Below are 144,179 nucleotides of genomic sequence, written 5' to 3' on the forward strand. Positions count from 1 at the left end.
TTACATAACATTGGGCTTTATTTAAAACTACCTTATTTTTTAATGAACATTTTAAGGAACAGTAGCAGTCTATGAAATGCATTTTAATCTGCAGTATGAACATTCCTATCCTTCCTCTCTCAATATTGAATTCTGCTTGTACTTGGCTTATACAACCAACAAGTTGAGTCTATGGTGGGTTGATGGTAGATCCCGTTCATACAGATGAATGATTGTCTGGTGTCGACAGTCTCCCTCATTACTACTTTTTTTTTCCTTCACAAATGGCCTTGATTTTTTTTCTTACATTTACTCTTAAAGATGTATTTTAGAATTTCTTTATTAAGTTCCTCCCAATTCCTGCTGGGATTACCATTGTAATAGCACTTTAATTAGTTTGGGAGGATTTGACATGGTATGTCTTTCTATTTGTTTACATTTTCTTTTATGTCATTAAACTTTTGATATATTCTTCACCTGCATCACTGTTAACTTGAAGTTGTTTTAGTAATGTAATGGAATATTTTCTGTAATATATTTCCTATGAATTATTGATAGAATATATAAAAGATATATAATTTTCAAGTGTTCTCCTTCTAGCATTTCATTATTTTGCAGTAGATTCCTTTGGGTTTTCAAGGTAAACAATCATATAGCTACAAATAATTCCTTGGTCATTTCCTAGAGCAAAACATTTCATAAGATTAAACCCTGCATTCCTGAAATAAATGTATGAGCTCGTGGCAGAGCACATAATGCTGCTGGAATTTTCAAAGGTTCCTGATTCCATTTGCAACAGCATCTGGGAGGATTTCTTTGAATCTATATTTTGACAAATTAAAATTGAAATAATTCCTTCTGTGTAGGTCTGTCCGCTTTCAGGATTCAGAATGAAATTGATACTCGGTTAACAAAGGAATTAGGAAACCTATCTTTTATTATTTCCTGGAAAATAATTTCAAAGGAAACCAACTACATTAAGAGTTGTTGGGCCAATCCCTGGCATAGGCACGTAGGTGTCAATCTAGGAAAGCATAGCGGGAGCATTGGCTCTGCAGGTGGCATTAGGCTGGGCCTCGGACACTAGGGGAGACGCCCTCATTTCATCTTTCTTTCTCACTTCAGTGATTTACAAACAGAAATACAAGATCAAGTTTCCTTTGTGGAAAGGTGTGGTAAAACATTGACATTACTCCTGAGTGAAAGCATCTGCTTCAGCAAACACACTGGGAATATGTATTCTTGTGTATCTCTTTTATGAACTGCATTCAAGATTGCTACGTGCATCCTCGCTAGCATTGTCCAACGTGTGTAATGCAACATTCAATGCAGCCCTGGAATCACACAAAACATTAAAAATAATGTTTGAAGTTCTATAACCTTTTGCATCGGGATGGCCCTTTTTCCATTTTACATGTAATTGGCATGCAGACCATCCACGTAAGATAAAATTATATAAACAAAATTAACCTAATTTTGGTTTCGGAACACTGTACTAATATTTTTTCAGGGTTGAATGTAATATTTGTGCTCAAGTGTTTCCTGAAATAAACTTTAAAAATGTTCACTAATCTTGCTATCACTGAGTACAGACCTCCCCAAAATGGGCAAAACCTTCAGGAAAACATTGGTGCGCCTCCCAGCCTATCATATTTAAAGTTATAGCATCACTGAACAGAGGCAGAAGTTGCTGCACCTAACAGCAACGTACAACCTTGGGGCCTGGAATACTAATCAGTGGTTAACTGCAAACTGAGCTCTAAATTACGATCCATAGGGATTGCTTACCGCAAACCACTGATTTCACTGGACTTCTTAAAAGTCACTTCCTCTGAGGGACTCATCATAAAAAGCCAAGCCTCCCATAGCTATAGGAAAACAAGTCATTTCTTTGGGGTTGGAAGGGTATAAGTGGTTTCAAAACACATTAATATTATATTTTTTCTTCAAAATGAGATTAGCCTCAACATTTATATGATTATGAAGTAATGCACATTCTTTGTATTAAATTTTAAAAGTCAAGACCAAAAGTGATAGAGAATACATTTTTTTTCAGTGATACAAACGGAAGGTTTCTTTTTTTCTTTTCCTTTTTTATCGTTTAAAATATTCCATACCTCTCCTTTTTCCCCGATTAACCAAACCCCCTCCCGCCACTCTCACCCCCCAGGACAAGCTCCCACCGCCCATGTCCATTGGTTATGCTTATATGCAAGCATACAAGGCCTTTGGTTGCTGTCTTACACCACCACCCCCTTTCCCCACCTTCTCTCTGAGGTTGGATGGTCTGTTCAGTGTTTCTTTGTCTCTGGATCTATTTTTGTTGAGAATACATTTTAAATCACCTCTACAGTAATTTCTCCACCCAAAGATTTCTACTCTTAACATTTTAGTGTAGATCATTACAGAATCTCTATTAAAAATATCTTCTAAAAAGGTTCATGCTCACCCACTTATAATATAACTAAAAATACTTATCTTCAAAATAGATATCATTTCTTTCAAGTATTATATATTTTTTGAACTGTTTTTTATTACATTCTCTTACATAGGATCAAAAATATGTATCCAAATCATTATAAAACACTCAAAAGAATTTAAAAAACCGTGTTAGGTAGTGTTACCTTCCTTAGTCATTAGTAACTAATTTATGTGTCCATATTGACCAAAATTAATGTCTTACAATTGCATTAACATGATGGAATTAATGGTTTGTTATTCATTTGTAAAGCCACCCAAAACATCTTTGCCAGTAAAGTAAACCCTCGATTTTGCAGACCTCAATTTAACAGACTTAGGCTTTAATGGACAAAATTACTGATTCATATGTCATATGTGAAAATTAACACCCTGTTAGTTTTAAAATGCTTTAAAACAAGTTTTGCTTATAATGAACTTAAACAGGTTATTTTTTTGTTATTAGTTCACTGTTATTTTTAACAAATTTTAGCGAAATGGCCATATGTTGGAAAAAACACTAGTAATTTTGTGGACAAAAATAAATATTACATGTCTGCAACCATAGTCTACATATTCAAATCCAAGAGTCACCGCCCGTAAACAATGTTCTGGGAATGACTAGCACGTGATCACACTGCATTGCACATGGTGATTGGTTCCGTGGTCCTGTGGCGTGACTTTCAGCAGCAGTTTTAACACGTGCAGGCCCATGTCCCCTCTACACTAAGCCACACCTCAGCGTGTGCCCTTGTTTGCTGGTGGTGACTGGTGAATGCACGCATTTCCTAGACCTACTCAGTAGACATTTAAAGGGACAGTAACGCATATAGAAAACTTTTCTGTGAAAGTCAACTTTTCATACACACTTAATTTTAATTACACAAATGTGTCTACATAAGCAAAAATGGGTGAACTAATGTATCAAATTTTGAACATACCCATTTGGAAAACCTACTTCATTATCTAACAGACTTTCAGCCTTAAAGGACACCCCTTGCCCGTATTAGTCTGTTATATCGGGGTGTTACTATATTTTCTCTCATCCTATTTCCCAACCCCCCCTCCAATCTGTCTTGGTCCCCACCTAGTTCTCTCTGACCATTGGTGCTAATAACCTGAATGATATAACTCAGTGATGACAGCTGAAAAGTACAGGGTTCCACCAGGGCATCTTTTTGTAAACTGTGCAAATAGACAGTAAACATGGCCTCTTGGTCTCTGTGTGCATTGATGGCCATAAAACATCTGTGAATAGAATCACAAAGAAGCTGGTGTCCTCTGGGGAGGGAACTGAGTAATTGGAGGTAGGGGACAGAGACAGGGAGGGGTTTTATTACAGACCTTTTTGTGCTTTACAAATGCTTATTATACTGCCAATTCGAAAAATGTAAATAAATGCACATATGTATCTGCATATGTACAAACAAGTATAAAGTTATTAGCCTACTAGGGCATAGACTGCTCCTTCAGGTTCCAGAATTTACTGGGTGCACAGAGAAACAAAACCACTCACTGTAACAGCGTCAGCTTATGCTGTGCAATGGAAAAACAATTTTACTCTGAAACCCGCTGCAGTTGCTATTCTGTAAAAGGCTGCCGCGAGAGATGTAGAGTGCCAGGCTTGAATCCGTGACTCAGCAGAGGCCCGCCAGCGCCTTCTGTGTGTGACAGCACCCAGCCTAGATAGGGACTCGCACACAGCAGTGTGGCAGAGAAACCCTGAGGGAAGGAAAGAGGCAGAAATTCTCACTTTGATCTTGGTCTTCTCTAAAAGCTGGGCCCTTGTGGTTCTTGGCATTGTGAATCGTATTGTGCCCTTTGGGCACCATGCGTGTGATGGAAATAATGTTCAGGTTCCTGAGTTAGTTACACTGCTCTGTGCAGGGCTCAAAGGCCCTCGCGATTGCCTCACTATTTTTTTTGCTCTTGATTTGCAGGTAGTGAAGTCCAAGTTATCCAAAGAAAATCACTTGATTAAAATAAAACGATCAAGAAATCATACTGTGGGAAAATATTTCAGCAACCAGAGCAAACTACAGCAGCAGCAAGACTCCCTAAGAAACGTTCAATCGCCGTATCACGTCCGAGGTCCGATTAATCAGGTTTGCTCTGAAATCCTTCTCAGCAGGATGTGCGCGGAGAAAGGAGCTGCGTAGACTCCCTGATGGGGACTGAATTTGCAACTGAAGACAAACCACTAACCTGGATGATCGTCTAAGACCCACAACCTGTGCATCGTGTATATTTTAGACTGACTACCTGCCTCCATGCACACCAGCACACGGTTACACACCAATGCACACACAGCTTTAAAAAAAAAAAGTAATAACACTTTGTTCCTACCACTTTATAAAGTCAAGATGTGCACTTAAAAATCAGCTGGTTTTCCATGTGAAAGACAGAGCCAGGAAAAGGTTACTCAACATACAATATGGACAAGAACCACTGTGGGCTAGGGATTGCATTGTGATAATAAAAAGAAATACAGGCACTTGAATTGTGGGAGAAAGGCTAATGCGTTGAGCGTTGTGTTATATTCTCTATTGGCCTGTGAATATGGAGAAGGGTAAAAAGGCAATTACATTCCACTTGCAAGTAGGGACTGCGCTTGCGTCCTTCACCAGGAGAAAACGCGGCGCTAATGTAGCTTCGGCTTTGTAAATCGAATGCTTACAAAAAACATTTTTCCTATGCTTTTTACGTTTTATAACTGAAAGGAAAAGAATAGGAATGCTCCACAAGGGAACTCAAATGGATTCTATGAGATGAGAAGTGTAACATTTGAGCGTTAAAACACCAGTATGTTTAACTTTGCACTCTGTAATTTTCAGAAACATTCCCTCCTATCATGTCCCTGAACTTGGTTGGGTAACTGCAGACTAAGTTGATTAAATGTGTGATTTTTAAGTGCGAAAGAAAATATAGTTCCCCATGTATTACTTTGTTTCATTGACAGTATTACTTCAGAAAGCTTTGGTTTGCCAATAGAGCCCTGTGTAAAGTAAGGTTACAATTACATTTTATGTAAATATTTTGCAAAGGATTAGGCATTCTCAAGTGCATAGGCATTTATTTCCATAAAGCATTTGTACATGTCCACAAATACTCCTATGTTACTAGTAACTGTATTTTTATTTTCCTGAACAACTGTATCTAATTCAAATTTAGAGTAGGCATAAATTATTTTTTATTAAAACTGTGGCATACATATAAAACACACCTAATTCTAGTATTTAGAACTTTTTCTTCTATATTTTCATTTCAAAATAGTAAATTTCTTTATTTTACAAATGCTTTGTTGTGAGATAACATCTCACAGTAACAATGGTTTTTAAAGAATTAATTTCCTTTTGGGGGGGAGAAAGAGCTGAGAAGGTTAATTCAACACATGGCTGAAATTACTAAGTGTACAAATACCTCAATTTTACTACCTTACGAAACATAAAACTATTTTGATCAATGAGTTCCTTAGTATGAATATCCACCTCCTTTAAATACTCTATTTTTATATATATTTTTATATGAAAGTAAACATGACTTTATATTTAACTGCCTTAAATTATATGTAAGCACAAATATCACTTGATATAAGCAATACATATCTGCATCTGATAGATGATAGATTTTTAAAAAGAATGGTACAGAATTCACTTTAAAGTGAATTTTTTTTTCTAATATCTGCAGCTATACACATGCACCATTTTTAGGTTTTTCCATCATTTTTTAATGAAATAAGATGTTGCCAATTTATGCAGCCTCTCTCTCAAGTTTTAACATATTACATTCTCTGTAACAGGATATAGCCAGTGCCTGATTCTTGCAATTTACTGTCAACATAATTGCAATAACTGTCTACCTGAGGTTTGTCTGGCATTTACTCTTCACCATTGAAAAAATAATGGATTTAAGACACAATTGTAATAACGTTATTAATAAATGTCTTAGTGATATTCGATGTTCCGAGAGTATCTTTTTATTTTATTTTCCGCTGTAGTTATACAACCATACAAATGGTGACCACTTGGTACAGATATTATCATGCAGATTCAACTATTGGAATGTGTTTTAATCAGATTACTATACTCCAACCCTGATATTCTCTACATTTTCATCAGATGAACTCCCTGCTGAACAGTGACCAAACCTTTTGACGATAGTGCTGTAACAAGCTTTTACTTTTTTTTAAAGAAAAGACACTAAAATGGTAGGAATCATTATACTTTTATTTTATTTTTTATTGAGAGAGAGAGACACAGAGAGAGAGAAACATCGATTTTTGTTGTTCCACTTATATATGCATTCAGTGGTTGCTGCTTGTATGTGCCCTGAACTGAGAGTGAATCTGGGAGGATGCTCTAAGCAACTTCTAACTAACCGAGTTACCCGGCCAGGGGCTAGAAATCATTTAATTGCTCCTTAATTAAAAACACTACCACTTACTTTATCATGGGGAAATAGGTGTGTGTCTGTGTGTGCATGAACACTAGTATTTGGATGTGCTTAGCAAGTTAATCATTTGAGTGGAAAAAAATAAGAGTAGGCATTTTAAAATATTTTTAGATATAAAAGTTAAAGGGAGTGTACTTTTGTAAGGATTGATTAGTATCCAGTCTAAACTAAGCTAAACTAAGGAAAACATGTAAAATATTAAAAGTCATGAATAGCTGCAGAAGTATTTCCAAGCATCACTGTTGACATTGTGCAGGCGTGTGTGTGTTTAATGGCTCGCTGTGCTACTTGCCAGGCATCTGAGTAGGCAAGTTAGATCCTGTAGGGACAGAGGGAGAAGAAGGGCTCACCACTGCCTGCTGGTGGAGTTTACACTCGGGCCATTTCATCTTCCTCATGTTAACTGCCCCTGTGCCTAGTAGTCACCTCTGCAACACAGTAATTCCCACTGAGAAAAAGCATTGGGGAGGGGGGGAATTACTGATTTTTAAAATGGAAACCATTCCAGTAATGTTTACTGGGGGAAAATCATAATGTTCTGCCTCAAGTTTCTCCTTTCATTTTGCTGGACACAAAAACTGGTCAAAAATTATGTAACCCAACAAGAGTTATTTGAAAGCCATAATGCTTTGGCATGGAGGCGGGGGTGGGGGGGGGGGGGGAAGCAGGGATCTAATATAATAATAAGATCATTTGCCTGGAGAGATGATCAGGGTGATGACCTTATTAAATACTAGAGGCCCGGTGCACAAAAATTTGTGCACTGGAGGGGGAGGAGGGTGGCGAGTGTCCCTCAGCCCCACTTGTGCCCTCTCACAGTCTGGGACCCCTCGGGAGATAACCACCTGCTGGCTTAGGCCCGCTCCCCGGGTGGCAGATGGCAGGCCCGATCCCTTGGTGCCTGCCCCGCCACCCCGGGTCGGGTCCCGAACATGGCAGGGCCAATCTGGGGGTTGGGGCGCCACCCTGGGTCGCGCATACGGCAGGGCCAGTGGATCGCTGCTGCCCCACCCGGCCGCCCCAGGTCAGGTCGCACAGGACGCCCGCCACCTCGGGTTGCAGATAGGCCCGGGATGGCAGCAGGGCAGGCGGGATGGTGCTGTCCCGCCCCACCGCCTCGGGTGGCAAAGAGCAGGCCCAGATGGTGGCAGGGCAGGTGGGATGGTGCTGTCCCGCCCTGCCTGCAGTATGCAAATTAGCCGCCATCTTTGTTGGCAGTTAATTTGCATATCTCGCTGATTAGCCAATGGGAGGCATACCATGTTTGTGTATTATTAGATAGGATTATCTTATGGGCTCCTTCCATTGAGCTAATGCTGAAAGAAGCGTCAATATGTAAAAATTGTCTGTGTAACTTTTCATCTTATTAAAAAAAAGTCATCAAAATTAGGAGCTAGGGCTATGTATTTAAAATGAACAAACATAACTTTGAGTGAGCTCACATGGGCTGATCACTTCAAAAACATGCATGCAAGTGTAAAAGGATGCGACAGCAGATCCTACCGTTCTGCCTGGATCAAGAAATACTTGCTCTGCAAGGCTTCCTGCAGTTTTCGTCCATGAATCACTTCAGTTCAAATGGCTTTGATTGCTCCGGGACACGAAGGCATTTTGATAGATCACCTCGACTTAGGGGGATGAAGCAGAAGTTGTTAGGAACCCCAAAGACCCACTAAAGTCAGCAAGATACTGCCAGTGCCTGCACACTAGGTTTTTCTACTTGGCAGGGCTTCCAAGGTTTCGTCCTGTCAAAGAACCTTTTATCATGTTTTTATTGCTGGAGAAACTGCTATTACCAATTTCCTCATTTCTTTTATGATTCATTCCGTTGGTTCAGGGGCTGTAGAAGTCTTTTTTTTCCAGGTGATATACAGCCGCCCCAAATGGTGCTCCATTTGTTTTCTTTATGCTCCTTGAAATAGGAAGAATCTGTTTTATAACTCTACTAGAGGCCTAATGCATGAAATTCATGCAAGGGGCTCAGCCCTCGCAGCTGCAGTGGCTTGCCTCAGCTCTCACAGCCCCAGCTTCGTCCAGAAGGTCGTCCAGAAGGACGTCCGGAAGATTGTTCGGCTGTCTGGTCTAATTAGCATATTATGCTTTTATTATTATAGATTGGACGTCAGATCACTACACATTCAATACCTACTCCAAGTACTAATTCTTAAACCATATCAGGAATATTTGTAATATGTGAGTGTTTGCAATGTAAGTGAAGATAATTACTTAAACCCAAGGAATAGCAAGAATAAAATTAAAACAGCCACTTTTAGAGAAAACACTATAATAAGCAATTTCTATTCCTACATGGTTGTCCTTGTTCAGGTAGATTAGGTTTTGAATTTGCTTTATGCTGACTGGCCCATTGTGCGGAAACATTGACTATATCTAACCAAAATATTTACTTAGGAAATTTATGTGTAACATCATATTATTATTTTTATTTCATGAAAAGTAATTTGTATAAAATTCATTTAAATATTTTGATATTTAAAAAGTGGAGTAATTGCAATTGATTATTTGTACTTCAGAATTCAAAAGTAACATGGTCTCAGAAATGTAACAGAATTCTCAATTATGTAGGGACTTATTCTATGGCGGGCTAGTGAAATACACCAATCCAATGCTGCTTTTAGGGCTAGACTAAGCAATTTAATGGTAATGGTATGTGACATATATATATTTTGTTCATTGTATTCCCAATTTTTCCATTAAAAAATGTTCAAAATCTGTAGATTGAAAGCTCAGTGTAGGGCATCCAAGTCAGCATTTTAATTTTCTTTACAGTCTATAATATAATTTTCATTTGTCTATGATTGTATGGTGTTAAAATTAAATCATCAATTTGACAAATAGGAGAAACAATTTAGGAACATTAAAATAAAATGGGCATATTTTGCAACATATATCCACCTGTATTTCCACAAATCTCCACTTAGATACACAAGGTGGCTGAGTCTCCAGTAGACCTGACATTAACAGCTGACGATCCGGGATTCCGAATTCTTGACACCCCTTGCCAGTAAATACATGGAAGTGAGAAGGTGGTACAAAATGCCAGCACTGAAGTCAATGAGGCATAGTTTAATCCATTGGGCCCATCATAATCAGAGAAGAGTTGAAAGGAGGGGGGTGGGGGGGGGGGGAGACAGCACTAGTTTCACCCCAGAAGAGAGGATCCTCCCCCACTGGGTTCTGGGATGTGTAGCACCCTCTCCAGCCGCCTTTGACAGACCTTGGACATGTCTTCAAAGCGATTCTTAAGGTACAAGTCACTTTGGAGGGCCTCATTCTTTAACAAAAATAAGTAATAATTTTCAAGCTTTATTCGACCAAAAATTATAACCTACATTAACGAAAGAGCAGCCGAATGTGCCTTTAATGATACCTTCTTATTTCTAATTAGGAAAAATAGAAAATGACCTCTAACCATCAGTCCCATATACTCTGTCCTCTGGAGAACTGGAAATAGCAACCCATTTGTCCCTTAATTTTTTTTCACCCCCAGAATCCTTCACCCACAGTGAACTTTCCTCCTTGTCTTCACCTTGGCCTGTGAAATGGAACATGGGCAGTATTTTCTGTGCGCATTTAATATGTAATACAAGATACATTTTAAAACTTACATTTTTACGTTCTGCTCCTGGCCTTAATTACATGTAACATGAGGCTTATGTTTTAATGGGCATGAGCTCTCCAGTTTTACAGTATCATAAAAAAAGTTTACGAGCGTTTTGTTAAAAATCGGTGCCTATGTCATTGGCAGGGCATGAAATTATTTGCAGCTACTTCTTCCACTGATGAGATAAAATTTGATCTGAATTAAGAATAGTACCGGGGAAAATTGAAGCAATGCCTGCGTAACTAACCTATAATGAGTTCACTCGTTAAATGGCACAGACTTGGGTTCATCCGTTCCTACCACATGTGCATAACCTCTAGGGGAAAGCTGGTCTCTGTTCCTACTTGTCTCTAAAAAGTCCCCTTTTCGCTGCAAAAGCGATGGTATGTTTTTAAAAGGGTGTGGATCAACCCTGAGCACACGTTATTCCTGCCAAGAACAGGACTCATTTCAATAAGGTGGAGCTCCCGGGGCCATGTTATTGGTAAACACTCAGAACGTTCTCTTGGCCCCCTTTCCTAGAAATCAATTGATATCGTCCATGAATTATTTATGGATTCCGAGATGAGGCTGAGGCAGACATGGCATCTCAGGTTCCTATTTCCCACAAGAATGGAGAGTCTGGAGTGAATGATTGGCCCACAGGGTGTTTTTCTGTTTCCCGGGTCACCATAGTCTTTGAAGTTCTGAGTTGCTGGATGCCGATTTCTCTTCCAGTGGAAGCCTCCCTGGGCATCACCTTCAGTAAACTGCTGTCAAATACAGTGAAAACACATGTCTTCCCCTCCCCATCCCCCAGCACAAAACCCAAAACTGTGGGGCCCAAACCACGCCTTCCCTGGTTGGTGTCCGGGCATAGTGTTGTCAAGTAGGGAACTCCACAACAGGAATGCTGGACTCTTAAACAAAAACTCAGCCCGAATAAGCATGCATACAAACATGCGTGTGTACATGTATGTGTGGGCATACACACCCCTGCAAAATGAAATAAATAATAAAATACCAAACAATCGTGTAACCATTGTGTTCGTTTCTCTCCAACACTCCTCTCGCCTTTGATTCACCGCGGTATGTATAGCCTTCTGACTAACAGGTTCCCTAACTCTGGAGGCCTCAGCCAGATGCTCGTCTGGACACGTGCGGAATGGGCTGGCGGCCTCGGCCAAGCAGAGCGGGGAGAGCTGTCTGGCGGATGTTTCTGGTGGGAGGTGACAAGGGACCCAACTGCCAGAAATCATGAGAACGAGAAGATGCTAGGAAGGATTTGCCTGCAGAGTCATGAGGGCTTCCACTGTTAAAACCACCAAGGGAACCCGGGGAGGAAAGGGGACTGGGCCGCTGCGCGCCCTGCTGAAAATAAACAGACCAGGAGGCGCTCTTGTGGGAGTTACTCTTAGCAGGGACGCCTGGCCTGTAGTCTTCTGACTCTTCGCCCTCCGCTCCACGCCCCTGCTTTCCGGAGGGGCTCTGATCTCTCCGGGCTTTCCCACGGGCACACGCTGACACGGATGAGGAGTGAGGAAGCAGTGGCAGCGTGACCGGGTCCCGTGAGCCGTGGCGGAGGGCACTGTTGGCAAGATCACAGTTCTTTGGCTCTTAAGGTTAAGACAAAGCTACCTCCCTCCCCAAGTCGAATTTTAATTCCGCCTCCACCTCCTTGGTTAGGTTTCATTCCCCTTTTTGTTATTTCCAGGCCCATATCCATCCATGCTGTTGCCCTACCCGACCTGGACCCTAAGGACAAGGAAGGGGTCTGGTGGCTACCTGAGTTCCAGTAAAACAAACAAAAACAACTAACAGCCATTTATGTCTGCACTGCTTCTGCCATCTGAGCCAGCCCTTGTAGAGTCCTATTTCAACTAAAAGGACCGAGGCTTTCCCCATCCAATTGGAGCTGCTGCAGCTCTGACCAATCAGAGCTGCTCTGTTCTGACCAATCAGTGACCAGGGGGCAGACACTTCTGTCTATATAAGCCAGCTCCCGGCTGCCTCAGGAGCGCACTTTCCAGGGGAGACTGGAGACTGAGCATCCCTGGCTGGAGCTGAATCACAGGCGATGTCTGGCCAGCGCAGAGTGGAGCAGGCCTGCCCTGAATGGAGCTGCCCAGCTGAAGAGGGCCTGACCCCAGGGGTGCCTCAGCCTGCCGTTTTCACAGCCATACTGTATTACCAGCAAGCTGTCTGCACTAAATACAGTTTCCTTCTTCACCAAATGGGAGGTTCCTGCTGACATTGAATTGGCATGCCAACCACCATCGGTTGACACCCATTATATAATAACTAGAGGCCCGGTGCATGAAAAATTCGTGCACGGGGGGGGGGGGGGGGGGGTGGAGAGGGGTCCCTCAGCCCAGCCTGTCCCCTCTCACAGTCCGGGAGCCCTCAGGGGATGTCCTACTGACAGCTTAGGCCCGCTCCCTGGCCTCCCTCTGTGAAGGTGATCAGGCCCATCAGGGGAAGGCACCGCTCCCATCATCCTGCAGCTGCTGCCACTGCTGGCTGCCATGGCTGCCTGCTCTCGGCCCTTGCAGCCACTGCGGCTTTGTCCAGAAGGATGTTTGGCTGTCTGGTCTAATTAGCATATTATGCTTTTATTATTATAGATTTATCTCTAATAATCTCTTTATATGCTACTCCACCAACCTTAGCCCCTCTAGACTTAGGATAGACTTTTCTTACTCATCTTTTTACTGTACAGTGTCTAACAGAGTAGGAGCTCACCAAATATTTCCCCCATGATCTCTTCTCTGTCTACTTCTCAGCTTAGATGTCACCTCCTCTAGCAATATTTCTCAGGTTCCCCAAATAATGGTCAAAGTGGCCTTTCTTTGTGTTCCCTTAGCACTCTCTACTCACTCTATGCCAACCTGTATCTTAGTCTATTTAATAATGCATCCAATACAACCATGATGAAAGAACTGAGTTTTTTGTTTGCTTGATTGTGTTTATTTATTATTTTAACTAGAGGCCCAGTGCACAAAATTCGTGCACTCAGGGGTGGGGGCGTCCCTCAGCCTGGCCTGTGCCCTTTTGCAGTCCAGGAGCCAGCAGTCAGACACCCTTATCACTGCCGCGGAGGTGGGCGAGGCTCCTGCCACTGCTGCTGTGCTCACCAGCCATGAGCCCGGCTTCTGGCTGAGCGGTGCTCCCCCTGTGGGAGCACACTGACCACCAGGGGGCAGCTCCTGCATTGAGCGTCTGCCCCCTAGTGGTCAGTGCGCATCATAGCTACCGGTCGTTCCACTGTTGGGCTGAAACCAGCTCTCCGACATCCCCCGAGGGCTCCCGGATAGCGAGAGGGTGCAGGCCAGGTTGAGGGACCCCACTGGTGCATGATCAGGGCCGGGGAGGGACATGGGAAGTTGGCCAGTCAGGGAGGTACTGCAGGAGGGCTCCAGGACATGTCCGGACTGTCTCACCAGTCCTGATTGGCTGGACTGCAGCAGCAAGCTAACCTACCAGTCAGAGCATCCACCCCCTGGTGATCAGGTCATGTCATAGTGAGCAGTTGAGCCGCCTTAACATATCATTAGCATATTACACTTTGATTGGTTGAACGGCTGACCAGCCAACCAGACACTTAGCATATTAGGCTTTTATTATATAGGATTGTTTTATTAAGATAAAAGGTACATACCATGAAGTGCACTCATTTCAAGTGTACAATTCAATGGTTTTTAGTATATGTACACAAGTTGGCAACCATCACCATAGTCTTTCAAACATTTGTGTCATGCCCAAAAGAAATATAGAGGTCCCTCTCCCTGCTCCCTATCCCTGGTCTGAGGCAACCAACAATCTGTTTCTATACATTTGCTTATCCTGGACATTTCATATAAATAGGATCATACAATATGTGGTTTTATGCAGCTGGTTTATTTCACTTAGTATTTTAATCTTTGCATTCTTGGTTTAGAAATAAATTGCTTAGCACAAAGAGGAGACTCAATGAATTTTTTATAAAATGAAAAATGAATACTGAAACTTACTCTAACAATTCCTGGAGTTAGAATTTGTGCTCAAAATAGAACTTATCTAAGAGGCTTTGACAAATCATTATGTTAGAAATAGCATTATTGCTTCCAAAAACCTTCTCTAGCAAGTACCAATTGCTGCTCCCCTTGTGCCCCAAGGACTGAGCTGGGCACAAAAAAAGGTAGCTGGGGGAGGTGTGAGCCACAGTTGGGCTGCCCACCTGGACTTTGGGGAGGTGTTTGGGTGCTCGGGGCAACAGGTACCAGGCCCTAAGGCTTGCAGCACAGGAGGTCTACCACACTCCAGGCTTCATCTTCCCTATACCACACTCATCGCTCATCCCAGCAGCGGCTGATGCTCTCTCTGCCCCGCCCCTGTCAAAGCTGGAAAGGGTTTGAAGAAGTCATGCCCAGGTCTACAGCAATCATCAGGCCTTACAACTCAAGCCCTCACACAGTTACTGCAGTTGCAGGAGAGGACAAAGTAAGACAGTTTTAGTTGTGGAACTTTAGGTATCAGCTATGTAGAAATGAGGCAGTTGGAAAACATGAAGGGCATCAGATAACTTCTCAAAGGTTCTGCCATTCCCAAGAACAGAGGAGACAAGAGTGGAACCATGCGGGTGGCCCCACCCAAAGTTGTCCGCTAACCATGTCTTAGAGTGCATGGGAAGATGTCCACACACTCTAGGACATGTCTTTTGAGTGTGGATACCAGTAGAGCATGGCTTCTGATCTGTAGAAATATTCCACTAACTTTCTTTTTCTACCATACTATTGTCAAATGCAATGTTAATATAGCCTCAAAATTCATTATTATTATGTCATAAATCTTCCTTTAATTCTATGTATAATAGGTACTTACAGATGCAAATCATGTTTAAATGGGAAGACATAATGGTTAAAAGAAGTATTGGCCATATTGTAGTAATTTTGCAAACAGCTGTTTCAAGTTAACAGATGTATATTCCCAGTCTTGTGTATAGGAGATACAAGTTAATGTCAACAGTACATTAACAATGCAACTGAATTTAATTATGAAATTGAAAACACTACGGGTAGAGGATCACATTTTTACTGAAAAGCATAGGTAGGGAAACATCTGTTTCTGGTGAGTTTCAAATAGGTACTCTCATCTTTTATATTCACCGGTTCCATAATTTTTTGCAACAGTGGATTAAAGAAAAGATTTCCCTGCATATTTTTGCTTAAAACAAGATGGCAGATACATCCTTTTGCAATTTGATTTTGCAAACGGTAATATATATGCCTTTTAAATGTGAATCTGGAAAGTGTTAAGAGGACTGACTACAAACCACGAGAAAGATACGTACTTTTGCACACAGTTGCATCTGGAATTAAGAGCAAAAGGAACGCTTCCTTGTTTTGTTACCAGATGGCTCCCTACTGTGTCCACGATTCTTTATTTTACTAGATTCTTCTGTTTGAAATCCTGTCCATTAGTGAAATCCTTGCATTAACCTCCAGGGTCTTTGAAGATGCTAATATCCTTGGAAGGTATAAATGAATTTAATCACATTATTTTTTCTCCCAACAGCTGGCTAAATTCACTGAGTAAATAAGGGGACAGACATAATTTCGAGGGGAACCCTGTTGAAAAGAAGGTTCCACTGAGAAAAAGGTGAGCCTGAGAGGCAGAGGGGCCACCATGACTGATTTACGTGCCATGTCAAGTTCACCTCTAAAGGCTGAACTTGAAAATCACAGCTGAGCAATGGACTTGGGATATAGTATTTCTGAGAAATTGCTAAAGAAATTGGAATTACTCACCTGGGGAGGTGAGGGCTTTAGAGATGACCTGATTAAGCTACTCCTATTACCCACTGTCTTGCACTTGATCCATTCAGTTTGGTCAAAAGACCTAATAAACAGGACATTCCGTGCCCCCTCTATCTTTCCCTTTGCTGGTTCCCACCTCTGCCCACAGCAGCAGAAGATTGTGCTCTATTGCAGTGTATGCACTTTCAAGCCCCTGCTCCTGAAAGCAGGCCAGTTAAGAGTTGCCAAGGATGTAAAGCATTATTAAAGCGGAGACAGTCATCTGCTTAACTGTTGGTAGAAATAAAAAGTTTGCATTCGCCTTTATTGCTAGAGGATTTGAATATAGGCACAATCTGGCTGCGATGCCAACTACCTCAAGGACTGCCTGGATTGGTTTGACCTCTCTGGTGGGCTGAGCATCCTAAGTGTTTCACCCATTCTCAGAGCTCCAGGCAGCTGCATTTTTCAGAAAGAAAAGGGGTCGTTCAATCAAGTGCATGAGGATGGTCCTCTCCTTCTGAAGCCTCCAAACACTCTATTTCAGGTCATTTCTGTGAGAACACATGTCCATGAAGCTTCTGACATGAGTGGTCCCTGGACATTTAGAGGGTTAAAGAACGCTGTGCTGAAACTCCATGTGCTGAAGGTTTTTAAATGATTTTTAAAAAATTGGACTAGATATGGTTGTTGTCTCTGGCCTCCAGAGAGGTAAGGTAGTTTAGAGGCCTGAGGGTAAGCTATAAGATCTTCTGGCCTTTCTGCCCTTTACATGCAAATAAAAAGACTAAATGTTACCTAGACCAAGTGTGCACCTCCTTTGAATGTTGATTTCTGTGCAGCACCGAAAGATGATTGCTGGCAAAAGTTTTCTTGGGGGAACAGGATTCAAACACTTAAACCACCTACCAATCCTTACGGTTCCAACAACAGCAGCTTTTTTGGGAGGTGGGAGGGCACTAGAATACCAGTTGGGAAGGTGAGTCAGTGCTGTAGTTTTTCTATCAGGTTACAAGAAGGAAAGAAGAAAGGAAAAGAAAAAGGAAGAGGAAATAGAACATGAGAAGAAGAAGGAAGAAGGGAAGAAGGGGAGGCTTAGAAAACCTAAAAAAATGAGGAGAAGAAGAAGAAGAAGAAGAAGAAGAAGAAGAAGAAGAAGAAGAAGAAGAAGAAGAAGAAGAAGAAGGAGAAGAAGAAGAAGGAGAAGAAGAAGAAGGAGAAAGAGAGAGAGAAAGAGAGAGAGAGAAATAGTGGCAGATGTGATTTGGTGTCATAATTATCTGTCAGCCAGATGGTCTAGAATTAAACCACGACTTCAGCAAGTAGATTTTAGAGGATATGCCACAAACAGGCAACAAAGGCAAATAGTCTGTAGTTGAAAACTAAAATTTTCAGTTACTCAGAGGTGTTTGGCATTCCCACCATTAAGTAATTGCATTGCTGACAGAATACAAAGATGCTCTTAATCAGAAAGGATAATTGAAGTCACAAGAAGAAAACATCTTATTTAATACTGGCTAATGTTGTTATTTTGAAACTGCCTTTTGAAAAGGACTAATCCTTTCCTTTTCTTAGTCTTCAGAATCATGAGAGTTTTCTTATTTTAGGAATAAACCTACGACTGTAACTCAGTTGCTCATTGTATATCTCACATTTCCCAGTAATAAAAGCCGTTCTTTATTCTGACTCATGCTCTCCATGTTGAATTTAACCCTTTAAATTATACAGTTATGCCGGTGAGCACTATATTAGATTTTTAGTACAAGGCTGGCCATACCGAAAAAAAATTATATTTAGACAGTGAATGCTAAGACCTTTCTAGCCCTCTCCTCTACTAGCATTAGCCAATAGCATCAAAACAGAAGCTGAAACAAAACTTGACCAGCTTAAGAGACAAAACATAAATACTCTGATGTTGAAGATTAGCCAACTAAATGACCCAAAGTCAGTTAGTCCCGCCTACATGCTCAGATCTTCTAATTGGCTTTTACTACTCCATTCATAATCATGAGCAACAAGCAAGGATGACCAGACACCTGAGGAAAGCTTCTAAAATGACAGATAAAGGCAAAGCAAACAAAATAAAGCAACTTGGAAGAGACCAGGGAAAGAAAATTCCAAAAAAATCATTAATACACTGTGTTAGACACTGACCCCCAAATACGTCCACATCTTTATTGGTTTTCCAGGGTTATCATAACAAAGTACCACAAGAGGGGATAGTGAAAACAAAAGATATGTATTCTTCCCAGTTCTGGAGGTCAGAAATCTGACAAAAGGTGTCAGAAGGGCTGCACTTCCTCTGCAGGATCTAGGGAGTAATTGGTCCTTGACTCTTCCGGCTTCCGGTGTCCCCCAAAGTTCATTGTGACATTGCTCCAATGTCTGCCTCGGTTTTCACCAATCGATTCTCAGATTCAGAAGATTGGTGCCTTCTTCTCCTTCTTGTATCCGTATCCTCTCCTTTTCTGTCTCTTATAAGAACTTGTGTCATTGAATTTAGGACCCATCCCTTTAATCCAGGATGATCTCCTTCAAGATTCTTAATTTAATTATATCTGTAAAAAAAATGTATATGTTTCAGAAAATACAAATAGGACCACATTTGCAGATTTTGGGTATTAGGAAGTAAACATGTGGACATGTCTTTTGGGGGACCACCACTCAACCCACCAATGCCCTAATCCCCAGAACCTATAATATGTTACCTTAGATAGCAAAAGGGAATTTACAGATGTGATTAAGGATCTTGTGATGGGGAGATTTTCCTGGATTATCCACAAGCTTCCAATGTAATCACAAGAGTCTTTATAAGAGAGAGGCAAGAGGGTCACAGTTGATGAAGGAGAAATGACGATCAAAGCAGAGGTCCGAGTGATGTGAGGAAGGCGACCACTAGCCAAGGAGTGCAAGCAGCCTCTAGAAGCTGGGAATGGAGGTACCCACTCCAGACTGGAACAGGCCAAGGGATGTCGGGAGATACTGTCAGAAGATGAAATTGATGGAACTTCTGATTCATCTCAGATTCAGGTTTGGAGTTAGATTCACGATAAAGACATAGAAACCAGGCAAATAGAAGGGGAAAAAGGAAGTGGAGAAAAGGAAATTAATCATAGTGCACTATCTAGCATAGCATGAATAACATTGATGTCATCCTATATATTAAAAGCCTAATATGCAAATTGTTCAACTGGGAGTTAGACCACTCGCTATGATGTGCACTGACCACCAGGGGGTGGTGCGGAACATGGTGGGTGTCGGCGACACAGTGCTGGCAGCGGGCTGGGCGGCAGTGGAGGTGCTGCAGGCTCCAATGGGCCTCGACGAGAGCGGGACAGAGGTGGGATGGTGTAGCAGGTGAGTGGGTGGCACCAGGCCAAGGCAGGTGGGGAGGGGACCCAATCGCCCCGCAGACGGCCACCAGCGGCAGGAGGTGGGGCCACCACCCAGCTCCCAGGCGCTGAGGGAGCTGGGCAGGAGGCCTGGCCCTGATTGATCGTCCTGCAGGCAGGATGATGGAACAGGTGAGGGGCCAGTGTCAGGCCATGGTGGGGTGCCAGGTGGAGCTGCAGGGCTGTGAGCCTGGGGGCACAAGCTGGGGCCCAATCCCTGCAGGCCACCCCGAGGGACCCCACCCGTGCACGAATTCCTGCACCGGGCCTCTAGTAATAATGTAAAGACTGAATGCAGAGCTAACCCGTGTTGAGATAGCTATATTGGATACAAAAATACATGTGTGTAGGGGGAGGTGGTGGTGAAACAAAGCAAATCCTCAACTTCCACAGTAGAAAGTCACATATAATGTCTAAACATTTTAAAAATTAAGAAGTGACCATATAAGTATGATAGTTAATAAAATTGGAGCAAAATACCAAAAGAAGTCAATTAAGAGACCTGAAAGTTATTACTTCTGGGGAGAGGTCAATGGCAAGTGGGTGGGTGGGAAACTGCTGTTTTTTTTTGTTACAAGACTTAATAGAATTATTTAATTACTCTACATATGGTATTGTGAGAATTTTTTTAGGAGAATGTGGGTTTTTATTTTTTATTTTTTAGGAAGAATGAAAGGGAGGGAGGAGAGAGAAACATTCGACGAAAGAGAGACACAGCGATTGGATGTCTCTTGCTCGAGCCCCTACCAGGGCTGGGAAATCTGCAAGCCAGACCCTGCAATGGAGGTACGTGCCTTTGACGGGGAATTAGACCTGTGACCTTTCAGTCCGTGGGCCAACACTCTAACCACTGAGCAAATTGGCCAGTGCTGCAATTGGTGCTTTTTAAGTTGTTTGAAAAGTTCCGTTGATTTGCTTTGATTAGATTACTGATGTGTACAATTTAACTATAAGAAAAAGAGGCAGAGAAAAATTCCAAGATTGGCTGTGGGATACTGCGCAAAACTAAGCCAAAAAGATAAACAATGCTACAAGAGCTTCATCTTCCTATGTGCTTCTTCTGTTTTCTCCAGCTGTGAAATATGCTTATCACTTTCAACTCTTCTTTTTAACTCATTTTTGAATAAAGCGAGCAAGGAACAAAAATAACCCTCCATCATAAGTGTTATCAAATGACTTAAAATATCCTGAGCAAACATAGCATATTTCTTTTTATGTAATCACAAGCTATACCATGTTTTGTCTAGTCTAAAAATTTATGCACTCTATCTACAAATAATTGTGCATACTAAATGAATCAAAATATTTCTCCAGCGTTTTTATGAGCATCTATATATGTATATCGATATTATAATACACGTCTCAAATTTTCCCTACTCATTGTAAGTCTCCTGTTGATGATGCATTTTGTAATTAACCTCAGGTACCTTTCTAACCTCAGATGGATCACTGTAGGCCACCCACCATGTTTCTGGGCCTCTCGCCTGAGCTGACAATGTGTGAGGGACCATGAACTCATTTTAATGCTACCAAAGGAAACCTCAAGCAGAAACAACATAAAGCAAATAATGAGTTCTAAGGTTTAATAAAAGTAGAGGAGGACAATGATTTCAGGGACACTGAGTTTTGGTGAAATCATCCCTCTGGATTCATCTGTACCATTGAGGGCGTCATACCATGGCTTCCCAACACCTATGCTAACTGCTTCCTACACTAATGCTAGTTATCACTGCATAAGCTGCCTTTTCTCGAAATAGAGCCCATCGCATTTGCCTCATACTAATCCTGCCCATAGCTTCCATGAAGGTTCTCAGTCTGCCTGCCCGTCTGTCTTGAGGGCTTACAACACGATATGGACAGAACGGATTAACTTCTCTTCTCTGCCCAAGGAAGTCAGGACATTCTTCTCAATGTCTATACTCTCATTACTCTCTTCTGTGGTAAGGAAATCTGCGCCCCATTCCCCACCTCCTTGCTTACGTCTCCCCTGTGGAGAAAGAGTGGCCAGTCGATCAGCCCCTGTCACCAGTGGATACCTCAAAAGCAAGAGGGCTCCAACTTCACTCTTCATGGACCTGGACTTCTTCAAACAGAGTGAGGGCTCCTCTCCACTTCTTGTGGCCTCTCCCTAGCCTCTTCTCTGAGGTTCAGCTTTGCAGCCTGAGACTGGATCGGTATATTGGATCAGCCTTCCTGTCTTCGATTCAGGGGGAAGAGATAGGAAACTTCACTTTGCATAACCCAGCTCTCCTAGGAAGCCTTGCACTTAATAAAGCTGATACTTTGCCCAAACTGGTTCAGCGCTCTCTCGGCATGCTTTATTCATCAGAATCCCTGGGGCAGGGAGGGGGGGTGGAGTACGAAGGGTAAGATTCCAGCACTGAACCCCACCCTGGACTGCCAACAATTACTATAAAATTAAGATATGCTGAAGGCCAAATCAGTTCCTGAAGGGAAACTCCTTCCCGCCGAAGCTTGCCATAACTCAGTTAACCCACCAGGCAAACACGCCTTCCCTCCCCAAAACAGCATTAAAAAGTGGCTCCGCTGTATTTGTCTGGTGCTGGTTTCATGAGTGTGCCCCGGGGAGCCCAGACAATGCGCTGGTGCTCAAGTAGCAACTGGAATCTCTTACCCAGTCGGCTGGACTCAGGCTTTATTCTGGCATGTGGCCCAGTATATCAATATTGTGGTTTTCAGCCCATTTTGGAAGCTGCTTCACTAAGCCATGTGACAACCCCAAAAAGTTGGTCTGGCACCAGAAGTCTTCATCAGATCGTGAACTGGAGAGCCCCACGTCAGCTGTTTTTGTATTGATGCCTCCCTCCCCGTAATCATTAACAGAAGGTGAGAAGGCTGCAGTTGGAACACACCTCACACCTATTATGCAGTTTGTGTTTATGTCTCTGAACCCTCGTAAATCTCCTGGGCTCGGAGCACTTGCCCGCTCACATAAAAGTGTTCTCTGGAGGGCACTCCAGTGAGAGTTTGAGTTATTAGCTCGCTCAGCACACTTACCTGGAAGGAGCCCATGGCACAGCTCCAGATTTTGTCAGGAAGATTTAAGAGTACCAGCTTATTTACTGATTGAACCCCGAGCAGAAAGTGAGGCTGTGCATACTAGCCACAGCCATCTGGTGGTCCCCTTGGAACTAGTGCAAATTATGGGGCACATACTAATGCAATGTCCTGGGTACGAGTCATGGCGCATTTCCGGTTGAGAAGTGGCAAGTCAGTGGATTAAGTCAGCGCTGACAGCTCTCAACTTAATGCTTCATTGTTTCCCCTCCTAGGAGAGATTCCTTGTCTGTTCAAACAACGATCGCCCAATAATGACTGAATGTCGACTACACACTCAGGCTTGTTGTAGACAACGAGGGGGACATGTTGCAAGAGAATCACTCACACTCCTTGATATGAAGGTGTTTCTAGTCGAATTGGAGATTTGTCATCTACTTGGGAGGAGAAAATAAGAAATCGCTCAAGATTTCAGTCAAGAAAGTGAAAAAATTAAAGTCAAGTTTCAATGTGATTCACCTCTGTGTGACGATTGAGACGTAAGTGCATGCCAGCTGGTATTTGTTGCTTGGCCAGACTTAACAAACTCCACTTGGACATGCTACCCGCCCATAATGAGGACAGTAGCCAAGAGCTAAGCACATGAACAACAACCCTGAATACAAAAGCCATTTCAGCATTTGCTGATTTGGGGCATTTTATTGGCAGAAGTACATTTATTACATCACAACAATTAAGTCTAATTATGCAGACCAATAGTTAGACTAAGAAGGATACAAGAAATTCTTTCTAAATGACTTTTCCCTGAAAATGTTCCCCTTTAAAATTTCAGGTTGTTCCATTTTTGTAAAACAGTAAATAAAGAGAAAATTTTTTTCCACTATGGACAGCCCAGAGATCACTTCAAAAATAATACTCTAAAAAAGGTAAATGCTAGGCCTTTGAAGTTGTTTTCCTGATATCTTATCAAAATTGACAATCATTCATTAATGGATGGAGTTGTGTTGTTTTACAAAATTCTGAAAACTGTTTTTGAAAAGGATGCTGAGAGGTTCAACCCTCTTCTTGTATTTCAGCCTGGTGTGTTTGCTTACTTGTGCCCTCGGGCAACAGTGACCACTCTTGTTTGTCAAGGATTGTGGTTTACTTTTATTCCTCCATTCCAAAAAGGTTGCATAATCTGTATAAATGCCACCAGAGATAAGCCACTTTCTATTAACATTTTATGAGGCATCTTCCATCTTCATTTCTAGGACAAGTAAACAAAACAGTTTCACATTGGTCGTTGTGGAAATTTTAAAAGCAAGCCAGTATCCTTTTCCAACTCCTGTTCTTTCTGTCGCTGGTATCTCCTCTGATGCTCCAAGACTATCATTCTTACGGGCTTTTCCGGCCACCAAAGGACAGCAGGACATCCAGAATGCCATTCTCTGCCCCCGCCTGAGAGCCGTGGCCACGAGCCTGAGCTCTGTTCCGCGCTGGTAGCATCCAGGTGGAATTTAAAATAGAATGGATGGGGACCCAGTTATGTGAAAAGTCACCTCTGGTCTTCTGTTCTCTCATGGGAGTTAAGACCAGCTGGGGTGCTTCTGGTATCAGTTTCCAGTACATAAGTCTCTGTGATCTGCAGCAGAAATTCTTACAACAGGCCCTTAGAAGTCTCGTCCTCTGATGGACTGCCAGAGGCAGAGTCCAAGGCATATCTGTGCAGGCAGACTTTTTGCTGAGTTTCCCAGGGACTCAGAGAAAATGACCAGAAGGAACAGGCTCCTCTGGGTTCTACCACTAACACTCTACAAATGTCCTGAGTGGGAAACACGATTTATGGTGGGCCAGCTACTTATCTGGTTCACTTAGCCCAGATGATCAGAGATGACCACCGCACCGATTCAATCCCTCGAGAGAGCTCCTTCGAGTGAAAGAAATATGCTTGGACTCTGGTTCTCCTAAATGTCCTTTTCTAGATTATAGCTCCAAACACCTTAGCCCTGCTAGAAAAACAAGTTCAAATGCATGTCGTCTTTGTGGAATCAAGGATGCGTCGGTAACCTGTGCCAATGTTGACTCACAGGGTGCTTTTTTAGCAGAGCTAATCACGGTACCTGGATTTATCATGAGATGTCATACCAGCTCTCATTTGTGAACAAGGAATGGCATGACCTCTGCCACAGTTTATGGATGTGGGCACCTGAAGCTGGCATCGCACAGTAGGCATCAGGTCGTATCCTACCGGCCAGTTAATATTTTGCCCTCTTTCCAGATACGAAGTCAAAAATACCAAATAGAAGAGGGGGCTCCTTCTTGCTGCTGAAGAAGCTAACAATTTGACATGTGTAGTTGTGTCTGTGCATGGGTCTGACCCCTTATTTACTTTATTTCTCCAGTCTCAATAAAGAGCACAAGCCTTACCAGTGATAGTAGAGATGAACCACTATATATATATTTTTTAAAATATATTTTATTGATTTTTTACAGAGAGGAAGGGAGAGGGATAGAGAGTTAGAAACATCGATGAGAGAGAGACATCGATCAGCTGCCTCCTGCACACCCCTCACTGGGGATGTGCCTGAAACCAAGGTACATGCCCTTGACCAGAATCGAACCTGGGACCCTTCAGTCTGCAGGCAGATGCTCTATCCACTGAGCCAAACTGGTTAGGGCGAGCCACTGTATATTAAAAGATTTTGAAAGAGCTCCTCACTTTCATGGTCCAGGATAAATACAATATCTGTAATGTCACATTTTCTTTTGTCCTCTAAATAAAATGTCATATGACCTGACCATATTATAATATACTTTGAAATCCAACCATTTAAAAAGGTTTCTGCAATTAAAAGAATTTATTTTCATTGAAACCCAAAAGCAAAAGTGGAACCGAAGATAAAAGATGGGGGCAGGAAAACGCTAGCCTGTGCCACCTGAGAACTGGGTCCCTCTCACAGGTAGACAAACACTTGTCAATGCCTAGACTTTACTCTTCCTAGGAGTGCAAAGCCACTAGCTAATGCAGCCCTCCCCACCCCCACCGAGAGAGAGAGAGAGAGAGAGAGAGAGAGAGAGAGAGAGAGAGAGAACAGCTCTCTGTGAGCTGATGCTTACTGTGGGATGCAACGTTTCTAAGCTTCAGGTGCCTATATCTACGGGAACTCCATTAGAGATTCAGAACTGAAAGGAAGTTTTTGGTCATTTTACAGATGAGGCAACTAAGGGTCAAAATTGAAATTAATTGCCCCCCAAGACATCCCAGGGCTCTTGCCCCTGGTCCTCTCAGCTCTCAGCCCACAGAAAGTAGTGGGGAGGGGGGGGGGTGCGGAGGGAATGGAAAGACATACATGAGACCGCCATCTGCCTGAGGGAGACCTCCTCAGGAGACCCACCCCGGCTGTGGACTCCACTACCATTTAGCTCAGTGGTATCCCTCACTTTTTAACTCACAATAGAGGCTCAATATATATTAAATGAAAATATATGCATTTGGTTTATTATCAGGAAACAGAAGACTGATGGAGATATCTTGAACTGTGATGTAAAGAACCATGGGATGCAAAAGAGCAATTTAGACCCTGAAGCCCAGTGATCAGGAATTTGATTAGGCAAAGAAAAAAAAAAGAATTTGATTTAGATTATGTGGCAGTATGTTATGGTGGAAAGAATAAGACCCCTAAAGTAAGATTGTTTTTTTGACTCTATTACTTACTAGCTGGGTGACCTTGAGCAAGTTTCTTAATCTCTTCAAATTTATTTCTTTATATATAATGTGTGTGTGTGTGTGTGTGTGGAGAGAGAGAGAGAGAGAGAGAGAGAGAGAGAGAATGGAGAGGAGAGAAGAGGAGAGGAGAGGAGAGGAGAGAAGAGGAGAGAAGAGGAGAGGGAAAGGAAGTGGGGAGGGGAGGGGAGGGGAGGGGAGAGAAAACTAGAGAAGAGAAAGGATCAGAGCTAGAAAATAAGAAGGAACTCTGGGAGCACATATGAGGGTCTCAGTGCATGAAAGTTCATAATGCCCTCACAAAGTAGGCACTCAAATATCTGTTCATTTAGTGAAAAGCCTACTTCTTCAGCTGCATCAGCTCCTGGAAATAAGTCTCCTTTGCTTTAGAAGTATCAGAATGTCCCAACGGCCTTAGATTATGCAAAGGAGAAACAGCACCACTCAGGCCCTGAAGTTGTGCCCTGGATTTGAAAATGGTTGGCCTAGTGTTCTCTGACTGTAGGAACAGAATCCTCTGAGTTCTCTCTAAATGCTTTATCAGAATGCCTGTCTAGACAGTGCTGGATCCCTAGAGAAATAATGAAGGCAGAATCCAAGGGACCTGCACCCCCAAACTAGATTAAGTAATCCCTCTACGTGGCTTACAGCACACTGTACTTCCCGTTATCACACTGTATTGTAAGAGCCTGTTCACTTTCTGTCTTGCCAACCAGACTATGAACTCTGCTACAATATAGCTGTTTTATTCCCCATTTTTTAACTCATAATAAAGGCTCAATATGTATTTTTTTTCAATGAAAAAGAAAGCACACAAACCCAACAACTTCCTTAAAACATCTACCACTAAAATCAGCCTAGAGCCGTGGTCGGCAAACTGCGGCTCACAAGCCACATGTGGCTCTTAGGCCCCTTGAGTGTGGCTCTTCCACAAAATACCACGTGCAAGCACACACATACAGTGCGATTGAAACTTCATGGCCCATGCGCAGAAGTCGGTATTTTCTGTAAGAGCCACACTCAAGGGACCAAAGAGCCTCATGTGGCTCACGAGCCGTGGTTTGCCGACCACTGGCCTAGAGTATTAATATTCTCTAGTCTCCCAGTCCCGAGATTGCTTTCTCCTCCGTCCTCCAGGCCCCTGACAGAGCAATCACTTCTCTAGTTTCATCATTTAGGCCACTTAGATATCTGCTTGGAATGTTCCTCATCATGTTAATTCACTCAATAAACTGTGTTCAAAACTAGGATCTCATGTACTGGGCCCAATGGCGGGGCTACAGCAGTGAATGCTCCAGACGCCTCCTGGGAAGCTCACAGAATAAAGTGGACTTGGATGAAGGCTCTGAGTTTCAGAGAGGCCACTAGCCAAGCGCCAAAATATTTCTAGATCAGTAACTACACCCTATCATCAACTTGACTCTAAAAATTACAATGTGGCTAGTACATGGTGTTCACTCAATAAATATTTGTTGACTAAAGGAATGAACGGGATAGATAGGAGGGGAATTTCAGTGAGCTTTTATTGCTCTGGGCTGATATAGGAGATATGCAGCAAATTAAATCCTTTATTTGAAGACTTTGACCCTTTGCACTGACTCGTGCACATTGAAAGGAAATTAACTAGAAGGTGGCCAACGGGGTGAGCCGGGGCCGGACACTCCCTGGAGCCAACCTCCCGCTGTCCCTCCCTGGCCAGCTGCACCTGGGGTGGCACCACGGCTCAAACGGCGTCTGTGGAGTGAGTGGAGTCCCTTCACCAGGTGGGGTCCCGCAGCCTGCTGGAATCGTGTGGCCCCGTGAGGAAATGGGCTCCCTCCTCTCTGGTTCTGGGGTGTATTACCCAAGAACCATTGCCAAGTCACCACAGCCCGGCAGCTCCCGCGTTGAGTGTCTGCCCCCTGGTGGACAGTGCGTGTCATACCTACTGGCCGGTTAGACGGTCAGACAGTCTTTTAACCTTTTATATATATAGATAAAGCAAGTAAGAAGATCTTTGATTTGGGTTAAGTCTGGATTTTGCCACCCACTAAGCTGTTCTGTTCACCTGAGAATTTACAAACATTTCATAAGTCCTCTGAGGAGCAGGTGATGCCACTGCAAAACATCTCCTGTCACCCACTATGCGAGGCAGGGCTGTCCCACAGCTAAGCATGTCCTGCTTGCCTTCAGAGGTCCCCCAGAGACTGCAGAACGTTGGTTAACCAACCTTCCTAAAGGCCAGGCACCATGACATTCTGCTTCCGGGTCCTCTTTGGCTCCAACAAGGACCTGGCTGGGTTTCATACTCTCCTTTACCAACAACCTCCGGTTACTTTGTTGTAGGCTCCTCTCCAGGGCTGGTTTGTGCCCTCGAGCGAATGGGTCTTGTCTTTCTAATGTCCCACAGTCCTTCCTGGCCACATGGTAGGTGCTTAATAAGCATGTTTTTAAAATCTGTCCAGTTGTAGCCCTGCCCAGAGAGCCATCATGTGGAGTGGAGCAGAGGGTCAGGACACTATTATGCTCCCCACTATTCTAGAACCCTCCAGACAGCTTTCACTCATTCTTTCTTGCCTTCCATCTTCCGACAGTGCTTTCAAGGATGGGGAATGGGAGACAACCCTGGGAAAGGAAACCGCACGACACGGGTTGACTGCGGTAGGTTAGAGGCCAGGCTGCACCCTTCCTTTGGCTAAACATGCGTGCTTGGGGAGATGACATCGGTCCCCATGGGAAGGCCTTTCTCCCGTCCTGTCCTCCAAAGCTTCTGGACGCATTGGGACCTCAAGCAGGGTGTTGAAAGGTCAACTTGTTTGGTACCAACTCTGACTCAAAAAGATGATTCTCCTGTGGGGAGCAGGAGAGGAAAGGAACGGGACGGGGGCAGTGAGATTTTCCAGCCGCTCCACCCAGAGGGTAATTAATCCAAAGGCAACGGGATGGGTGGAACGCAAACATCTCCCATTCCACCCCCGCCCCCGCCCGGGGCTGCTGAGACCGAAGCGCCCCACTCAGTCCTCGGGTTGCGCTCACTCCCCTCACGCAGCAGAAACACGGCCCGGGACCAGGAAAGGTCTTGAACTCTCCTGGGTCTGCACGCGCTGCGGGAGACCTGCGGCCCGCGCCCCCCGCGGAGCCCGCTCTCCGCCAATGGGAGCCCGAGGTCTGGGGATGAGGAGTGCGGGGCGGCGGCTGGACCAATCAGGCTCCCCGCGCGGCCGGGGGCGGGGGTGGGGGGGAGGAGAGGCCGGGGGCGATGGAGGCAGAGCTACATCTACAGCAGCTTCTCACCTTGGAATGCGAGGGCAGCTCCCGCATCTCCCGCACGCAGGTCTCCAGCCGGGCGCGGGAGGAGAGCCTCCAGATCCTTCCTCCGCCTCCTCGCACTGCTCCCAGCGAGGGAGGGGAGGCCGCCGAGAGCCCCTCTCGCTTCTGGCCTTCGTTTTATGTTGTCTGCAGGGAGGAGGAGAGCGACGGAGAACTTGGTGCTGGGGAGCTGACCTCTGGCCTGGCGGGCCTCGGGGCAGGGAGGGCCGAAGAGGAGTGGCAGGGGCTGCGGGAATCCATGCGGGGGCCATGGACCGAGCGGCGCTCCTGGGACTGTCCCGCCTGTGCGCGCTGTGGGCAGCCCTGCTCGCGCTGTTCCCCTGCGGGGCCCAAGGAAACTGGATGTGAGTATCGGGGCGCAGCGGGGACGCACGGGTAGGTGGCGCAGGGGGTGCCCAGCCTCAGGGAACTTGCAGCCAAGGCGAGGGGAGTAGGGGCGGTGACCCTCGGGCGGGTGGCCTAGATGGGGGGTCCGGGGGGAAACATCTGGGATTGGGGAGGAGAGCAGGCGAGCGACGTGCATGGGGGGGCGGCCGTTTCTTACAGGTGGTTGGGCATCGCCTCCTTCGGGGTCCCGGAGAAGCTGGGCTGCGCCAACTTGCCGCTGAACAGCCGCCAGAAGGAGCTGTGCAAAAGGAAGCCCTACCTGCTGCCCAGCATCCGCGAGGGCGCGCGCCTGGGCGTCCAGGAGTGCCGCAGCCAGTTCCGCCACGAGCGCTGGGACTGCCGCGTGGCCGCCGCCCCCTCGGCCGCCAGCCCCCTCTTCGGCTACGAGCTGAGCAGCGGTGAGTGCAGGACCCCCGGGGCTGGCGCGGGACAGGGACGACCCCTCCTCCGATTCCTGTAAAGGAACATCGATGGTGCTTGTGTGGTCCCGACGCGCTCCCAATCCCCCCCGAGAGGTCCTCTGGCGGACGGGAACCGGGAGCCAGCCCCCGGGCGCAGGTGCGGTCCTGGAGTGCGGGGCGGGATGGGGGGGCGCTCCCCAGGTCCGGAGCCTGGCTCTGGCAGCCGGCGTGCTTCCTCCTTCCCGCTGGGCCCGGCTGGAGTGGAGGGAAAACTCTGACACTGAACCCCGCCGACCCCTCGGACCCGTAGCGCCCCCCTACCTGGGGGACCAGCTGGAGAAACATGATGTCGGCGGCAGAGAATGCTGCGGCCGCGTCTGCTGGGCCTTAGACAAGCGGCCAATTGCCGCGTTTGCTGGCTCCTTGGAGCGCCGGGGAGACGGAATAATGGGGATTTTTTAAGGGATTGTCCTGGACGACCCAACGTGCACTAACCAGAGCGCGACCACTCCGCTCTTCCCTTCTCTCCCCTCCTCTGCGCTCACCCGGGGGCGGGAAACTGCGGTGAATAAAGTTCCACTCCCAGGTGCCTGGTGACTCGGTAAAGATAAAAAACAACAAACAGGGAATCGGGATTGTTCCAGGAATATTAGCAGATGCAAGGAGTTTTAGGACCTGGGCGCTGAAAGATTCGTTGTTTTTCACATTTGTTTCCGTTCTCCCTGCACCTTTGACCCCTCCCCACCCGGTTCCTACACACGCAGCCGCCCCGGCGTGGCCTGGGCCCTGCTGCGTTTTGGCCCGCGCGCCCTTCCGAAGGAGCCCCGACCCCCTGCGGGGGAAATAAAAAAGGATGTGCTCTTCACAGTTGCTGAAATGCGGAGGCATCAGCTGTTGAAGAGGTTTATTGGACAACGGGCGCGAAATTGTTTCCACTCCAATCTAAACATCTCGAAAGGGAAAAAAAAGTCGCCTGCGGAGTCTCTTAGTCCGTTTTATTGATGCTTTAATAGGCCTTTAACTTTCAAAGATGTTAGCCCAAACGCTATTGCTCGTGTACTAAATACATATTCAGTTATTTTCCGTAACAATTTTTTTTTTTTGCTGGTGACATTTCAATGATCTTTCATTTTAATTATCTTTAAGCCTGTAAGAGGATTAGTTAGTACTATATAAAGTGTATAATGGTTTCATGTTAATATCAGGGTTGTTTTTAACGCTATTCTAAAGAAAGGAGAGTCTTTAATGTGAAACTAAACATGTATCATTTATCACCTAATTGCTTTGATCTTGGTTTAAGTTTAACTTGCTTTCTGACAGGTATTACTCAGGCGAACAAAACTGCACCAAATTTTTCAGCTTGTGTTTCGTGAGAACACATTTTAAATTTTAAAAGAAAGGTAATCTGGACTCTTTGGGGGCATCGTATACCATTTACGGGCATCCACGCAAAGGATTTTAAATTTGACCTGTATTTATTGGGCTTTGATTGTCTATTAGGCACTGAACTAGGTGCCGACATAAATTTTATATTTTAGGTCTTTTTATGTCTGAGAACAATGATAACCAATATCTGATGATCCCTCAAACGGGATATTAACCCAAAATTAATGTTGCTTTCTTAAAAGGCTACCACAATAGGAAATCATCCTTTCAAAATATGCACACATTAAAGCATCCACTGGAAGCCTTTGAAAAATTGCTTCGCTGACAAGAGAATGAGTAGGAGGCTCTGTTATGAGCATAAACAGAGAGCATATGCCTCTCTCATTTAGCAATTTACGTCTTATTCTAGGCACCAAGGAAACAGCGTTTATCTACGCGGTGATGGCTGCAGGCCTGGTGCACGCTGTGACCAGGTCATGCAGCGCAGGCAACATGACGGAGTGTTCCTGTGACACCACCTTGCAGAACGGCGGCTCAGCCAGCGAAGGCTGGCACTGGGGGGGCTGCTCGGATGACGTCCAGTACGGCATGTGGTTCAGCAGAAAGTTCCTGGACTTCCCCATCAGAAACACCACGGGCAGAGAAAGCAAAGTGCTGTTAGCGATGAACCTTCATAACAATGAAGCTGGAAGGCAGGTATGTATTGGGAAATGGCATAAAATTCATTGCTTTTAGGTAAATAATACAGGGATGACACTTGTGCATGAACCTGTTCAAATGGTTTAAAAACAAACCGTACTTGCAGTCTAAGAAATATATATGTGTGTATATATGTATGTATATTATGTTTTGTTATGTACGTGTGACTGTAAATTTATACATGTTTTTCTTTCACGAGCCTGTACTGACAGCATTGATGTAGTTTTAAGTTCTCCATCTAACGTGAGTTCAGTCTTGTTATAGGATGTATTTGTGATTGTATACTTCGTATTACCTGAAATGCTGATTGTAAAATCATAGAGGTACAAGTGCCTGTCGGGTTCTTTGGTTCCACCCCCTTAGCTGGTTAGGGACAGAGCCTGAGTAAGATCCAATATCCGCCTTTCTAATGGGACTGGATCAAATTTCTTCAATTGGACTTTTGATTATTTTTTTATATCTATATTTGGGAGCAATGGCTCCTAGACCTGTTGTCCGTTTTACCCTTACTTTCTCTAGCAAACATTCATAAATACATTTGGAATGCATGATACTTAACTAATATGTTTTTTAAAACAAAAATTTTTAAGGGAAATATTTATTTTATTTAAAGCTATGTAGATCCATTGTAAAATTGATAAATACAGATAAATGAAAAGAAGCTCTGGATCTATCAAATATGTGGATATTTTAAAATATAGATATATTTCAGCAGGAAGCAAATTTGAAGTACCACCATCTAATTAACCTCTTTTATGATTCTGGCCTTTTTATACTAGGTTTTCTTAAAATGGAATAAATTTGTAGCTTAATTTAACTTTTATATATTTACCATAATAAATATTGACACAATAAAATTTGAGTTCGACACCATAGTTGAATTACTTGGCAACTTTCCTAAAACAGCCAAAACTTTTTTATGAATATATATTTTCTATCTTATAATAATCTTTTCAGGACAGGAATATCAGCACACATCATATACTATTGTAAATACCCAGTAACCTATAAAAGTCCCAAAGTATCATTGCAATCTGCTACCTCTTCTGAAATAAATTAAAACAAGTTTCAATATTTCTCATGAATATTTAAAGTATATGTTGCATTTTTTTCACATTTTTGGAAAGTGAATAAATGGAACCCAATCAGAGTAGTTGAGAGTTTCAGCCAGTTTTCTTTACTTAACCACTTTGGTTTAAAATACAAAAACAACCCAGCTGGCATGGCTCAGTGGTTGAGTGTCAACCTATGAACCAAGAGGTCAAGATTCAATTCCAGGTCAGGGCACATGCCTGGGTTTCGGGCTCAGTGTCCAGTGTGGGGGGTGCAGGAGGCAGCCAATCAATGATCTCTCGTATCATTGATGTTTCTCTCTCTCTCCCTCTCCCTTCCTCTCTGAAATCAATGAAAATATATTTAAAAAATACAAAAACAGAAAGCTCAGTAACTCTATCATCATAACACATCAATATTCAAAATTTCAATTCAACTTGAATGTTCAATTAAAAATTGCAAAGTAGGAAATTAGTAAATAGTTATGTAAATTTTTTATGTTTTTGTTTAAGAATTTTAAAAATTTACCTCACTAAAGCCACTCTTCCTTAACACCATACTTATGCATACACATCTTTTCCTTAAAGTTTTATATTTTAAAAAATTAATTTAATTAGTTTTTGCTGCAATTTAAATATCCAATAAAGAAATTTTTAATTATTTCTAATATATTAATATAAAAGAGGTTAAATGTAGTTAACATTTTCTTTAAGACTAGAGTTAAGCAAGAAAAAAGCATCAAGGTAAGTCAAATTAATATATTTTAAAAATAAGAAAACAATTAAATAATGTTTATTATTAATTTAAACTTTAAATATTTGCTAAATAAATTGTTAGAGATTTTAAATTTTTTAACCAGGAAACAAAACTCAGAAACTCAAATTATGATCTCTTGAATGAAGTCCTCTCTGAACGTATGAAATGTCTTTAAGTTTCTAAAATGTATTTTATTAATAATATTAGGCAACTATTGAGTTTTATTCCATCTTGTGTGAATTTTTAAATTATGTAACAATATTTGCTTTTGTAACTATTAACTTGGATCTTAAACTAGTATTTATAATCTAATTTTATTAAACATATACAACTATTCAGCATCAATTTTAATCCTCTTTTCTGGCAAAAACACATTTCCTCACATTCCCTAGGTTTTTGCTATTACTTTAATTATGCAGAACATAATTCAGTTTATACACATATTATATAAATCAAACTTCCTCTACTAAATTTTTTTCACGGTATTCTAGATCAGAGATTTTCAACTGATGTGCTGCAAGAGTTTTTAAAACATTTAATACCTGACTATTTAGTCAGGGGCACTGACCTCTTTTCCCTTAGATTATCAATTTTAAAAAAATGACAGCAGCCAACACAATTGCCGTCTGATGTGAATGAATCAAAATTATACCTAGTATATGTATGCCATGAAAAAGGTTGAAAATAGCTGAAATAGATAGAAACTTAAAATATTAAAAAAAATATTACCTGGATATTTTGAAGGTATTACACTGGTGTTTTTATTGGTCTTTTCTCATAAAGTATTACAATTGAAAGCATTTTTGTATTTTTCTTTCTTTTGGTGGCCAAAAGAATAAAAACCACCATCACCACCACAACAACAAACTAACCAGGTTTCCAGGTTATTATCTAACATGGAAGAATGATCAACTCCATTTTCAATATTGTCAAATAGGATTTTAAATTATAGGCATATCCTGAGTCAAGTTCAAGGTCTGCATTCAATTGAGTTGATTTCCCTCGTCTCAAAATCCCAAACTCCAAATGTCGAAAAGCGTTCAGAGAAATGTGGGTACTGGCGCTTAGTCGTGTTGTGAGCAGGATAGATGATTTTCTAACCGCTGACCTTAAATTCCCACTTGGTTTCTGACACCATTCCTAAAGTTATGACTCCAAGAATAATGTTGCCGGATGGCGATTGGCTAACAGAATGATGTGATGTCTTCCAGGGGCAGAACTTCTGGGAATAATGTGACTTGGAATATTTATGGGTATTTCTTTTGGTGTGCTTAAAATATTTCCATTCTTCCCATGTCCACCTCATAAACTTTTAAGTTTTCCTACCCCATAATTTGTTTTATGATGACTAACTCAAAAAAGTGGGAAGGGCCCAACCCCAAATTTTCATTGACCTGTTTCAAGAATATTTATAAGTACTTGAACAACACATAAGTGTTTTGCTTTTCAGCAGATTCAAGTATATTTTTGGACTAAATGGCATGAAATGGGTGAGAGGAATAGATATTCTACCTTCACCCATCCAATCTTATGTCACAGTTTTCATAGAAACTTAAACAAATCATCTAATAGTTGACAAAATGAAATGCTCATCATGAAATGTTTCATAACAGTTTTTTGATCATTTCTGTGAAGTTTGTGTAGAGCAATATATTGGAAAGATCACAGCCTGCTGTGTTACCTGAGTCAAAATTGTGGGACCAATCACTCCACTTCTCAAACATTTTCTATTTTTACCTTTAAGCATTGATGATACATTTTTCGTATTTCACTTCACTAGAAGTGTATCAAACCAAAACTTAACACAAAGGAGCCCAGTAGATTAAATGTTCCCTTCCTAATTGTTCTCCCATAGTTAAAAATATTCTACCAAAATGTGCACATCTGTTTGCAATAGTTAACAAAACATTCCTCTGTTAATATCGTTATAAACCTTAACTACTCAACTAGAGTAGAGAAAGGAATTTTCTCATAACCACACACAACTCATTTGGTTGCTACTCTCTTACTTTCCCTGCCCGCCCCCCCCCCCCCCCCGCCCCAAAATGACTATGCTATCACTGGAGAATAGCTATTAACATTAATTAATACTCGCTGAAAATCTCCAAAATATATTTTTTGAAGTTCATGCAATTTTACTAAATATACTTGCATGTTCCACTACGTTTTTCCCTCTTTTACTAAAATGAGCCAGCTTCATATAAAGATTTTATATCATGTACCACCAAGCTTTCCTTATGAATGACAACTATCTTAGCCACAGTTTATTTTTCTGTAAAACAGGAATAATAAGTACATGTTCATAACTACCTACATTTCTTCCTATAAAACGAAATTAAGTAAAATCACCTATGAAAATGTGCTCTGAGAAGCACTAAGCTCTAGTGTGTGTGTGTGTGCGTGTGTGTGTGCGTGTGTGTGTGCGTGTGTGCGTGTGTGTGTGTGTCTGCCACTGAACTTTGCCTTTCGTCAAATTCTTGTAGTGGTGATTCTATTTCTTTATTTAATCCCTATTGTCCAAGTTTCTTCCTTAGAGTATTATGGGGATATAATCATTTACATTGCATGTCAAGTTATTGGGATTCTTTTCTTTGAAGTTTATTTGTCTTTCTCTTCTAAAATGTACGTATGTAAGACAAAAACACTTTCTTTTTTTATACTTTTTGTTAGGGACAAAAAGGTAATAGAATTCAAAGGTAATCAAATACAAGTTCTTTAAAACGTCACTCCTAAAAAGTTATAGTTAACTCCAGATATTTAACAGGGCTAGTTTTCTATAGCAGGAAAATTCCACCCAAATTTTGACAGAGATTCAGCAGGTTGTATCATTGAATTTAAAAGTCAGTCTCTTTATCCTTCATACCCATAAAGTAGTGTGTCACTCTTACGGGCTACCACTGCTGTGGGCTGACAGTGGCATTGGATCAAGGTCTTCCAATACCATTCACCTCCCAGGAGTGACTCTTTTGTTTTAAAAAGGTGGTTTTTATTACTACCTCCAATTCAGATTACCAATAGAGAATGAATTAAAACTGTTTAAGTGAGTTGGACTAGTTATTCATTAAATATTTGGAGAGCATCTACTCTGTCTGCTACGCTTTGCAAATTGGCAACGTCATACATGATATTTGAACTGGTTAATAAAAGAAAAAGTCAGCTTTTCAGTCATGATACCGAGCCAAGGGCAGCTGTAAATCGCGAGGTGATGACTGTAAGGAACGCTGATCAGGTTTAAACACATAAATATAATCCTTGGACGTTTGGTTTTCTTAGGGCAATTTGTTTTGTTATTACCTAGTTTTGGTTGAGCCCTTTTATTTCTCATATCCTTAGGGCACTTAAAATCTGAACAGAAGTAGACAGATTGCATTAATTTCAACATTTTAAAGAACTGAAGGCTTTGTGAATATCAAATGCCATAAATTTGACCAAATGAGCCTGTGTGCCATACTTTTTGCCTTCATATCATTGAAAGATGCCGTTTTGCCTGAATTAATAAGAAGTAGACATATCCATTAACTTCTCAGTTTTGTGAACTCAAAAAGAACATGTGCGCTGTAGTCTATAAAGAACAGGGTTTAAAATACTATTCTGTTTATTATTTTAAACACCAGTCAGAAGTATCAAATATGGCATAAATCAATGCCGTATGCTCTCATTCAAGTTGCAAATATTATAATTTGCTTGAAATATTCTGTCTCGTTAGATAGTTCAGAAACTTTGGTTAATTTGTTAGGAAATGTAACATCCCACAAACATATCAACATCATGTTTGGTACAAAATAAATAGCAAAGTATAAAAGCCCTGTCATGTTACAGCTCGGATGAGATCTGTAAGTGGGATTTAAGCTGTGAGATTTTGCCTTTCTTGGGTGAGCTGACACACACAGTTTCCAGGTTATTGAGTGGATAGATCAGCTTTTCACTTTACCCAGCATGTTGACAGACGTCAGCTCTGCAGCTAGCCCTGACAATTTATTGATCTACTCTGCCATCCTCTGGAGACTGAAGGAAGCTGTGCTGACTAGCCTGGTATGTGAGAGGTTTGGAACCCTAATACTTTTTAAGTCTCTATATTGTTTTTATACTGTTAGCCCCATTTGCAATTTATCTCCACTCTTACCGTACCTTCTTCAGAGACAGGGGGCATGCGTTTAGACCACCGGTTCTCAACCTGTGGGTCGCGACCCCTTTGGCGGTCGAACGACCCTTTCACAGGGGTCGCCTAAGACCACCCTGCATATCAGATATTTACATTACGATTCATAACAGTAGCAACATTACAGTTATGAAGTAGCAATGAAAATAATGTTATGGTTGGGTCACAACATGAGGAACTGTATTTAAAGGTTCAGGGGGTTGAGAACCACTGATTTAGACCTTAATGTGTGCCAGGTGGTGAGCTCTTACAGATCTATGTACTCTCATTTAATTTCTCAGTCTGTATAAACGAAGATCAGCACATAGCATTGAAAAAATCATGTAGATACTATTCTCTTTCTATGTTAGGATGGTGCTACTAATCCATCAAGAATATGACATATGTTTTGAATTAATTTTCCAGAAGAGAGGAAGGATTTTCTGGAAAACCACACTCTTTGGCCCCTTCTTCTTTTGTCCAGTGTTTACAGTGATCAGACCTAAGAACTCCCAATTCAGTCAGTAGGTCTCATTCCTTGATGCCCGTTAGAATCACCTGAGCAGCTTTGTGGAACTATCACTACCTGGAGCCCACCTCAACCAATGAAATCTGAATGTCAGGGTTTGAGCATTGGTTATTTGCAAGGTTCCACAGATGTTTCCATGCACACTGTGAGTTGAGGGTGACTTCCCTATCAGGGCTTCTCACCTTTTAATGTGCCTATGGGTCACCTGAGGATCTAAATAAAATGCAGATTCTGATTCTGAGAGTCTGCTCTTCTTACAAGTGATACTGGCGCTGCTGGTCCATGAACCACACTCTGAGTAGCAAGATGCTAAATGTATTAGGAACATGAGGACATGTGTGAACATCACTCCACACCCCAAATTAAACAAGATATTAGGAATAAAAGTAGTTTTCCTCTCATCTCTAATAACAATATTAGCCTTGCCCACTAGCTTAAATTTGACTTGGAAAGGTTTGCTAGGGTCCAGAGGAGGACAAAACACTTGAATGTTAAGCAGCCTGGAAGATCCTTTATGTTCAAAACCATCATTTTTTTATACAGGCGGAAACAGACCCAGAGAGTGAAGTGACGAGGTGAGTTTGCTTCTGTTATTGAGTAAAACGCGCTTCATGAGTGATATTTAACACGGTTCCTGTTGGTTGTAGGCTGTGGCCAAGCTGATGTCCGTAGACTGCCGCTGCCACGGAGTGTCCGGCTCCTGTGCGGTGAAAACATGCTGGAAAACCATGTCTTCTTTTGAGAAGATTGGCCATTTCCTGAAGGATAAATATGAGCACAGTGTTCAAGTCTCAGACAAAATCAAAAGGAAAATGCGCAGGAGAGAAAAGGACCAGAGGAAAGTACCGATCCGCAAGGAGGATCTGCTCTACATCCATAAGTCTCCCAACTACTGTGTAGAGGATAAGAAAATTGGGATCCCGGGGACACAAGGCAGAGAATGCAACCGCACGTCGGAGGGCGCGGGCGGCTGCAACCTCCTCTGCTGTGGCCGAGGCTACAACACCCACGTGGTCAGACACGTGGAGAGATGCGAGTGCAAGTTCATCTGGTGCTGCTACGTTCGCTGCAGGAGGTGTGAAAGCATGACTGACGTCCACACCTGCAAGTAACCACTCCGTCCAGCCGTGGGCACCACGCCTCTCTGACCACAGTGGAGTGCCACTTTGCAGGGCTAGTGAAGTCCACTCTGGCCTCGAAACCCAAGATCCTTGGACCCTCCCAGAGTTCCCTTTGCCTGGTTGACGTCCAGTCACACACTGAGCATGTGGATTTGGGGGAATTCTTCAAGTTTTGGTTCCTAATTTGGTGATTTGGGAATATATATATATATATATATATATATATATATATATATATATATATGATCATCTGTCTCCTAAGCAAGAAAGAGCAGGAAAGAACCTTCCTGTAGAAGATCTGGTCATCTTCAGGATAAGATCCTTGACTATGGAACTCAGTAGGGGTGGGTGACTGTTAGTCATTTTTAAAAGACACCTCTTATCGCAGCCAGGAGCGTACAGGTGAATCTCATTTATTCTCTCAGCGTCTTATTATTTTTTTTTTTTTTGATATATTGTATTGATTTCAGAGAGGAAGGGAGAAGGAGAAATAGAAACATCAATGATGAAAGAATCATTGATTGGCTGCCTCCTGCACGCCCCCTACTGGGGATTGAGCCTGCAACCCGTGCATGTGCCCTGACCAGAATCGAACCTGGGACCCTTCAGTCTGCAGGCTGATGCTCTATCCACTGAGCAAAACCAGCTAGGGCTCTCTCAGCGTTTTAGATGAAGAAATCATGTTACATGTCTGTGCATAGGAACGGTTGTTGAAGAGGTAACAGAAGTGGTGGGTGCTTTCTTTCATTTCAAAAGAAAGGCAATGAAAAAGAATTTTTGTAAGTGATACAATATTCCTAAAAAGTGGTTTGCTAGGTTTAGTGACAAAAGGAAAGAATCAAAATTTAACAAAATGAATTTTTTATAATTTGGATTTTAAATGGATTTTAATCAGGAGAATTTCTCAGTAAATCTCAGTAAGGTATGGAGTAAACTTTGATCTTCAGCTTCAGACTTTAATCATAGACCAGTCGCTATTATTAAGAACCCAGCTCTGAATTACTGTCTGAGGAAGGGATCCTGAAAGCATGTGGGAAATTAGGGGTAAAGCACCCTTGAAACGTATAAAAACAGTATTTTGTATAGTATTTTGCTTTAAAAAGTTTTATATTTTGTAAATACAGTTTTTAAATTATATGATATATATTAAAACTTAAGACATTTATTGCCAAAGCCCAAGAGCTAAGGCGATAAAATTATCTCAGAAATAATATTAGCTTCTGTTTTTCTTCATACTATCAATTCTGCCTTTTTTTTTTATATATATTGAAAAAGAAGCTAATTGAGCAGTTAGTTATATGGATGTGTATTTCTTGCCAAAATATCAGTTTTATAAGTGTTATAGTTTAAAATATGCTGCAAAACATTGAGGATTGTGTTATTTCAGCAGGCAGATTAGTTGAATTCTGTTTTTAATTAATGTTTAACTTGTAAAGTTATTATAATAAATTATACAAAAAGTGTAGAAAGTCTTCACTGAAAAAAAAGAATCTAAATCAGAATAATGATCAACTTGTGGATTTGATTTCCTGGGTATTTATTATATTGTATGTAATGCTGCTTTTCCATGTGAATATTGAATGGTCTTTTTTGTTTTAGTATTCACGCATGTATATTCACCATATTTTACAAGGTTCCTGGTAAAAGTTGCAGGGCTGTATTTAAAGTTATATTTTAATGTAACTGCTTAAGTTTTTTATGAATTGTTAAATATTTCAGTATTATATAGAAAAAAATAGATTTCTAAGTTCAGAATGGACAAAGAAAGAATATTATTTTTTTTCATAACAAGCTAGAAAAATGTTTCCCTTTCCCCCAGGTCTCATTCTGTTTCCTTTCCATTTTATTACCAAGGCAGAACAATAATTTGTGGATAAGAGCAAGCACCTGGAAATATCTCAGGTCTAATATTAAAATCAAGGCTAAACATTTGAATGTGACCCTAAGAGTTTAACGAAATTGTTATTCATTGAATGTGATTCTCAGAAATGACAAGTGAACAAATATAGTGCTTATTTTAAAAACTGGTTTAGCATCCACTGATTAGACTAACCTGAAAAATAGACACTCTCATGCCCCCCCTTTTTTTTACAAAGTAAATCTATTTTATCAACATTAAAAAATAAGCAATCTCTTTTAAAAGATGGCGACTGTAGTTTTCATTGAGGACCAATTTTTTTCTATTAACTAGAAAACTTTTTATAATTACCTTACCAACCAGTTGTGAGAATCAGGCAGCCTCTAGTTCACAAAAACCTGGTTGCTATTTAGTCATTGTTTAAAAACAGTAAAGCCCACTTGGGCTTCTCCCCTCTGGCATGCCTGAGCAGGAACGCCTAACTCACAAGCTATGTCTTTGGGGCTCTTCTTTTCCTTTTCCTCCTTGGCATCTCCATGGAAGGACCCTTGAACTTCTCACCTGTCTGTTTCACTTGCTGACAATCTTCCTGTGGCTCACTTCCTTCCCACTCCCCATCACAGTGGAGGTAGCACCATGGGGCTCCTGAGAACTGGTTCTGGGGCCCAAACATTCTTAACCAGGCCAGGCTATTTTGCCTGCATTGTTTAGGGCTCTTTATGTTGCAAGGAACAGAAAACCCAATCCAAACTGACAAACATTAAAGGAAATGTATTGACTTAGTAGCTGAAAAGTCCAGGGTTCTGACCAGTTTAAGTGAAGCTTGATCCGAAAGTTCCCAGTATGTTCCCAGGGCTCAGGTCTCTCCACCTCCAGCCTAGAGAGGCTGGCTTCTCTGGGGTTGTCTTCTAAGTCAGGCTCCACAGGGTTCTGGTTACCCCCCTACCACCATCACCAGTACCACCATCACCAGCATCTCCAGCATTTCTTTTCTTCTTATCAACATGATACCACACTTCCAGACCTCCTATTCTCCTATCACTCATTCAGCGGCAAGAGAGATTCCATTCTAAGGAGAGAAAGTTGCGTGTGTGTGTGTGTGTGTGTGTGTGCGCGCGCGCGCGTGTGTTTTCTTTCTTCTTTTTGGTTGCTTACACTTAGAAGAGGGAAAAATTATTCCTCAGAATGCCTACCAAAGGTCATCACTGGCCCTGATTGGTTAGTGTGCCCATCCCTGAGCCAATTACAATGGCCACTGGTGAAGTTGGGTGATATACATTGATCTTAAGGTGATCAAGCCACATGCAGGGGACTGGTAGTGGGGTTCATTCCAACTAAACCTGCATCACTTGAGAATTGGGGAAGCAGTGAGTCCACAGAGAAAATCTGAAGTGTTATTTACCTGAAAGGGTACCTAAATGCCCAGTAGCGCAGTTATTAGATGTCCTCAGTTCTACTGATTTGTTTAGAAAACAGCTTTCTATGGTATCACATGGGTCAGGCTCACAGCCAGACAAAGCACTGTGGGTACAAAGTGCCTTGATTTGTTTAAATGTCCTTTATGGTGTTAAAGTTAGCATAGTGTAATAATTTTCAACTTAAGAGTTCAACTTTTTTTTGTAAATTTGGAACTGCCTGAGAGGCAATGGTTAGAGTCAATGATGATTCTTGAAATGAAATCAAGACAAACACATCAAACAGTGTTATCTGTAATCTCTGGGAAAGGAGTTGGCTAATTAAAGAATTTTCCTGATAATAGTAATTCCTATAACATTAACAACACTTTAATTTATTTGAATATAAACTATTGCATTATTTCCTTACCCACCATCTAGATTGATAGCTGTTTTGTTTTTGATTTTAAAAAAATGATAATAGTATACTAAGAATAACAATGGATTTTTATTACATAAATTAGATGCCATGACCCTATTGTGAAGCTTTTATATCCATGTGATAGTCACAGTAAATATTTTAGAGCACACTTTAATTTTCTGAAGAACTGTCAGTACTCATATGTTTGGTTTTACTTAGTTTAAAATGTGGACCAGAAAAGCTTGCCATCAAAATATTTATTTGTGCAGTTTGGTGAGATGTTGGTACTTTTGCATCATCTCCCAAAGGCCGTCATAGAGTGAGGAATGAAACCAACCATTTGGAGGCAGTTAGTTAGTTATCCGGAACATTATAATCCACTTAGCTGACTTGAGAGGGGAAAAATTCAAATCCTATCCCCAGGAACCATGAATACTCCTCAAGACAAGCCTTCCCTGAGGAGAGTTGGCTAAGATGCTGTGATTTTTTTAAAAAATTTCAGTTTCACTATAGACCAGATGTGATAAATCATTGCATTTCTTGGAGTGGGATGACGAGGTCAGCTGAGAAGGACAAATGCATGTGGCCCAGCATGAAAGGGACACAGGCACACCAAGGACTCACTTCCTTTTAAAAATAAAACATTAGTGAACACTCAGGTAGTACTCACTATGTCCCAGGGATTGTTCTAAATAGGACATAGATGCCTAAAGACATTGAATCTTCACAGTAGCCTCTCAAAGTCGGTACCATGATTGTGGTCCTCATTCCCCATCTGAGGAAACAGACACAGTAATAGTGATTGAATAACTAGCCCAACATCGCAAAGAACGGACTGGCTTCAGAGTCTGTGCCCTTGACTAGCATATCATTCTTGTGTCTCACAGCATAGGATGGTCAGTACACTGAGTTTACAGTGCATCATTTGAAGAGTTTGGGGGGGGATTTGTACATGTAATGAAAATTACAGGATGTTCATGACTTCATGGTTTGGTTACATAATTTGGTTGAGGAGCAGGAGTAATGTGATGGGAGAATGGAGATCTTCGAATTCTCCATGAAATATAATGGAAGTACATCGTCTCCTGATTTCTAAGTGATTTCAACTGCCTGCTATTTGAGATCCCAGGGCGGCTCGCAGTTGGATTCTGCGAGAGCCTAACAACCATTCCAAAAGGAAATAAGTAGGGGTATAGATCAAGCTAATTTAGTGTGACATTAAATAAATACTTACATCCTTTCTATTGTAGTGCTTACGGCCAATTGTTACATAAGGTGTTATTTTTAATAGACGGGTGAAATTCACCATTGGTAACGGTTTACATTCGCATCCAAAAAGAAACCACTAGAGATGGTTTGCACGATTAAAAACTCCTGAAACGAAGTCATGCTGGGGAAAAGCAGCCTCCCCCACTGGTTGTAAAGAGAGAGCAATAATGAATGTGGACCAGATCAGCGCAAGCTGAAGTCTCATATGTGACTTTTTAATTGGCAGAATAAGTGAAAGCATCTGAGTCGTGTGAGAACTGGAAAAGCAGAAAGAGGGGTGGATCCAGGGCTGCCTGTTTTTCTCGGTCACACTGCCAATCTGAACCCTCGGGGTGACTCACCTCCATGGAAGCCAATAGCCTTTCCTTATGCGGATTAGTAACAACCAAGCACCCGGGACCATGGCCCACATCTACCCGGCCATGTCCACCCAAGAAAAAGGAAGGGTGACCCCTTGCAGCTCCTAAGTATTCTTTGATTAAAAAGAGAGGAAGGTCACCAAATTTAACTCTGGGCATTTAAACATACCTTGGACTCTTCCTAACCAAGGAAAGGTATACATATACAAAATGTAAGTCAGTGATTGCCTATATATTTCTAGTATATAATCCCTACGTTTCTTTAAATGTTTAAATCTTTATTGTTGAGAGTATTACAGATGTCCCCCATTGACCCCCTCCATCCAGTTCTCGCCCCCCACCCCAGGCCTCCACTACATTATTGTCTGTGTTCATGGGTTATGCATATATGCATAGAAATTCTTCGGTTAATCTCTTCTCACCCCACCTCCCCGCTTCCCTCTGAGATACGTCAGTCTGTTCCACATCTCTGCATCTATTTTGTCAGTTTATTTTGTTTAGTAGATTCCACACATGAGTGAGATCATGTGATACTAGTCTTTCTCTGATTGGCTTATTTCACTTAACATAATACTCTCCAGGTCCCTCCATGCTATCTCAAAGGTAAGAGATACTTCTTTTTTTACAGCTGCATAGTATTCCATTGTGTAAATGTGCCACAGCTTTTTTATCCACTCATCTACTGATGGGCACTTGGGCTGTTTCCATATCTTAGCTATTGTGAATAGTGCTGCTATGAACATAGGGGTGCATATATTCTTTCTGATTGGTGTTTTGGGATTCTTAGGATATATTCCTAGAAGTGGGATCTCTGGGTCAAATGGAAGTTCCATTTTTAATTTTTTGAGGAAACTCTATACTGTTTTCCATAGTGGTTGTACACCAGTCTGCATTTCCAGTAGCAGTGTACTAGGGTTCCCTTTTCTCTGCTTCCTCGCCAGCCTTTATTTGTTGATTTGTGGATGGTAGCGATTCTGACAGGCATGAGGTGATATCTCATTGTCATTTTAATTTGCATCTCTCTGATAATGACTTTGAGCATCTTTTTGCATGTCTCTTGGCCTTCTGTATGTCCAATTTGAAGAAGTGTCTATTTAGGTCCTTTGCCCATGTTTTTTTAAATTGGACTGTCTTCCTTTTGTTAAGTTTTGAGTTCTTTATATACTTTGGAAGTTAATCCCTTATCAGATGTATCATTGCCAAATATGTCCTCCCATACAATGGGGTCACTTTTCATTTGCTTTTAAATCTCCCCTCTGCTCAGGGATTTCTGTTCTTGTCAAATAAAGCAAACAGTACTTCTCTCATCATACTCCCAAACCACAGGGGCATGCAGAAGTCAGTTTCCAAATTGACCCTTTTATTCCACTGGTGACACAGAGGCTCAGACTTGGCAGGGAACTCACCGGCCGCAGTCCTGAGCTCGCTCACCCGATCATGTCACATCCAAGCAGGAGTAGCAGCAACGTGGACGAGCAGGACTGCATTTGAATGCATGATGCGTTGCTGAAAATGTATTTGGAAGTCAAACGTATGAATTTCAAATAACAGACTGACTGTTATGTGTTGATCCCCAAAAGCAAAAGAAGTTTCAAAATTCCAATTCAAGATTCCTCTCTTGCCCAGACAACGTTGCTCATAACAAGAACCTTCACAGGCCCTCTGAGCAACAAGCAGATGCTGGTGTACAAGGGGGTGCCTGCCGAGTCCCAGCACCTCCTTTGACCTGATGGCTGTCCCACCCGCCCCTGGGCAGGCGTTGGTTGGACAGGGAGATGACTAAGTACAGGAATAATGTATATTGTGTCCTGTGCCTCCCAGACTGAGGTTGCAGCAGAGTGCGTGCTCCGTTATGAGGCTCCTCAACTGGCTGCGGCCACAGGAAGTAATCAGAAAACGCTCCTGCCCCTGGCTGAAGCCACTTTCACCTGCAGGTGGGCCGGCAAGTAGAACCATATGACCATGTCAGCTGCCTGGAGATTCACAAAAGCTTGAATTCTGCATCTGAAAGGCAGTTTGTTGTCAGCGTGGATTGAGTGAAAGGGGAGGTGGTATATACTCTGAGGTGTGGAGGTCAAGGGGAACCTCAGGTGAGTATAGCTGCATCCTCTCCTAGAACCTTAGTGCCCTGGTCATTGAATGGTTCCATCATTCAGGCTTGGTATTTAGTCCCTTTTGGCTGCTATAACAAAACACCATAGACGGGGTGGCTTAGAAACAACAGAAATTTATTCTTCTAAGTTCTGGAGACAGGAATGTCCAAGGTCAAAGTGTCCACAGATTCTGTGTCTGGCAAGGGCCCGCCTCCTTGTTCACAGATGGCCAGCTTCTCCCTCTGCCCTCACGTGGCAGAAAGGGCCAGGGAGCTCTCTGTGAGTTTATAAGGACACTAAACCCATTCATGAGGACTCTGCCCTCATGATCTAATCGCCTCTCAAAGGACCCACCGCCTAATACCATCACACTGAGGGTTAGGTTTCAACATACGAATTTTGGGGGAACACATTCTGACCATAGCACTTGGTCTGATGGGATTGCAAAGTTAGAGGCTGACAACTTTTCTCTTGGGCTAAAACATCACTAGTTTTCGAGGGCCACAGTCAACAATAACACTAATGAGTGCCAAGCACTTGGGTCACCACAAACAGTATTATCCCTACTTCACAGTGGAACGGAGAGACACTCAGACAGGTCTGCACGCCTAACCAGTATCCTACACTGTCTCACTGCACAATTCTCTCTTCTTTAAAATCTTAGGCCCCTTTTCTATCAAGTGAAACAAATCTGGACTGATTATATGCAACATTAGGAGCTTGCCGGTTCATTTCATAAATCAGTTTTCCCTAAAAAGGGAATCATCTTTCAGCAATTGAGCCTCAACTTGTTGAGTCACTGCACCCCAGTGCTAGGCACAATTTATGCAGAGCTGAACAATGAGCTCAGTCATGGCAGCAAGTTGTACCCCAGGACTATCTGTGCTTGTGGGGAGGGGGTGTCTTCCCTGGGTTAAGTTTGCTTAAAACAGCCCATGGAACCAACCCGAGAGAAACCTCTTCTGTCTCTAACAGAAAGGCTGGCCAATCCCTTTCGCTTTCCGAGCGCTCCTAGAAGAGACATCCTAGTGTTGAAAGTGTGCCCTCCAGGAGTTTGGCCCCCGCTGGCCTGGAGGGAGGCTCTGATGGAGAAGTCTCTGAGATCGCTGGGCAGGCTTTCCTCATGCTGCCCGCTCTCTCCTTCAAGCTGCCCAGCAACCAACGGACATTCCCAAGCCACCAGGCCAATCTGCTTTTCACTCTAACCCTTGATTTGACTGGAACCTCAAAACAGGATGGGGGAAGGGATGACAAGCAGTAAGAGAGGACAAGGCCTACTTAAACTGAGGGAGCTTTGAGGGGAATGGAGATTAAATAGCCATTGGATTTCACAAAAACCCAAGTCGATGACAGAAAAGTCATCCTGGGAACAGACAGTAAAATAATTCTTCTAAAGAATGTTTAGAAAAGGCAAAATCTGGTAGTTTATTCTACAACTCTCAGTTTACCTGTACTTATTGCTGCCCAAGACCTAATTGAGAAGTTACGTGGCGAATCTTTCCCCTGATCAACACAAGCCATTTTTCCTTTTCATATTTTTAAGTGTTTCAAATACATTCTACTTTTAACTGCTATGCTAATTAAACACAGCAATTCCTAATTCTTCCATTTAAAAACGGAGAATGTTAACCAAACTGAATGAAACTATCATTTTTTTGGAGGGGGAGATCAAATTATTTACGATTTGTATAAATTGTTAGAGTATAAAGTGCAATACAGGCTAAATGCATTGAGCTCCATCTGACATAAAATTATAAAATATTAGCTGATCCATTTCAAAACAAAACAATAAAATATAGGAAGAACAATGATGAATTTTACTTTAATAAAATTAAAGTCAGGGATATAAAGACTGGATCAATTTTTCTTTAATTTTTCAAATGTCTTATTTTCCTACTGTCTTTGTTTAGTTTTAACAGGCATATTATAATATACTTGCCCTGGGAAATCATCTATGATTATAAATAAAAAGTATGCATCCATAAGTCCTTAATCACAATTTCAAATACCAAAGTGTCAATGCCAAATTTCTGATTTTAATGAAGAAAATTCTTAACATTAAATAAACATGATTTCATTTACAATGCTGATTTTTAAAAGCCATCTGAAAATGAAATGTGGCAAAATTATTGCTTCCAAAGTTAAGCTGGCACAATCTATACAAGAAAGAATTAAAACAAAAGCAAACTGTATCAAAGGAATTACATAATCAACTTTTATCCCTTTTTTTCGACATTTTATACACATTTACAAAGCTATGTATCATCTTGTACTCTTTATCTTAAAGGGGATGTCCTGCTACCTTGGTCCTTAAATTCTATACATGTTAAGATATTAGTGTGTTTAACTACAGGAATGATTTAAATTTCGCATGTTAAGCAGTATAATAAATGCTTGGCAAATCTTCTACTATGAAGTTCTGTAAGTATATTACTTTGCCATACAATACAAAAAAATTCACAATGGAAAACCATGAGTATTTTCACTGTAACTTTTTAAAAATGCAACATTTCACAATCTCTGGAACTGTAAAATACCTATTTTTTTAAATTTTATAGAATTGAGGGAAGTCTTTTAAATGTCAGAATATACATGCCAAATATGATTTAGCATATAAGCACCAAAATCTGAAAAGTTTACAAAAATTGTTGAACTTGTAAGATGCATTTATTCATGAATTACACTGAGGGAAGAAACAGTACCCCAAACCTCATTAGTATTTAAGAAATAGTTGAACAGCTTCCAACTTGGTTAACAGCAAAATAAAAAATATTGCTTTTAGTTTTTTTACACAGGTCATCTGAAATTTAGATTCAAATTTAAGTGCTGTCTTTTATTGTGAATGGCAGTTTAAGCATTAACTTTATGTCCCAGTTTAAGATACTTCATACACAATTAGTATTTAATAACCTAAACAAAATAAAAAACTTGAGTCAATTAGTGAACATCTGAAGTTAACATAAAAGTTAGATCTCTATATTTTTATCTAGAATTGGGTGTAATTTTGCATCAAATAACATTATTTTGTAAATGTTATCAGTCCATTCAGTAATTAGGTCTTTTCTAAATATGTTGCTATATATCTGGCAAAAACTGTTATTATGAAGTTAAATGAAGTAAACACAAAATTAATTTCTTGATTTACAAATCAATATTATCGTGATATTAAAGCATGCCTCTTCCCAAAACACCTTGTCAACGCCGATAACAAGGAAGGAAAAACAGATGCCAGTACCACTCTCACCGCACTGACATGCTGTCCTGAATGACCCAATTAGGTTGGGGAAGGGGTGTGGCCTGGATCCCCAATTCCGTGGAGTTGCCACCTCCACCCTCACTCTAAATAGCTTATACAAAATCAAGTTATTCACATCGCTAACACAAAATCCAGCAAGCTAGTCCTGAAAGCCATCTACATTTATATATTTATATGTTACTGTGTACATTAAAAAAAGAATTTTATTGTGCTTTTCACATACCTAAGTTTTTCTATCATTTTATTTCTAGGTTTCTTGGGAAGGGAAGAGAAAGACTAAGAAAAAAGGTACATCAAGAAAGTCAGACTTTAAAGTAACACTACACACACAACTAGCGAGATAGAATTTAAAAGATACTATTATCAAAAAGCAGTATACATATATATAAAAGAAAACAAAGTCTCCTCCCATAAATCCATATTATTCCATGATAGATTTTCACAGCAACCAGTATATATATCAATATATTTTTCAATCAGTTCAGTTATCGAGAGAGTATGCTTTTAGAATTGAAAGATGTCATTTCCATAGCAGCTAGACGTTGTACTATTAGAGAAATGTGCTTAGAAATGGTACAGTGATTTGCTCATTCTGATGACTATTTACAGATATCTATTTACGTTAGCAATAAATAATCATGGTATCAAAAGAGAATGCTCGTGCACACCCCGAGATGGCTGCATGCTCTGAAAACATGTACATGCAGCTTCTCTGCTGTGGTCCTCTCAGTGCCAGTGCCAGCGCGTGCCCTTGAATCTTCTCCCCATCAGTCTTGCTTCTGGGGGATGCATCCTTCCATTTCTACCACCTCCGGCCAGCCTTCATACTTGTTCGTGTCCTTATTGTTCTTTATGTGCTGTTGGAACACAATCATAGTAGTTTTAAAAACCTCTGTTGATTGTTTATCTGCCATAACAGTTTAGTGTATTCATTTCACTAACACTATGTCAACAAGGAGCTCATATAAATTACTGTTCAAGCCCCAGCCAGGTGGCTCTGTTGGTTGGAACACTGTCCCATACACCAAAAAGGTTCTCGCTCAGGGCATAGACCTAGATTGCAGGTTCGATCCCCAGTGAGGGCGTGTATGGCAACAGTTCGGTGTTTCTGTCTCACATCAATGTTTCTCCCTCTCTATTTCTCTCCCCCCTTTTCCTCGCTCTCTAAAATCAATAAAACATATCCTAGGCTAAGGATTAAAAAAATTATTGTTCAAGATATTAAATGGGGCGTGGCATGCAGTGGCAGACCTTCAAATAACCCACTGAAATACTAAACATCGCAGATTTCTGTAAAGGATCACTTGTTAGCCAAAAGGTAAAGTTCACATTCTACTAACTTCTAAAGTATTTTCAAACTTAATTGATTTTGTCAAAAGCTCAATTAAAATCTTTAATAACCAATGCTTCCTAAAAGGCTTCAGGCACAAGTAATCATATGCCAATGCATTGCCATGTAGGAAAAAAATTCCCAAGAACTTACAAAAAAATATGTGAACATATTAAATGGCTGCTTTATCTAAGTTTCAAATAACTGGGATTAAAATATTTACCATACAATTTCACATAATTCGGTTTTGTCTATTAATGATTAAAGTCTAAGACACTAACCTGTTCAAAAGGACTTTTTGTTTTAATGCCTTTGCCACCACAGAAGACCCAGTTGTCTCTAAAGCCCAGATTGGTAATAGATGTGCTACCCAACTCCGCAATGAGCCGCCGCGCCTCATCGTTGAGTCTTAGGAGGAGAAAAAGAATAATACGATAAACATATTGCACTCAAGTTAGCTTAGTGATCCCAACTCACCTAGGATATCTAACATATAACATGAGATAAAATGAGAAAATGGCAGCTTAAATAAGACAACGTAAAAATTTTCTTTGAGTAACAGACATATTTGAAGCTTTTTTTTACTTAAGTATACTATACAACATTATATAGCTATATGTGTTTCAGGTATACAATATAGTGAATTGACATTTTCATACCTTATACATGATCACCCCATTAATTCCTACTATTTGAATTCTTTAGTGACAAAAGACATGAGATCTAGCAATTATATTTTAAGCTTATTTTATTAAGAAGTACCATTTAGATGTCTTTATTTCACAGCAATAATTAACTCTCATCAGTTAGTAGATGCCTATCTAGGCTAACCCAGGGTCTTAAAAAACCACTAACTTTATAAAATTAAACATCACTTTGAATCTCCAGTAAAATCTTTGCAAATTGCAGAACTGAATAAAGGTAAATGCTCATAAAAATCTAGATGTTTCTAATTTTACATCTTATTTAAAATAAAGTGAACTTTGAGAACAGGGACATAAGTGATACTCCAGTGATAACTGCCATGTGGTTATTTAATGAAAGTGAAAATAGTAACCACACGGCAGCTAAGTACCTCCCCGGAGGAAGGCCAGTGGCAAAAGCCAACTGCTAGAGAATAGATAACTGAAAGATGCCATTAAGGAATTTTGTGTAGGTTATTACCCTAATGTTGAGTGAGTCTTAATCTTCTCAAAATAGCAAAGGAAGTCAGTAGCTACATGCTAACTGTAGAGCTAAAAAAGAAGATAACTAAGGGCTGCCCGTGCAGTTGTTTTATTTACCCAGAAGATTGCACTACGGGCAATCGGAGAGTTCTATTCTGTTATAAATCTAAGGCAAGGCTGCCTGCAGCGGGTGGCTCTGTTGGTTGGAGCGTTCTCCTTACACCGAAAGACTAGTCGGGAGCATACAGGAGGTAACCGATGGATGTTTCTCTCTCTCTCTCTCTCTCTCTCTCTCTTCCCCCCCCCCCCCTCTAAAAATCAGTGGAAACATATACTCAGGTGAGGCTTAAATAAAAAAATCTGCAAGGCAAGGGTTCTTTTTTTGTTGTTTTATTTTTTTGCAAATCGCTGGAGGACCATTAACCTCACATAGCATGAGGGTCAGTAAGGAAGGTACTTGGTTGTCTCAGAGTTCCTTGAAATGTCTCATACTAACATCAGTTAGCACTTTAGGGTATTAAGGAGAAAACACTGGGTCCAATAGTTCTCATTTAATTAACTTGAAGATAAGCAGGGTAACCTTTTTTTGAAGAGGAGCTTTAGTCCTGGCCAGTATAGCTCAGATGGTTAGAGCGTCCTCCCAATATGCTAAGGTCGCAGGTTCAACACCCAGTCAAGGCACATACAAGAAGAAACCACCAATGAATGCATAAGAAGGTGGAACAACAAATCAATGTTTCTCTCTCCCCCCCCAACTCTAAAATCAGTTAAAAAAAAAAAAAAAAGATAAAAAATTTGATGTTTTTCTCTCTCACTCCCTCCCCCCACCAAATCAATAAATTAAAAACAAAAAATAAATTTTAAAATGTTTCATAAGACAGGAACTACATATATTATTAGACTTCCACAGTTTAGGCAAAGCACGCCAGGGGGTTGCGGCTATTTAACCACAGCCTGGCCCTGCTGTCCTCCTGAGGAAGTTCATCAGAATCAGTGACAAAATCAGTTGTTGTCCCGGAATATTGAGCCTTTCAGACTCTAATCTATATAAAGTGATGCATCTGTAACCGAGTGAAATCAAAATAAATGAAATGGCTGTGCCAAAGAACCAGGGAGTCCCGGCCTTCCCATAGGACCGGTGTAGGTGCGCCTGGCTTGCTCCCCAAAGTCTGTCTGTAGCGTGTTTCCTGTGCCCATCCGGACTGACAAGTGAGCTATCATTTATTTGTCAGCTGACTTGGTAAGAAACTTTTGATTTAGAGGGACACTCCCTGGAAGTACTGCCTGAACCGTTTTCTTATTTTCAAACAGTGCTAGCATGTCTTAGATCTGGGAACACTGTCCAATTCCATTTGTTAATCCAATGCTTCTACCATCCACCTACTCTCTTAGAACATTTTACTTGCAACATCAGCACTAAGAGGTGAGCTCTGCGGCCGTAACAGGAACAAACAGTACTGGATGCAGAGGCGGGGCAGCAGGCTCACTGCGAGGCCTCAGTTCCATCTCAGAGAATGTCAGACGGGCGCCTCACAGGAATGTTAATTCACAGATGATGAGGGATTGCTATGCACACACAAACTGCCTGCAAAGTCAGTGATTGTCCAAATGCAGGCCTGGCCCCCTGCAAAAAGTATATGAAATCTTTCTTAGCTAAGAATTTTATATCAGCTAAGAAATACACTGAAGGGCAGCCATTGGTATTTCCAGAAGTGATCATTTTGATCTGTAGAAATAAACTAAGCCAATTTAGCCAGAGATCTAGAAGCAGCTTGAAATTAAGCTTTACATGTTGACTGGGCTCTCTCTCTCCTTGCTTTCCCCCTGAGGGCACCCCTGGGCCCTATGCAGAAAGGGGTTAAAAGAACAGGCCTGAGTTGGCAAGACAGGAGCTGGCAACTGGAAACCTGAATTTTGCCAGGGCTCCCACCATTCCCAGAATCGATGCGAATGGTTTGCAGTGCTTAAACTGTAAAGAAAAAAAAAAATGCAGTGTACGATTAACACCCACTTTCTCTCCGGAAGTCTGGGATTTTGGGGTGCCTACATGACCAGCTCCCAACAAGAATCCTGGGCATGGAGTCTCCATCAAGCTTCCCCAGTGGACAGAATTTCAAGGTTATTATACTTTGTTCCCAGAGGAATTAGGCATGTCCTGTGTGCCTCCCCGGGGAGAGGGCTCTCGGAAACATGTGCCCGGTTCCCTGCAGACTCTGTGCCACGCACCACCCTGTGCTGACTCAGCTTGGTGTCCTTTTGCTGTAACAAACTGCAGCCACAGGTGCGGTCTCTACGCTGGGCCCTGTCAGTCCTCCTAACCAATCAGCAAACTGGGGGTTGTCCTTGGCATCGTTGCCACAGGCCCTATCCACGTCTATCAGCTAGTTTTATAACAAGGTAATTCTCTTAATAACTTCTAAAGTTTTCCGATCTGCCCATGTAGCGAGTGGGGGATTTTATTATTCTTTTTTAAATATTTTCTACTTAACTAGATAAAAGAGAATTTCGTACTTCAAAAAGCATTTTATGTCCTAACCGGTTTGGCTCAGTGGATAGAGCGTCGGCCTTTGGACCAAAGGGTCCCTCCCGGGTTCGATTCCAGTCAAGGGCACGTGCCTTGGTTGCAGGCTCCTACCGGGGCCCTGGTCGGGGTGTGTGCAGGAGGCAACCAATCGATGTGTTTCTCTCACATTGATGTTTCTCTCTGTCTTTCCCTCTCTCTTCCATTCTCTCTAAAAAAAAAGATCAATGGAAAAATATCCTCAGGTGAGGATTAACAAAAAAAAAAAGTTTATAACCATGCAACATAGCCAATATCTTAAGCACTAGATGAATATACATGGGTGTCGAAACGTCCCATTTTTTAAAAGGCAGAGTAACTAGTATAACGCTACACAGCATGGAACTCAGAAGAGCTTTTCATTCTATACTGGAGCACCATGAGTCTGTTCCATGTATTTTAATCTTTGCCTATGGTCTTAACTAGCTCAGTTGTTAAAATTTTTATATGAAATAAATTATTTTAGTTAAGAATTTTCTTTGAAAGGAACAGAACATTCTCCTTTAATAAACTGTACGGTGGACACACAGGTGTTCTAGGAAAGATTCTCAAGTTGCACAGCGGAGCAGAAAGAGAGGCCGGGAAGCGGGGAGGGGCGTGGGCTCCACCTGGTCTCTGCCTGCAGGGAAAGGCAGACACCCACGTCCCCCAGTCACGCCATCTAGCCACGCCAGCGCCCTTCGCGAGCGGTACAGAAAGCAAGGAGAACTGATATTCTGGGCTCAATCAGACTAGTGGGAAAGGACCATCGGGAAGCAGAAGTGTCAGGAAGTAGGAAGAAAATGACCATGTTACCTCAGGAGAATGAAGGCTAAGAAACTCTAGGCATAAGAGACCATGTCACCAAGACTTTAAAGAGAGCATATTATAAGAGGTTCAGATTAGAAACTCTTATAAGAGACTATGACTCTTTAAAAACAAACAAAAACTCCAATAAATTTCACTCTGTAATTTGCTATTAATCTCAGAAAAAAGAGAGGATAGTTTCTAAATTAGTGGTACAATTTCGTGTTCTGTGATGGGCTCAAACTTAAAAAAAAGTGCAAAAACAGAGGGTAAATCCCATTGCTAATGACAACTTTATGGCTCCTACCAGGAAGAACTATAGTGCTTGGGATGCACGGAGACTCATAAAACTCTCAGAGCCACAGAAAGAACTCCTGCTTCTAAGTGTGAATAATGACGTGACCCACCATTTCACAAGAATGATATATTGAGATCAAAGCATGATTGTCTTTTCCAAGGAGGCAAATGCTCTGTGATGGACATGAAAAGGGGACAGGGGCTCCAGATTGCCCACATAAATGCTTTAAAGTAAATTTAAATCTCTAGGCCCACCCACACCACACACTTAATTCTAAAGGAACTTGTTAATGCAATCTTCCATGCAGCGTCAGTTACTTTAGAAGCATCGTGGAAAATAGAGTTGCTGAGACATTGAAAGTGCAATATTCCAATTTTTAAAAAAGGCAAGAATTTTAAAACAGTGGTCCAATAAGACCAATTCCAATTCGTAGCAAAACTCTTAAAAGGATTGTAAGATCATGTAAGCGTTAAAAAACAGAAGAGAAGGGGTCGTGGGAAGGAAGTGTTACTGTCGTAACCAGCTGGCTAACAGCAATGATAGGGAAGGAGCAAAGGGGAGGCCAGACATGGTAAGCATGGTCACCTGGGCAGCTTCACCAGGAGCTGCAACCTCACACTCCCAGGAACCACAGGCCGTTCCCCGCAGGCCACTAGGGGGAGGGAAACGGACACACGCACAGTGACGTCGGATGACAGATGACATGCTTGACTGTCAGTCTCACCTGGGAACAAAGATACTTGCCAGAGGGGTGGAGCCACTGCAGGCGCTCGAAACCCTGCAGGGCTCACTGGAGAAGCTCCTAGCTAAAATTCCCAAGGAATTCTCTCTTCCGTTCCCCTTGCTTCACTCCTGCTTCCTTGCACTCGCTTGTTCTGTGACCTGCTAGCCCGCCATGTGGCCCGAGAACCTGCATGGCTCAGGGCCGTGTGGAACCCCACATGCAATGGTCTGAAGCTGGGAGCACAAGCTAACCCAGCCAGATGCTGGCCTGGACTGGACCTTAATATGGAGCAGAAACTCTGGGCAGTGGATTTGATTCTGGTGCTGAAGACAAAATGGGACTTTTTCCATGGCAGGATGGAGGGAGATGGAGCCTGGGGTGTTGGCGGGGAGAGGGGAGGTGGAGGACTCCCTTAATGTTACTTCATCAATAAAGCGTTTCACGATACCTCATGGTCCCATGGAGGCCTTGGGAAATTCTTGTCCCTGTGACACTCCAAAAATCCCACTTCCACCAGCAACAGGGGGGCACGCAGGGAACACCCCACCCATAACAGAGGGAGGAATAAATAGCCAAGTCACAGCGATCTCAGCTACTGCAGCTTTTGAAGAGGTTTCGGGCAGTAGAACAGGGCATTGCAGTCAGCACAGTTCAGTGAATTTCAAGGGGGCACCTGGTAAGTCTCAGAAAACAGCTGATTTCCACTGAGAGAGCAGTGCCAGTTTATGGATGTTTCTAAGTGAAGTAGTTCACTGACATTGTGCCTTTTGCCTAATTCAACTAAAGATGTGTTGAAAATGTATAGAGTTCAAAGGTTAAATAAAACTGGCATATTCAACCACTGCCATTTTCCTGGATAGAATTAAATAGAATATAACAGGCTATTCTTATTAAAAAAGAAAAAAAGGAACTTGTTACTTGCTTTTGCTGAGAGATGAGGATCTTACATGAATAATTTGAGATTTTCAAGTTAAGATTAAAACAGCAGCTGGATGATATGGCTATTAGGGCCCCTTGGCAGCTCGAAAAGCAGTTTCTGCACTTGATTAATGGACACACCCCTCGCAGGAGGCCCCTGGGTAAACATTTTTATCAGTGACTTCGATTTAGACATAAGAACCCCTTTGGAGAGGATGCAAAGCCTGGATCACGGAAACCTCATAGGACAAATGTCAGAATCAAAGCCAACTGGGCCCAAATGAGCAAAGTTAAACTTAACGAGGATACACGAATATAAAGTCCTGCATTTAGATGAAATAAAATCAAGTTCTGACGGGAAAGACCTGACATGGCAGTGGTTAAAACACAAAAGTCTAAGATGAAATGAAAAGATCTGAGAATTTAACTTGACCAAAACTCATGAGCCAAAAATGTGATGCGAGTGTTTAAAGAAAACTAATAGGAGTCTGCATGAATATTCAAAGAAATGCGATCTCCGCAGCATGGCAAGCTAGCATCTGCACTGCAGCCTGGACGGGCCAGACCACATCCGGAATGCACCGCTCCATCTGGGCACTCAGTTTAAGACAATCAACCAGAGAAGGCCCCAGAAAGGCAGCCAGGAGGGGAAAAGGACCTAGAAGCTCAACATGATAAAAGGTTAAAGAGCCTTCCTACTGAGCCTAGAAAAAGGAAAACTAGGAGAAATGCCGTTGAGCTTCAAATACTTGAAGTAGCAAATGATTCGGGGGAACATATTTATTGTTTTGTTGTTCCACTTATTCAAGCAAAGGACCATCAGGCAGAATTTAGAGGGAAGCAACGCTGAGAACATAACATTTACTCAAGAACAGTTTTCATGTTTTATTTCAAATAGAGGAATGACGAGGGTACTGATGCCCTGAGGAGTGAGTTCAGCAGAGGAATTCACTGAGAAGCTCCAAGGGAACCTGGCCTTAAAGAACCCTGACTTCAAATACGCCATCAAGTTAGGCATGATGCTAACCTGCCATGGTGTTCTCTCCAAAAGGAGACGTACGACAACCACATTTAACTTGCTCGCTCAAACGTTTATTCCTTATCAGACACACAAAAAACAACTTGTTTTACAGGGGAATGAGGTAGAAATTCGGCATCATTTGAGAACTGAGTTCCCTAAAGTGTAAGTTTTCTTGGAAAACTTGGCGTGTGTGTTTTTTACTGTTTTGTTTTTCTGAAATGTGTTTCCTGGTTAAAATCAAGTAACACTGGGATAAACATCCCAGTTATCAGTAAAGAGGTTTCTGTAGGGCAGCACTTCAGAGCCCTTTATTGTAGACCGATAAAAAGTACACAATACCAGGTGTGATCCCCAAACTTATTGGATCATTATCAGTTTAAAGGACTGGGGTTCCACGGAATACACCTTGGGAAGTGCTGTGATGGGGACCAGTCCGTTATTCTGCTGAAGCTCAGAGCACAGCCCGGAGCTCATTACGTATGATAGCCCCTGGGATCCAAAGAAACCACTGTAGAGAAGTTTCCCTAATCAGCACACATACCAACTCCCTATCCTGGAGAGAGCAGCACAGCCACTTTATCTTCTGGACTCTTGAGGATAAGCAGAACAGACCATCCCTTAGGAGGTGAAACCCAGCAGCCTTACGTAAGGAAAAGCCATAGCACAAAAGAGCTTCTCATCCCACATAAGACAGGGTATACCACAACTCATGACTCACTTCAAACGTTCAGACATCTGCCAAGATAAGTGGTTACATCGTGTTATATTTATGATGTAGACGGCCCTTTGTAAGGATTGTTTGTCCATTTCCATATAAAGAACATGATGCTTATAATTTATTTCCCCAGTGTTTGAAAGAGGGAAATACTCTATATGTAAATTCACGTGCCCCAAACTGAAAACACATACAACTTGAATTCACTAAATGCACAGAAGTTGACCAAATGCAAAGATGTCATACTTTCACCCACAGGTTGAACCCTGGCCTGAGGCTGCTTTCGGTGCATTTGATGAATGACCACCAATAAAGAGCGGCTACAGAGTAAACAGCACCTGGCCTCCTCTTAGGCACGGCTACAGGTATTATTATCAGGAGGGGAACAGGGCTGATGTTCATCGGGTGTAATAATGAACAACTGGTGAAAAGGAGTGGACATGTACGTCTATTCAGAAAAGTAAGACTTAAAAAAAAACTGTGGATGAATCATGAAAATTCTATCAAAGAATGTTGATAAAAGGGAAAACTTAAAGTTGTTAAAAAATAACATAAAAGAGAACAAACTTTATGTATAATGTGATTCTTCTTTCACAATACCATATGCATAATGAATACACAGAAAGATAGAAGGAAACAACTTTAAAAAAAGGTTAATAGTATTTATCTGGAACTCTATTCTAATCTAGAAATTTTTTCAATAAAAATGTATTACTATAAAATATAGCTGAAAAAATTGTTCAGCTTTTGAAGTTTACATACTTGGTTGCTCCATCATCATACGTTCCCATTAAGACGATTGTTCCATCTTGTATGGACTTCAGAAACTCAATAAATGGGGCCACATCTGAAGAAAAAGAAAAGATTGAAGGGTTTTTTCAATGACCGAGTAACCATTATGATAATCTGTAAAGTTAATAACAAAATATTAAATTTGTAAATTAATAAGTTCTAATGTAAAGTAACCAAAAGAAAGATAAATCTTACAAACATGTTAAAGAATTAAGTTTGTTCCTAAACTTAACATTAAGTTTGTTCCACCATCAACTTAAAATGTCCAATCCTGATTCCTCCTAAATGTCTTTGCACAGATATTCCAGGGGCTAAATGAAAAAACCACTGTAAGGTTATTACTTATGATTTGAAGTAAGAAAGTCAGGGAGCATGAGAAAGGCTCATGAACTCCCTCCATCTATGTAAATGTGTTTGTCTGGCTACTTTTCTAAAAAGAGGATACACACGTTTTATTCAATTCACAAAAGGGTCTGTAACTTCAAAATATTATACAAATGTTTATACACACACACACACACACACACACACACACACACACCGATTTAAGGGATCTTCTGAGCATATCTACTTAGCATAAACTAATGGGAAGAATATAGGCTGGGTTACTTTAAATTTACTCAGTTTCTTTCCATAGCAAAGACTCCTAAGGTTTTCTCTAGCTGATTGCATTTTATAATAGCAGTCTTGATTCCGAAAATATGTAGAGCAGCTAACAAATCATTTCTACTTAAATGCAAAAATGGCAGCAAGCTGCAACTATTTCTTAACTAGAGGCGTATTTTCAGCAGTGATGAATCTACCTGTGATGACAGACCGGAGCTTCCGGTCACATTTTGCTAGCGTGTTCCTATGTAATAATTCATGATAAGAACAATGATGCTTTAGAATCTAACATGGACGGTAGCGTTTTAGGTTTACACAGTCTTCACAGCTATGAAAAGTTCTCCTAATCTCATTTAAAAACAAATAATATGTGGCCTCTTGTTAAAGCTAAAGAAATATTAGGAAAGCTGAACTGCCTAAAAACTCTGCTGGCTTCCTGGCCATATGTTAGGGGATAGATGGGGGGGTGCAGAAGAGCGGCCTCGAGCTGGTAAATTTCCCACACCAACAGCTTAGAGAAGCCGCAAAAGATAAGGCAGTGGGGTCTTGCTTCAAAGCTGAGGAAGAAATCTCTTCTTTGGGGGCAGGGGAGCACCCTGCACCACGATGCCAGCTCCTTGTCTCTGCGTGCTGGTGAGCGACTGCCACCTGCTCTTCAAGGGACTTCCTAATACAAAAGGTGTCTGGCCTGTGAACTAAAAAGAAAATTCTATTCCCTCTCTCAGATACCTATCTACTTTAATAATAATCCTGGTTACGGTTTATTTTTGAGACAAAAAATCATATGTAAAGAAAATCAATTCAGTCAGTTCAAAATGCTTTGTTATGGCCATCTTCAAATTACTTACTCTTTTTTTTTTTTTAATAATTACTGTTTGTCTGGTTTTATCTGAACTGGCACTCAGCGAGCTACTTTTAAAAAAATATATTTTACTGATTTTTTTACAGAGAGGAAGGGAGAGAGATAGAGAGTTAGAAACATCAATGAGAGAGAAACATCCATCAGCTGCCTCCTGCACACCCCCTACTGGGGATGTGCCCACAACCAAGGTACATGCCCTTGACCAGAATCGAACCTGGGACCCTTCAGTCCGCAAGCCGATGCTCTATCCACTGAGCCAAACCGGTCAGGACTACTTACTCTTTTTTACAATTTCAGACAGAAACGTAAAGGAGCCCAAAGCTTTGAATGAGCTGTCCTGCAGAAATAGAACTCAGATGCTTTAAATCTCTATTTATGTGATTTTTCTTAACTACACACCACAAACAATTTTTTATATTAAAAAAGAAAGCCACAAAACAATTTACAATATGACTGATAACTGGATATTTAGTGAAAAGAAAGCGAAACAAAATGAACACAAAAATGGTGCCATTATGGCCCTGGCCAGTTCAGTTGGTTGGAGCACCATCCTGTGCGCCAAAGGGTTGTGGGTTGGATTCCTGGTCAGGGCACATACCAAGGTTGCGGCTTGATCCCCAGTTGAGTCATGTATGGGAACCAATCAATGTTCCTCTCTCACATCAGTTTCCCTCTCCCTCCCTCCCTTCCTCTAAAAACCAGTGGAAACACATCTTCGGGTGAGAATTTTTTTAAATGGTGCCATTATGCTCTCATTAATGGGCTACATTATATTGAGGCGATTAAGAAGGCAGCGCTAGCCCTGGCCAGTGTTGCTTAATGGTTAGAGGGTTGGCCCGCACACTGAAGGGTCTTGGGCTTGATTCCCAGTCAAGGGCACATACCTAGGTTGAGGGTTTGATCCCCTGCCCCATTTGGGGTGTGTACAGGAGGCAATTGATCAATGTGTCTCTCTCACATTGATGTTTCTCTCTCCTCCTCCCTCACTCCCTTCTACTCTCTCTAAAAATCAACGTAAATGGAAAAATCTTTGCGTGAGGATTAAAAGAAAAAAGAAGGCAGTGCTAGCAACAGAACGGTTACTTGTCATTCAAACTTACCTCCTCCCCACATGTCAAAATATTTAGTGTCTAATACTTCTCCTGTTTTTCCTAAAAGAGATTGAATTCATATTAAATTATGCAACTGAAATATACTCTACTGTATAAAACACGCATTCTTAGTCAATGACTGATATAAATTATTTTGAGAAAGACTTAAAATCTGAACTATATTTCTAAAGGGTAACTTTGGATAGGACTTTCTCAATAGTCTTGTAAGTAGCAGCACACAGAAATTCACAACAGAATGCAGAGGATTCCAATTCCAAGTTAAACATCTTTTTATAAAATGTACATTTATTTCCGTTTTAAAATCTATTTTTTACTAACAATTAAATAGACAAATAGGTATGGAACCTTTTACCTAAGAAACTGAAGAAGGTAGGAACACAAAAATGTAGCTCTTGTTGTGAAGGAAGTAAAAATATTTTCCGGCACGATGGCCCGGGCAGGGTGGCTGGTTTTAATCCCCCTACACAGCTTCACGGGGCTTCTATGATGCCAGACACAGAAGACCAGCATGCAGTCGGCCTCACTTCATGGATTTATGTTTTCAGATTTGACTTTGTAAGAACACTCAATATGTTCAAGATTCAATAAACTTATTTACTCTAGTGAATTTGCCAGAAGAGTGTGGACAAATATTAGAAAATTATAATTACTTCTTACTCTTCATTCTGCCCAACCTCATCCAATATCCATCACCCTTTGTCTTTTACACTCTCTCATTCATGTCAATCTACCTTCTTCTGTTAGGATTCCAACATTTGCAGTAAGACTTCACCGGTTTAACGCTAGGTTGGGTGTGTCCTGTCACTCCCACGAGAAGCTGCACAGGCTGCCACAGAAGCTGGCTGCTTCCAAGATAGCGTGTCCCACACCCTCAAACACGAAGTGCCCACCGACAGCTGCATTTGTTCAGGGGCAGTAGGAAGGGGGTGGGGCTTTGGTGTCAAGAGTGGCACTTTCTAACCCGATCCCTTGATATTAGAACAGATTTTCTGTGGAGCATGTGAACACCCACTGAATACATCCAAAAGCTAAAGTAGTGATTCTTACCATTTACCAGGGCAACATTGATCCCTCTTCCAACATTATTCTTAACACCACTCATTAAACTGAAGGGAAAAAAGTCAAGACAAATTTGGAATTATATAGTGTACAAACATATATCAAAAAATAAAATTATGCAAAAAAAAGGGATTGGGGATATTATACATGTACAAGTGTTTAGTCATGCAGAGGAGATTAAGTCAGAGGAAACAGTCCACCTTTATAGCATTGTCCTTAAATAAGATTTCACAAATAAAAATCTACATAAACAAGTATTATAGCAAAAGGCTAGACTATTTCTTGCTCTCTGCATCAGATTATGAAATACCGTTAGAAAATCCTGACAACACGTGGACATCATGCACGTATTCCACACCATTCTTTTGCACTTTCTGCAACAAATGTGACGTGAACATAGAAGTGAGATGCTCCCCAAATCTTTCACAATCTGAGAGCAAGAAGAGTGGGGAGCACTCTTCCATGAGTGTGTCACCTAACCGTGAGCATGCTCCTAGTGATTATCAGGGTAAAGTTTCTCTATGCCCAGAAGTAAAACTGTGTGCATATAAAGACTGCATCTAACCAGTCATTTATGGTCACATCCGAGGAAACTGCACCCATGGGCATCTCACATACAAACAATGATGTCGTGACATGGAAGGCACTAGTGAAAAGTCTGCTTGTTGTCAGTTCGGTTTGTTCAATTAGGTTATTAAACTAAATCGTGGGCAATTTTAGGTTTAAAATTAAAGGTAAGAGTAATACTCCCAGTGGTGTGCTGTTCACCATTTAACAACCAGTTTGAGGTTGGGGGTGAAGAGGAATATACAATATGAACACACACACACTCACTCTCATGTGTGTAGCTATTTATACTTCTATACATACATAATAGGTGTATAAAGTTGTTGTAAATTTTACTGATATAAAGTATGTGTGGTGCATAATTTCACAAATAATAAAATCTCTAATTACTTAGTAAATTCCACATAGCCAATTGATTCTCACTGAATGTGCTAACTGATTTTCATAGATGTTCTATCTGTGGTTAACCTATGGTTGCAAATGATGAATGAGTGCAGTTCTATCCCTCAAAACTCAGCAGCAAAAAAAAAAAAAACCCAAACAAAATGGAAAACAGACATGAATAGATATTTAACTGAAGAGGATATTCAGATGGCAAAAAAAAAAAAAAAACACAAAAAAACACAAAAAACCCCACAAAAGATGTTCAACATTATTAGCCATAAGGAATAGAAAATTAATTGAGATGTCACACGACATACCCATTAGGACAGCTAAAATAAAATTCAAAAGTGACACACCAAATGCTGGCAAAATACAAAGAAATTGTGTCTCTCATATGTGCTGGTGGGAATGTAAAATGGTGCATTCACTCTGGAAATTATTTGAGAAGGTAAGTTTCAAAATGCATTTGCTCTGTTCCTTTCAGAAATGTATAAGTAAAATCTATTATGAATATTAATAGGCAACAGTTGTGATTAACTTGTTACGTTAGTAACTGTCAGTGTCTTCTCCAAGCAGAGATCATCTCAGAGTATGGTGCTGTGTCTGTCAGAGCTAAGAAGTAAAGGCAACAGGGAAGCGCTATGACAAGAGCTTCCCACAAGAGGGCAGCAGCTCACCAATTTTTGAAAACTAATTCACTCAGGAAACCTACAACTGAAGATTTTAAATGAATGTTAGTCCTCACTCGTATTAACCCAAGTTGAAATTTTCTTTTATCCTCCATGAATATGAAGGTTCCCCACTCCCCTACCACTCCATATCTCTAAGCAAAAGTAAATGATCATATGGCCATATAGAGTCTACATCATCTAATATTGCTTTGATTCAAATACCTACTATATATTCTAGCTACTACTTAAAATGATCAGTTTAGATCTGGGTTTAACTACATACAGCTCATGGTACAAATCTAGCCACCTGCTGGATTTTTTTGTTTTGTTTTATTTTACTCCCCATGAACTTAAAATGTTTTTTATATTTTTAAATGGTTGTATTTCAAATAATTATTCTTTACTTCTTGGCCCTCAAAAACAAAAATACTATCTGACCCCTTGATGGAAAAAATAACAATCCCTCAAAACAGTCTACTATATATTGCTATACCAAATATGAAGATTATATAAAAATAAGTGAAGTATTATTCCTAATATAAACTTCACATAAACTAAAATCAAATGAGTATATGTCTGCAATAAAAGCTTTATCTTGAATGTAAGTAAATTCCATGGGTTCTCTAAATGCAAAAGTTAAAAAAGCTCCAATTTTGTTGTGAGACACCTTATGTTTATACCCAGGATTTTGTGTTTCTAACTAATGAAATCCATCTTAATCTCCATAACATATATCTCAACTGCATCTACTTATCCTTAAAGCCATGACACAGGAACCTAATTGCAACTCTTAACCTGGGTCCGCATTAGGATTTCTCAAACTCCGTCTATGATATCATGGACCTGATGTTTCATGTGGAGGGGCTAGTCCTGCGCAATGTAGGATGTTTAAGAGCGAGCGTCCCTGGCCCCTTCCTCCAAGTGGCACCTCCACGGCTGTGCCAACCCCAAAGCTGCCAGACCTTGACAAATGTCCCCTGGGGAGAAAAGTCACCCTCGCTGAGAAGCACTCATCTGGACTAACAGGCTCCAGCGTGAGTGGCAGGCACTCGAACACATGTAGGAAAGTATTACAATGCCCACTTCCGTATCTTTAGCGTCTACTGACATATTTTAGTGCGTGTACGTGCAAAGCCTGTGTCAAACAGCTGGGGCAGCCCTTGGCCTGGCCGTCCCACCTCCCTGCTCTCACCACGGTATGCAGCAGCCACAGCACTGTTTTCAACAAAAATGAACTCGTGACATGTCAGAGTTTGCAAACCATCAACAACTTCTCAAAGCACTTAGGAAAATATCTCAATCCTTACCTGCATGGCCGACAAGTTCCTGCTGGCCTGGCTCTATTTTTTTTTCCTTTTTATGTTTTTTAAATTTTGTATTGGTTTAAGGGAGCAATTTTCAACCTTTTCCATCTCCACACATAAACTAATTACTAAAATGCTGCGGCATACCAAAAAATATATTCTGTGCCAATGTGACAAAAAAGAAGTAAGTATAATTTTAATGGATTTACAGAAATAATAGTAACAGTAATTACCTATCCTTTTTGCTCCAAAGTGACTTTAAAAAATCAGGTGCCCACACTTGTATATAAGGATTTCTGATGCCAAGAACTAACCAATCAGATGCAATCTTATTATGCAACTCTAAGGTCTGGGGCTGGGAAAATAGGGTCTTTCCTGATCCCACCCACTGAGTTGGACAAAACAACCCAGAACTGCCAAGCCACATCTTACTGGACAATAGCTGCCATCCTGGGACCCACCAGAGCATCCTGTTGTGCTGATGGCCAATAAATAACCACCGGAGACTTCTCAAGATGGCCAGGGTGCAGCTGCACCAACTTCCCGCTCATCAATCACCCGCCACAAGCTACCTCAGATAAACCTCATTGGTCCAACAGCAGCATAAAAATCTCTGCCAGGCATAGGCGGGTGTGACTCCCCTGGCCTGCACCCCCCAAACTGTGGGACCTCACCTGAGAGCTTCCAATAAACGTGATATTTCGCTCTTACCCTGCTTGTCTTGGTCAATTTATTGGCTTTGGTCAGATTAAACCTTACATTAACCCTAACATCTTGGTCCCGAAACCCGGGAGACCTTCGTGCCACTGGGCCGGGTCTCCTCTGAGAACCAGAACCTGACACTCTGATGGAATCGGAAGCTGCAGGAGGTCCCAGGGGCCCCCTGAGGCTCAGCCTCTCCAACTAAAGGCTCTACCAGCGATCTCAGTTCTGCCTGGCAGTGAGGTAAGCTTCAGCCCGTTCTATTCAGCGTTCCTAGGGACCCCTGTCTGGTGTTGCGGCCGCGCCAGGGAGCCCTCCTGTGAGGTATCCCAGGGATATCTTTCCTGGACTTGCCTCTCCGGTGGGGATGCCCGAGACGGGCTGTCCCCTGTCTCTGTATTCGGAGTTCTCTCCCAATCAGGGACGCCTGCTTGAGAGACCTATCCGACGGAGACCTGAATCAGTATGGGCAGCAATTCCTCCAAGCTGGGCTCCAAAACACCCTTAGGGTGCGTTCTCTCCAATTGGCGCGAATTAGGGTATGATCAGACTGAACAGAGAAAGCGACGCCTCATTCGATTGGCCACCGAAATATGGCCTCGCTATGCTCTGGACAATGGCTCCGTCTGGCCCCCAGACGGCACTTTGATTTCAGAATCTTAACTGACCTAACCAATTTTTGCCAACAAACAGGTAAATAGCCTGAAATCCCTTATGTTCAGGCCCTTTAGTACCTCCGCTCTCGCCCCCAGCTCTGTATGACCTGCTCTCCCACCCAAATTCTCCTCGCTAACAGACCCGAAAGCTTCCACTCCACAGGCTCCAGATCAGCGACCCGCGGGCGACTGGTCCCCAGAGGACTCAGCACTAGCAACACCCCGAGTCCCAGCACCTCCACCCGTCCCTACGCCGTTCCCCACTCCCGCAGCACTCTACTCCCCACTCCGGTCTGCGAGGAATAACCCTCCCTATGCTCCCGCTTCTCCTCCTCCCTGCCCGACCCTCTTCCAGCCATGCCTTCTGGGCCCTTTACTACTGATCCAGCCTTCCGGCTGCCGCCACTGCCACCACGGGAGCTGGAAACTCTGCCCCCGACCCTTACAACTGAAACCAGCCTTTCCTATCTGACATGCATTCTCAGGCCACCCAACGACTGCCTTCCTCGGCAGCCTCTTCTGTTCCCCCGCCCATTCTACCCCTGAGGGAGCAGCGGGGACTGAGGGCATAGTCTGAATCTGTGCCCCCAGCCTCTACGTCCAGCCTCACAGATTGAGAGGCATCTCAGGTTCTTTTCCACTGACCTGACCACCTTTGCTGTAAACTTCCATAAACCCCTCAAAAAGACCTCGTTAACCTGACCTAAGGCCTTTAATAAGAGAGATGAGAAGACCCAAATCCAAAATCAAAGATGAGATCAGGCCAAGGCTGAGGCCCATTAGGAGGCCTTCCAGCTCCTAGCCACCGCTCTCATGAACCCCAAACGAAGTGCCGGTCCTCCAACCACGGGTAAGTCAGGGGCTAAGCCGGCTCCGGGCCCATGCCTCAAAAGCAGCAAGGAAAGACACTGAGCCAAGTCCTGCTCAACCCCGAGACCCCCGCCTGGGCCCTGCCCAAGGTGCGGAAGGAAAGGCCACTGGAAATTGGACTGTAGTCTGGCCCTCCAGGTCAGGCCTCAGCCAGTCCAGCATGGCCGCCCTCTGGATCCGGTTTGGAGCTCCCAGACCTCCTGGGACTGGCCACCGAAGAAGCTGCCCACGCCCCGACAGGGCCCCAAAGACTTACACCACCAGGACAGAGCCTCGGGTAAGGACTGTGGTGGCAGGTAAGCCTTATCTCCTTTTTAATTAACATTAGGGCCACTTATTCTGCCCTCCCTGAATTCATTCCTTGGCCACGCCTCAGTCTCTATTATAGGGGTTGACGGATCAGTCTCACAGCCATTAGACACCTCACTCTACACTCCATCTTACTAAATTCCCTCATTCACTGTTTTTCTGGTTCTGCCTGGGTGCCCATCCAGCGCTGCCATGCGTCCCGTTATGGGGCCCTGTTGTTCCAGACCACAGTCGCCTAGCTCAGCTTCCTGTGAACGCCTTATCTCCTTATCGCCTCCACAATTGTCCCCTCCTCTGAACTGAGAACTACTCTGACCTCAGCGTCCTCTCTCCCCATACCCCTCCACCCTTCCCAAAGGAAAAATGTGGCCGTTTTAAAATCCAAGCGGAGAGGCCTGGGAACAGGCTGCGCGACCTGCTCCCTCCCTCTCCTGCCTTTTCTCCAGCCTCATATCCAGGTCCCTGGCTTCCACTGCTTCGTCCCTTTCTCTTTTCCCTTGGATAACAGCGCATTCTAACATTTCCTCCCACTTTCACTGCAATACCTACCTCTCTCAGGCTCACCCTTTCTCCTGGCTGACGGTCATTAGGGCAGGAGTAACACTCCTAAATGGCACATCAATAGGAAATGCCACCAACTGCTTTCTGTGTGCTGCCCTCGGACGCCCTCCGCTAACAGCGGTCCCCCTATCCACCCCCTTTAACCTCTCGAGCCCTACATCCCCGCAGCCTCAAAATCTTACAGAAGTACCTCTGTACACGGGAGCAGATTTCCCACGGGTCTGCTATTCATCCCAGCTGAACCTGGCTTCCTGCAACATCACAGTTCACATCAACATGACCATCCAGGCACCTCCCGGAGGGTTCTTCTGGTGTAACGGTACCCTAACAAAGGCTATATCACCTTCGACACAGGTCTGCTACCCAGCTTCCCTGGTCCCCCAGTTAACCATGTATGGACAAGGGGAGTTCCTACAAAAACTTACCAGCACCCTCCCGCTTAAAACGCACTATCTTTCTCCCCATAGTGGTCGGTCTCTCCCTGGCCTCCTCTCTGGCAGCAGGGGGCCTGGGTGGCAGTGCTCTAAGTTACAGCGTCTCCTCTCGGGAGCTGGAGGGAAAACTGCAGATAGCCCTAGAAGCTTCCGCTGCCTCTCTAGCCTCCCTGCAACGCCAAATAACATCAGTGGCCAGAGTCGCCCTGCAAACAGGCGAGCCCTCGACCTGCTTACGGCAGACAAGGGTGGCGCTTGCCTGTTCCTGCGAGAGGAATGCTGCTACTACATCAACGAAACAGGGCTAGTCGAAGAAAACATTGACGTCCTCAGTAAACTGGGGGAGGAACTGAGGCAACGCCGACGGGAGGAAGGCCCCTTTGAGGGATGGTGGGAGGGAGAAATGATGCAATGGATACTCCCTGCACTCACCCCCTTACTAACACTCAGCCTAATCCTAATGCCTGCTCCCTGCATTTTTAGATTTTTGCAGTCCCGCATGCAGGAAAGCTGTCAGATAACAGTCAACCAGCTCCTCTTACACCCTCACAGCCCGTTGCCCCTGGATCCCCCAGATCCTGACCTCGCTTAAACTCCGCCCATATCCAGCCCGAAGCAGTCAGAACAGTCATCCTCCTATATCACCAAAGAGGTCAGGATGTAAGGTCTGGGGCTGGGAAAATAGGGTCTTTCCTGATCCCACCCGCTGAGTTGAACAAAACCCAGAACTGCCAAGCCACATCCTGCTGGACAATAGCTGCCATCCTGGGACCCACCAGAGCATCCTGTTGTGCTGATGGCCAATAAATAACCACCGGAGACTTCTCAAGATGGCCAGGGTACAGCTGCACCAACTTCCCGCTCATCAATCACCCGCCACAAGCTACCTCAGATAAACCTGATTGGTCCAACAGCTGCATAAAAAATCTCTGCCAGGCATAGGCAGGTGTGGCTCCCCTGGCCTGCACCCCCAGACCACGGGACCTCACCAGAGAGCTTCCAATAAACACGATATTTCGCTCTTACCCTGCTTGTCTTGGTCAATTTATTGGCTTTGGTCAGATTAAATTTTACATCTCAGATTAAACCTTACATTAAACCTAAGAGCAACCTCACCAATAAGACGCAACTCCATTACATGAACTATATATTTATGGTTCAAGACAGGGCATTCACACTAGACAGCTGTTGTCACTTTTTAATTTGACAATCAGTATTGTATGTTTTAAAAATTCATGCAGCACATGGGTTGAAAATTGCTCGTTTAAGGTGTACAGCTTAGTGGTTAGACAATCATATACTTTAAAAAAATTTTTTTTAGAGAGAGAAGGGAGAGGGAGAGAAAGAGAGCAACATCGATACGAGAGCGAAAAATGGATTAGCTGCCTCCCATATGCACCCCGAACAGGGATGGAGTCAGCAACCCAGGCAGTTGCCCTGCCCCGGACTTCTAAACCCCTTCACTTCTGGCCTGGCTCTTATGCCCATCTCTCCAGCTCTTCCCCATGCTAGGGCCTTTGAGCATGCCCTTCCTTCTGTCTAGAATGTTCTTCCCCTACTTTTCACCTGGCTGTCTTCCTTCTTACCCTTCAGTTCTCAGACTAAACACCTCTGACTCACCGGATCGGAAGTTGGACACCCCAACCTCATCTCAGTCACCTGACCCCCACCGGCACGCCCTGCAACTCCCCACAGCTGGAGATGTGCTTGCCTTTCCCGCTTAAATACCCGCCAGCTGCAAGCTCCAGTTTAGCAGGAATGAAGCTCAATAACCACTTCATGAAGAAGTGAATGAATCAAGCTAAGAAAACGCAGACTCTTTCCTTCATTTTTTATTGGAAGAACTACCAGTCTAGAAACATAAGGTACGGGAAGGAGCACCAGTCCCCGCATGTCTCCACCAGGCATGTCTGGCCAGCCCTTTACCAGGGATCCGATTCCATGGCACAGGCCTCGCTGTAAAATCCCATCAATTATTTAATCTCTCATGGGAATGGCAGGATGATTCCTGGAATGAAGATGAGTAGGTGGCCTGCCTCAATTTTACAGTTAGAGAAACTGAAGCAAATTCTACCTGATATTCCCACCCTGTAGAACCAAGCTCTACTGCCCACATGCTCTTTCCCTTTTGACCTGTTATTCTGTACAGAGAAAATCTGCTAGTAGAGTTTGATCTCTTCTCTGCATTAAAACTTACATACCTACTTCAAGTGGGTAGAGGAGATCTCCAAAGCCAATCTACAATGAGCGAGGCATGAACTCTCTTCCTACTATTTAGAATCAAACCTGGGGCCTTTCTAGCCAAACAAAATAAGATAGGAAAAAAGTAAGATAGGAATGGAACATTCTAAGTTAATAAGCAGGGTATTATTTAATACTAGAGGCCCGATGCACGAAAATTTGTGCAAGAGTAGGCCTTCTTTCCCCCGGCTGCCGGCACTGGCTTCCCTCTGGCACCCGGGACCCAGGCTTCCCCCCTTTGGCCGCCCGCAGGCACCCGGGACCCAGGCTGGCTTCCCTCCAGCCCCGGCTTCGTCAGGAAAGATGTCCGGAATGACGTCTGGTCTAATTAGCATATTACCCTTTTATTATTATAGATAAGCTCTACAAACTGAAATCCAAGTGTTTTTTGTTTTTTTTTTTTACATAATTCAGTAAAACAGGAATATTATAATGAGAAATCAGAAGACAACAAATTAGCAATGGGTTATCATGAGCATGAGGGAAAGGAAAGCACATGAGTCAGGACCTTAAAGATCACCTAGAGCTCAAGCCTTTAATTTTACAAGGAAAGTGTCATTGTAAGAGGCTATAGGACCTGCCGTAGCTAATTGAAAAAGGGACTAAGATAAATATTTAAAAGCTTCTCTATTAAAAAGAAAAGACACATAAAATGCTGGGAGAAACAGCCTTGTTTCCTCCCCTCTATCTATAAAATCACCTCACTATTGTCATAATTAATGGCACATTTGTTAGACATATGAATTCAAATAAGGTCATATATCTAATTTTCTAGGCAGAGCAGATCAAAAGCAGCCAACTAAAACAGGTTTGTAACTTCAGAGGCAGAAACTTGAACCAATGGCAGTTGACAATGAGGTAGGAGAATGAAAAATCTGAACACCATCCTTTGCAGAGCATGCTGACACAGGGAACCAGTCAGCTCAGTGGCAAGCAGCTCCGTGCCGCATGGGCTTGAGGTTGTAATGGCTTATCTCACACTTCAACAGGCAGCGTTTAAACTCTTAAAATGAAAGGTGTTGGTTTGTAAGACAGTGTGCATGAGAAAGGGCACGGCTATCAAACAGGACAGCGATTTTCAACAGGTGTGCTGCAAGAATTTTAAAACACGCAATACCTGACTTCTTAGTCGGGGCACTGACCTCTCTTCCCTTAGGTTGTCACGTAAAAAATGACAACAGCCAACACAACAATAGCTGACTGGTGTGAACGAATCAAAATCATTTTTGATTTTTTTCTGGTCAGATCAGCAAAACATATTTTTTGGTATGCTGCAGAATTTTAGCAGTTTGTGTGTGCCATGAGATGAAAAAGGTTGAATATTGCTGAAATAGGACGTTGCAGCATGCAAATACCCTCCATGCTGCTCGAGTCGGCAGGCACAGGCCATGTGTGGCTACTGAGAACTTGAGGTGTGGCCAGTGTGACTGAGAAACCGAGCTTTTAATTTTAATTCATTTAAATGAATTAACTTTTCCATATGATTGAAGAATCCGAATTAAATAGCTACATGGGTCTATGGCTCTAATATGGAACTGCACAGATTTAGAGAATTCACTCAAGAAACCCCTCATCTCTCCACGAAACTGGATAAATATGTCACTCTCGAATATGAAATTTAAGAACTTTAAAGATTCCTTAAAGGCATGGGGAAAAAATGCATAATAAAAATGGAAATCACTTTTCTTTAGTAAACACAAGCCCAATACATTTTCATAAGCCCCACGGCCTCAGGCTCCGTGTGCTGTGGCTTCACAGCACGTCTGCACTGCCGAATGGGCGACACTCACACATTGTCCTCCAGGCAGATTTTGGGTCCCACCACATTGGCTGCTCCACTTGCCATCTTAAAAGCAAAATGCTTCTCAGGGCAAGCTTTCGAGATCCCACATTTGTATCTGGGAGGTTTCGTAGCTTTGGGAAAAAAAACATGAAAAAGACAACACAATGTTAACGGACTTTATAATCAGTTTGTTTCCAATCTCAAACTACAAGGGAATTTACATCACCAAGATACACTTATCTTAAAACACATGCTAGGATGTCAGCCTGCGGACTAAAGGGTTCCAGGTTCGATTCTGGCCAAGGGCACATGCCTGGGTTGTGAGCTAGATCCCCTCGGTGTGGGGTGGGGGGGCGGGGGGGGGGGGGGTGCAGGAGGCAGCGGATCAATGATTCTATCTCATCATTGATGTTTCTAGCTCTCTCTCTCTCTCTCTCTCTCTCGCTCTCTCCCTTTCTCTCTGAAATCAATAAAAATATATTGTAAAACAAAACAAAACAAAAAACACATGCTAGGATTTTTTTTTTTCTGGGGGCTTCAAAGAGCCTGAGCCTCTAAATAAAACAAAAGCACTGAGGAAACAAGCTAAAAATTGACATAAATGAATCAAATAATATGATCTTGATGAGGGTAAATATATGTTATCTAATTATTTTTAAGTTTATGGTTTAAATTCAGGCTAGAGGGGTAGGTTTGAGTTGTTACTTTGCATTTTCAATGCATACATGCACAGCCAATGGTTACAAACTAAAAAGCCTAATGCATTGCTGAATAATTTGCTCAAGAACTAGTTCTTCTTTTACATACTTCCTGTACTTAAGATAGTGAAGCTAAAAACATTAATGAAAAACAATATTCATTATGAGTAAATACCAAGAATAGTGGGCTATCCAATCGAATATCATCATTGTAACTTCAGAAAGCAATTTCTAAAAGTTTTTGCTCACACTGAACTATCTCCATTGTTGGAATATAAATTCTCTTATGCCTAAGAATAAAACTAGAATAAATCATCTGCAAATTACTGGGATGAAATACTTACAACGCGCAGCTGTGTCCAACGCTGACCTTGCTAAGAAAAATAAAGTTATCTTTGTTAGTAGGAATAAGGCTATTGGCAAGTATCCACTTTTAAAACATATTTAGAGCTAACAGGCCTATAAAAATAAAAATCTTTGAATATAGCTCAGTATATCTATACTAATAAAAGGGTAATATGCTAATTAGACCAGGAGACCTTCCGGGAGACCTTCCGAACATTCTTCCGAACAAAGCCATGGTGGTGGGGCCAAGGCAGAAGCAGTTAGGGTAGATCAGGCCAGAAGGGGAGGGAAGTTGAAGGGTGATCAGGCCGGCGGGGGTGGGGAGGTAGTTGGGGGGAGGCAGGCCAGCAGGGGGGGCAGTTGGAGGCGATCAGGCCAGCAGGGTAGGGCAGTTGGGGGTGAGCAGGCAGGCAGGGGAGGGGGGCATGTAGGGGCAATCAGGCTGGCAAGGGGAGGGCAGTTGGGGGCGAGCAGGCCAACAGGCAGAATGGTTAGGAGCAATCAGGCAGGCAGGCAGGTGAGCAGTTAGGAGCCAGTGGTTCCGGATTGCGAGAGAGATGTCCGACTGCCGGTTTAGGCCTGATCCCACAGGGGCATTTGCAGTCGGACATCCTCCAAGGGGTCCCAGATTGGAGAGGGTGCAGGCCGGGCTGAGGGACACCTTCTGCGCCCCCCGCCCCATGCACGAATTTCATGCACCAGGCCACTAGTATTAAATAAAACATGAATATCACTTTATAAAAACAATGAGAAATTAACTTTAGTCTACATAATTCAGTATATAAACAATTATGTACAGAAATTATGGAGGGTAGTATTTTATTACAGATAGAACATTTTATATTTATTCTACATTTTTACTTTTATTTAAACATTTAAATCCTAGTCAGAAAGTTATTCTACAAACTTACTAATATTTTTTTAAATTATTTTTTCAGCTTTACGGAGATATACCAGTAACTGACATTTAACATTGTGCAAGTTTAAGGTACACAACAGGTTGATTTAATATATTTATAAAACTGCAAAATGATTACCACCATCATATTCACTGTCACCTCCATCCCCTCATAGTTGCCATTTCTATGTGGTAAGAACCTTTAAGATCTATTCTCTAGCAACATTCAAATACATGATAAAGTATTAATAGCTATAAACACCACGCTGTACATCAGAGCCCCAAACTTGTTAATCTTATAACTGGAAGTCACACCCTTTGAGCAAAACCTCCCCACTTCCCCCACCGCCCCACCCCCTGGTAACCACCACTCCACTGTTGCTATGAGTTTGTTTTTTTTCTGATTCCACATGTAAGTGTTACTAAACGTATTTCAAACTTCCCTTAAAACCTTTAAATGACTTTAAATACATACTTGGTGACTATTAGGGTACTTAAAAGTTGTTGCTGCAATGTGGTGTTATATATCTGCATATAAAGCCCTGGAATATATACAGAACCTACCCTAGTGGTTAGGCTAGGAGATTTGGGGATGGTGGGAACACAAGAGTGACGGTGGTGGTGGAGAGCTTTTCTCTACAATAGAAATGTATTGAGTGTAATAAAGAAATTAAGATCATTATTAAGAGTTTTCTAATTTATCAGTTCAAAGCAGTCAGAATCTTCTGATCAAATCTTAACTTGATTTCAGCAGATCTCAACCTGACCATCTACACTTAGAGCTTTTTTTAAAGCACTAACATCTGATCCTAGCCCAGGAGATTACAATTCAGATTCTCAATAGTTCTGTGGGCAGCCGTTTCCTCTTTTGGCTAATAAGTATGCAGTATCATAAGTGTTTGCCAACTGTTGGACTATAACTAGTTACTTAGTTTTTATTTCTGTACTATTTTAGATAATTGTCAATTTCCTGTATGTAAGTCCAGCACTCTAACTAAAGAACAGAAGTTAAAACTGAAAAATAATATGTAAATGTTTAAAAAGAGAAAAATGGCCAAGTAAACGAAGGCTCATAACCCGATAGGACACTCAGAATCTTATGCACCACTGGGGTCCTAAAGGCACTGTAGTAACATAGGAAAGGTTGAATGCATTTGGAATAAAGCAGAAAACAAAGCTTAGCTGTAAGGACTGAAAAACTCATGGACAAAAAGAACAAAGACCTAAAGGAAACAAAAAATGATCAGTTAGTAAATTAGGGTACTGGAATTATTGGGGCTTGTTATTCCAATTTGGAAAATTATATCATTTTCCCTAATTATGTCATAAATGTTGGGGAAGGGTTCTAAAGATCATTTGGTCCAGTGTTCTCACTTTCATAAATGAGAAAGCCCAGAGAGTTGTAAGCAACCAATGATTAAGCACCTGAGAACTGGAAATTCTCAATTTTACTTTGTCCTGAATGAACATGTATATCAAATTCAGGTTTTAAGGTGCTGACAGGGAACCGCTGCTCCAGTCAGGAATTCTGGCATACCTAACGTGGTAACAAGACAAGAGGGAGACCACGGGATCAGAATGGGGTAACATAACGTAGCTCATTCACATACGCTGGGCACTCTACCAGCACTCCTGCATGTATTATTGATTTGAGTATCATTCCTGTTTTAAAGAGAAATAAATGGATCAGAGAGGTTTAGTGATTTGATTTGTTCTAAGTCATAATCATTAATTGGCAGAGATCATTTCCAAAGCCCTATCTCATTCTAGCATCCAAACTCATGTTGCACCATCCCCCAAAACAAGACTCTGAGGGCTTATGATCACATGGAGTTTTCAGAACAAGTCTTCTGATTGTCGAGTGGAGAACAGACTGCAGAGGGTTCAAGACTTGAGACAAGAAGTCCACCAGGATGCTGCTGAAAGAATCCAGGTAGGAAAGGAGAGCAGCCCGAACAATGGCAGTGAAGATGGGCTTGAAAGTAGGCAGGTTCAGAACAACTAAGGAAGCAACACTGATGGACTGGGCATGCCAGATGGAGGAATGATGGAAATAGAGGAATCAAGTTTGTCTCTCAGACGTCTGGCTTAGAACCATTCATTTATTCACTCACATGAGCCAAAGGGGGAGGAGGGGGAGGAAAACATTTCTGCACTGAAAATGTTTATAATCTAGTGAGAGATGGGAGTGGGGGGTGGATGATGAGTTCTGTGTTGGACTTGTTAGTTTTCAGATATTTGGAGAAGATCCTAGTGAAAAAGTCCAGAGGCCAACCTTAAATGAGATCTGGCTTTATCAATGAATGTCTTTCAACCAATCAGGCTAAAGAAATCAGAATTATTTTACACTTTAGTCTTTAGTAATGTGAGGTAATTCATGTATATAGTATTTTAACCATTTAAGTCTGAAAGGGGAAAAAATAAATCAATTCAATGGAACATGAAGTACTTACTGCAGCAATATGCAAAAGTAATTTGGACTGTGTTCACGACTCTCACTAGATGCCAAGTGTCCATGCTGAAAACTAACACTACGTTAAATCACAATCATAACTATGACTGGCAGATTGGATCCATGTTGATATCCTGGTGGTGACACTGTATATAGTTTTATAAGCCATTACCCAGTCTAAGTAAAGGGCATATAGAATCTCTGTGTAATATTTCTTACAAGTGCATGTGTATCTACAAAATAAAAAGTTTTGTTAAAAATTGTTTTTTCAAAAAAATCACAACGAAAGTACTTTGGGAAAACAAGAACCTCACTCCAGGGTAACCCATCCTCCCCTAGCTTATCACTGGTCAGGTGGTTTGGACCCCTGATCTTTTATGTCATTGCTTAGGTGGTCTAGACCCCCTGACCTTTTCCTCCCTGAAGATAACATCGAGGCCTCAGTTGTATTTCAGCTCCAGGCCCAGAAAAGCAGCAAAACCAGACAAGTGACACCATGGCTGCCTCAGGACCAGCTGCACTGACTAATGACGCCCTGCCCTGGCACCGACCACTCAGTGGAGACCTCCACCTGAAAGAGCACGCCTGGGAGCTGACGGATACTCTTCTGAGACCCTCCCCTGGGATTTCCACCTGCAAGAGATAAAGACATCAGGCCAAAGGACCCAGCGTATCCCCCAATTTCTAAGGGACCCCACGACACTTGCAACCAGGGGAGCAATGGGCTGTGAGGCAGCTCATCCAGGGCTAGCCCCCTGAACCTGTCTCCAAGGCCCCCTTTTCTCTGGCTTCTCAGTGATCCAAAGCAGCCCAGCCCAGGCTCTCCTGCTGCTTCTTCTATGCTCTTCCTTGCATCACTGTCCTAAGTACATTTTTGCTGCCATCATGGACCAAATAACCCTTGGCTCAGCGCTGTATAGCTCTTCCCTTGGGATATCCCCATCTCCCATCTCCTTTTCCTTAAATAAATGCAGTTTTTCTTTAATCGCCGCCTGAGGTGGCTATTTAGCCTGCCCCTGCACCACCGACTTTAACGTTTCAGTAATTTCAACTACTAATTGTATACAAAATTTTTCATTCTTCCTTTCTAGAAATAAGTTCATTTTATTTTTCTACAAGAGTACTCTACACTGAGTGGCCAGATTATTATGACCACCCCATCAGTACTTCTTTGGGCCACCTTTTGCCTTCAATACTGTAGCGATTCTTCTTGGCATTGACTCCACGAGATGTTGAAAGGTGATGCGAGGAATCTGACACCATGCCTGATGAATAGCACTGTCCAGTTCTGTGAGATTTGATGGTTGTGGAACCAGCTGCCTGATGGCTCTTTTAACTTCGTCCCACAAATGCTCAATTGGACTGAGATCTGGTGATTGTGGGGACCACCTAAGCAAGGTAAAGTCTCCCTCATGTTCTTGAAACCACTCCTGCACAATACGAGCACTGTGGCATGGCGCATTGTCTTGTTGGAAGAAGCCATCTCCATTGGGATATGCCATCAACATGATAGGGTGAACTTGATCAGCAACGATACTTAAGTATGTTGTGCTATTCAGACGTTTATAATGATCTGGCCCTCTAGCAACTTCAGCAGGAAATTACAGCTACTTTGCCTACAAACGTCAGGTGGTCATAATAATCTGGCCACTCAGTGTATAATCAACCTGAATCTCAATTTGTAGAAACTATCAACTAAGTCATAATATCAACAAGATGAAAAACATGGTAATAGTCTACGGCCATACCACCCTGAATGCGCCCGATCTCATCTGATCTCAGAAGCTAAGCAGGGTCAGGCCTGGTTAGTCCTTAGATGGGAAAAACATGGTAATATTCACCACCAAGAGAATTATAGTTACTAGATTTACCGGGGTGATGACTTCATAAGTTATATAAATGTTTAATCACTATGTTGTATACCTGAAACTAATGTAATATTATATGTCAACTGTAACTGAAATTAACAACAACAAAAAACAACATAGTTATTCTCATGGTCCCTCTACAATACTGAATTACAGAAACAATCCCAATGTTCAGTTAAACTTGTTACCCTTTGGTAAATTAAGTTAGAAGCTAAACAAACGGCAAAGACAACCATATCTCCAACTTTGCTCAATTATTCTGGAATGAGAAGTAAAATATAAGCATACAAATTAAATTTTCACCAATTCAATAGTCTGGAATCCAATAAGGTTTTGTGGACATAGTATACAACTTAAGTTATGACAACAAAACAAGCCCTCTGCCCTAAGCACGCCTGAATGAAACAGCTAAAACACACACGGTAAAGCCTGACAGTTACCAACATTAGGAAAAATCAAGATGAAAATTAAGAGAAGCAATGATTAAGGTAGCTCAGCATTTGTTCATAGCTGATGACCAACTAATACAGCTTTAAATGAATCCGATTCTGGAAACACTCTTTTTTCCATGTTAAAACCCTAATCCTCAACTACCAAAATTCATTCCCCATTCAATCAGCATTTGCTATTTACAGGGCCTGGCACTAGATGCTGGGTGAAGCATCAAGATTTATTCTGCGGTAAGGAAAGACAGATACATGGAAAAGGATAAAAGGAAAGAAACTACAATGTAAGGCAGAAGAAAATCAGTGTCCAACTGAGATATGACTATTATGCATTAGAACAAACAGTTCAGAAACACGAGCAATACATTCTAATAGGACAGAGGGAGGGTGAAATACAATTTCTCTCAAAAAGGGGCACTTATGCAGTTTTGAAAAAGGAAAAGGATGCACAGATGAAGGGGGGTGAGAAAGATGTGCAGGGTGAGGAGTCAACATGAGCAGAGGCTGAGGTATAAAAGGACAGGGTTTGTGTTCCTAGATCATATGCAGACTGGCATGGTGAGTGTGTGGCACAGGTAGGGAGGGGCAGATTAGAGGCAGCTTGGGGAGATAGGCATATATCAAAGAGGAAAAGCAGACATAACGAGATCCCTGTGATGCTTACAGAAACGGTCCAGACTAGAGATGAAGATCCGAACTAGGGCGAACAGTGGCTTCACCCAGCCTCTTCTCTCTGAAAACAGTGGGCCTTTTCCCTGACGCTGTATTTGTACCAATGGTCCTGTTGCCTCCCTTCTCTCAAGGATCCTGCTTTTCTTGTCTGTTCAGTCTCCTCCCACTGACTTGTAATTCACTGAGTCTTTGTCCAAGGCCTCCAGACCAGTGGAAGTCTCTCCATTACTTAGAAAAAAGAAAAAAATGTTGCACTTGCTTCAACTACCATCCCATAATCTTCTTCCTTAACCATCGGCCTTTGTTAGTAGAATTAGCTAGCCACATTGTTCCCACGGCACCCTGGACCAGTCCTCAAAGCCCTCAGTGTCTTTCTGCCATCCTGCCTCTGAAACCAGCTGCACTCTCCCAGGCACCAGCTGGGCCTCTGCAGGAATAGAAGTACTGCCTACAGAAGGAGTAAGTCAAGCCTCACTGTACTTTGCGATAACTACTCGATGCTGGACCCAGGAAACTTCATTTTAAGATGGGCGCTGAACAACAGATGTTCTGAAAAAGAACCGGTACGTTAAGAGAAACGATTGAAAGGGAAGAAGAGTCCATAACTTGGTAAGATGAAAACTTGTGAAAAGATGACCTGACGGAGTATAACTACAATTTAACTATTTGAGAGATCATTAATGCGGAAGAGAACGTAAGGAGGTGGAAGCAAGTGAGCTGCTATTACCTGGGAGTATAAAGGGCAGAATTCAGTGCAATACGAGGAAGTATACCTAAGTAGTCATTGTAAGAAAGCCACCTAAAAATGTTTATACACAAATTGATGACTACATGTCTGAATTGTCTAAAGCTTTGATCCTCGGAATGTGGTCCATGAGTAGGAATCTCAGCATCACCTGGGAGCTTGTTAGAAATGCAGACTCCTAGGCCCCATTCCAGACAATTAATCTGCATTTACCAAGATTCCCTGGAGATTCATCTGACAGTAAAGTTTGAGAAGCACTGCCTTAAGGGAATCTTGAAACTAGATATAAGAGGATGTGAACTGGTTCTTGTGCTTTCCCTCCAAATATTAATGTATGGAAAACAATTCACTATTCCCGAGATCTAAAAGTTGTTCCATCCACTTCCTGCCTACCAGGCCAAAATACTGTTAATTGGTTTCATAGCCTCACCTTTCAAGAGTGGTTTTTAATACCTTAAACAACAGCCAAAGCTTATGCAAACATTTCAAATGTTAATTTCTTTTATTAATGTAAATGTTAAAAACTGAGTTAAGGTAGCTTACAATGGTATGTTTACAATAGAGCATTAAACAAACTGGTGAAAAGAAAAATGTTGCAGGAGAAAAATAAGGGTAGAAAAGCAAACTGGATTTCTATGGCTGGTATTTAAAATGCATAATCATGACTCCTAACCACTTTTTAATTAAGGGCTAGGTTTGATTCCAAATTTCCTATGAGCCAGCTCAAAGAGTGTGATATCTTCCACAATGCACATTTAGAATGCCATGATTAATGACCCTAAGCATGTACAAAAGACACTCCATTAAAAATATTCAAAATGTAGAATAGAAGATTTATGCTTTACACTGAATTGATTGAGACTTTCTATTGTGTTTTTTAAAACATTCGAATGAATCTCACTTATTGGCATAATTACATTTTCTTTTCTAGACAGACTACACAGCGTGACTCAATGTTGATAAGTGGTAACGAGACATTCACATCAAAAACAAGATTTAAAATAGGGTAAAAAAAATGGAACTTACCAAATAGATTTCCTAAACTTGCATCCATTTTTATTTCAAATACTTGAGAAATAACATAAAATGTCAGTAAAAATACTGCCACAGCTACCACCAGCTTTGCAGCACCTACATAAAGAGAAGAAACCAGCTTATGAGCCCACAGAACTTGTATTATGTAACATTTCAATGAAAAGTGTAAGTTCATATAAAGTCTTAAGACTAATACATTTTTACTTTTTACCTACTGAGCTTAATTTTACTTCAGTTACAATAAAAACTGTACCAATCACCCATCAAAATAAAGGATTTTCCTTATCAAAGAATTATCAGACTGACCAGCAATCTAAACAAAGAAATGCTTGAGTTATCAGCCTAATTTTACATTAAAAAAAAAAAAAAACACAAAAAAAACCTGCCATCAATTGGTGGCCAACTACACAAAAGTATCATGACTAATGGAAGCCTACCACCAAGTTTGTTGGATGACCCCTTCCTAATCTTTTTCAAATATAAAGGGCAACAGTGCTATACAGGGATAACACCAAAACACTGGACCTTCTGGAGCTACTGATGCAACAGAGCACCATGTCCACCCAGCAAGGAGCTCTCAAGTGAAATGTCCTATCACCAACCAACCTATCTCATGGAGACACATGAGTGCTCCTGGTATGGGGAACCAGAAAGTGTTTCTCCTCAGACTTGACATTTAGTTTAAGACAGGCCTTCTCCATTCCTGGGTAACTTTGGCCGGCACCTATCACATATGATTCACAATGTGGTTCCAGGGTGAGCTCTATGAAGACAGACTCTTAGTCTTTTATAACTTCATATTTTTAACCATTTCTGAGTGCCTTACAAATAGTTAGCACTGCTATTAACTAATTAACTGCTTAATACGAACCATCATTTGTCCTTTTTCTCAGAAGCTAAGTAAATCTAGGAAAGAAAAAATGCAAGACAGGAAAGGAAATGAAAAGTGATGGGAAAGAAACATCTTCCTCTCACCCTTAGGATTTCAGAGCCACCTCATTAGGTTATTCAGGAACAATCTAAGTATTTGTCTGTCTAATCTCAATTACCCTCTCTTACCAAAAGTTTAACTTATCTATATATATAAAAGGCTAATATCCAAAGTGTTCCCTCGGGAGTTCGACCGGGAGTTCAATCACTCACTATGATGTGCGCTGACCAATAGGAGGCAGCGTGGAACATGGTAGGAAACCAGTGCTGGCAGCAGGGCGAGGGAAGGAGGAGGCAGGGAACCTGATTGACCCTGATCACCAGCCAGGCCTAGGGATCCTACCTGTGCACGAATTTCATGCACTGGGCCTCTAATACTGATATAAAAGAGGAAGTCAGGATCATCAGTTCTCTCATTCTCCTTAAGGAAACAAAGGTTCAGAGCTGAGGCAACTGCCCAAGATTATAGACCATTTAGTGGCAGCACAAGAACCAGAAACCAGGGGTCCTGACAGGGCCCAGTGCTTTGTACAGTACTCTGTCCTAACTCCAAATGACTATGTTCTCCTGAAAAACTACTAACACTCAACATACTGGGAAAGAAAGAGTAAAATAGCACTAAACTCCTTCTAATTTCATAAACCTAAAGGTCTGAGAACTTCATCGTAAGAGGAGGGAAGGGAATGAACCGGGACGCTCGGAAAGGCGAATGCCTCCGAGAGGCAGCAGCTTCTCTGAGTTCCTCACTTCTACTGAGAAACACTCCAAATACAGAAACGAAGTAGCAATGACAAAACAAAGCTAACCGCTACACTGATCAGCCTCGACCTCTCCGTTTCTTACCGTCTCCCTTCCAAAAGCTGTGCTTCCTGTTTTCAAGAGTGACGACAAGTTGCCTACATTTCTGGTGCATAAAACAGTTAAACTCCACAAGGCTTTGAAATCTTCCCCCTGCAGGATGCAGCAGAGGGCCTGGCACATAGCAATACTCTCAGCAAGTGTTTACTAAATAGATGAATGGAAACAGGTGGCATATTCCTTCTTGATCATTTAAGACCTCTATCACATGATGGGTTAACATCTCATTTCCTAGCAAGCATGGGCGGGTTCAACTAGAGATCACCTTTCCCTGTCCCTTAAAGCAGACAGATAAAACCTTCGTTGCTCAACACTGTAATATTAAAATACCAAGTTTATCATATATGGAAGTTCTAGAATGAACTCAATACTAAGCTAAACCGGAGCCTACACTAGGCAAGCTAGATGTATGTACAGATCTACATACCACAAACACGGATGCACAGACATACACCATTTACTTGCTGCCTACTGTAGAGCTAAATGCTTTATAAGCATAATCTCATTTGCACAGCTTTTTAAGATAGTATTTTCCCTTTACAAATAAGAGGGACAAGGCTAAGAATTCTGACCACTTGCCTAAGTTCACATAACCCATCAGTAGTGGAACTCAGTCTTAAACCATGACATACTCACTTATACTGAACCATCAGAGGATCTACAGGGGTCCTCAAACTACGGCCCGCGGGCCACATGCAAATACAAATATTGTATTTGTTCCCGTTTTGTTTTTTTTACTTCAAAATAAGATATGTGCAGTGTGCATAGGAATTTGTTCATAGTTTTTTTTTAAACTATAGTCTGGCCCTCCAACGGTCTGAGGGACAGTGAAGTGGCCCCCTGTTTAAAAAGTTTGAGGACCCCTGATCTAGGAGGACACAAAAGCTCTAAGGGAGAAAGAAGTTCGAGGTGGAGAAACCAACTGTAATAGAACAAACAGATGGTCCCTGAGGAGCAGGCAGGTGAAGGCTAGCAGAGCCTCCATAGTGGCAGAGCTCTGGAATGTCTGTTACGGAGGGAGCTCTTGCAGAGCTGATCACCATTCAGTTCTGAACCTGGAAGGGCCTACCCATGCCACACCACAGTCCTCATTCATAACTTCCCATGAGATTCCCTCTTCCTTCTAGTCATGAGCTGCATTAATCAAACAATAGAGTGAGTGTGTCCCTATTTTTTCACAAATCAAAAAGCATAAACTTTAGATATTGGTGCCTCACTGTATGAATAATGCCTGTAAGCATATTTCAAAGCAACCAGAATGGTTTTGAAATTAGAAAGGTTTAATTAGTTGGAAAGCAATAAACAGCTAATCATCCTTATTCACTCACTGAAAGCAAGGCCTTGAAGAACTATACAGTGGAGCCTTGACTTACGAGTTTAATTCATTCCGAGACCAAGCTCATTAAGGAGCTCATTAACTCAAATTACTCTATCAACTCAATGCAAAAATCGGCCAAGAGACAGCTGGTATCTCAAAAAACTCGTTAGTTGGGACACTCGTAAGTCAAGGCCCCACTGTACTAAGAGCAGTGCCAAATAAAATAAGCATTACTCAGTGGACAATTACTCATCAATTAGCCTTGGGAGTAATTCTCAGAATCAGAGAAATGGACTAGATGACAAAGTTCATTTGAACTAGAATGAATGTAAAATTATGTAAGAAAGGGAAACTTGCTTTATTTCAAATAACCAAGCTTAGTTAAATAATATACTTTTAAAAATTCATCTGGAAATATGTAATCGCAATCCTACTGTACTCAAAGGTCATATTTTTGTTAAAAAGATGTTATAACTTTTTAAAACCACAAACAAGCACTTGGTTTCTGGAAAGATTTTTCTTTAATAGTTGTACAGTTACTCAAAAGGAATATTTTTTTTAAGTTCATGACCAAGAAATTTAGACTTTCAAATTTCTACAAAAGCATTAATGAACACCCCTCAGTAATTTTTACTTAATAATCATGATGTGTAATCACCTGTACTTGATTCTACATAATTATGGCTAAAGCAAGACTTGTTTGCCTACCCACCTTGATTTTAGGTTCTTCTAAGACAGTAGTTCTCAACCTTGGCTGCACATTAGAATCACCTGGGAATCTTTTTAAAATCCTGATTTCTGGGCCTCATCCCACTGTTATAGAAGGACCTTTGGGAACTGGGCCCAAGGAATTAAAAATGGTGGGTTGGGCCTGTGTCATATCAGAAGCTCAAATTGCTAGAGTTCAAAGTTTGAGGCAAATGAGAAGGGCCTCCACTCTGGGAGGTCAGCCTCTGCTCTGTCTCTTCATTCTGCCTGCTGTCACTGCAGACCCAACTCAGGCGAGGTATGTGGATGGGACTGGGGCTGGGGCTGGGGCTAGGGCTGGGGGACACCGATCTGTGAGCTGCTTTTCATGGTGAACAAAGAGTGAGGTGGCCATTCTAAAAATCTGCCTGGCAGTCCCCAGTATAACCCAACGGTGCTGAAGTTGTGGTTCTTCTAAATCAGTGGTACTCAACTCAACTTTGGCTGCACATTAGAATCACTGGGAATCTTTTTAAAATCCTGATTTCTGGGCCTTATCATTAGTAACAAAGAAACAGAATTTCCGGAGGATGAGGCCCAGAAATCAGGATTTTAAAAAGATTCCCATGCCCTAACTGGTTTGGCTCAGTGGATAGAGCGTCAGCCTGCGGACTGAAAGGTCCCAGGTTCGATTCCAGTCAAGGGCATGTACCTTGGTTGCGGGCACATCCCCAGTAAGAGGTTTGCAGGAGGCAGCTGATCAATGTTTCTCTCTCATTGATGTTTCTGTCTCTCTCTCTCTCTCTCTCTCTCTCTCTCTCTCCCTTCCTCTCTGTAAAAATATCAGGGCCTTGACTGTGCTGGAGGCTGGGTGGGTGCAGAAGGATCACATTTATTTTATTTTATTTATTTTATTTATTTTCTCTCTTTCTTTTTATTTCTTAAAATATATTTTATTGATTTTTCAGAGGAAGGGAGATGGATAGAGAGTTAGAAACATCAATGAGAAACATTGATCAGCTGCCTCCTGCACGCCCCCTACTGGGGATTGAACCCACAACCAAGGTATATGCCCATGCCAGAATCAAACCCGGGATCCTTCAGTCCGTGGGCCAATTCTCTATCCACTGAGCCAAACCAGTTAGGGCAGATCACACCTACTTTCACTATAGGTAGAAGAGGAGGGTCATCAGCCCCTCCAGTTATGTATGCTTTTGTCTTTTTATAAGGTTTAAGGATAACTACCTTAATACTATGACCATCAAGTGGTGTTTTTCAGTTTCCTCCATATGCTGCCTAAGAAACAGATGTGCCTATGCATGATCTCATTTAGGCAGACTGAACTTGAACTAGCAAACACAGAGTGGGGCAAAAGTAGGTTTACAGTTGTGAGTACACGAAACACTATTCTTGTGTTATTTATTAATGATGGTATTATTTTCCATACGAATAACTGTAAACTACTTTTGCCCCACCCTGTACATAAGTCACTTACGAAAAACACACTTTATTGAATCCTTTACATACAGTTTTAATTTATTCATATGCATTAAAAAAATTTAAGCTTTTAAACTTTATAGCTCATTTCCTCAATAAGCTAGAACTTAGCAAAAACAGAAACCAGCCCCCCAGGTTGTCAGATTGTTCTTTATATGGACATTATCTATGTGTTATTTAGTAAATAAACTTAATGTATAAGAACATGAACATAAAGCCATAACTCAAAATATTTAGCATAAATTAATTTCAATGAAAGTGCTCCCAAACACTTATGTAACACCCATTAAATGTCCAAATTGTGATTTGCCATCTACATAAAAAAGTAAAGAGGCTAGCCCTGGCCAGTGTGACTCGTGACTCAGTAGCTGAGCATCGACCAGGAGGTCATGGTTCGATTCGGTTCGATTCCCAATCAGGACACATGCCTGGGTTGCAGGCTCCATCCCTGGGGGGGGGGGGGGGGGGCGGGGGGGGTGGCGGGGGGGCGGCGCAGGCAAGGAGGGGTGCAGGAGGCAGCCAATCAACGATTCTCTCTCATCATTGATGTTTCTATCTCTCTCTCCCTCTCCATGCCTCTCTGAAATCAATGAAAATATATTTTCTAAAAAAGGAAAGAGGCTACCCTGGCTGGCGTGGCTCAGTGGTTAGAACTTTGGCCCATGAACTGAAGGGTCTCAGGTTTGATTCTCGTGCAGGTTCAATCCCCTACCCTGCTCCGAGTGAGTGCAAGAGGCAACCAACCGATGAGTCTCTCTCACATTGACGTTTTTCACTCTCTCTCTCTCTCCCTCTTCCTCCCTCCCTCCCATTTTCTTTAAAAGTCAATGGAAAAATACCCTTGGGTGAGGATTAACAACAACAACAAAAATATAAAGAGGCTAATTGATTATTTAGGTGTTGTATTTCAGCTTTGCATTCAATACAGAAAAGGTTATTTGGCCCCTCCTTTCATCATTACTAAACAAACAGGTTATACAACAAGCAAAATTATTTCTACTGAACTGACATATTTATCTTACCTGCTACCCTCATGTTTGGTTTTTCAGTCTTTGGCACTTTTCATTAAATAAGCTCCTAAAAGCAAAAGAAAAGGCAACAGCATTAGGTCTAGAAAGAACATTCCTCCTCAGACTGAGTTTGGAGTGTATTTATGAAACCAAGTGTCATGACATTTCTAAGATTCTACCAACACTGGCATCTCATGAGAAGCCTGTGCCTGGGTCTGTCCCTCCGGCTGGACCACACCGCCACTGTGAGAGTCATGTCTCCCCTGTGGTGCGCCCCGCTTCCCGCTGAACGAACGCGAGGGGAAAACCGCCATCAAGTCTGTGAAGAGAAGATAGTGCCTTACTCGTCTCAGTGAGTCTGCTTCCATGAGGAACTTGGGATATTTAGCTCAAACTTTCAGTCTGGAGTTGAGGTCCAAAAGGCTCAGATGCTTTTCCAGTGATGGAACAAATTAATTGGAGAATGGGACTAGGATTTGGGTCTGCTGCCCCCCACTCCAGGGCTCACTCCACTATGTAATGCCACTTACAACAAAGGCTTCTTATTTTAATACTCGAGGCCCATTGCACAAAGATTCGAGCAACAGGCCTTCCTTCCCCTGGCTGCCGGCACCTGGGACCCAGGCCTTTGGTCCGGATGCAGCAGAGAAGCCAAGCCTCTTCAGTCTTCGCTCCAAGCCTGTGTATGCAAATTAACCGCCATCTTTGTTGGGTTAATTTGCATACTCACCCTGATTGGGTGGTGGGCACAGTGGAGGGACGGTCAATTTGCATGTTTCCTTTTTATTAGTGTAGATCAGGGTTCTCTTCCTCTTCATGTTTTCAATTTAAGTTTGTAAAAGAACATATTCAGAAGTAGAGAATTACAATTTTAAATATTCCAGCAATTATTATTATTAATAGTGTATGTTATCCACCAATGAAGAAATGACCCTTTGGTATTCTTTTTTTTTTTTTTAATATATTTTATTGGTTTTTTAACAGCGAGGAAGGGAGAGGGATAGAGAGTTAGAAACATCGATCAGCTGCCTCCTGCACACCCCCCACTGGGGATGCACCCGCAACCAAGGTACATGTCCTTGACTGGAATCAAACCCGGGACCCTTCAGTCCGCAGGCTGACACTCTATCCACTCAGCCAAACCAGTTAGGGCCCTTTGGTATTCTGAATAACAAGAAAGAGATACTGGGGGGGGGGGGGGGGGGGGGGGGGGATCTGTGTATGTATATTTCAATCCTAAGAAATAACTCAAGATAGGAAAATTTTTTTTAAGCAAATGGAAAAGTAAATGAGTTTGGACAGGAAATTTAAAAAAGCAAATGGAAAAAACCAAATGACTGAGATTAACAGGAAATTCATGCCCAAATTTAGCTGGACAGCTACTGCAGCCTACTCAGTCTATTGTACAGGAAAGGAATTCAAAAGAAAATTTTGATTAATGAATCACATTAATAAAAAATACATCTTTATTATCGCTTCTCAGCCTTTTAGCTAAGATCAAGTGTAAAAATACATCTTTATTTTAGACTGTATTTTCATACTGATGTTTTGATGATGAAGTCTGACCTTAATAATACATAGATTCTGCTTCAAATAAAAATAATGCCCGACCCCTGAAGGGCAGGGAAAGGAAGTGAGACACCAGTTTCTTTGTTCACCCAGAAGGAGTACGTGGGTGAACGTCCAAGGGGTCAGTGCCATCCGCGAACCCTTTCTCCTGCCCTATCTACCCTGTTCTAAGAAAACATCAGCCCTTGAACTAATGCTGAATTGAGCATTATTGATTTATTTTCCTTTGTCAGTTACCTGAACACCTTCTACATAATAGGAAAAGTCACTTAAATTTAAGTGGACTCTAATGAACAAATTAAACTGACAAAATAGATCCAGAGACATGGAAGCATGCAACAGACTGACATATCTCAGAGGGAAGGGTAGGGGGAGAGATTAACCAAAGTATTTATATGCATATAAGTATAACCCATGGACACAGATTATAGTGTGGGGAAGGCGGGGGGGGGGGGGGGGGGATGTCAATTCAATGAGGAAAAAAGGGGACATCTATAATACTTTCAACAATAAAGATAAATTTTTTTTTTAAGTCAATGTTCTATATCTATTTAAACTACTTAGCCACAGGCTTGGATAATACCAAAAGGAAAGAAGAGATTTTGAAGTATCCACAAACCATCCCATAAAAGCAGGGAAAAAAAAAACAACAACACTTGGCTTTTCACATGAAAACCCCAAGTGGTTACAAATCCTCTTTGGACTTCTAGGAAAAATGGATACTGTTTCACAGGCCTTTCCTCCCAGCTAATGCTCCAAAGTAACGTCACTCTTATCTGAGTGTGGGCCAAGGAAGATTTCTCTGAAAGTGATGAGCAGTTGGGCAAATACACTTGCTGTTCTTCTTCCTGTTTGCATTACCTGCTAGGGGGCCACCCCTGTATAATGAAAGTCACTGCCTCATAGACCTGTTATCTCTTTGCACTGCCTAGCAGGCCTGCTTGCAAACGGATCACTAGTAAGACTGCAGTTATAAGGAACTACAACTGTCTTGATGAATTCATTAAAATTCTCAGAGAAGAATGCTTGGTAAAATCTCAAAATTAAAACCTTATCAAATGTCAGTCATAACACATTTTTTATTAGTTTGCTTAAGAAGCAAATTGGGCCTGGCCAGGGGTTGAGAGTCGACCTATGAACCAGGAGGTCACAGTTCGATTCCCGGTGCACATGCCCATGTCCTGGGCTCAATCCTTAAGTGTAGGGAGTACAAGAAGCAGCCAATCAATGATTCGCTCTCATCATTGGTATTTCTCTCTCTCCCTCTCCCTCTCTGAATCAATAAAAATATTTTTTTTATAAAAAGAAGCAAATTATGTAAGAGTGAAAATCAGCATAAGGAAAGATTATTGAATATATCTAAGAGCGAATCAAGGAGCATCTGTTTACGATGTGTTAATTCAAACTTGTTCCTAACTTGTCTTCTAAAGAGGACATTTAAAAAAAAAAGGAAAATCATGCCCAGGCCGGGTAGTTCAGTTGGCTAGATCATTGTTCCCATCCATCAAGGCACATACATGCAGCAGCCAATGAACGCATAATTAAGTGGAAAAACAAATCAGTCTCTCTCTCTCTCTCTCAAATAAATAAATTAAAATAAATACAAAATAAAAAGTAAGTAAATACAAGGAAATTCATTACACATAATTATCTTGGGGGCAAGGGGCGGGGGGCAGCAAAAACTTAATGGGATCTTGTATAAACCTGAGGCTGAACCTCCAACAACCAGGTAGGAATCGAACAAGTCCAGAGAAAACGAACACCAGGTTAAGAAGCCTCTGCTAGAAACTCAAATCTCTTTAATCCAGAAACTAGAGGTAAAATAATTTATAATTTTTCGTGTATGCCCATTAAAATGTAGAGACATAGAAATTAGGCCCATTTACAACTAGAATATTGATGGTAGGGAACAATATTTTTAGGGTAGATTACAGCAAAAACACAAAAAGCAACATTGACAGTACATTTGTGAAATACATATAGGCCAACACAACAAGGTTTTGAGTGTTTTAGATAAATGACTGAACCAAATCCTGGTACTAACATGTAAACTGCACAGTCACCTGAGAGCCACTGGAAGGAGGGTCATCGTGACCCCTGGGCAGTGAGACGCCGTTCTGGATAAACGCTGAGCACGCAGCCCAGCCCTAGCCTGAAGAGAGACTAAATTGGGGCTCAAAATGACATACTGGATTGCTTTGAATGTCTTACAATTTAAACACTTCCTTTAGCCCAATTATCTAATTTCGTCTAATTTAGGGAAGTTTTGTGAAAATCGGGCCTGAAAAAGCAGGTATCGTCCTAGAATCAATCCACTTCAGGAAAAACAGATAAATACCCAGGTCAAGCGATACTTTCATTCTTCCCTTGAGAAATGGACTCCTGCTATGTCATGTGAATTACAAGAACACCAGTCTACATAAATAAGCCATAAAAATAATCATTTACCAGGAGGGGAAGGCCTTGGCAGTTAACATAAACCAGGTAATATAATGCATACGGCAGAGTGGCTCATACACTTTATTTTATGTAATCTTTTCAATAGCTCTCTAGTGTAGTGGGTATTAGGATGGCATTATAGATGAAGTCAAGGGATTTGTCAAAGGTCGTATGAAGGGTAAGGAGCTAATACTGCAAACAAATCCACCTCCCTTTCACCTCAGCAGCTCACTGAGATAGTCTAACATAAGAGCTTGTTGACAAAATTCCATGCCAATCAACCTTGCTTTTGCAAACTGCTCTGGGAACTGCTAGTCTCTGCTGCCAGCAACCACTTCAGAGATCTGACAAAATGACTAAGCACCGTGTATGAGGACCTTCCTCAAAGGCAGGAAGAACAGAAAGTGAGGCACACAAACACATCCATTGATGTATTTGATTTTTTTGCTGTTGTTAATCCTCACCTGAGGATATTTTTCCATTGATTTTTTAGAGAGAGTGGGAGGAGGGAAGGGGAGAGAGAGTGAAACATTGAGGTGAGAGACACATCAACTGATTGCCTCCCTGACCTGCCAGGACCAGGACCAGAGATGCAAATTAAAACTACAGCCTGGCCAGCGTGGCTCAGGTCTGAGTGTCAACCTATGAACCAGGAGGTCATGGTTCACTTCCCCATCAGGGCACATGCCTGGGTTGCAGGCTCGATTTTACCACTAGTAGGGGGCATGCAGGAGGCAGCCAATCAATGATTCTCTCTCATCACTGATGTTTCTATCTCTCTCTCCCTCCCTTCCTCTCTGAAGTTAATAAAAATATTTTTTTAAATTAAAAATACCATCAAGTATCACCTCACACCTGCCAGAATGGCTACCATCAATAAATCAACAAACAGCAAGTGCTGGTGAGGATGTTGGGAAAGGGAACCCTAATATAGTGCTGGTGGGAATGCAGACTGGTGCAGCCACTGTGGAAAACAGTATGGGGTTTCCTCAAAAAACTAAAAATAGAACTGCCATTTGATCCCACTTCAGGGAATATATCCTAAGAATCCCGAAAAACCAATCAGAAAGAATAAATGCACCCCTATGTTCATAGCAGAGCTATTTACAACAGCTAAGATGGAAACAGCCCAAGTTCCCATCAGTAGATGAGTATATAAAAAAGCGGTGGTACATTTACACTATGGAATACTATGCAGCTGTAAAAAAAAAAAAAAGAAGAAGGATCTCTTATCCTTGGAGACAGCATGGATGCACATGAAGATTATGCTAAGAGAAATAAGCCAGTCAGAGAAAGACAAGTATCACATGATCTCACTCATATGTGGAATCTAATGAACAACATAAACTGACAAACAAAATAGATCCAGAGACATGGAAGCATGGATCAGACTGACATATCTCTGAGAGAAGGGAGGTGAGGGGGGAGAAAAGATTAACCAAAGAACGTATATGCATAGCCCATGGACACAGACAATAGTGCGGTGAAGGCCTGGGGTTGGGTGGGAGTTGGGCGTACAGGGGTTAATGGGGGGAGAATGGATGACATCTGTAATGACATCAACAATAAAAATAAATTTTTAAAAAGCATATACTCCATGAGAAACAATATAATGAATCCTCTTCAAAAAAGGAAGGAAAAACAATCTTCCCTTCCCAACATGAAGCTGTCCTTCCACAGCAAAGATGGGAATACATCTAGGTTCTGGAACATTTTCCAAAACAATCACAGGGGCTATTGTTTTTAAAAAGGCTAAAAATTAATCTTACTGTATCTCATTTCATTAACTGTAAAATTAAGTTGGACAGGAGAAACTGACACTATTTTCTTTATGTAGGTTTGAAAAACTGATTATTTTTGTGATGGGCTTAAAAAGGAGGGAGAGGTGTAACTTGTGTATCTGTTTAAAATCCCAAATATTTATCTAGTAAAAAGCCTTTTCTTAAATTAAAAAGAAATGTTATCACTCTAGCAGATGCAGACTGCTGCTCAGTATCCTGTCTTCCCCAGATACTACCATACAAACGGCCTGCCAGCCTGGGTAAGTTTGAAATTACAGAATGAAGAGGGGTGAGAAGGTTTGAAAGGATCTCAGCATTTAACTCAGTACAATATGTGAGTTGGTTTCAATATTATATTTCGATTGAATAAAATTTGGTGTTATTAATACTAAATGCTTAACAGAAAAAATCCAATTACTAACTTGAAAAAGTATTTGAATACTATTAGGAGAAATACTAAATCCTACAAAAGGGATCTTTTAAAAATCTACCATTTTAACACACATATGTCATACACCTTTGAAAAGGATATATGGCCTGATAACAATTAAAGGGGAAAATTTTAAATGACTACCTATAGAAAAATACACCAAGTTTTTAAATGACCAAACTAACCTTACATTTTGACTAGAAGAAGGAAAAAGAGGCAAAAAATACAGTGGCTTGGGGTTGTTTTTTTCCTTAAATTTGGGAATGGGAAGAATTCTATGTGAATTCTATAATGCCAAGAATAACCAACTTGAAAAAAAAAATCACTGAGGAAAATACAAATGTATCTACTCCTTCTGCAAAGACAACTTCACAGACTAAAACCTTTTAGCTAAAGTCTCTACAGAACCAATACATAAAGCGTTTAGAATAAAATGTTAATGTTCTATTGGAAGCCTTGTAAAGAGAGGGAGATGGGTGAGCTATGCCTGGAATTTTCAGTTATCTGAACTGTTATCATACATATGCCTTTCCTTATTTTCTGAATAGCATCATATTGAAATTATATTTCTTAAAAGGATGAATGTCTAGATGTGCCTAAGAAACAGAAATAGGATTAAAAGTACACAATGGAAAATCACAAATGAGCCCAAAAGTGGTTTTAACCCCACTTCCGGCCCAAACCCCATACATCCACAATGTTAACCAATGAATAATATGAAAGCTACTGGGGTTGTACTGGGTAGACTTTAGCTTTTTTCCACCGTCTACCATAAATTGCTGTGTGTGTTACTTGCTGGTGAGTGGGCTGACTCCTGGCCACCCTATGAATGAGTGATGCCCACAATGTCGTGTCCGAACAGCCCTGCTCAGCTCCTGCAGACTCATGCCCATGGCTTCTCTCACGTAGTCAGTCACTCTCCTGCTTGGCCTTGCTCTTGTCCTGCTGCCTTCTGTTTTTCCCAGCATTCATGTCTTTTCCAAATACCCCTGCCTTCTCAGAAGCAGGGCAGCTTTAGTTTTGTCCTTTTTGCCCCCGGGTTGTTTCAGCCTTAATTTACTCCAGGACCCACTTGTCTTTCTGGTGCCCCAGCGTATCCATAGAGCTCTCCTCCAACATAACACTTCAATTGAATACTTTGTTTTTTCCTATCAGCCTTTTCACTGTCCAACTTTCAAATCCATACATAGTCGTTGAGAGAACAAGGGTGTGGGTGATCTTAGCTATGCCTTTTTATTTGGGGGGTGGGGGGATGAGGAGGAGGGGGCTCTCCTGGCAGTGAATGGAGAAAGTAACACTTCATAAAGCCTCCATCTGATCTACACTGAGTGGCCAGATTATTATGGCCACCCCATCAGTACTTCATTGACACTTCCAAAAATACTGAATACTGAAAACTTCCTAAGCAAATACTCTCAAGGTTTTATTATTATTATTATTATTATTTGCATAACTAATTCACTTCATTGTACTGATGGGGTGGTCATAATAATCTGGCCGGTCATAATAATCTGGCCACTCAGTGTATAGCAGATAAAATGCCATCCTTTTAAGAATAAAAAATGATCCAATATAACTACAATTCCAACTTGTACCTCTAGTAAAAAACTGGTTGGCGAAGGTGCCCTGCTAAATCATGCAAGTGCCCTGCTTAGACCAACCCTGTCCCACTGTCTCAGTGGAGAGAGAGGTAAAACGTTCACAGCCACAAGCTCGTCTAAAAGAAAGGGTTGAGCTGAGTCAGATGCTGGGCAGAAAAATCACCAGGTCCTGGGGCAGGCAGCCTGCCCACCAGCAGCAGCCAGGGGAGAGGACAGTCCTCGGTCGGTCTGGGAGCTGAGGGGGCTCTTTGATGCGACAGTTTGGGGAGAAAGGTGTAAGGCAGCTGAAGGAATGTACATTGGCTGAGATAAAGGGTGAGAGAGGGAAGGCAGAGCTAGTTCTGGGAGGGGTGCAGAGTCCCTGGGGAGGTGTTTGCTCTTTAGGATTGGGTATGGGCAACAGTAAGGGAAGAGCACGTGTGAGCAAGAAACAGAGGTGCCTGGGGGTCTGTGGTGCCTGGGGCGGGGGTGGGGGTGGTGGCGCCTGGCGGTGGGCCAGTGGACAATTCCCTCTAGATAACCCAGAAAGAGCCCCCAGGGAGTTCAGTCAGTACCCACACACACCAGGAATGTTCTCCCCTTGTTTCTGCCCTGCAGTCAGTTATTAAGCACTCAGTTCTTGCTGAAGTCAAACCCAACAGACCGGTCACACACACACTACATTCCGGGAGCAGAAGTATTTCCGCATGGGTCATCTCAACATGAAGATTTCCATAGTCCTGCTCCTTCAACATGCCTTAGCTAAGAGGCCTAAAGTTCTTACTTCTTCACACACGAGATATCAGATTTCTGAAATATTTCCGTTGATCAACAAGCACTTACTTCCAATGATTAAGAACTAAACGGGCACATGCTCTGCTACCCTCCCAAGTCTAATATACAGCGAAGCACCTTTTTCCTGACGAAGATAATTTATTTTCCAAGATGAAGCCAAGGAAGGAAGCACCATGAGCAGGTGGGTTTGTGCTTCACTCAAGTTCCATTAGTGGAGACAGACCTGTTCTCACCCTCGGATATTCTCTCCCTCAATACCCAAGATGCCCAAAATGGCAGCCGGAGCTCAGGTTCACTCTGACAAATGTTTGGTGCTTAACCCTGATTATTTTCACTATATCCTACACTACTCGTGAGAGGGATGGTAGGTGGCTGGTATATGTGCTTATAAACAGCTCGCTGCCCTTCATGAGGGCTAGGGGGCGATAAAGATAATTAAATGGGCAAGCCACACCCAATGTCAAAGTGACATTCAGTAAGTGTTTCAGGGGACTGTCATTACAAATGGAAATCACTAAAGTACAAAGAAACTCGAAATAATGCTCCTGAACTGAGCCATCAACCATCAACTGAAAATAATATGGGCCAAACTGGAGTGCAATATAGCCTAGAACAGGGGTGGGCAAACTTTTTGACTCGAGGGCCACAATGGGTTCTTAAACTGGACCGGAGGGCCGGAACAAAAGCATGGATGGAGTGTTTGTGTGAACTAATATAAATTCAAAGTAAACATCATTACATAAAAGGGTACGGTCTTTTTTTTTTTTTTTTAGTTTTATTCATTTCAAACGGGCCGGATCCGGCCTTCGGGCCGTAGTTTGCCCACGGCTGGCCTAGAAAATAGCTAAACTGTATTTTAAAACAGTCATGAGTACAATCATCATGACAAATGTCAAGTAAGGACACCGTATATTAAAGTTTATTATAACATATTTTACATAGTAAAAGGTCGGAAGAAATGCTGCATAATTATTTTACTTCATAGTTTCTATGCTTCCTAATAACCTCTTATCATAGCAAACAGGGGCCTGTGGCTCACTCTATTTTGCTGATTCTAAAGTGCACACTGCTTCCCTCATGTAACATGTCTTAACTCGGGATTAGGCTCACCACATTTTTTTCTTGGTAGTATATAAAATAATGGTGTACCTTACAAACACCTTAGATTCAATGAAACATGGTATCTGGTTTTTTGAAGCCCTAACTGCAATGTCACCCACAGCATGGACTCCAAAATTACCTGTGGGCTTTTTAAAATGCAAATTCCTCAGGCCAGAATCCCTAGGAATAAGGACTAAAACTCTATGGCAATAAAGTCCAAAGATAAAATTCGTATGACAAGAATTTTCCTTCTCTCCTTTACAATGAATGGAGATCAGCCTGGCTGTGGCTCAGGGCCTCTGTGGGGGTGAGGGGAAAGCGGCAGTAACGCTGGAGAACATGCTAAAGAACGGAGCAGGGGAAACTCCCGTCTGCAGTGGTTCCAACAGCGTGAGATAAACATCACCCAGATGAGAGACAGAGACAGAGAAATTTACATAATTATAACTATCTTCATCCCAGGCAGCTATTTTACATTCTATCAGATGAGGTTACAGGTTCCCATTGTGACTGGATGTTTAAGAACTCCCCTACATATCCACCGCACTTTACTGCCTTTATAATCTGCAGAACTGCAATGAAAACGTAATTCTGTCGGTCAGACCTCCCACGTGAACAAATATAGGAGCAGAGTGATTCTGATACCATTGTAATTAACTAGTTATAAATAACAGGAAAGGAGCCAGGGAAAGGCCAAATATTATGGGCATTCATTTGTGCAGCTTTGCCCGGAAGCTGCAAAGCCACCCGTCTGTTCCCCACAGATCCCCGATGGAAGGGACTGGACGGGGAAAGAATAGACACACGCCCAGTAAAGACTGGGTGACATAGGGAAAGTACTTGCCTGTCAGTCACACCTGGGAACAGGTCATTGGCCAGAGTAGGCATGGCCATTGCAAGGGCTGGAAGATTCGAGACACCTAAACTCCTAAACAAAGAAATTTGCTCTCTCGCCTCCTGGTTCTCATTCCTGGCTTTCCGGGCGCTTATGCCCCTGCATTTCGTCCGCATGTCCCACAGCCATGTGGATGCCACACACAATGGGCTAATGGACTACAACTAGCCTAATGCCAAACCGAACTCAGCGGCACCATGGGAAGAAAACTTTGGCCACTGGCTTTCCTTCTAGCTCTGCTGAACTCCCAGCTGCACGTCCTCCCGGACTGGACTAAGGGAAATGGGCCTCTGGAAACCCAATGACATAATTCCACACAAAGAAAGCTTTCTACCACATGTCATCCTCCCCTGGGGGCCTCTGGAAATGCTTACTCCAGTGGCACCCCAAGAACCCCACGCCCACTAGCAAAGGAGAAAGGCCATACATGCATTTCTCTGATAACAGTTCCATCTGCCCAAGGGTCCTGAATAGCTCATCAGTTCTAAAAAACAAACAAACTCCAAACAACGCAAGTTAGCAGCCATTTGCTAAAAAGAGAAGAAAATGTGTAAGAAGCTTCTAGTGTAAAATTTTCTGAAGCAATTTAATAATTCACTTTTACCCATCACAGTTCCTGCAAAACATATTTAAAGATCACTTTCTGCATCTGATGGTATTGACGGGTAGTAAAATACACCTGATACCACAAACCACCTTTATGAACCTTACAGAATTTAGGATGAAAATCCAGGAACTAACTCTTTGCTGGAGATGTCCATATAACGTTTTCTCACTAGCACACAAAAACTCACCAGGTTTTATCAATGGATGAATGACTATACAAAATGCAGTATGTATCCATAGTGGAATGTTATTCAGTGACAGGAAGGAATGAAGTCCTAATATATACCACCCCATGGACGAACCCGTAAAATATTATAGTAAATGAAATAAGCCAGATGCAAATGACCACATAGTTTATGACTCCATTCACATGAACTATCCAGAACAGATAAATTCATAAAGACAGAAGGCAGGGCTCGCCAAGGGTTGGAGGAGGAAGGGCGTGGTGCATACTGCTTAATGGACATGAGGTTTCCTTTTGGGGTGAAGAAGATATTTTAGAACTAAACAGAAGTAACAACTTTGTGAATGTACTAAATGCCACTGAAGTGTACACTTTAAAATGGCAAATGCTGTTATATGAATTGAATTTTAAAAGGAAATTGAAAAAGAAAACACTCACCAAAGTAAAAGTAGAATAATTATAAACAGCAGATGAAAAAGTTAGATTAGAAATAAGGAAAATGTAACAGAAGAACAATTTCAAGCAAGAACCCTGATGGAGCAGCTGTGGAAACTCAGAGGTACTGGACCACTTCATTTCCTCCTCTGAACTATCAGCGGACTATATTTTAGGAGCTGAATAAAAATCATAAAACCTTTTAAAGTTTCAAGAGCTTGGGAATCATGTCCAATCTCTCCAATCAGATTAAGAGAACAAGGCAATGCATGATATTAAATAAATTGGTCAATGCCTTTCACAAAGTAACGAAATGCAGGACTATAGTTTAAAATCCAGATTATCTGAGCCCAAAGACAGAATCCTTTGGGACTAGGTTCAAGACGCATTTTTGCTTTTATACTATGCTCTGAGCTAGATGGATTTTTGTGAGACCTAAGACCAAAATATTTTGCTTCTTGGGTCTTGCCCCTTTCAACTTTAGGAAATGGTATAAAATAGGAAAAAAAGAGACTGACTTACTGCCTCAGAGAAAGTAAAGTAGCTTTGTGAGGGACCAGGCTGTCTTATTCATAGCCTCCAGGATACCTGTAATTACTCGCGCAGAATAGGAACACTCACATTTTTAAATGAACACAAAATTTTTAAAATACTGAGACGCACCATTTAGGACCTAAAATATGTGGTAAAAATATTAGACTCTTATGATCCTCAACAGCGAACACTACTCTTTTTTTGCCACTTAACAGTCTCTTAGCTCTTTGACCTTCCCTCCAATTGTCTTTTCCTTTTTAATGTAGCTTCATTAATTATGGAAATATTAACTAGTTGGCAATGCTTAAGGTAGCAATCCATATTGAAATTCTGTAATAAAACATCCATTAAGTTTATTTTGAAAGTCGCTTTAACTCAGTGGTGCTCATTAATGTAACTCCCTTTTAAACAGAAGCCCCTACACTGGGGACTTTGGGGGAACCTGGCGTGTGTCCTTTTTTAAAAAGCTTACATGGAGACAGATGATTACTAGAATTAGTGGGGTGATCACACTGTTAGTTATAAAAATGTCATTATATTGTACATCTAAAACTAATATATACCCAATATAAGATTGTATACTTAAAAAAGTCAAAGGTCCCATTTGTAGGTGGTTCTGAAAGGTCCTCTGGTTGAGAATCACTGCATTGAACTTTTTTATTTTTAAACATTTATTGACTTTTAGAGAGAGGGGAATGATGGGGAGAGAGAAACATCGATTTGTTGTTCCACCTATGTATGTATGCATTCATTGTTTGTTTGTTTGTTTTTTAATCCCCATCTGAGGATATTTTCCCATTGATTTTTAGAGAGTGGAAAAGAGAAATATCAATGCGAGAGAAACACATCGATTGGCTGCCTCCTGCACAAGTCTGACCAGGGCCCAAGCCAAGGAGGAGCCTGCAACCAAGGTACGTGCCCTTGACCAGAATTGAACCCGGGACCCTTTGGTCCGCAGGCTGACACTCTATCCACTGAGCCAAATTGGCTAGGGCCATTGGTTGATTTTTGTATGTACCCTGACCAGAGATATCAAACCCGTAACCATGGCCTACCTGGACGACGCCCTAACCAACTGAGCAACGCGGCCAGCTCTGTACTTTTTTTATTTCTTACTACCAATAAATGCTAGTTTTTAATGTGATAAGAAAGCATTACACAAAATTTGTGAAACAAAGCTTCTAACACCTGTATACAATTGGGGGGGTGATGACTTAAGAGACTGGACAGCCTTTAAAAGAGGTACAGTGAATGGTATGCCCAAAGCCAGACACTGACTCGGCTAATTTCGTGTTGAATGGCATGTTATTAACTTTAATTTTCTAAGTTAAATGGAGATCGCTTGGTACTCTGCAATATCCCGTGTGAATAGTCATGTGCCACTTAATGATGGAAGCATGTTCCGAGAAATGCGTCATTAAGACAATTTTGTCCTCGGGTGAACACCGTAAGGTGCACTTACACAAACCCAGATGGTCTAGCTAGCCTACTACACACCTGACCTATTGCCCTCAGCTACAAGCTATCATACAAAACAGCAAATCAAGCACAAGAGAAAATGATGCGATCAAGAGATGCAGTGAACATGAGGTGTATGAGGTTGCTGCAGGTGTAGTATGGCATACTGCTTTACAGCAAACTTTTCAATAAGTTAAAAGACTACACTCTAAAATGATAAAAAGCATAGGATAGTGAATACATAGACCAGTCACATAATTGTTTCTTATAATTAGCAAGTATGATTTACTGAATATACATACAGTTGACCCTTGAACAACACTGGTTTGAACTGTGAGGGTCCTCTTCTATGCAGTCGGCCCTTCATAGGTGGGTATTCAACTCAGTGTGGACTGACACAGTGTATCTGATCCGCAGTTGGGACTCCGCAGCTGGGAACCTGCGGTTGGAAGCCCACAGCTGTCAATCTGCAGTGGGTGGAATCCACAGATGGGAAAGCTGACTGCGTAAGGCGAGACTTACACCTGGATTTCCTGGAATGGAGGCCTCCAGGCCCAGCTGTTCAAGGGTCAACTGTACCTGCTTTTATACCACTGGCAGCACAGGTCTGCTTACACCAGCACCGCCTCAGACAGGTGAGTCATGCCCTGTACTACGTCACTAGGTGATAGGAATTTTTGTTTCCTTAGTCCTCAACGAGGATAATTTTTTCCATTGATTTTTTTTTTTAGAGAGAGTGGAAGGGAGATTTGGAGGGGCAAGAAAGAGAAAAAGAAAACAAAACATGGATGAAACAGATACATGGATTGGTTGCCTCCTGCTCCCACCCCAAGGGGTGGAGATGGAACCTCTGCATTGAACCTGCAACCCAGGTCCTTGCCCTTGACCCCAATCCAACCGGCCACACTTTGGTGCAGGCCAACCCTTCCGCGCACGGGGCCCTCACTCTAACCACTGAACACACCGGCCAGGACGGGCCAGGACATTTTTCAGCTCCATCATCCTCTTCTGAGACATAGGTCTGTGGGTGACTGAAGCGCATGACTGTAACAGTCATGTTTCCCAAAACTTGGAAACAGCGTATCACTGATCCCCGAGGTGGTCAAGGGTCCAAGGGGTACGGGATCCACTGTTAGCATCAACCCCCAGGGAGTTCGTATTTTCTTTGTAAAATTGGGAATGACAGATAAAAGGGCCTAGTCTTTGGATCCTAAGAAACAAATGTGCCTAAGAAACAAACTGGGCACAATACCTAGTAAGCCATCTCAGAGTATCTAGTCTCTAGTTTCATTGTATCCTTATGTGTCTTTATTAAATAAAAAGAAACAAAGGCAAGGTTCGGTCCGTTAGACGGTGGTTATGCATTATACAAAAAATCAATCAATCAAAGGCAGATGAAACCACACACACACACACACACACACACACACACACACACACCCCACAGCAGGATATCTCAATGCCAACCCGTCAATCCATCCCTGTGTCATTCAGGTCTGGGCTCACTCGTCCCCACGCGCGGTAGGAACCGTGAGGCTGGGTAACTAACAAGTTGGGGTAAAAGGAAAAGAAGGAGCAGCACGCTCATCAGTGACACTCCACACCAATGGGCTGGGAAGTTGCAAAAATAAAAGTAGCTCCCGTGCAAGGGCCACTAAAACTTCCCTGCAAGTGAGCTGCACGGGCCTCCGGAGCTCCGCGCGACAGCAGCTCCATCTGCCTCCGGACGCTCAGCCCACAATGCCGACCCGGGCCGGGCCCCCGCCACCCCCTGCTCCCCGCACCCGCGCCCCGTGCCCAGTGCGCGCCCAGGGCCAGCCCAGCGCAGCGCCCACCGGTGCCAAGTGCGGCGCCGCCCCCTCCACGGAACCGGGCGGGACGCCCGGAGGGGGAGTCAGCGCGGGGCAGCGGCCGGGCCGGCCAGCCGCTCCCCGGGAGCCGGTCCCGCGCTGGCCCTCCCCGCCGCGGCCGCCCGGCCGGCAGTCGCGGGGTGCGGAGGATGCAGGAGGAGCTGCGCGCCCCGCGCCCCCGACCCTCCCGCCACGCTCCCCGCCCCGGGCCGCGGCCCCGTCGCCCCGCCGCGTCTCACCGGCCTCCCGCCCGCCTCTCCGCCGAGCGCGCCGCCTTCCGGCCTCCCCGCGGTCAGTCCTGCCGGGGCCGCCGGGAGCAGCCACCGCCGCCTCCCGCGCGCCGCTGTGCCGGCTCCCGAGCGCCTCCGGCCGCCACGCACCCGCCAGTGGCCGGGAGGAAGCCAGCTCGCCGCCGGGCCTCCTCCCCCGCTTCCCCGCCGCCGCCAATGGGTCCCCGCCGCCGGGAGCCGCGCCCGCCCCCTGGCGGTGGAGGACCGAGCGGCGCGGCGGCCGCGCGGAGGGAGGGGTCTGCGGTGGGTCCGGTGCCCGCGGCCACGTGGGAGCCTCGGCGGCGCCCGGGGCCCCGCCCCCCAGCGGAGGGGGGGAGGGGGAAGGTAGGGGAAGGGGCAGGCTGTGTCCGGTTCCCTTGACCTCTTAAAAGCTAGGTCACCTGTCCTGAAAATACCACCTGGCCGCAGGACTGGAACTCAGGTGACCTTAAATATGTCACCCAAGGAGAAAGTAGTGTGTGTTTTGTACGTTATTTTGTTTAAATTATTTAACAATACAACAGAACTGTTTTTCTCCTCTACACACATTCCTTCCATATAACTAGGGAATGAATCTATCCAAACCCCACCGTTCAAAACCTGACCTGAGCATACAACATTATCTCGTGATTCATATCCACATTGCAGAAAAATTAATAACTATTAACTGCCATTGTTAACTATTATTAAGAAAAATATCAAGATAGTACATGGTTGTAGGAATTACGTGGCATTAAAGAAATAATAGGGTTTGACTATAGTAAGGACTCTACCAAGTCCTACTTTTCCCCCTAGAAATATAAAACGCAGAAGCTAAAGAATAGCGATGTGTCCTGGAGTTCGTGTGCCATGGAGGGGAAGGAAGCAAGAAGTGCATTCTGAGAGCCTTCCCTGTGCCAGAAGCTTTGCTGGACATTTGGGGGGCGGGGGGAGGGAGTGTTTTCATTCAATGATCACAACCCACCCGAAGTAGATATTATCTGTGTAACCTTTTCACAAATCAAATAGCTAGGACTCCAGAACTGAGTTTAAATAACTTGCTCACAAATACAGGGTAGTAAGTTGTGAAGTTGGAATTCCAGCCTAGCTCCACCCATCTCTAAACAAGGCACTGTGTTTCTTACCAAAAAACACATTTACTGTACACATGCCTCCCCTAGACCCCATGTCCCAGTGAAGCAATGGATGAAGCCTCTTGAGTAGGGAGGGTCAGGCCATATTTGTGAGAGCTTTTTGCTCCATAACTGAAGTTGCCTCTGTGAAAATGACATGTGCCATATTCTTACAGCACCACACTTGAAACAATTCCTGGGCTGAAAATGGGTTCAATATCCTAATTTGTCAATGACCATAATATATAGCTTAGCACTCTTCAGTTAGGTTAATGATAGTGGATCACAATGAACATGTTGTTGTTGATTCACTGAAATAGGAAAAAAAGGCAGAGATCATAGCACAAGTTGAGAATAAGCATTGTTTCATGAAGCATTTGTAAGTATTAGGTGTGTGTGTGGGGGGGGGGGTCTGGGTTTCAATGTAAATGATGTCTCTTAATATGGAGTGCAATGTTTAAAAGTTGGTAAATCGCGTCTTAAGCACACCTGTTAATCACACAATTGTTTCACCTACCTTTTAACTTGGCAAGAAGTGGAGGAGGCAGCGGAAGTAATCAGGATTAGTGAATAAATTGAATAACACCACATCTCTTCACAGCTCCAGGAGGTTTGGCTCAAACATCTACTGCTTTGTTACATAACAGATCATAGTAATTTACGTTTTAAAACCAATATTTATTGTATGCTTACCGTGTGCCAGGCTCTTCTCTAAGCACTTTACATATATTGACTCATTTAATCTCACAATAATTCTGTAAGCACAGAGGGAAAAAGCGTGCAACTGAACGGGAAGTTGCCCAAGGTGTTACTGCTAGTCCCTGGTGGAGCCAAGGCTCAAACCCACATGCCGGGCCTCAAAGCCCACTCCTTGTGGGCATTTGAAAAGAAAATCCATTCTGTCTTCAATGGGTGCAGAGTTTTATATGAAATGATAATTTATACTACATTATTTCCCATTGAAGGATTCTCTAATATTGTTAAATATAAAACTTGGTGAAAAGCCTCAGAATTTTAATTGGACCCATTCTCAGGCAGAATTTTCCATTTGGCATCAGATTTCTGTCTATCTAGATTGTCTGCAAATATGATCACCAACAATCCCTCCCACTCCTGTAAACTCGTGCCACTTTTACCCTGAAGAGGTGGAGCCTGCACTCGGTTCTCTTGAACTCAGGCTGGTCCTGGGACTTGTTTTGACCCATAGAATGCCTTGTAAGTGATACTGTGTGACTTCTGGGCTTTGCAGCTTTTATTTCACCGTCTTGGGACCCGGGATCCAGTCACCATGTAAAGAATCTCAGACTAGTTTACTGAACGAGGAAAAACTACATGAAGAGAGACATAGAGACCTACGTAGGCCAAACCATTCCAGTCACCCCAGCTGAGGCACCAGCCGCGGGAGTGACGTCATCTTGCATGTGTCTGCCCCAGCTAAGTTCCTAGCTGAATGCACCACCTGAGTGACGCCAAACAATAATAAATGGAGACTGCCCTGTTAAGACTAGCCAGCCTACAGAATCTTTTTAAAATATGTTTTCATTTATTTGAGAGAGAGAGGAAGGGGGAGAGAGAGAGAGATAGAAACATCGGTGAGAGAGAAACATTAATTGGCTGGCTCCTATGCGCCCCCTACTGGGGAGCAAGCCTGAAACCCAGGGCTGGAAATACAACCAGTGATCTCTCGGTACATGGGAGGGCACTCAACCAGCTCACTGAACCATACCAGCCAGGGCAGCCCACAGAATCTTGAAAAATAATTGTTGCTGTTTTAAGTTGCTAAATGTTGTGGTACCTTTTTATAGAGCAACTAGAGGTCCAATGCACGAAATTCATGCGCAGCCGCAGTGGCTGCCTCTGCCTCAGCCCTCATAGCCACGGCTTCATCCAGAAGGTCATCCGGAAGGTCGTTCGGAAGGTCATCCTATCTAATTAGCATATTACGCTTTTATTATTATAGATAGATAACTGAAACTTGGAGGGAAATGTTTGGGGGTGAAGGGAAGAAGCTGACCAGATCTGGGAGTAGGGTATAAGGTTACTTTAAAATATTAAGCATGTTTATGTCGGGTTATAAAGTTAAACCTCTACACAGATGGTCAGAAATGTGCCTAGCTCTTAAAGAACAACAGGGGAGAAACAGAGGTTGAATTATAAAAACAAGAGTAAAAGCATCAAATCTGATCCTATGCTAAACTGAATATTTAAATAATTAAATATTAAAGGTGTGGTTTTAAAATTGTTGTCCAGAATGCTTACAGAAATGTGCATTCAGACCTCTCAAACTTCATCCAGCCTGAGGCTGTAAGATACGGAACAACAGTGGTACTCCTCTCTGCCTGCCACTCCTCTCCTGCCAAGCCAGCCAGTCATCACATGAGCCAAGTTGAATCCTCAGTGTCTATGTAGACTCCACATCTCCCAACTTCTCTTTTTTTGCAGCTTGTGTTGGCCTAGCGAGCCAACTGGACTTTTGCCTAAAGGCCTCACCCTAAATTCCTCTCCTTTCTCTCATCCTCTGTTTTTGTTGTGGAGAGAAGCTCAATTCCCAGGTCCATGTCCCAGGCCTTTCCCATTCTTATTGTCCGTTATGTTGGAGTCCTGACCTTTGTCTTACGTTACCCACGTTATTTTTTAAAAATATATTTTCATTGATTTCATCGAGGAAAGGAGAGAGAGAGAGAGAGAGAGAGAGAGAGAGAGAGAGAAACATCAATGATGAGAGAGAATCATTGATTAGCTGCCTTGTGCATGCCCCCTACTGGGGATTGAGCCCAAAACCTGGGCATGTGCCCTTGACCCGAATCAAACCCGGGACCCTTCAATCTGCAGGCCAATGCTCTATCCCAAGGGTTCTCAAACTACGGCCCGTGGGCCACATGCAAATACAAATATTGTATTTGTTCCCGTTTTGTTTTTTTTACCTCAAAATAAGGTATGTGCAGTGTGCATAGGAATTTGTTCATAGTTTTTTTTTAAACTATAGTCCGGCCCTCCATCGGTCTGAAGGACAGTGAACTGGCCCCCTGTTTAAAAAGTTTGAGGACCCCTGCTCTATCCACTGAGCCAAACCGGCTAGGCCGTTACCCATGTTATTGCAGAAAATGTGATGGATCAAGAGAGACCCCGTGATGTCTCAGGTGAATGCCTGCACTCAAACGCAAGTATGCAATAAAGTACCCTTGAGGCTACCACACGATATTTTCTGTATCTTAAATAGAAGACTCTACAAGAATACCGTGTACATTAGTGGAAGAGAAGGCTACTGTTTATGGTAAAGGACTAGGTCTTTGGAGGAAAAACACTCCTCATTCCTGCCAGTGCTAACATCCCCAAATCAGCTTTGGAACCAGTTAGGGGGCTTCTCCATTTTGGGGTCACCATTGTAACATGTTCTTTTGGGGTTTAGCTATAAACATAAACTTTTTTTGCTAATAGTTTTTTTGGATTTTTTTTAGTTTTTATGAACCTGCAAGGGCAAAATAGTACCGTTTAAAAAGTTGAAATAACCACAGATTTCACAGTACATTTGATACATTTACCATTTTAAATATCATCCCCAAATCTTATCATTTTAACCATTTTAAGTGTACAGTCCAGTAGTATTAAGCACACTCACATTTTTGTGCCTCCAGCACTACCTTCCATCCCTAGAACTCTTTTCATCTTAAAAAACTGAAACTCTGGTCCTACCTGGTTTAGCTCAGTGGATAGAGCATTGACCTGTGGACTGAAGGGTCCCTGGTTTGATTCCTGTCAAGGGCATGTACCTTGGTTGCGGGCACATCCCCAGTGGGAGGTGTGCCGGAGGCAGCTGATCGATGTTTCTCTCTCATCGATGTTTCTAACTCTCTGTCCCTCTCCCTTCCTCTCTGTAAAAAATCAATAAAAAACATATTAAAAAAAACAACAACAACTGAGACTCTGAACCCATTAAATAATAACTCCCAATTCCCCTGTCCCTCCAGCCCATGGCAACTACAATTCTATTTTCTGTTTCTATGAATTTGACTGCTTTAGGTGTCCCATATAAGCAAAAGAGTGTAATTATAAAAGCTGGAATGCCCAACAGATGTCATAACACCATATTTGATGCATAAGCAACACAGACCATATGAAATAACTGGTTTAATTTACAATGAAACATATGTAAGATACAATGAAATCATAATGAATGTATCTTTGCATAGGGAATGACTCTGGTTTTCCATCTATCACTGCTTTTCTAGCAACATACAAGATAATTTTAGATACTATAAAAAATTGATTTTTTTAATGATATCTTGTGATTCTACTCTTTAGAAGATACTGTTTTGCATTAACTCTTAACAGATCTTTCAGTGTGGGAAAATTTGGCATTTTTGTCTTGGTTATAAATCATAGTAAATAATATACTGAATATGGTAACCCACATCAAAAATATGTATTGGAATCATGACAACAGAAAAATTTCCCTTTCCTCGAAATTATGTACAAGTGTGTATTATAAAAATATTGTCAAGATAACTAGTGGTTTCTTTGGAAGAATCATTTATTTTCTGTCTTTAAAATATTACCTCCTAGCCCTAACTGGTTTGGCTCAGTGGATGGAGCTTCGGCCTGTGGACTGAAAGGTCCCAGGTTCGATTCCGGTCAAGGGCATGTACCTTGGTTGCGGGCACATCCCCAGTGGGAGGTGTCAGGAGGCAGCTGATCGATGTTTCTCTCTCATCGATGTTTCTAAATCTCTATCCCTCTCCCTTTCTCTCTGTAAAAAATCAATAAAATATATTTTAAAAAAATATATTATCTCCTAGAAATACTTCTGATTCGTCATCATAATAGTAAAAAAGAAAAAAACTTGTTTGAAGTCTTTTATGATACTGTTACTTGTTTGTAATACCGAGCAAAGATACAGAAACCAGAAATCAGCCTACACACACACACACACACACACACACACACACACACATCTTGCAGATATATCTATATACATAAAAGGCTAATATGCTAAGTGTCCCTCCCACTGTCCTACCGGTCACTATGACATGCACTGACCATCAGAGGGAAGATGCTCAGTGCAGGAGCTGCCAAGCTGCAGTGACTTGGCAGCAGCAGTTCTCGGGTGACGTACCCGGAAACCAGAGCGGGGGGAGCCCAATTCCTGGCGGGGCAGCGTGATTCCACCTTTGGCCATGTGTTATGTTGTTGCTGGGGCATTGTCGGCCCCAAATCTGGTTTACTTGCATTTGCGTTCCACACCCTGCAGGACAGCAGCTTTGCAGACTTCCCTCTCACACTCCGGAACCCCTTGGGGGATGTCGGAGAGCTAATTTCGGCCCAATCCCCGCAGGCCAGGCCGAGGGGCCCCACCTGCCAGAGGGACCCCGCTCACTCCACAGATGCCGGGGAGGGACCGCGGGAGGTTGCTCCAGGGCATGTCCGGCCCATCTTGCCCAGTCTCACCCCGCTGACTACCATCTAATTAATTTCCTTTTAATGTGCACGAGTCCGTGCACTGAGTCACTACTGTATATAGATAGATATAGATATTGATAAATAGTACACATAGTGTATAAGGTATCTTATAAAATATACTGGAGGCCCGGTGCATGAAATTCGTACACAGGGGAGGGGAGTCCCTCAGCCTGGCCTGCACCTTCTTGCAATCTGCACCCTCTTGCTTAGAAAGGCAAAACAGTAGAAGTATGGGTAACAAAATATTATCCAATTGATAGTATTGCAGTAAGACCTGTCCTCTAGTGGATTTCATAGTCACTAAAGATAATCCACCAAAACTACAGGAGGCAAAATCCCATGTGGTAACAGCTGGTCTAAGAACTATACAAGCAAAACAAAGCCAAAAAAAAAAAATCTCCATGCACTGTTGCCATCTTTGTGTGCTCTTTTCATGTAATTTTATACACAGTCTTAAGTTTATTGAAACGTTTTCCTAATATTGCTCATTTCAATATCACCTATCCAGGGAATTAGATGAAAACATTGGAATCCCAGAAAATTCCAATGACTTTCAAATCTTACAGGCGGCATGATTTGTGCAAAGCTGTATGTGCAAAGTCTTTCCTTGATATACCTGCAACCTAGATAGGTAAGAAGAATCAGGTCACCTGTCCAAATTTGTTTCTTTAACTGGATTGTCAATTTTAGGTCAATTTCCATTACAGTTTCTTCATTCCCCTCTCCCCCCCAAAAGATACCACATCTGAGCTACTCTGGCCTTATATCATGGTCAAATATGAAAGGATACTTATGAGTCCCTAAGTTGTTCATTTTTTTGCACTTTTATTTTGAAACACTTCTTGTAGAACTGCTGTGGTCTCACTGAGGTTTGGTACATATTATTAAGTGTAATTTATTTACCCAGAGAAGTTCTGCTCAAATATAGCATCTGGTATTTTGTAGAGTTCTATCCAATCGTCAAATTTTCCACCTCTCCTCATGAAGCAAGCGCCAGGGAAATTGCTCACTTAGCTTTAAAAAAACAGGAGTAGGAAACTTAACTTCAGTGTCTCTAGATTCCAAAATAATGCCACCTTTGCAAATTCCCCTTCTCTCTATGGCTCCGGCACACCCCTCCCTGACCCCATTATTGTTTCCCTTATTGAAAAGCCTGAGATGGGAGACTTGGGTTGGATGTGGAGTCAGACAGATGAATTTAGAGCCTAACTCCATCCATTACTAGCTGCTCAGTGACCTCAGGCAAATGCTCGGTCTGCCCAAGCCAGTTTCCTCCCTGTAAATGGGAACAAAAACAATTCCCTCACAGGGTTTTGGCGTTTTTTGTTTGTTTGTTTTAGTAGAGAACATGTAGTGCAGTTTTTCGTGTGGGAGATGAAACTCATTTGCTACATACGGTCCCAGAGAATTCTTAAATGCTCTTACCCATTCCTCCCCTCATCTGCATGCAAAACTTTGGTGAAATATCTGTTTACCAGTGCAGGCTACCAGTCGCCCGGAACGTTGCATTGTCTTTCTTTAGTTCTCTCTAAACCTCTTAGGACTCATTTTTGCAGGGCTTTACCATGCAATTACTTTCTGTGCTATTATTCTTTGCACACAGCCTGTGCCAGTTTGCAAGAGCTGACACCCCCTGGCTCTTCACTCCCCTTGCCACCATCCAGCCCAGCAGAATTGTGACGTCTCCGACCAGTGGTCTATCTCCTAGGTGCTCAAGTTCCTCGCTGGTCTTTTTCCCCTCTTCTGGGAGTCCAGAGGCCGCATGGTCTTTCATTAATTGTGTGTACTTAAACTAAATTGCTTCCTCTCCCAAATCCTTAACGCCCATGCCCAATTCTCTCACAGTTTTTCAGGACTCCTTAATGGAGACAGAACTTGAATTTATTTCCTACATGAACACCATTGTATCTCTTTATCACCCCTCCCCCCATTTTTGTTTGTTTCTTTGTTTGTTTGTATTGTTGCTCAGTCATATCCTATCTCTCTCGGAGCCTCTCCTACATGGTGGGTCCTTTTCCCCACCAAAGGGCTTACCTTGTAATTCATTTTAGAGGCTTCTTGCTGGGCATCTCAATGCGTTTCCTGAGGCAGAGAGTGAGTATTCCCAGCATCAAAGAAAGTGTTGTCAGGGACACAAAAAGTTTCCCTGAATGTCTATTGAATAAAAAAAAATTTAATTTTCTGTATAGGACAACTTTGAGTCCCTGAAATTTTTTAAAGACTTTCATGAGAATACACACGGCTGGGTCATCACCAACCTGGTATCCATCTCTGAAATGTCATTTCAAGAATGTCATATAAATAGAATCATACGCTATGTAACACGTCGGAATTGGCTTTTTTCACCCCACGTAATTTCCTAGCGATTCAGCAATTTGTTAGCCTCAAGGAGAAGGATGGGGTGGGGAACAGAAGGAGATGGTTATAAAAGGGGTTACAAAAGGGGTCCCTGTGGCAATAGAATAGTAATTCTGTGTCTTGACTGTGGTGTGGGTACGTGAGCCAACATAGGTGATCAAATTACAAAAACTAGATTCACACAAATGAGTACAATGAAAACTGAGAGACGGAATAAGATTGTTGGGTTGTATTTATTCCAATGCCCTGCTGGTGACATTGCACTATGGTTTTGCATATGTTACCATTTGGGGAAACTGGGTAAAAGGTACATGAGGTCTCTCTTTCATTTCTTATACTGATCTGAATTGGCAATGACCTCAAAATAAAGTTTTGTTTTTTATACACAAAACATTTTTGACTAAGAATTCTTGAGAACCATGTCATTGGAATGTCTGTTTTTGAAAGAACTTGTGGGATTTTGCACCAGCCGTTTTAAAGAATTCAAATTATGCAAAGATCCTGGGGCCATCGTCTCTTTCGCTTCTAAGATAAAAATGGTTCTACTGTTATACACAGAAGCGATGGAGACAGATTTCTACAAACAGTGCAGGGAAATGATGGATAGGTTAGTTTCCTAGGACTGCCCCTAAGAAATTGCTACAACCCGGATGGCTTAAACAACAGAAATTCATTGTTGCACAGTTCTGGGGCCAGAATTCTGAAATCAAGATTCTGATACAGCTCTGCTCCCTCTGGGGCCCCTGAAGGCAGAATTCCTCTTCCAGCTTCTGAACTCCATGCATTCCTGGGCTTGTGGGTGCATCACTCCAATCAATGTGTCTGTCTTCACCTGCCTTCCTCTCTCTGTGTCTTCTCTTCTTTTGCATCTTCTAAGGACCTTTCTCACTGGATAATCCAGTCTGATGTCATCTCAATATCCTTAACTTAAATACATCTACAAAAAACCTTTTTCCAAATGAGATCGCCTTCACAAGTTCCAGAGTTTGGGATGTAAACATATCTTTTTTTTGCCGGGGGAGGGGGGGAGGGCACCATTCAGCCTACTGCAATGAACAATAAGTAATTCATCCACTCATAATTTCAAGAAATGTGCCTTGAGTTTCTAATAGGAACATAGTATTACCCAAGGAAAGATAATCTATGTACCGTGGCATCTATGAATAGCTTGTTATCACACTGTGGGGGAAAGACAGGCCAAAGTTTAACGACAGTAGATACAAGAATGCATAACCTACTACAAGTGAAGGCAAGGGTCAGGTGCAGGAGATGAGAAGGCTGGTCCTTTGTAGACAGGCATTAGCTAGATTTCTCATGGGCTTTTTTGAAGGGAAAAAGGGCTTGAGATGGGTCTTAGAGGGTAGAGGATTTCATTTTAGGCTTGAGGGGTAAGGTGGGCCAAGGTATTGTCATGGAAGTGAGCACTGTGCCCAAATATATCTGCAGGAAGTAAAACTGACGAGAGAAAATGGCTAATCTGAAGGCAGATGACTGGAGATTTACACAGAGGCTAGATCCCAAAGGATCATGAAAGTAGGTAAGTAAGTTTAGGATAAAGAAGAGCCATGGATTGTTTCTTAACAGAAGATGGCACTAATTGATTGTACTTGTGGGAGTGGGACAGGGGCGTGCCGGAAGGAGAGATCAGCTAGGGAGCTCCACATAGAGCTGGAAAGAGGAGAGAGAGTTCAGAGCTCTTCTGGAAACAATGGGAATTAAAGGAATTGAAGGGAGCCCTGGCCTATGTGGATTAGTGGTTAGAGCACAGGCCCACACACCAAAGGGTAGTGGTTCAGTTCCCGGTCAAGGGCACGTACTTGGGTTGCAGGTTCAATTCCCAGACCCCAATTGGGGCTTGTGTGGGAGGTAACCAATCAATGTTTCTCTCTCACATGATCTTTCTTACTTTCCCCCTTTCCACTCTCTCTAAAAAAAAAATTTAAAAAAATAAAATCTATGGGAAAAATATCTTCCATTGAGGATTAACAAAAAAAAAAAGGAAGGAAGGAAGGAAGGAAGGAAGGAAGGAAGGAAGGAAGGAAGAAAGAAAGAAAGAAAGAAAGAAAGAGAAGGAAGGGAAGGAAGGGAAGGAAGGGAAGGAAGGAACTGAAAGGAGCCCTGTTGGAGTAGCTCAGTTGGTTAGAGCACCCTCCTGATATGCCAAGGTTGCAAGTTCCATCTCTGGTGAGAGTACAACCAATGAATTGATAAGTAATTAGAACAACAAATTGATGTTTCTCTTTCTCAAAATCAATAAATTTAAAAAGAGAGAGAAAGAAAGAAAGAAAGAAAGAAAGAAAGAAAGAAAGAAAGAAAGGAAGAAAAGAAAAAAAAAATTGAAGGGTGTGGAAGATCCCTTCTACAGGGATTGATTACAAAGGCAGGATTTATAAGGGAGTGCTCAGTCATCCGGGGCCTATGCTAGTCAGGGTTTTCTACAGACACAGAACCAACAGGATAATATAAATAATTGGCTGGTGCTCTTACGGAGGTTGACAAGTCCCAGGATCGGCACGGTGAGTCGGCGAGCTGGAGAGCCAGAAGAGTAGCAGTTCCAGTTGGAAGGTGGGAGGTTAAGACCCAGGGAGAGTCGTAAGGCAGTTCAGAGCCATGCCCCAGTTTGAAGGCTAGCAGACAGGAGGACTACTCTTACCAGAGGAGGGGCAGCCTTTTTATTCTTATCAGGCTTCAAGCCATTGGGTGAAGCCCACCACATTGAGGAGGGCAATCAGCTTCACTCAGCCCCCTGATTTAAGTGTTAACTTCACCCCCAGACACCCTCACAGTAACACCCAGAATAAGCTATGTTTATTATTATTACTTTATGTATTTTTTTTATTGATTTAAGAGAGGAAGGGGGGGAGAGAGAGAGAGAGAGAGACATCAATGATGAGAGGAAGTCATTGATTGGCTGCCTTCTGCACGCCACTTACTGGGGATCGAGCCTGCAACCCGGGTGTGTGCACTTGACTGGAATCGAACCCGGGACCCTTGAGTCTACAGGCCGACGCTCTATCCACTGAGCCAAACCAGCTAGGGCTATTATTATTGTTGTTATTATTATTATTATTACTATTACGTATTGATTTGAGAGAGAGAGAGAGAGAGAGAGAGAAACAATGGTAAGGTTTCTACTTACTTATGCATTCATTGGTTGATTCTTCTATGTGCCCTGACCAGAGATCGAACCCACAACCTTGGCTGGCATTTAGGGACAATGCTGTAACCATCTGAACTACCCAGCCAGGGTCCAGAATAACGTTTGACCAAATACCTGTACAACCTGTGGCACAATCACGTTGACACATGAAATTAACCATCACAGGGCCCCACACTCAGAAGGCTCCTACTTGGAGTTTAATGCTCTGTGGTCACTGACTTAAAATCCTTAATAACTTTATCTTTGAATCTGTGTCTGTGAGTGAAACCTGATGGGGCAAGGAAGCATGCTGTGTAGGCTTGGAGCCACAGTTCACCTGCAATCCACTGCCGGAAGCCTCCCCATCTCCCCTGGCTTCTCTGCCACCAGCCTCACTGCCCCCCTGATGTCACAGACCTTGTCCAGCATCCTCTTCCCTGCCTCAGCCTCATGGCTGTTGCTGCCCTCGGCCCCCAGTGGGCCCTGGTGCGGGCATGGGGAGGATTGCAGGTGGGCGTGCATGCCCTGCAGCATCTCACAGCGTGGCCTGTAAACCCAGCCCCAGGTGGTAGTGCCAGGACATGGTTAGTGAGCCACTCTGTAGGAGTAAGCATTGTCCTTCCCTGATTCAGGCACCAAGGCTGTCCTGGCGAAGAGGTCACGATCTTGTGGGTAGTCACTCTCTACTGGAGATTTGAGCAGAGGGTCGCGCTGATCGCCCTGGGTCCTGGAAAGTGATCCAGCAGCTGGAGGGAGAGGGAACCTGGCAGCTGTCGCCATGGGGAGGGACCTGGCTGACCCTGTTCCCAGGGCAGTGCTATGCTAAATCACAAATAAACACACCCGGGCAGAGTGACGGAGAAAGACATGGAAGGAACTTTCAGTTCCTTGTATCTCTTTTCTGCTTTTTGAATAGAAGTTCTCCATTTTCATTTTGCACGGGGCCCCACAAAGTATGTAGTCAGTGGGGGAAATACCACCAACAGAAGACTATTCAGGCTTTGTGACTGAAGGGATATGAAAATTGCAGAGACAGCATTTATCAAGTGTATGATTTCAGATGACAGAGAAAGTGGAATTCTTGCCAAGAATTGCTAGTCAGAGAGAGTTCATCTCTGAGGAAGGAGACCGGTCACGTTTGGTATGTTCACATGTGAACTGGTGTGCCCATCTAGCTGGCAGGACTAGTATTCAGGGCCCTGCCTGCTGAGTGGAATCCTCATTCTTGACTTTCAAGCTCTGCAGCTGCCACCTCGACGTGGCGCAGTCCTGCTTTCCCTAAACGTCTACTCTGGCAGCTCCCCCAAAGCTGCTGTTCGCAGGCGATGCGAAGACACTGAGTTAGCTCAGAAGGGACATGTGCACATGTCTCAGGAACGAGGGACTAGCTTCAGGGGCTGTTGCGACATCTGTGCTTTACTGTAATTCACTTCAGTCTGGACAGTGTGGTAAAACATATGTTTTAGTGTGAGCTCAATACGAGGGCCATCAGTTGACCTAGTCAGAAATTCTCAATTTCATAAGGCAGTCAGAGAAAGACAAGTATCACATGATCTCACTCATAGGTGGAATCTAATGAACAACATAAACTGATGAAAGGAGTGGATCCAGAGACACGGAAGCATGGAGCAGAGTGGGGAATCGCTGAGGGAAGGCGGGGGAGGGTGGGAGGGTGGGTGGTAATCAACCAAAGACCTTGTATGCATATATGCATAACCCAAGGCACCAACAATCGGGTGCTGAAGGCCTGGGGTGGTGGGGAGGCTGGAGGAGTCAATGGGGGAAAGAGGGGGCCATATGTAGTACTTTCAACAATAAAGATGAAAAGAAAATTTAAAAAAAAGAAATTCTCAATTTCAGGGTTGTCTGTTCACATTTAAAAACAGCTGCAGCCCAGAAGCAGCCGGACTACAAGCGCTGCAGGTCTTTATCTCCCGTCAACACCAAAGTTCTTGCTAATTCATATAACGTAAATTAGAAGCTGTGTTCAGCCATGAGTGGTTTTGCGAGGTACAGGTTAGAAAATCATTTTAGAACGTCCCTTCCCCATTGTATGAAAAAGACATTAGAACCTAGTAAGCTTGTTTCCTTGAGATGATCCCTACAGGTACTGCCTTCAGAGCCTCCCGCCTCCTCATGCCTCCAGAATATGTTTCAGTATCGATTGCACCTCTTGTGCAAGAGGAAGGGAGGCTTAGCCATGCCTGTATAGACGACTTGGTCGATTACACGTTGGTTTCTTCTTTGCAGTTGGCTGATTTCATCTGCTTGAGTTCCTGTAAACTCATCCTGTTTACTGCTGCGTCTACAAAATACTGTGCCCCATTTTAACATTTAGCAAGAAATAACATAGAGAACGGCCCAGACCTTGAGACCCCTAGCTTCGTGGTCAGCAAACTGCGGCTCGCGAGCCACATGCAGCTCTTTGGCCCCTTGAGTGTGGCTCTTCCGAAGCCTTAGGAGTACCCTAATTAAGTTAATAACAATGTACCTACCTATATAGTTTAAGTTTAAAAAATTTGGCTCTCAAAAGAAATTTCAATCGTTGTACTATTGATATTTGGCTCTGTTGACTAATGAGTTTGCCGACCACTGGCCTAGAGCAGTGGGGATGGAGAATATGAGGTTAAGGGAGTTTTTCAGCTGGAGGGGGGTAAGATATCTATTTGTGGGTGTGGGGATGTGTTTTATGGGAATTAAAAGGAGGGGACAGTTTAAATATATAGTTTTATAAATGCTTAAATACAGACACAGAAAAGAGAATTTACCTGATTCCAGCATCCTATGTAGCCCCTTTGGGTGAAGCCAATACTAAATGTACAGAAATAAACCAATTATACCCAGATATAAATGGTTTACATTTTGGAAAAGCCATGTTGATTGACATTACATGTGGAAAAGAGGCCAGAAGTTTTTTTTTCTTTATTGATCAAATTATTACATATGTGTCCCCCCCAGCCACCAGAAGTTTTGTTCAATGCAAATAAATCCTGCATTTTGACTTCCAAAAATGCTGACCACTATCTTATTTAATGCAATTATATTAATTCAATCGTAGTCTATTTAACAGTGTAGTCTTTTGTACAATATTTACCATGGGGAGTAAATTAAGCATTTTTAACATTGTAATGAAATAAGTCTATTGATAAGACAGTCATTATGAATTGTTTTGGTAGGATAAATTTTATTTGGTTCTATTTAGATATGGTCAGGTTTTATTTTTATGAAGTGAATAATATCTATATTGTTTCTGGTAATACAAGGGGAAACCTTAATTCTGGTTGATTAATGTTCCTTTTCCCCATTCCTCTGTGTAGATGTTCTTGAGAGAACTGTTAAACATAAAAAGCCAGCGTGAAAGGAGACAGCATTTATTTGAGATCAAAGAAGCCAGGAATCAAAGAATTCTGATTATGAGGTGAAGGCCAGGGGTGTTTATGAAAAAGGGGAAAGGAAATAATTACATAAATGGAAAGAAGGAGTTTCTGTTGGTACTGGTAAACTAAGGAAAGAACTTCCACATGTGGAAATGAGCTACGTAATTCTTTAGCTCTCCATGACGGCACTGATTTTAAAGGACGTCTTTCGTTTTCAAGCCTTATCATCAGGATGTTTTACAAACAGCTGCTTGGTACACAACTTTGGCTTGGCCCAGTCCAAAGGTGACGGTGCTCATTACAGACATTCCAAAGGCTCTGGGGAGTAAGATGCAAGGCCGTTCCCCTGGGATGGCTGCTCTGACTCCATTTTGAAATGACTTTGTTTACATTATTTTTCACAGAATAAATGTAGGTGTGTTTTCTTAAGTTATTAAAGTCAGGAGTCCAGTCTGGATATATATGAAGATGTGCTACAATATAATCATGTGGGAGGATCAAAGGCGGGAATCCTAAGAAACCACTCCAGGCCTCACTTCCTCTTCCTGGCCTTGCTAAGCCCTCTCATGTTCCCCGAGGGAGGCAGAGCAAACCAGCATCAGGGACCTCCACGGTTCTGAAGTTACATTATCACCCAAGCTCTGATAGCGCCCTACATCTGTAGGAATTAGACCATGGGAGAGCCCACCCTCCTAACACCTCTGTGAGGGGGGTGGTCACAAAGCAAGGGCTTCAAACTCTATCACATGCCCTCAAAGCCCTAGGCTAGGAAAGTTGCTATGTTATCACAGAAAAGCCAAATATCAGCAGCACGGCCAATCTTGTGAGCATACTGGTAGACAACCTTTTTTAAAATGTAGCCCAGCTGGTGTGTCAACTATGAACCAAGAGGTCATGGTTCCATTCCCAGTCAGGGCACATGCCCGGGCTGCAGGCTCCATCCCCAGTGTGGGGCGTGCAGGAGGCAGCCGGTCAATGATTCTCTCTCTCATCATTGATGTCTCTGTCTCTCTCTCCCTCTTCCTTCCTCTCTGAAATCAATAAAAATATTTTTAAATAAATAAAATTTAAAGATTTTTCTCTAGGTTCAGTTCATTCCAGGCAGAACGCGTCACCTGCCCAGGGGAGCAAAGCATGGTGGGTGCTAGAATCGCTGGGCCCTCCCCAGACAGACTGCCACCGCCAAGGCTCCTGACACTCCCTTCTTGGCCCTGTGCCAACCCCGGTGATTTCTGGGAGATAACAGGCTGTGGCAGGAGGCCTTGGGGCCCTGCGGCTTTGTTGGGAGAATAAGGAACCAATCCGGGCCTTCGTTTCCTTTAGTTGTAAAATAAAGGTGTTGGCTTGGAGAATATGTAAGATCCTCTTCAATTTCTATCTTCTACAAAAGAGAGCAAAAAGAGAAGCCTCTAAAACGAGCATTTCCATTTATAATATAGAACAAGTGGAGAGAGAATTTGGTGACTAATTTGTATAGCCAAATGGGATAATTACGCCCCAAGGTGGATTGTTTGGACTAATTTTTCCGTTCGGCTGTCTAGCAGTATCAAAGTAACTACCAGCCCTAACTGGTTTGGCTCAGTGGACAGAGCATCAGCCTGTGGACTCAAGGGTCCCAGGTTTGATTCCAGTCAAGGGCATGTACCTTGGTTGCGGGCACATCCCCAGTAGGGGGTGTGCAGGAGGCAGCTGATCAATGTTTCTCTCTCATCGATGTTTCTAACTCTCTATCCCTCTCCCTTCCTCTCTGTAAAAAATCAATAAAATATAAAATAAAATAAAAGTAACTACCAACTGCCAAATTTTTCTCTCGCTTTCCTGTGCAGTCAGCCAATATTTTCCCATTGCATAAAAATCCTTGCTGCCTTTATCCAGTTCACCTGCGTGTAGCCCATTTTTAAAATAATGCATATATGGTCATTTTGGAAGGTGGGTCTGGGAGGGGAGAGGATTTCCACAGATAGAAAGTAGTCTCAGCCTGTAGCTAACTGTCTAGTTCTGGAACCTTCCGCATGATGGGTTTTCCTACGTGAAATTTAGGACTTGTGGGGTCCGAGCCCCTCTGCTGGCCACGGGACCTCTGTAGGGCTGGGCATTGGAAGAAGATACAAGCGGCCGCAGGAAGATGGGAGAGACTTTATTGCAGACCAAGCAGCCATTGCAAACACAGCAGCCCTCCAGAGCAGCAGCACCCGGCTGTTCAGCAGCACGTTTTTATATTCACTCAGACAAAAGAGGCTTCTTGCCAAACAGTGACAGCAGGTCAGCTAAGACAAAGGTGCGCCTGCGCGGTGCGCACAGTAAAGCTGCTGTGTCATTGCCTTTGCACTCGCCTGTAGCGAATGGGCCTTTAACATCCGGGGGACTCTGGTCAGGGTCCCCACAGGACTGAGACCTGCAAAATGAGCATTGGTCCGCAGTTCCCAAATTTTACTACATTTGGAATTACCTGCAGATCTTTAAAAATCCAAATACTCAGTTACTCCCACCTCCCCAACATGGTGATTTAATTAGCATGAGATGAGGCCTGGGTGTTGGGAATCTTAAAAACCCCCCAGGGGATTCCAATGTGGGACAAAGCTTGGGAACCCCCTGCATTTGGTTAATAACATGCAGAGTTAGTCATGTGAGATGGCATAGCTTTTCTATCCACTGAGCCAAACCGGTCTCGGCTGGCATAGCTTTTCTAAAGTGTGTTTCTTGCAGTGGCTGGGCCTATAGCATTGTGGTCAAGATTGAAGGCACCTGATTGCACAGCCCAGCTTCTTAATCTGGCTCTGTCTTTTCTGGCTCTGTAAATGGCCTCAGGCTGGCCAATTAGTTTTGTTTGGTTTCCATCTTTTCATTTATATGGTGAAGATAGCATGCCTACCTCCTAGGGTGTCCTAAGGATTAGATAAATTGGGAAAGTGCTTGGCCAGAGAGAGCCTGGCACCCAGAACTTGATACATTCTAGTCATCCATATAGCCTTAGAATTTTTAATCCGTTTTTTGTGTTTATAAGAAAAAAATTCTTTGAATTCTTTAAGCCTGAGAAAGTTATTATAGACCTTTCTTTATGTATCATCTAAAGATTTCATAATGAATGTATATTTCTTTTTTATTAAAAATTAATTTTTGGAAAAGAAAAAAGAGACTTTTCTTTCACTGCTGAGACTCTCCTCCCTCACTCTCCCTGTATTTCTCCTTCTTTCCTTCTATAAAATGGGAGTGATTTTGTGACGTACTGTGCAAGAGCAATCACAAACTAGCATCTCATTTAACGATCATTATAGAATCTTTTACAAGCCTAAGTCAGTAGGAGGTAATGAACAGAAAATGTAAGGAGTTTTGTTGATCTCTTAAGTAATAGCAGAGAAACTTTCTAGATTTCCCAATGCTTTGCTTGGCTTTTGATTAGATATGCAACTCAAGTCACCTGGATGGGAACACAAGAGAATTTATATGTACTTCTGATGGTTGATTAACTCCCAGTTATGAAGCTCAACAATTTTATTGCTGATCCCTCAGAGCAGGTCAACCTCTAAAATTATTATGAATAGTACAGTAATCTTCCTCTACTATAAAATAGTAAAATTTGGTTTTCATCTGTTATTTTCTTTAGATTATTGAAATATATATATTTTATTGTTGACAGTATTACAGATATCCCCCATTTTCTCCCCCTTCCACCCCCTCCTCTCAGCACCTACCCCGGCTCCTCCACCCCACCCCCCCACCCCCGCCCAGGTCTTCACCACCATATTGGCCGTGTTCATGGACTATGCATATAAGTATATAAGTTCTCTTGCCCACCCCCCAACCCCACATTGAGGTATGTCAGTCTGTTTCATGCCTCCCTGCTTCAGGTCTTATTTTGTTGGTCAATTCCTTTTGTTCATTAGATTCCACAAATAAGTGAAATATTGTGATACTTGTCTTTCTCAGTTTGGCTTATTTCAATTAGCATAATATTTTACAGGTCCATCCATGCTGTTCCAAAGGGTAAGAGATCCCTCTTTTTTTTTACAGCTGCATAGTATTCCATAGTGTAAATGTCCCACAGCTTTTTTATCCACTCATCTATGGATGGGCACTTGGGTTGTTTCCAAATCTTTGCTACTGTAAATAATGCTGCTATGAACATAGGGGTGGGTGCTTATATTCTTTCTGATTGGTGTTTTGGGGGTTTTAGGATATATTTCCAGAAGTGGGGTCACTGGGTCAAATGGAAGAAATACTCCAAAAATTTATATGGAACCATAAAAGATCTTGCATAGCTGCAGCAATCTTGAGAAAGAAGAATGAAATAGGAGGGATCACAATATGGATATCAAACTATACTACAAAGCCATTATAACCAAAATAGCCTGGTGCTGGCACAAGAACAGGCATACAGACCAATGGATCAGAATAGAGAACCCAGAAATTAAACCACACCATTACGGTCAATTAATATTTGACAAAGGAGACAAGAACATAAAACAGAATAAAGACGGTCTCTTCAACAAATGGTGCTGGGAAAACTGGACAAACACATGCAAAAAGATAAAACTGGACACCCAACTTACACCATACACAGAATAAACTCAAGGTGGGTAAAAGACTTAAATGTAAGGCATGAAACCATAAAAATCTTAGAAGAAAACATAGGCAATAAAATCTCAGACATTTTACATTGCAATATGTTTATGGATACATCTCCTAGGGCAAAGGAAACTAAGGAGAAAATAAACAAATGGGAATACAGCAAAATAAAAACCTTCTTCACTGCAAAAGAAACCACCATCAAATTGAAAAGGGAACCCACTGAATGGGAGAACATATTTGCCCACGATACTTCTGATTAGGGGTTAATATCCAAAATATATACAGTACTCATACAACTCAACAAAAGGAAGACACACAATCCAATTAAAAAATGGACAGAAGACCTGAATAGACATTTCTCCAAAGAGGACACACATAGATAACCAAGAGACATATGAAAAAAAATGCTCAAAGTCACTAATCATCAGAGAAATGCAAATTAAAACCACAATGGGATATCACCTCACACCTGTCAGAATGGCTATCATAAAAACCAACAAGTGCTGGCGACAATGTGGAGAAAAGGGAACACTAGTACACTGCTGGTGGGAATGCAGATTGGTGCAGCCATTATGGAAAACAGTATGGAGTTTCTTTCATTTTAAAAATTATTAAATCAATGTCAAAATGAAATCACATATGCTTATCCCACCTTGAGCAAAATGCCGATATTTTGAGTGAGAGGTGTCATAGAGGGATAAGTGTGCTGATTTGGAAGAATTTTAGGCAACTATGTACCAAACTCTATGTTGCAGCATCTCTACTGAGGTGTCTTAGTGCTGAACCAAGTGGTGAAATACTGGCCCCATCAGCCTGCAGGACTCCTGCCATTATTGGGTTTGTTGCCTCTGATTGACAGTGAGTGGCCTTGACAGCTTACCCCTGCATGCCATGAAAATATTATCATTTTTCATGTGTGTTATAATGTGAAAAAATGGGAAGCACTGCTTACAACACTATTTCTTTCAGTGAATTTTTTATTACTATAATCAAAGTTTCTTTGGGTATAACAAATAATTCTAATATTTGAAGAACAAAAAATGAAGAATTCCTGACCATTTCAAAAAGTCATCTGATTTTAACACATTCTTTTTAATTATGAAGGAAAACAAAATTAGAGTTTGTTGTCCAAATTATATAATAGAGATGATTCTGCAGTACAGTATAATATCAAAAAACCTGGGCTTTCTCAGTTTGGGAGGGCCATTACTATGGTAATGGGTAAATGATTCATTTAGGTTAAAAAAATCCCATTTCAGGATATCCTTGTAAAAAATATAATATCACTTCACTCATGGACTTGGGGGCACTTAGTATATTTCTAAGTGCTACAAATAATGACTTCTACACCAAAAAATAAATCATATCTTTCTTTTTCTTTTCTTGGTTTATGTGTTGTTAGGTTTCACTTGACCTTGACTTCAACCTTGAAAATAAATTGGGAGGAAGAAATATGTTTAGGGTTGAGACTAAAATAAGTAATGTAGAATTCTAAATCATGGTTAAAGTAAAATAATTCAATGGTGTGGGGACAGAATGTGGTATAAATAGAAAGACTATGGAACGATTGTCCAGAAGCCAGAATTTGGGTTCGAATGCTAAAATTTTAGAACTGGAAACAACCTTAGAAACTTTAAATGAGAAAACTAAAGGCCATACAAGATTATAGATTATAGTTCAAGAATAGAGTTAAACAGTGTGTTTTAGCGATAGTACCTTTACCAGACAAATTTCCCCACCCTCAGAGCTGGCTAAGTCTCTCCAATATCAATGCTGCTACTAACATGGGATTTCAGAGAGACATCTGGAAACATCAATGTTCCAATTTGGCACCAAAGTGCCTACTATTCCAAACATTTCCTCTCGTGGCCTAAACCGCTGCCCCACCTCGTCTCCATCTCCTTCCCTGACCTTCTCTTCCAAAAATACTTGTCTTCTTGTACTTTTAAATATATATCAGGTAGATTGCTTCTTTCTAAAGATGAAAAACTTTTTAAAATTAAATCTTTATTGTTGAAAGTATTACATATGACCCCTTTTGAATCCCTCCTAGCCTGCCCCTGCCCCAGGCCTTCACCACCCTATTGTCTGTGACCATGGGTTATGCATATGTGCATATAAGTTCTTTGGTTGATGTCTTCCCTCCCACCCGTTCTCCCCTGCCTTCCCTCTGAGATTCCAAGGTCTGTTCTATGTTTCAGTCTCTCTGGATCTATTTTGTTCATCAGTTTATTTTGTTCATTAGGTTCCACATATGAGTGGGATCATGTGATACTTGTCTTTCTCTGACTGGCTTCTTTCACTTAGCATAATACTCTCCAGGTCCCTCCATGCTGTCTCAAAGGGTAAGAGATCCTTCTTTTTACTGCTGCATAGTAGTCCATGGTGTAAATGTGCCGGAAGCCAGTCCATCCTTGCTGATTGACACAGTCGCTGCAGGGAAGAAACATCTGCACAGCATATGTTTCAAGGGACCCAGCGTATATGGCATACTTTTCTTAATATGTTTGCTCACCTTCTTGGCGCTATGTGTTTTAACCAAGGTCACTTCTCCAAGAAAGGTTGTTTCCCCAGGTAGGGATTTTTCCCTGAAGTTAGGGATGGAATAAAACCCCTTAACTAAGTGCCAGGCGGGTAGTTAATCACTTTAACTACGAACAATCACGCTTAAGCTACATAATCTTTACTCCCTGGAATGGAGATAAGAAACGTTCTAACCTTTGGAATAGAAATTGATAGGATTAAAATCAACTGGTATAAATACAGATGTAACAAGACAATAAAACACAGAACCTGGCTGGAGATCCTGGCTAGAGAACCTGGCTAGGCTGCTGATCAACTGAACGCTGTCTCCATGTCATTCCTTCTTTGCCGACTCCATCCACACCTCTGGGGACCCCTAGACCTGCTGGTGTTGCACCCCAGCATAAAGGTACCACAGCCTTTTATCCACTAGTCTACTGATGGGTACTTGGGCTGTTTTCAGATCTGAGCTATAAATAAGATTAAACACTTTTGAAGTTAGACCCGAATCTTCATCTTTGTATATTAGGACATAACATAATACGTTGAGCCTATTAGTTATTATTAAATATTTGTTAAATAAACAAAATGTGCCTAAGAGAAAATATCTGAAATTAATCCTAAAGTAAAGAAAACCCAAAATAACCAAATTAACATATATTATCTCACTGGGCCAGAGGAAAATTGCAGTTACAAACATCTACAGACCAGGTCTCTGCCAGGACCCATCAGGATTCGATCTCCAACCGCCCTGAAGCGTTAGCTGTTACCCTGTCATATGCAAGTACACTTGGGTTTCCAGAACCACCTGAGTAAGAGCATCCCAGCCCTTGCCATCTGGTGCATGACAACAGCTAGCAGGCATTAAGTCTTGCTTTAATTCTTTCTTTCTCCTCAACATTGACCCCTCTTCTTAGGTATTTTGGTTTATCTTCACTGTAAAAGTAGTTTAAAGATGATGGATTGACCAGGCACATTTATCTCCCTCCTAAGACCACATTAAATTGATGGTAAAGGGGAAAAGAATACTCAAAGGACAAAAGAAAAAGAAGAAAAGAAAAGAAAAAGCAGGACAGAGACATCAATGTCAGGGAAATGTTGGTAGAGGTTTAGCAGAGGGAAAGCATGGTGCAGTGGTAACTAAATTAAGGGCAGAGGAAACTGTTTAGGGCAGTGGTCGGCAAACGCATTAGTCAACAGAGCCAAAAATCAACAGTACAATGATTGAAATTTCTTTTGAGAGCCACATTTTTTAAACTTAAACTATATAGGTAGGTAGATTGTTATTAACTTAATTAGGGCACTCCTAAGCTGGCCTTTGCTAAAATTGTCCTCAGTCTGATTGAGGTACGTTTGCTGAGGTCAACCCCTTTCAACTCTCCCATCCACATTCACCTTATATACTTGTTTGTTTATCTCCTTTCGTTCATCCTCTCTCTATGTCCAAACCATCTCAACATACCTTTCTCAATCCTCAACACTACATCTTCTTTCACTTCACAATGTTCCCTAAAATTAACTTTTTAAACTTTACTTACAGTTTTAAGTCAACTTTGCACAGTAAGTGCGTGCCTGCACGTGGTATTTTGTGGAAGAGCCACACTCAAGGGGCCAAAGAGCCGCATGTGGCTCACGAGCCTCGGTTTGCTGACCACTGGTTTAGGGGAGGAGAGAGCCCACTTGTCCCAGAGAACTGCCACGAGGCCAAAGGCCATTGAAGGTGGGAAAGTGTGTTGGCAAAGAGAGAGATGGATTGAAAGTCTGTGGACTAAAGAGTGGGCCACCTCTCCTTTCAACAACAAAGAATTATTAAAAAGAAAGAAAGAAAGGAAGGAAGGAAGGAAGGAAGGAAGGAAGGAAGGAAGGAAGGAAGGAAGAAAGAAAGAGAAAGAAAGAGAGAGAAATGGTGGAATGCATGATTCTTATTGAGACCACATAACATATACACAAAATCTAGTCATTACAGAGGTTATGGACCGTGGGCCAAAAATAACGTGTGTGTTTTTTGTTTCTTTGTTTGTTTTTATTTTAGTCCTCTCTCTCTAATTACATTTTTTTTATTTTATTTTTGTTTCTGTTTTTAATCTTTATTTTCTAAAGTATTACCTATGTCCCCTTCCCTCCACCCCCATTTGCCCCTCTAGCCCACCTCTGCCCCCCACCCCAAGCCCTCACTGCCCCACTGTCTGTGTCCATGGGCCATGCATATATGCATACAAGGTCCTTGGTAAAAAAAAAACACACACACACACAAAAAAACAAAACAAAACAAAAAAACCAAACAAACAAACAAATAAAAAAACCTACTGCTCTCTTCCACTCAGTGGTGCCCCACTTCAGATCATTATAACAAACAAGAGCAATCCTCTCTCCCAACAGTTTGAAGAAAAAAAACAGCCCCGAGACTGCGTCCCGTTAATACTTGGGTTACTTGTTATTTCTGAACCAATCATGGCGACCAAAGGGAATTAATGCTCTGCTAACCAGACCTGGGTTATAGGGTTGGGTCAGGGATGATTCCACAAGAAAAAGAATGAGCTGTGTTATAAGAACAGAAGTGGGTTCTGGGGAAGCAACGGCCTTAACGCTATATCACTGCTAGTACAAAGTTGCATGGGGGCCTTACAGTAGCCACTGGTCGGGCTCCTGGTGGTTAATATGAGCCAGAACCAACCCCTGAGTCAACCAACCGGGACCAGATTTGCACTTGGTACACAGTAAGAGATAATGAGCTAATCTGACTGCTTTCCGCAGAAGGAGCCAGTGACCAAAAAACATTCATCATAGAAACTTTTCTGCTTTCTAATACCTCCTTAATAGCCTGTCACCATTGTTAGAAAATTTCCCTTTGTGCTGTTAATTTGATCTAATCCTTCGATTCTGTCCCCAATATCTCTGAATGTAACCGGAAATAATTCTCTGTGTAATATAAATTCTTATGCTTGAAGATAATTGTAAAATGTTCTCCCTAGATGAGTGACTTTCATCTTTAACCACAATATTTTGTTTTCCAAACCTTTAATCATCTTTGTGGGTCTCCTCTGAACTGCCTCCAGATTTTCTGCATTTGTCTTAAGCTGTAGAGTCAAATACCGAATGTAATAATCTAGGGATTCCCACAACAAAGTAAAGGCAGTTGCTCAGCGAAAGAGAAGGAATATTTTAGTTTTGCATAGCACTTTATAATCTTAAAAAGACCTTCCCAGGCCTTATTATGTTATTTGAGGTATAAGCATTGCTTTAGCCTCCTCCTAAACTCTGATGGTTGATGTGGGTCTATATGGAGTCAGGTCCAGATTGGGAAAGCTCAGTGCTCCACTTTGGGGTCAGTTTGAAGTCCAAGGTGGTTCTGAGGCTGTGTCAGAAATTCGTGTCCTTATTCTCCCCTTGGGCCAGAAACAATCTTGAGGAGAAGATAAATCGCAGGGCGTTCCATGGTCTGGACCAACACTATCCAATAGAACATTCATTCCATCATGATGAAATGTTCCATATCTGTGCTGTCCATTATGGTGCTACTGGCCACAGGTGGCTGGCTAGTAAGTACCAGATATGTGGCTAGTGCAACTGAATAATAGTGTTTTTACTTTTTAAAAAAATATATATTTTATTGATTTTTTACAGAGATGAAGGGAGATGGATTGAGAGCCAGAAACACGATGAGAGAGAAACTTTGATTCAGCTGCCTCCTGCACACTCCCCACTGGGGATGTGACCGCAACCAAGGTACATGCCTTTGACCGGAATCAAACCTGGGACCCTTCAGTCTGTAGGCTGACGCTCTATCCACTGAGCCAAACTGGTTAGGGCTATTTTTACTTTTTAAAAAAATTTTATCTAAATTCAAATTTCAGTAGTCATGTGTGGCTAGCGGCATAAGCTTTGGACCATCCCTAAGTCTGGGTGTAAGCTGATTTGGTTTCTGAAACAGAGCAATAAGGCACTTTGTTCCATCTTCACATTCTAGGATGAAGTTGATGGGTGAAATACATCTTAGTACAATCCCATTGTTGGCCCATCATATTCTTTTTTTATGCATCTCAGTATTATTTAATTAAATGTATTTGTCCTTAGGAATCCTAGCACTGTGTGACTAATTAATGGTTTTCTACAGAAATAGATTAATAGATACTTAGCTGTTTGCCTGGGACAGTAGATATGTTCTCACGTAAATTTACGTGGATACAAAAGCAAAAGTACCTAGATGGTATATAAGCATGTTTTGGTGAAGAAAATAGATCTTAAGAGAGCCTGTGTTCTAACTACCCATCTGAGACTAAGACCAACACTGCTAAGCCATAGGCAGTGTAACATTTAATTTACGCATGATGCATTTACTGGCATGAAATGTTATATTAAAGAATATACATAGTATGAAGCTTGACCAATTCAATTCAACTTCTACCATACATTTGGGCTACATTATTACTGAGTTTAGTGTTTAAAGCATCTTAAGAGGCAGAAGCAGTTAATAGACCAGCAAGGAAGTGAGTGAAGAGTAACTCCTCTATTCCTACAGATGTAAACTCCCAAATTTTAAATTTGTAGAGAGTTTTGGCCTTGTGTGCCTCTCTCCTACCCAGGGGCTTTTGATAATCATAATTAAATATAGTTTTATTTTATTTTAAAATTAAAGAAACTTCATTTATAAATATATTTGTTGTACCCTGGCCAGTGTGACTCAGTTGGTTGGAGCATCGTCTGGTGCACTAGAAGGTGGTGGGTTCAATTCCCTCTCAGGGCATATGCCTGGGTTCGATTCCAGGTCTGGACATATGTGGGAGGCAGTGGATGGGTGTTTCTGTCTCACATTAGTTTCTTTCTCTCTCTCCTCTCCTCTTTCTCTCTCCTTCTCCCCCCCCACCCCCCCCCGCCCTCTCTCTGAAAATCAATGAACATATTCTCGGATGAGAATCCTATATAATAATCCTATATAATAAAAGAGTAATATGCAAAGTAATTCGACCAAATGGTGGAACGACCAGTTGCTATGACGTGCACTGACCACCAGGGAACAGATGCTCAATGTAGGAGCTGCCCCCTGGTGGTCAGTACATTCCCACAGGGGGAGTGCTGCTCAGCCAGAAGCCCTGAGCTGGGTTCAGGGATGGTGAGTGCAGCAGCAGTGGCGGGAGCCTCTCCCACCTCTGCGGCAGTGCTAAGGATGTCCCACTAGGGATGTCCGAATCCTCCAGGGAGTGGGCCTAAGCTGGCAGTTGGACATCCCCCAAGGGCTCCCAAACTGCAAGAGGGCGCAGGCCGGGCTGAGGAGACCACCCCGCCTCCCGGTGCATGAATTTTTGTGCACTGGGCCTGTAGTTAAAAAATAAACAAATATGTTTGTTGACTTTATTATTGCTTTCTTCTTCTGATTGTTTATTTCTTACAGTTTGTTTTATTCCTTGAAGTAATCTTATATTTCCAACATTCCTTCTCTTTAATTTTAACTAACAACCTTCCTTCTGATTTCACTGAGAAAATAGAAGCTGTTAGAAAAACACTTTTCTTTCTTCTATAATCAAATCTACTAAACTACCTGCATCTCTACCCAGTTTTCCCTCCTTTTATGTCCCTTTCTAATGTATGAACTGCTCATGTGTGAGCTAAGGGCAAGAGATGGATTGTGCCAGAACCCATCTCTCCCTGGCTGTTGATGGGTGTTGTTTCTGAAATTACTATCATTCTCATGATCCATCCAAGTTGCTTTCTCAATTAGATTTTTCCTATCCTCATTATGTACTTGATTTGAAATCACTCTCCTGCAAACAACAGTCACAGCAAACCTTCTTTTCCCAGCATCTCTAGCTACTAACTCATACCACTGCTTCATTTTACAGCAAATTTCCACAGAAGAGTTCTCCAATCTCAATGACTTTACTTTCATATTTCCTATCCTCATATATATGAGAATGAAATTTTTATTTGAAAAAATGTGTTTTTTATTTTTGTACATTTTTTCCCCAAAAAACAGAACAATTTTTTTCAGGCACAAAATGGACAAGATCATGTAATGACTTTCTTTTTTGTTTTTGGAGCAACTTATGACAGAATGTAATTGTTTCTAGTGAGAAATGTGATAAGAACAAAGATATAATAGCAGGAGGAAATGAAAGCATAAGCATTCGACACAGGATGTGGCAAAGTTTGACCATCTAACATATGAGGTAAATTGTCTGTCTGTCCGTATAAGGGGCATATAGACCTCCCCATCCCTTAGTGCTCATAAAACAAAAGATTCTCTTCTCTGTGTCCCATGCTGGGCTCCTCCTACTAGTCAGTGCTCCTTCTTGTGTCAGAGCCTTTACTGAGGAACTTTAGATGCATATGCTAGAGCAGTGGTTCCCAACCTGTTTTTTGTCCAGGCCTCACCTAAGCATCTCTAAAATCCTGATGCCTCCTGTGACATATAATTCTTATTATTCAAAAAGTGAACTCCTATTCACGGAGGAAGCCTAAAAGGCCATTAACTTTGTCCAAACAAGATTCCCAAGAACGTGGCATCCATGAAAGAGAAAAATAAAAGAATGAAAGGACAGTTGAAGTACTGAGGAAGAAATGACTAAAAAACAAACAAAAAAACCCCCACAATAATATGATATGAAAAAAATAGCACATAAGGTTGCAAAACATATAGAGAACTGAAATGCATAAATATATCACAACGTATATTTATATACTGTATCTGAGGCCCCTAAGAAATGCCAAAAATTCATTGTTAATAACTCATTCTCAGATTGCCCCTCTTAAAAATAAAATTGCCCCCTTGTGGGGTGGGTGCTCCATGTTTAGAACCACTGCTCTAGATCAAAGTTACCTTTTTCTGTAATAATGGAAATGTAATAATTTTTTTATTTCCTCCACTATGTGTTTCCGTGTCTATCACTCCCCACCCCAACTATTAAGTAATTAAAGTAAGCTTGTGTGTATTTTCTCAGAACTTTCTTCATATTCATATAATTGTTAGGCACATTCTTCCACTCCATTATGCTCTGCTTGGGGCTCCCGCCCCTCCCTGGAATCTCAGGCACATTCTTAAGTTCCATTATGCCCTGCTGGGGGCTCCTGCCCCTCCCTGCGATTTTCCTGTTATTCTCATTGTAGGTTTCATGATTAACTGCCCTCGGTTTCCAGTAAACCGCCTCACCCAGTTTCCAGTGACTGCCTACCCCTGGCCCCCAACTGCATATGGTCCCACTGGTTACTCTGACCTTTACAAGAGACATAAATATTCCTCTCCCCCTACTCTGCCCTGCTGATGCCCTTTTGGCCTCAGCCCTTTTGCTAGCAGATGTAATAATCCTATATAATAAAAGGGTAATATGCAAATCAACCAAAAGGTGGAACGACCGGTCGCTATGACACCCACTGACCATGAGGGGGAAGACGCTCAATGCAGGAGCTGCTCTCTGGTGGTCAGGGCGCTCCCACAGGGGGAGTGTGCTCAGCCAGAAGCTGGGCTCATGGCTGGTGAGTTCAGCGGCAGTGGCGGGAGCCTCCCTGCCTCCACGGCAGCAATAAGGACACCCCCCAGGGGTTCCCAGGCTGTTAGAGGGCGCAGGTTGGGCTGAGGGACCCCCAGCAAGTGCACGTCGTACACTGGGCCTCTAGTAAGTTTATAATTCTTTACCCCTTTTGGCCTCGTGCGTTCCTCCTTAGGCGACCCTAACAATAATGAGCATGTACACATATCGGTAGAGCAGGGGTGGGCAAACTTTTTGACTCGAGGGCCACAATGGGTTCTTAAACTGGACCGAAGGGCATGGATGGAGTGTTTGTGTGAACTAATATAAATTCAAAGTAAACATCATTACATAAAAGGGTACGGTCTTTTTTATTTTTTAGTTTTATTAATTTCAAACGGGCCATAGTTTGCCCACGGCTGAGGTAGAGTGTGGCTTGTTTTAACACTGGGATCATTTTATATCTACCTCTGCATTGTTATATCCTCTTGTAGGTGGAAATATAACAGAAACTGACATGCTTCTAATTCTGCTTTTAATGGCTGAATAATATTCCATAGTATCAGTATAACAGAGTATTTCGAATCATTACCCTAATGATGCACATTCTCTTTGTTTCTAAGTTTCTAAAAGCATAGACAGTGCTATGATGAACATCCCACCATGACAGTGAATTTCTCACGGTCTCTGATGAACTTCTGTTTTTTGTTTTATATATTTGAATGTTATATTTTAGGAACAAATTATATAATACTGTCATAAATTATTTTATGGTTTTTTACATAATTATTGTATAGTTTTAAATTACTTTAGTATTTACATAATTTTCTGCTGGCAACTATAGCCATGTTCAAGATTTTTCTGTCAGTGTTTCTTTGTAAGTGATCTTTCTTTCTAATAGCTTTGAAGATTTTTTATTTCTCCTTGATGGATCTGCAGTTACATTAGAAAGTGTGCAGGCATCGATTTATTTTTATTTGTACTTGGACACTCAGAGAGTACTTTTAATCTGCCTCATGCTTTTCCTCAGTTTAGAAAAAATTCTTAGCCCTGTCTTCACATATTACTTCTCTGCTATTTTCTTTCCTTCTTTCATAACACCCATCAGACAGATTTTGGAGATTCTCCTAGTTTACCCAACCCTTTCTAATACAGCCTCGAAATCCTCAGAAGTCTGGATTTCCTCGTTAATGGGGCACTTTGTATTCCAAGTCTTTCTACTGAATCATTATTTAGCTCATTTTTTACAAATCTAAAATTCTTATCAAGGTTAAAAATTGAAATTCATCACATAAATTAATCAAGCACTTTTCAATTCAGTTCACAAATTTACAATATTTCTCACAATATTTTATGCTCACATATTGCAAATGTTTGCTGCTGTCATAGTTATTCAAATGTTATTTAATTCTCTAATTGGTAGCTCTGCCTTCTCGTAACATCACTTAATTTTTTAACTATTATGATTTAGTAATGACAAATGACCATTTTACTCATTACACACAAATATCTCTCAACTTTTTTTGCAGCCAGATTAGAACTACATTCCAAGTAATAGCATTATGTTGCCTCCCATGAGGTAATAGATTTTGGACCTAACCTTGACAAGGTCCAAGTAATGAAGGCACAATAAAAACAGTGGAGTGAGAGGCGGTAGCTTGAGAAACCCACGTTAACTCAAGGGTTCCTGTAATTAGCTCAGCACCGAGATGAAAAGACATTCAGGAGGTTGTTTTCTCCTCGGCTTTGGCGGCAAGCGTCTGTATTACCCTTCCCCATGAGAGTGATGACAAACAATACAGTTTGAGAAATCTGGTCTATTTGCTTCGAAAGCTGTTTAACTGTCCCCCCTGGCAGGGTTGCTCAGTTGCTTAGAGCATTGTCCCAATACACCAAGGTTGTGAGTTGGATCTCTGGTCAGGACACATATAAGAACCAACAAATGAATGCATAAATAAGTGGAAAATCAAGCTAACTCTCTAGCTCTCTTCCTTCCTCTCTCTCTCTCTCTTAAAAAACAACAACGACAACAATAAAAAACAATCAACCAATAAATAATTTTTTTTCTTTTTTTAAAAATATATTTTATTGATTTTTTACAGAGAGGAAGGGACAGAGATAGAGAGTTAGAAACATCAATGAGAGAGAAACAGATCAGCTGCCTCCTGCACATCTCCTACTGGGGATGTGCCCGAAACCCAGATACATCCCCTTGACCGGAATCGAACCTGGGACCTTTCAGTCCGCAGGCCGATGCTCTATCCACTGAGCCAAACCGGTTTCGGCTAAATAATTTTTTTAAATGTTCAACTCTCCAGGGTCTTTGGAAGACATTACTTGGATTTTGAAGAGCAAACTAACTAGAATGGGATATCTCAGTGTTTAATCATTGCCCAGCTTATTAAACACCTGAAAACTCAGTTTCCTACTGTTTGCAATAGTTATTGAGAGCTACTGCTTTCTCATAATTTCCTACATGTATCGAAGGTTTTATATATATATATGGTAAAAACAGATGACAAACTTTTTTCCTACCTTTTTGAGCTTATGAAAAGAGCCACTTTGAAAGCCTAAACACAAATAAACATGTTAATAAAGGACACTCAGCAAAATGGAAGATTCTATCTGTATATTCTCTATATAATACTCAACAAAAGGAAAGCATTTGTCAAAAAATTACTTAAGTCATGCAAAAAGTTTGGTTAACAATTTAACCAGATGACTAGGTGTCTCAGAGGTCTGAGTTTCTGAGAAATTTTATTGAGGAAAGGGAGAGAAATCAGAAGGGCTCTGTGCTAATTTAGTTTTCTATTCTTTACTGTGTATTTCTTAATTCACTAACTTCACCATCAATTGTCACAAAGGTATTAATGGATACCAATAGCAAGTACATGGTAATAATAACACAACACATTCATATGATATTTTTTTCCTCTAGAAACATGATTTATCTACACAATGAAATTGTATTGTAAAGGAACCGATTTTCTCTTCCTTGGTGGAAATGTCTATTATTGATACTGTATGTTTGAAACCACGTTTCCCAAAGTAAGATCTATTGTGCTACTGATAGAAAGCACTATGATTTCGAAAGTTACTATGCCAATAATTATTTAAGTTGTAATTCGATAAAAAATAATATGTAAGGGCCATATGTGAATGACTAAAGTTTGAGAACCTCTGGCTTAAGGTATTTTTAAGTAATCAGAGATGATTCCTGTAGAGGAAGGAGAGACCACACTAGACTTCAGTTGGAAATTTAAAAAGAACAGGTTTTGAAGGAGGTGAAAGAGACATGCATTAGGTATGCTGGCAGAGGGTTAGCCAAGTAAGAACAGGCTTCTTTTATACAACATCCTCTCTTGAATCCACTGGCTTATGGTAAAATTAAGTCCCACGCTCATTTGGAACAAAGAGCAAGAAGCACAGTTCACCTAAGAGTTGAGACAGTTTGAACCTCAACGTTCAGTAAGGTTAACAAGACAGAAAAATGTGACCAGAAAGAGAGCAAAGACTCCCAGAGTGGGGTATGGAGACTTCCAAATAGGTCAACAAAAGGCCTGAAGTTTCAATGCCATGGACGAACGCCCAAAAGGAGTCTCTGATAATCATAAAAGTCTCAGGGATCTATAGGTGATGTCAGGACTGAAGAGGAGTGGCTTACCAAGGGTCGGGGCAGCTCCCCACCCCATGCTATCATGGTGTGGGATTGCTGCTGTATGATGGTACTATAAAGCAGACCAAATTTTAGTTGCTTTCATTATTGTTTTTAAATTCTCTGCAAACCATGGTCTCACCGGATGGAAGGCTGTCACCACCCATTTGCTTTCACACCTGCAGAGTATTTAGTGTGACCACGGAACAGCAGGCTAAGACATCTAGGTCTGGGGACATTTGACCTCATGTCTAGAAGGTCAAGTGGAAGCTCAGATCTCTTTGGAAGAGATCTGTGTGGAGTGCAGCCTGAGTAACTTGTGTTCCCACTCAGTCCAGGTAAGCTAGGAGGGCTTGTTTCTAGTAGGACAACTAGAGGGATTACCAGACAATAGTTGATGAGGAGTTTGAAGAGGGAAGAACCAGAGAGCTAAGTAAGTTGGCAGAATAAATATGCCAAAGTCCAGGAAAGACATAGAAGGAAACCACGAGTGTTGTTAAGCCTCCTACAGTTCTCTTCATTTAGCTTTGATGTGCATTGTCCTACTCTTGATTTTGGGACCCAGAAGCAGAGGCTGCAGCATCCTACTTTACAGCTAAGACTCAGAGGCTCTGTGATAGCTGGCACTGCTCCAGCTCCTTCCCTGCCCCCAGTTCTGAGTGGACCCGTGTGACACCGAGTAGAGGTAGAACCTTTTTTACGATTAAGAAAGACTGAATTGTACTTTCCGCTTTAGCCAGGTGAGTTTATAAAAAATTATACTGGAGGAATTTTGTGCAGAGAACCCCAAATTGTGCTTAGATCCCCAGAGCAAGGACGATGGGCCAGGGACAGAAACTCCCCAGGGCAGGAAACCCTGGATGCCTAGCAAGGGGAAAAACTGGGAAAACAAGAACCTTGTTAGCTTATTACTGGTCATGTGGTTTGGATCCCTGGTCTTTTATGTCATTGCTTAGATGGTCTAGACCCCCTGACCTTTCCCTCCCTGAAGAGAACATCTAGGTCTCGGTTGTATGTCAGCTCCAGGCCCAGAAAAGCAGCAAAACCAGACAAGTGACACTGTGGCTGCCTCAGGACCAGCTGCACTGACTAATGGCCCCCTGCCCTGGCACCGACCACTCAGTGGAGACCTCCACCTGAAAGAGCACGCCTGGGAGCTGACGGATACTCTTCTGAGACCCTCCCCTGAGATTTCCACCTGTAAGAGATAAAGACATCAGGCCAAAGGACCCAGTGTGCACTCTCCCTCCTAGGAGCACTCTGGTGCCATTCCCTTCCCCCTCTCCTTTCCCCATAGACACATATCCCCCAACCTCAAAGGGACCCCATGAGACTTGCAACCAGGGGAGCAATAGGGAGCGGCAGCTCATCCCAGGCTAACCCCTGAACCTGTCTCCAAGGCCCCCTTGTCTCTGTGTAGCCCTTCCCTTTGGATATCCCCTTCTCCCATCCCCTTTCTCTTTAAATAAATTCAATTTCCTTTCATCTTCATCTGAGATGGCTATTTAACCAGGGCACACCACCAATTCAAACTTTCCGTGAGTTTAGTACAGAAGACTGGGCAGACAATATGAGAGAACGTAGTCCGGCATTGGGAAGTGACTTCAGAGAGAACAGCCATGCCGTCCCACAAAAACACCCCCATAGTCGTACATGTGCTGACTGCTCCCTTGATCCGGACTAGCAAGGCAGAGTGAGTGTCGAATTCTTCATGATATAAAATGGTGTTGTAGGTTAAAACTTTCAGAAAGAAACCCATAAGCTGTTTTCCTCTCTATTAGACGTTCTGTGTAAAGGATAATGCATGGCATTTAGTTTTTGCTTCCGTTAGTTCCCTGGTTGCCTTATAAATACATGATTTGTGTTGTGGTGGCGGTGGAGGAGATGGTGTGGGTAGAGAAGAGAATAATAACCACAGCAGCCTTTCCTTTAAATGCATCGCTGGGGTTCCCACATCGTCAGTGGTTATCTGAGCTGTTCTGTATCTGCTGGCTTTGTGAACACTCGCTTCTCGTAGAGATAACATTTACTTGCTGTGTTGGCAGCTGTCTGAAGTATTCATTTACCTTCCTGATCCTGGTTTTCAGTGTTTCCTGCTTCTCTGATGACTGAAAAAGTGAAATGATCTTTAAATGAGAATTTACATCAACTGCATGGGTCCTGTGAGAGTAAAAGCACACACAGATCTTTTGCTGCATTTTCTTGAGGGATGGTAGTCCTAAACTGGATGGTGCTTGCCCCTCTATGTTATAACCAGGGGAAACGTACACACTTTGCAGGCAGCCTGTGCTTCCCCTTAATCCTACATGTTCCCTGGAATTTTAGCTGTTTTGACTTTTAATTCCTTTAATCTGGTGTTATTGCTTCTTTTTAAAAAACATATATTTATATTGATTTCAGAGAGGAAGGGAGAGGGAGAGAGAAATAGAAACATCAACGATGAGAGAGAATCTTTGATCGGCTGCCTCCTGCACGCCTCCTACTGGGGATCCAGCCTACAACCCGGGCATGTGCCCTTGAGGGGAATCGAACCTGGGACCCTTCAGTCTGCAAGTCAATATTCTCTCCACTGAGCCAAACCAGCTAGGGCATGTTATTGCTTCTTGACACCTGTTCCTGTCCTCCACCCAGATAGTTGGGCACCACAGAAACCAGGGAAACCGAAAAGTGGCAAATCCTTCCTCTTATGTGATTAATTAGGCCTGGGTAGGAAGAAGGAAGTCACGTAGCATTCCTCTTTCTGAAGAGGTGTGATGGCAAATGTAAACCATCAGTCAATCAGAGTAAGGTTGGACTGAAGTAATACCAATGTCTCTTGTCAATCCAGAGAAAATATCTGTCAAGCCCAATATGTTTGAAACTTGAAGACTGTATTTTCCAATTCTCAGCCATCTCATGGATCACTATCCTCATGTAAACTGTCATTGAGAGCTGTTGAAACTGTGGGACCTAAACACATGATGATCTTCAGTTTGAGAATAATCAGTGAAAGGCCTCCTGAGATATTGCAGCATAATGGGCTCCACAGTGAGGGAATATGACCCCTTTGGAGGTAGTAAGCCTCCCATTGTAAGAGTTATTCAAGCGTAGTCTGAGATGTTGAAGATATCAAGTAAAGCCTGCACTATTATATTCGTTTCCTAGGACTGCTGCAACAAAGTACCACAAACACAGTGGCTTAAAACCACAGAAATGTATTCTCACAGTTCTGAAGGCCCAAGTGCGCAGTCAAAGGTGTCTGCAGACCACGCTTCTTCTGAGAGACTGGACAGATTCCTCCCTGCTTCTTGCTAGCTTCTGGCGGGGGCTGTCAGGCCTTGGCTTTCCTTGAGTGGTGGCTGCATGACTCCAGTCTCTGCCTCTTTCATCGCATGGAGTTCTCCCTGTGTGTCTGTGTTTCTGTCTTGTTTCTTCTTTTCAATCCTCACCTAAGGATATGTTTTTATTGATTTTAGAGAGAGATGAAGGCAGAGAGGGAGGGGGGTGGGGTTGGTTGCCTCCCACACAAACCCAAAGCCTAGGTATTTTCTGTGTAAAGGATAATGCATGGCGTTCAGTTTTTGCTTCCTTTAGTCCCCTGACCAGAAAACAAACACATAACCTTTTGGTGACTGAGACAATGCTCCAACCAACTGAGCCACCTGGCCAGGGCTGTCTTGTTTCTTCTTATCAGGACATCAGACATATTGGAGTAGGACCCATTCTGGTTCATTATGACCTCATGTTAACTTGATTACATCTCCAAAAACCTTACTTCCAACTAAGGTCATGTTCATAGGTACTGGGCATTTGGGCTTCAATATTTTGGGGGGAATACAATTCAACTCATAAGGGTTATATTTCTACTAACATCCCTGTGAACATTAAGATTTCATAATTTTCACAGTGTGGTGAAGTGGTTTCAT

General features: G+C 42.2%; 3 protein-coding genes across 6 annotated transcripts in view; 2 read left to right on the forward strand and 1 right to left on the reverse strand.

Moving 5' to 3' along the window:
- CPED1 (cadherin like and PC-esterase domain containing 1) overlaps positions 1 to 6,394 on the forward strand; it is a 280,292-nt gene extending 273,898 nt beyond the window's left edge. For all 3 annotated transcript variants that reach the window (XM_070423793.1, XM_070423792.1, XM_070423795.1), the window contains one exon: positions 4,377 to 6,394. In XM_070423793.1, the coding sequence (XP_070279894.1) occupies positions 4,377 to 4,595 (219 nt within the window). In that variant the 3' untranslated portion in view covers positions 4,596 to 6,394. The remainder of the gene's footprint in view (positions 1 to 4,376) is intronic.
- Positions 6,395 to 29,672: 23,278 nt separating this feature from the next.
- WNT16 (Wnt family member 16) lies at positions 29,673 to 42,098 on the forward strand. The gene is made up of 4 exons (XM_070425004.1): positions 29,673 to 30,032; positions 30,235 to 30,473; positions 32,272 to 32,558; positions 39,685 to 42,098. The coding sequence occupies exons 1-4, from the start codon at positions 29,938 to 29,940 to the stop codon at positions 40,147 to 40,149; spliced, it is 1,086 nt and encodes a 361-aa protein (XP_070281105.1). The 5' UTR covers positions 29,673 to 29,937; the 3' UTR covers positions 40,150 to 42,098.
- Positions 42,099 to 49,568: 7,470 nt separating this feature from the next.
- Positions 49,569 to 106,785, reverse strand: FAM3C (FAM3 metabolism regulating signaling molecule C). Of its 2 annotated transcripts, none has more exons than XM_070423796.1 (10): positions 106,595 to 106,785; positions 90,711 to 90,765; positions 84,390 to 84,494; positions 76,282 to 76,311; positions 75,247 to 75,370; positions 64,746 to 64,804; positions 63,687 to 63,737; positions 61,089 to 61,173; positions 52,420 to 52,546; positions 49,569 to 51,665 (listed from the first exon to the last, which is right to left on the reverse strand). In XM_070423796.1, exons 2-10 carry the CDS (start codon positions 90,721 to 90,723, stop codon positions 51,576 to 51,578), a joined length of 684 nt encoding a protein of 227 aa, XP_070279897.1. In that variant the 5' UTR covers positions 90,724 to 90,765; positions 106,595 to 106,785; the 3' UTR covers positions 49,569 to 51,575. The 2 variants fall into 2 exon arrangements, with proteins under 2 accessions (XP_070279897.1, XP_070279898.1); XM_070423797.1 differs by lacking the exon at positions 106,595 to 106,785 and adding an exon at positions 104,808 to 104,990.
- Between the last annotated feature and the right edge of the window lie 37,394 nt (positions 106,786 to 144,179).

Source organism: Myotis yumanensis, unplaced genomic scaffold (genome assembly GCF_028538775.1).
Source record: "Myotis yumanensis isolate MYYU_CA2020_CCGP unplaced genomic scaffold, mMyoYum1.0.hap1 SCAF_9, whole genome shotgun sequence".
NCBI classification, from domain to species: Eukaryota; Metazoa; Chordata; class Mammalia; order Chiroptera; family Vespertilionidae; genus Myotis; species Myotis yumanensis.

Bases quoted from the DNA above. Each gene is read 5' to 3' on its own strand.
- FAM3C (XM_070423796.1), bottom strand. The intron at 63,738-64,745 runs GTAAGAATCACT...AATCTCTTTTAG, and splicing joins CAATGTTGCCCTGGTAAATG to GAAAAACAGGAGAAGTATTA. The intron at 51,666-52,419 runs GTTAGTGTCTTA...GTGTTCCAACAG, and splicing joins CAAAAAGTCCTTTTGAACAG to CACATAAAGAACAATAAGGA.
- WNT16 (XM_070425004.1), top strand. From the start codon at position 29,938: ATGGACCGAGCGGCGCTCCTGGGACTGTCCCGCCTGTGCGCGCTGTGG. The intron at 30,474-32,271 runs GTGAGTGCAGGA...GTCTTATTCTAG, and splicing joins CGGCTACGAGCTGAGCAGCG to GCACCAAGGAAACAGCGTTT. The intron at 32,559-39,684 runs GTATGTATTGGG...TGTTGGTTGTAG, and splicing joins ACAATGAAGCTGGAAGGCAG to GCTGTGGCCAAGCTGATGTC.